This window comes from Lepus europaeus, chromosome 11, assembly GCF_033115175.1.
Source record: "Lepus europaeus isolate LE1 chromosome 11, mLepTim1.pri, whole genome shotgun sequence".
NCBI lineage: Eukaryota > Metazoa > Chordata > Mammalia > Lagomorpha > Leporidae > Lepus > Lepus europaeus.
The window spans coordinates 106,526,854-106,671,032 of NC_084837.1; the positions used below are offsets into that span (position 1 = coordinate 106,526,854).

Below are 144,179 nucleotides of genomic sequence, written 5' to 3' on the forward strand. Positions count from 1 at the left end.
CTAAACGAAATGTAAACTAAATGGCTCCCCACACCTGGGCATCTCTGAGACAGGCCCCGCCCACTGCTCCATCTTCCCCTCCCACCGGATGTCCCAGAGCTCATGAAGTGACGTGTTCTCTTACACACTTCTGCCTGTGCCGAGAGCCCTCTTCATTTCTTCCTCTTTCTCATTGGCCTGGCTGGGTTCAACTTCAAGGCCCATCTAAAAAGCCTCTCTCCTGCCAAGCTTTGCTGGGCTCCTCCAGACAGACCTGACTGGTTCCTACAATGTGCACAAATGAGGGGCTTTCGAAAAGGTGGTGGAAAATGCAGGCCACAAAAAGTTGTGCAAGGATTTCAAAAATTGCTTTTGCGCTCAAGTCAACTTTAATGCATTTTTCTAGGACTTCTCTCAAGTCCCCTTGCACTGTCTGGTTAATGTGGACAGACATGTCTTTGCCTCCTACTAGACTGTGACCTTCTTGGGCGAGAAATATTTGTAGACCGCCTAATTCAACACTTAGCACAGTACTGGAAACACGGTAGGCTCTCTGAGGTTGCTTGTGGAGTAAATAGATTGATCAATGATTTAATTATCACACCTATTTTTTTTTCCCAAATTTTCTCTGGGGCTGCACTGTGGTGCAGCAGGTTAAGCCGCCGCCTGTAGTGCCAGTTTCTCATAGGAGCACCAGTTCGAATCCCTGATACTCCATTTCAGATCTGGCTCCCTGCTAATGCGCCTGGAAAAATAGTGGAGGATGGCCCACGGGCTTGGACCCCTGCCACCCATGTAGGAGACCTGGATGGAGTTCTTGGCTCCTGGCTTTGGCCTGGCCCAGTCCCGGCCACTGTAGCCATTTGGGGAGAGAACAAGCAGTTGGAAAATCTCTCTCTCTCTCTCAGCTCTGCCTTTCACATAAATATCTAAAAGAATGTATTTTATTTATGTGAAAGGCAGAGTTATAGAGAAAGAGCAAGCTTCCACCCACTGGTTCTTTTCTTAAATGCCCACAACAACCAGGGCTGGGTCAGGCTGAAGCCAGTAGCCTGGAACTCCATCTGGGTCTCCACATGGGTGGCAGGGGCCCAAGCGCTTGGGCCATCTTCTGCTGCTTTCCCAGGCACATTAGCAGGGAGCTGGATTGGAAGCAGAATAGAAGGGATTTCCTGGTGCTCACATGGGAAGCTGGCATTGCAGAGGGCAGCTTAACCTGCCACAAGGCCAGTAGCAGAGGCAAGAGTGAAGCCAGTGGGAAAGGATGAGGGAGTCTTGAGTGGCGATGTCTAATCCAGAAGCCGCCAGCCATGGTGGCCGTCGAGCACTTGCAATGGGAAAGTCTGGATTGAGATAGGCAGAAGACCTAGAATGGAAAAAGGAATAGAAAGCAGTCGATGAAGAGAACGGTACAAGACATACACAGTTTCCTACCTCAAAGGACTTCTATTAGGGTGGGAGGGGCACAGACTAGGACATAAATGTAGAAGTAGACAGGAGAAGTGCTACAAGGAAAGTAATGGTGCTTCCACCGTGTTTACAGCAGCACTGTTCACAATAGCCAGAACAGGGAATCAACCAAGGGGAAAGGATAAAGAAATATCAAGATATATATCCACTTTTATATACACATAATGTAACATTATTCAGCTATGAAAAAGAATGACATTCTATCATTTGCAGCAAAATGGTTGGAACTGTAGGATATTATGTTGAGTGAAATAAGCCAGACACAGAAAGACAAATACCACATATTCTCCTTTAGATGTGGGAGCTAAAATTAAAAAAATAAAACTGAATGACCAGCATTGTGGCGTAGCAGGTGGGGCTGCCCCCTGCTGCACTGCCATTCCCATAGGGGCACTGGTTCGAGTCCCAGCTCCTCCTCTTTCAATCCAGCTCCCTGCTAGTGTGCCTGGGAGAGCAGAGGAAGATGGCTCAAGTCCTTGTGCCCCTGCATTCATGTGGGAGACCCGGATGAGGCTTCTGGCTTCAGCTTGGCCCAGCCCCAGCCATTGTAGCCATTTGGGGAGTGAACCAGCACATGGAAGATCTCTCTTTCTTTTCTTTCTTTTTTGACAGGCAGAGTGGATAGTGAGAGAGACAGACAGAGAGAAAGGTCTTCCTTTTTGCCATTGGTTCACCCTCCAATGGCCGCTGCAGCCAGCGCATTGTGCTGATCTAAAGCCAGAAGCCAGGTGCTTCTCCTGGTCTCCCATGCGGGTGCAGGGCCCAAGCACTTGGGCCATCCTCCACTGCCTTCCCGGGCAATAGCAGAGAGCTGGCCTGGATGGAAGAGGGGCAACTGGGATAGAATCCGGCGCCCCAACCGGGACTAGAACCCGGTGTGCCGGCATCGCAAGGCGGAGGATTAGCCTGTTAAGCCACGGCACCGGCCCCTCTCTCTTTCTCTCTCTCTCTCTCTAACTCTGCCTCGCCCTCTCTTTCAAATAAATACATACATCTTAAAAAATAATAACAATAAAGAAAGAAATGACTGTGTATATCAATTTTGCTGCAGATACGGTGTACTGTCAAGCTTGCTTTTAAATATTTGTGTAAAAAATTGATAGGAATCATATACTGCTGTAGTTTTCATGATTTTGTGACCATTTTAAAATGTGCTCTGTATGAGCGGAACTGAACGTCTTCATCTGGTTGTTATTTGTAGCCCTTGCCTATTTTCCTCCAGAACTAGTCTTTTTACTTTTGTCTGTTGAACACCTTATTTAGTCAGATATTAAGACTTTAAATACAATGTAAATTAAAAATGTTATCTAAAAAAAATTAAGTTGGAAACAAAAAAGAAAGAAACAGGGGCCAGCTCTGTGGCATGGCAGGTAAAGCCACCACCTGTGGTGCCGGCATCCCAAGTGGGCGCCAGTTCAAGTCTCAGCTGCACCACTTCCGATCCTGCTCCCTGCTAATATGCCTGGGAAAGTATTGGAAGATGGCCCAAGTGCTTGGGCCTCTGCACCCACGTGGGAGACCCAGATGAAGCTGCTGGCTCCTGGCAGTCTGGCCCAGCCCTGGCCATTGCAGCCATTTGGGGAGTGAACCAGCAGATGGAAGATCTCTGTCTCTCCTCTCTAACTCTGCCTTTTATATAAATAAAAATAAATTTGAAAACAGAGGGAGAGAGTAAGGAATGGTGCTTGATGAAGAGGATGGGGAGGACTAGGAGGTTGGTCAGGTGCAGTGAGGTTGGGGCAGGGAGCCCAGGGTGGAGGCTGGGATATGTCTACTGGGAGGCCGTGTGGACCAGAACCAAGAGGTGGTGCAGAATGGGAGGAGCAAATGGACTTGAGTGACATTCGGAAAGTAACTGTTGTAAGGACAAGAATCTGGGGAGGCGGGGACTGAGGGGGACTCCCCTGTCGCTGGCTTGGGCGGCAGGTGTATGGTGGTGCTGCCGGATGAGTTAAGGCAGGCGGGGGACCCCGTGCTGAGCACAGGGAAGCCCAGGCAGTGATGCCGAGGGAAGAGATGAGAGCTGGGAAGGATGACGTGGGATCTGTCAGCGTCCACGTGGTCACAAGAACTACGCGTGGACAAGACAAGGAGAGGGTGGCATGTGGGGAGAAAGCTCAGGCCCTGGGGACGAGTATCCAAACTGGAGGATACCAGAACAGGTGTCTGCGGCAGCGATAGGATGCAGGGGGTTCTGGGGGTTCCAAGCTTTGGCGTTGGGAGCTCAGACGTAGGGAGACCCACCTGCTGAGCCCCGTGGTCCTGGGGCTGTCTGCTTTGTGGCTCATTTCCCCTCATGGCCAACACAAGCCCAGCAGTAAGTCCCCCCACCAAGTACAGACCCGTGCCCCTCTCTCAGGGGCGTCTGAAACTCCCTTCCCCGCCCTCCCGCAGCCGGGGGCAGGTCCGGACCCTGGCTGCACACAGCAGCCAAAGCCCCCCATCCCCCACCTCCCAGCAGGAGCTGTGACCGTGACCGCGCTGCGAGGCCCGCCCTGGCCTCCCAGCCTTTGTTCTCCCTCGGGTCCACCGGGCTCCCTTGGTGGCAGCCTGGCCTCCAGCAGCTTCCTGGAATAGAAACCAGATGGGCTCTACCTACCCCCCCCCCCAGTAGCGCACTGCCCTGGGGGCGCCTTCATTGCCCCCCACACGCCCCAGAGACGGGAAGAGCGGGGCAGGGTCCGACTCCAGCGTCCCGCGCAGGGGTGGCCAGCCTGTTTGCTCCGAAGGGCCATTTGGATAACGAGAACATTATCCCGGGCCGCACAAACCCTCAATTTACAGAGTAGCCTGCGGCAGGTTCACTGGATTTCGACGCCCTAGGCAGCCCCAGGCGCACGGATTCGGGGCCCTGCGTTCCCTCGCGCTTGCGTGGAGGGGGTGACCACAGGCAAGGGAAGACACGCACAGAGGTTAAGTCATGTGGCCAAGGGTCACAGCCGGTGAGTGGGCACCCAGGATTCCCATTCTTCGCCAGCCTCTCCCCGAGGTCGCCCGAGCGTTGGTCCCGCCGGGGGCCCGGCCCCAGGCCCCTCCCGCTCCGACAGCCCCGCGTCCGGCCGCCGCGTGACCGTCAGCTCCGCGGCGCGCCGGGGGCACCTGTGCCGGGGCGGGGCCGGCGCCGAGCGGCCCGCGGCGAGGCGAGGCGAGGGCGCCCCCATGCACGGCACGGCGGGCCCGCTCCGGGCGGCGGGGGACGCGGCGCGGGGCGCGCGGGGCGGGGCGCGGCCGGGGCTCCCCGGGCCGACGCCGCGGGGCGCGGGCGCCGCCGGAAGCGGGCGGGGCGCGGGCGGGATGCGGAGAAGCCGCGAGCGGCGCGGCGGCGGCGGCGATGAGTGCGTCTGCGGCCACCGGGGTCTTCGTGCTGTCCCTCTCGGCCATCCCGGTCACCTACGTCTTCAACCACCTGGCGGCCCAGCGCGAGTGAGTGGCGGGCGCCGCGGGGGTCGCGGCCGGAGCTCGGGCAACTTTGCGATGGGGGCCCCCGAGTGCGCCCCGACCCCGCGCGGGCCGGGGTCTACGCCGCCTGCCGGGGGCGGGAGGGGGCGACTGCCGGGTGCCTGCCTCTTGCCTGCGCCGCGCGCGTGGCCGGGTCACAGAGGTCAACGGGGCGATGCCCCTGTCCTTGGCCAGCGCGGTGGGGCGCCGGTGGGGAGCGGACCAACGCGGAGGCGACGAGCCTGGCCCCGCTGTCAGCCGGCCGCCTCCTCCCCTCCCCATTTCACCGGGAAGTTTCCATGTATGGACTTCCACATACTCACCGTTTCTTATTAATTTTAGAAACGACTGTGGTTGACGCGCAGGCAGCAGGCAGGGCCGTGGGTTCCAGGCCCGGTTTGGGCACTAAGGCTGGGGCCTGGCCTCGCTTTTCTCCTCCGCTAAGTGGGAGGCTTGTGTGTGTAGGCGCGGCCGCGAAAGGAGAAGCGGGGACAGGGAGGTGGGTGGGGCCGAGGGAGGGGCCCTGAGCCTGGGTCCGGAGCCCCGCCTCGCCTCCCAGCCCCGCAGGGGCCGCCGAAGGCCCCCGGGGGCGCAGAGGGAAAGGGGACAGCTTCAGGGCCTGCCGAGGTGGGGGGAGGCTGGCAGTTGGTGCTAAGGAAATTGCATCACTCTGCAGGCTGCAGCTGACAGCCGCTGAGTGTCTACAGCAGGGCAGGGGCTCCTGTGTGGCGCTGGGGCCACCTTGTCCCCGGAAGCACTTGTACCAGGGGTTCCCTGTGCGCGGGCGGTGCCTGCCCTCCTCCTCCTGGCTCTCCATGCCTCTCCTGTTAAGTGTCTGCCACTGGACTGCCCAAGGGGACCCTGTGCCCCTCAAATGGCATTATGGGCAGTTCAGTGACTATTTACTGGGTGCCTCCTGTATCCTGGGCTGTTCCAAGTGTTGAGGACATAGCCGTGACCAAGCCAGAAAAGGCCGGGGGTGAGGGGTGGGGAGCACTGGTGTTCCGCTGAGCGGTGAAGAGCTGTGTCCCACATCGGAGCACCTGGGATTAATTCCCAGCTGCCCCTGACTGCAGCTTCCTGCTAAGGCAGACCCCGGGAGGCAGCAGATGATGGCCCCGGTGATGGGGAGCAGCCTCACACGGGGGAGAGAGAACCTGGGTGGTGTTCCTGGCTACCAGCTTCTGTCTGAACCAGCCCTGGCCATTGCATCTGGGGAGTGACCCTGTAGATGGGACTTCCGTCTGTGTCTCTGCCCTTCAAAAAAAAAAAAAAAAAAAAAAAAGGTTGAGACAGACATCCACAAATGCATGAAGAGATGGGGATGGGAAGGGGGCTGGCTGGTGGCCAGGGGAGGTTCCCTGGAGGAGGGGACGCCAGTGATGGGAAACACGGGGAGCAGAGCGGGCAGGAAGTGGGTGCACCTGTCAGGTATCTTGGAGGAGAGCAGAGGGATTTGCAGACGACTCCTAGGTCTGGGCCTCAGCCACTGGGAAGAGACAACGGCATTTGCATCTGCCTTGGTGGGGACGGAACTGGGCATTGCTGGGCGGTGCTGATCAGTTGCTAAGCTCTGCTGTGTTTTTGAAGAGTTGGTTCCAGCTGCTCCTCCCGCCCTCCCGTAGGTTAGAATTCCAGTGGCCTCAGACTCCTCACTCCCCTCTCGCCACCCCCTGCCCCACAGGTGCAGGGACTGGCCTGGTGTCTGTCCCCTCCCTTCCCTGCTCTGTGGCTCTGGCCCGCTCTGACCTGGACTACGGCAGAGGCTCCCAGGCGAGGCCCCACCCACCATGCTAGTGACCTTGCCCCTTGAACCTGCCGGGCCCTGCCCTGCCTCCTTGCTGGGGTGCCGCCTCTCTCCCTGGGGGCACTGACGGTTGAAGCCAGTGCATGGCCCAGACAGAGTAAAACACCGCCCCTTCCTTTTGCGGCTCTCCCTCCAAGTGAGGGGTGCCTCTCTTGGAGCAACCCCAGCCTCTGGATCGCATCTTTCCCACGAGAGTTCCCTCCTCAGGGCTGGAACATACCTCCCCAGGCTGCGGCTCACCTTGGTTTTGTCTGCCCAACCCAGCCCCTGTGCAGAGTGGGCGCCTGGTTACATTTCAGACTTTGTGAAAGTCTGAAAAACAGAAAAGGCAAATTAGGTGGGAGGTGGGGAGGAGGTAGGTCAGGGAGGGTTGGACTCTCTCTCTCTCTCTCTCTCACGCACACACACACACACACACTGCTCCTATGCATCCATCCGTGCCCCTCTTGGGATGTGTCTGTTCCTGGAAGGGTATCTGTAACCCCCGCCCCTCCGAGACTAACAACCATTTCCCTCTGGGCTCGCCTGCCCCTGAGTCCCTGCTGCCCCTCTGTTGGCCACTCCCGCTGACCTGAGCCGAACCTGTGCTTGGCTGCTGCGGGAGGTCCCCAGGGACCTGCCGCCCCAGTTTCCCTTCACTCTTTCCTCCTCCCTGAGCTGGCGTGCACCAGGGGATGCTGTGAACCAGTTTACGCAGCTTTCCCCTGCTCCACCAGGGCACCGGCCGTGTGACTGTGCTGGCTGTGAGCTCGGGCTCTTGGTAGGAGCAGCCCACCACCTGCCTCAGGCTGTTCTTCGTGAAAGTGCTGCAGCGTGCCTGACCTCTGACCTCCTCCCTTGCAGGCGCTTCAGCCCAGGGTCCTGTTCTTGACCCACATCAGCCTTCCCTTTGGCTCATCCCTAAAGGAGGAGCGTGGAGCACTCACAGATGTGCACTACCGGGAGCCTCCTAGCTTTTAGATTCTCACCTGGACACCGACATGGCCATCCAGTCTCATTCTTATCACACAGCTCTCTGTCCTTCCATCCATCCATCCATCTATCCATGCATCAGCTATCATCCATATTGTCCAACATTCACCATCCATCCATCCATCCGTCCTCCACCATCCACCATCCACCATCCATCCATCATCCATTTCCCTCCCTCCCTCCTTTCCACTTTTGCTCCTAACCTCTTTCCTTCCCGTCCTCTTCCTTTATCCCAGGGCATATGGCAAAGGTTATCCGAAGTCCAGTGTCAGGTTGCCGTGTTGGTGTGCGTGTGTGTTGTGTGTGTGTGGGGGGGTGGGGTCAGCTCAGGAGAGGCGCTTTCTGCAGCTCTGAAGATGGTAAGTTCTGGTGTAGCCATGAAGGCCATTGGCGTGGCCTCAGGTGGTTCTTTGTCTAGAGCTGGGGGCCCTGTTTTTGGAGGTGTGGGAGGGAAGTAAGCTCCTGGAGGTGGGAGTTATTGAGGTGGGTCTCCTGTGCAGACAGGAGCCCCCTTGTTTACATGGGGTCCCCGGGACCTGCCGCAGAGGCATGCACGGTACGATTTTTTCTCAGTAGGTTTTTCAGTAAATTAATAACCAGGTGAGTGCAGAGGAGGTGGCTTTCCCACGGTCACGCAGTTGGAGAGTGCGCCAGGGCCCAGCCTCCTGGCTGCCCACACCCTGCTCCACGGGGTCTCCCTGCCACCCTGCCCCTTCCCAGGAGCAGATCTGGGGTTTGTGCCCCTGGTTTGTGGCTGGAGACCAGGCCGGCCCTGGTGTGGGCTGACTCCACGCTGGCCTCAGGCCTGGCCCACACTCTCCTCCTCCTAGGATTTCCTGGCCTGTTTGGATCTACAAGGGGTCTTGAAGAATTTTCTAGAAAACCCATAGTGTATCATGAGAAAAACTATGCATGTGTTTCAAAATTGTTTTGCACTGAAATGAACGTATCTTCAAATTCCATTTTCTCACGAATCATTTGAAGTCCCCTAGTACACGTGACCTTGCCCTTGTGCCCCGGAAGGTGTGTGTGTGGGGGAGGGGTTGTAAGGGTTGCTTGTTCCAGGGGCTCTGTCTGTGTATTTCTTCTGGCTGGCCTGGAGGAAGCAGGCTACAGGGCACCGGGGGTGGGAGGGGGTAGGTGGAGCCCGCAGGGGCCAGCAGGGGCGGGGTAGAGGGCGCTCCAGACCCAATGCCCGTGCACAGGAGATGGGTCAGGACACGTGGAGACTGAGGGCCTGGTGGCTCCCCTCCCCCTGAAGTCCCCTGGCTCTGGCCTGGAGGGTGGCAGAGGAACGTCCGGTTGACAGAGCTGCAGGCAGAGGCCAAAGGCCGTCCCCACGCCCCGGCCCGGGCCAGTAAATTCAATGGTCAGGAAGTTGCAGGCACCGGTGTTTGTTTTCCTAAATGACCGCCTCCCTCTTCTGGTTGTTGCAGCTCCTGGACAATTGTAGGGGTGGCTGCCTTCATCCTGCTGCTGGTGGCCTTGCTGGCCCGGGTCCTTGTCAAAAGAAAACCGCCCAGGGACCCGCTGTTCTATGGTACGTCTCCTCCTCGCACCTGTTCCTCTTTGGTTGTGTACCGGCCGGTGACAGCGGCCGGAAGTGGGCGTGTTTCAGGCACCTGTCCTCAGCTGTGGCTCCGCCCTCTCGCAGGTGGGACCCTGGAGGAGGGTTTCCACCAGGGCCACCAAGCCTCATTCCCCCAGCGCCTCGCATGCTGGGGCCCTGACCTCTGACTTCTGGCTTCAGCTCGGGTACCAGCTCCTTCCCGGGCTTCCTGTCCCCCGCACCCCAAATCTGGCAGAGAAGTGGGGTGCCTGTGTCTGCACAGTTTGTATAAGACAGGAAACCAATAAAGCGAGGGCGCTTCAGAAGGTTTGTGGAAAATGGAATTAGAAGATAAGTTCATTCTGGGATTAAAAAAGGTTCACCAAGTAAAATTGGCTTAGTCTTCAAAAAGTTCATGGAAGCTACTTGTTATGTAAAAACTATGCATGGATTTTACACTTTTTTTTTGCACCAAAAATATGCTTTCCTTTTAACTCCATGTTTCCACAAACTTTTTGAGATTCCCCTTGTACTAACCGTGGGGGGAGGTAAGATGAGGAGGGTGATGGGACAGTTCCCAGCCAGCATGTGTGTGTGAGTGTGTGTGTGTGTGTGAGTGTGGGGGTACGAGAGTGTCATTGTGTGTGATTGTGAGTCTGTGTATGTGTGTGTGTCTGTGTATGTGTGAATGTGTGATTGTGATTGCGTGAGTGTGTGTGGTAGTGAGTGCGAGAGTGTGAATGCATAAGTGTGTGGGTATGTGAATATGTGATTGTGACTATGTGAGTATAGGGATGTGTGTTGAGTGTGTGTTTGAGTGTTGTGTGTGTGATTGTGAGTGTGTGATTGTATGTGATTGTGAGTGTGTGATTGTGAGTCTGTGTGGTTGTGTGTGATTGAGTGTGTGTATGTGTGTGTGTCAGTTTGTGTGTGTGAATTGTGATTGTGAGTGTGTGAGTGTGTGTGAGAGTGTGTGATTGTATGAGTGTGTGAATAGGTGATTGTGAGTATGTGAGAATGTGTGAGTGTTCTGTGTGTGAATATGAGTGTGTGAGTGCGTGTATGCGTGTGTGTGTGCGTATGTGCGTGTGTGCGGGTGCGTGAGTGTGTATGTGTGTGTGTGAGTGTGCATGTGTGTGCAGGTGTATGAGTGTGTATTGCGTGTGTGAGTGTGTATGTGTGTGGGTGTGTGAGTGTGTATATTGTGTGTGTGAGTGTGTGTATGCGTGTATGTGTGTGTGAAATGAAGCAGACTGCCGCCGGCGCTGGCTGAGCACCCGGCCCTGCTAGGGCTCTGAGCGCTCACTCACACTGTAGTTTTATTTAATGCTCATCACAGTAGCCCTCCATATGCAAAGGAGGACGCTGGCTCAGAGCTGCAGAGCGATGGGATCAAGGTCACAGGGGCCTTGACCTTGAAGCCCATGGCCACGTGTGCCGCCTCCACAAGGCTGCCCTTGGCCTGTGAACACTTCCTGCGGCCTGCACTTTGCTGGGTGTTTTGTGTTGTGTCTACACTCCCCAAATCATCCAGTTTTCTCGCTCCCGGGGCTGTGGGTGGGATTCAGGGCTGTTCCGTGCGGCTCCTTGTTCTCGCACCTGCAGCTCCCCAGCGCGTGCCCTTCTTGCAGTGGGCAGAGCGGCACAGCGGGACAAGAGGAGGGAAAGCCAGGTCGCTTAACGCCGGCCGCGCTCTGGAGTGGCCGTTGTCACGTGCCCTTCTTGCAGTGGGCAGAGCGGCACAGCGGGACAAGAGGAGGGAAAGCCAGGTCGCTTAACGCCGGCCGCGCTCTGGAGTGGCCGTTGTCACGTGCCCTTCTTGCAGTGGGCAGAGCGGCACAGCGGGACAAGAGGAGGGAAAGCCAGGTCGCTTAACGCCGGCCGCGCTCTGGAGTGGCCGTTGTCACTCACGTGGCCGAAGCCAGGGAGCAGTCTCTGCCCACGGAGGGCCTGGCAGAGGCGGGGCGGGAAGGGAGAGTGGTGAGCCATGGGCTTCTCCCAGCGCCCGCCCAGGGAACTCGGGAGCTGTGAGCAACTGTGCAATGTGCCGCTGTTTTCATAGCCAGGGAGCAGATGCGCTGGGCCCAGGAACCTCAAGTTCCACATCCTCTTCCTGCCCCGCTCCACGCAGCCCACACTTAGCTATGCCAGTGTCCTTGTCTGTTACAGCTTTGAGCGCACGGCAGCCCGAGCCGGGCTCCTCGCCCACTGGAAGCCAGGGACCACGTCCTTGTCCTCGGTAATGCGGCATCTGCCTGCCGCGGGGCATCTGCTGCCGTTGGTAGATTAGGCTCTCATCGCCTCCTTCCCTGCTAATCCTGGCGCCTTCCAAAGGAGGAGAGTGAGGAAGTCGGGGCCGGCGCCCCCTGCAAGGCCGGCATCCCGTATTGGAGCACTGGTTCAAGACCCAGCCACTTGGCTTCCGCTCCAGCTCCCTGCTGATGTGCCCGGGAAGGCAGCTGAGGATGGCCCCTGCTGTCCGTGCCCAGAGTTCAACACCAATTTGTTCTTATTTAAAATGCGGCTGTCTAGAAAAAATAACAAACACGAAGTTGATTCCCTGTAGCCGTTGGCTGTGCCAGCTGTGTACGTCCTGGCCGGCGACACGGCTTTTCCTTCCGTAATAGCCCATCGTACCATCTTGGCTTCATTTTTGTCATCCCTTGGCCTTTTATCCTAAAGCCTCTTGCATGGATCCAGGCCTGGAGTAGGCAAATAAGCTGGACACGCGGGGCCGCAGCCTGGCCCCGGGACCCATGAAACGATTCCCTTCTGCTAAGTCACTGTTTTCAGCCCTTGGGTCACCACTGTGCTTCACAGGCCCCTTGGCCGCTGGCTTTGTCCCTGCTGCCCAGTGGGATGCTGGGGTGGCCTGGTGTCATTCCCCACCTTGGGGACATGCACCCCCCACCTAGGGTGGGCAGCCTGAGACCCACTGGGTGTGCAGGAGGTGTCTGGTCTGTTAGTTTAGGTTGATGACGTCAGCAAGATCTTCTAGAAGATCTTCCATTTGCTTATTCACTCCCCAAATACCCACAACAGCCAGGGTTGGAGCCAGGAGCCCAGAACTCCATCCGGGTCTCCTACGTGGGTGGCAGAAGCCCAAGCAATTGAGCCACCATCCCTGCTTCCCATGATTCCTGGTTTTTATTTATTTTTTTTTAACATAATGCACCGTATTACGCCTTTGCAAATGTTTTTTAAGATTTATTTACCCATTTGAAAGTCAGTTATGGGGAAACAGGGAGAGACAGAGAAAGATAGATCTTCCATCCACGGGTTCACTCCCTAAATGGCCACAATGGCTAGGGCTGGGCCAGGAGTCAAGAGCTTCTTCCGGGTCTCCCACGTGGGTGGCAGGGGCCCAAGCACTTGGGCCATCTTCCACTGCTTCCCCAGGTACATTAGCAGGGAGCCGAATCGGAAGTGGAGCAGCCGGGACTCGAACTGGCGCCCATACGGGATGCTGGTGTTGTGGGAGCGGCTCTACCGCCGCTCCACAGCGCCACCCAGAGGCCTGCTTTGTAAACTGCTGCCTCCTTGCCCTAGTGTACGCGGTTTTCGGATTTACGAGCGTGGTGAACCTCATCATCGGGCTGGAGCAAGATGGGATCATTGACGGCTTCATGACCTACTACCTGAGAGAGGTACGGGCCCCCGGCCAGTGGGCAGCTCACGCCGCGGGCCTGGGTGAGCAGGGCGGCCCGCGCACCTGTCTCCTGTCTCCTGGATCGCGCCGCCCACCCGCCTCTCCCCTCGACCTATACCTAACATAAATGAGGAACTCGCGAGGCCCTTCATAGAACCTGAGAAAGCCCCCGTGTTAAATTTGCTGGGTGCCAAACACAGAGGCATTCAAGGGAGCCATTTGGTTGTGCTGTTTACCCCCCACCGCCCACCCCCTGTGCACACACGCAGCTCAGAGCACCTGGGAGAGAGAGAGCGAGTGAGCGAGCCAGAGAGCTGTTTCCTTACCTCTGATGTGACGATGTAGCCGCAGAGGGACTCGGTGAGCTTCTCAAGGCCACACAGCGAAGCTCACGTCGCATCTGCATTTCTGGACAGATTTCTGTGTGAGCCAAGAGAGTGTGGACTCCATGCTGTGTGGGGGGGAAGACTTTAGACTTTATTTACTTGAAAGAGCAACAGAGAGAGAGAGAGAGAGCTAGCTTTCACCTTCTGGTTCACTCTCTGAATGCCCACAACAATCAAGGTTGGGCCAGGCTGAAGCCAGGAGCCAGGAGCTCCATCCAGGTCTCCCACGTGGCTGGCAGGGACCCAAGTACTTGAGCCATCACCTGCTGCCTCCCAGCAGGGAGCTGGACCAGAAATCGAGGTGGGACTTGTTCCCAGGGGTGAGGGAGGATTTTAAATCAGGGCGGGATCGGCCCTCAGGGAGGGGTGAACGTGTTTTTCTGCGTGGCAGGGACACGGCTCGGCCCACACAGAGGAACCGCTGTGTACAGCGGGTGACAGATGCTCCCAGATACCCAGGGAGGCAGAAGGCACCCAGGGAGGGGACAGCTGGGGCAGAGGAGGGAGCAGACAGGGAGTCCGTGTCTCCCCGGGACACATCCCCACCAGTGGGTGGTGCTGAGGTCCCCTGGGGACACGCGGGGGTTTCCAGGGCTTGGGGACATCCACCGGGCTTGATGGGGCTTAGTGCTGAGGGCGGGTCCTGCAGAGCGACTAGGGGCCTGGGACCCCGGGGGGCCAGGGGAGGAGACTGGGCTGAGCTTGCTTCCTGCCCTGCTGGGGTGCTAACCCTGATTTGTGGGGAGCGCCAGCCATCGGAGAAGGCCCCGCCTGCTTGGCTGACTGCCAGCCTGGTGGATCCGCACCCTTCCTTGCTGGGGAGGGACTTGGGGCATCCTTGGGCGACAGGCGGGGTGAGCCGGGAGGGCAGGGAGGTGGGAGAAAGAGGGAAGGAGACAAGGTGAGGCCAGGACGTCACCTCAAAGCCAGGCACACCGACAGTGACTTGCCAGCAGCCGCACCAGCACGGACGTGCTGTCCGGCATGTAAGATCTCACGTTCATCCCAGTGATGTTTTCTGGCTCTTCCTGGCTGTGCCGTCTCTGCCAGGTGCCAGCTGTGTGATCTCGGGCAAGTCTTGTAATCTTCCGGAGCCTCAGTTTCCTTATCTGTGAAATGGAGCCAGCGATGTCCATCCCACAGGGCTGCTGGGAAGGGTGGATGAGGGGCTGCGTGGAGTGCTGGGTTCCCCACCGCCTGTCTGTGCGTGCGAAGGATCTTCAGAAAACTCACAGGAAATGGCATAGAAAGATAAGTTCGGGGTGAGTGTTTGGCCTAGTGGTTACTTCAGTTAGGATACCTGGGTTCGAGTCCTGGCTTGGCTCTTGATTCCAGCGTCCTGCGAATGCAGACCCTGGGGAGGCTGCAGGTGATGCTCAAGCATCCGGGTCCCTCCCTGCCTCCCACATCGGAGACCTGGATGGAGCTTCCGGCTCCCGGCTTTGGACTCACTCAGCTGTCGTGGTCACTGGGGGAGAGAGCCAGTGAGCGGCTCTCTCTCTCTCTCTCTGTGTGTCTGCCCCCCAATCAAATTAATTAACTAACTGAAAACCAGCGTTTGAGTCTTACTCACAGCGGCCTTCCGTCGGATGCCTCCCTTAGGGTGAACCCTACCTGAACACCGCCTACGGCCACATGATCTGCTACTGGGACGGCTCCGCGCATTACCTGATGTACCTCGTGATGGTGGCGGCCATAGCCTGGGAGTAAGTCGGTCACGTGCTGCGTGTGCCTCTGCCACCCTAGCCACACACAGCTGTGGAAGGGGCATGTGCATGCAGACACAGCCACGAGAGCAGGTGAACTGGATGTGGGTGCCAGTTCCGTGGGTGGAAAACAGACCTGGCCTCCTTGTCCCCCCCCCACCCCCCCAGTTCACGCAGAGCCCCAAGGGTCTGCTAGGGCTCTCTCCTCCTGTCTCTTCTCACCTCACCCGGCCTGGCCCATCTCCGAACTTCCTGGGTCTCCCCCACCCCCTTGTCGTAGCGAGTTTTGACCACATAGGAAAGGCAGGCGTGCTGTGGCCGTGAGGACAGCGTTGTGGCTCCACAGCGCCTCGGCGCACACAGCACAGTTGTGTTTCATCCCTCATTCCCAATTTAGTAAGCTTCGATTCGCGAGCTTTGCTAATGAGAACTCGCAGTGTTGAGGAGCGTCTTTGCTCTCCTAAGACAAAGTGCGCCAAGTCAGATTTTTTTTTTTTTTCCATTTGTTCCAGGGAAAGTTACAGAACCGTCGGCCTCTACTGGGTTGGATCCATTATAATGAGCATTGTTGTCTTCGTGCCTGGGAACATTGTAGGTAAGGCACTTTTTCCTCTTTTACTTCTCTGTCCCGGAAACAGGGGCGATGGTCTTTGAGCAGAGGTGCGCTTCGGGTTATGGCAGAGCCGGGAGCCCCCGAGCCTACGGTGAAAGCAGAATTGTTCCCGTCCCGCTCCTAACCTAAACCTCACCCTCCGAAAAGCCGTTTCTGAGCAGTTGTCAGACGTGTGCACGGATCATAGGCAAGGGTTAGAGATTCTCGATTTCCAGGAAGGACCTCGCAGAGTGGAGGAGGGTGTGGGTGACGACAGTTAGCGGGCAGATACTGACGGTGACGTCATGCATCACAACTCAGAAAATGTACCTGGAAATGGAGACCCCCGAGGGCCGAAGGAAAAAGACCCTGATGCCTACGGGGGATCAGGGTGCTCACTGTTGAGTCCTGAGGACGGGGGATGCCTGTTAGGAAATGCCTGATGGTTGGACACGGACATTGGTTTTTCCATCATTCTGAGTCCTGGCGGGTCTATTGCACATCTTCGATGACCGGGGATGGGGGAGGGGGTGTTCGGAATGTTCGCTTGTGGCTGGTTAGCCTGCTTTTGGCCAACTTCTGACTTGCTCTTTCTTTTTTTTCTCTTTTAAATAGGGAAGTATGGAACACGAATTTGCCCAGCTTTCTTCTTAAGCATACCATACACGTGTCTTCCTGTCTGGGCTGGTTTCAGAATTTATAATCAGCCGGCAGAACCTTGTAATTATCCCTCAAAGGTGATTGGATTAAGTTTCAATTGTAAAACGCGTCCCCAAACCCACGGGGGTCACCTGTGCCTCCGAGGCCTGAGCGCCCGCCGTGTGACGGCGTAGTTATGGGGGCCCAGTGCGCAGACAGCTGCTGCTGTGGGGGAGGCCGTACTTCTGGGCAGCTCCTGTGCCCATGGTCCCGCTGCCTCTCCCCTCCCAACCCCGCGCCAGCCCACAGCCCGTGGTTTGCCGGGTGCTGTTAATGACACATTGAGCACCTGGGCGCTGCTTCCTTTGCTGCCCCGAGAGCCTGCTGGAGAGACAATGCAGCCCACAGAGCCGCAGGCTCTGAGACCTGAGGTTTCAGGCCCACGGATGTCTTCTGGGGCACCTCTCTTCCCGGCACAGCCATGGTGGTGACAGTGGACCGGTGCCGGCCTGACAGGTACCCTGGGAAGGTCTTGGTTTTAAGCCTGCGACATCTCTCTCAGCCTCTCTTGCTTTCGTAGGTATTAGATCCGTAAGCAGTGGCCTTTAAGCAAAACTGCATTACTAGAGGCAAAATACGGTTCCACGAGGTTCACAGAAGCCGCTTACTGGGGCTCATGCACACCTGGCTTGTGAACAGTTAGACACCTGCTGAGCAAACACAGGCCGGCACAGTGACTGCCGGCGCCCCCTTCAGTCACTTGGAGGAATGAGTTAGTGGGTCTAAAGAAAAAACAAAAACAGAGTGACCTTGGCCTTGGCCTTGGCCTCCTCGGCTTTGGAAGGCTCCGCACCTGAGTGTCGGCAAGAGTGGTCGTGCCGGGAGACACAGGGAACTCTTTATCAACATTGTTGTTAATGCCAAACCGCAGTGCTGACCAGGGGCGACCACACGGTGCCGACAGGTGCACAGTCCAGACTGGGCGGGCAGAGCGGTTTGCGCTGTGATCAGCCTTAACAAACACAACCCTTCACTCAGGGATTTCAATTCTTGGATCCTGTCTTCATAGAAACCACTAGAGGTACTGTTAAAGATTCATGTATAAAGTTGTTCTTCATCACATTAAATATAGCAGTTAAAAAAAATGCTTACATGTCCAGTGATGGGAGAGTGGCTAAAGTATCTTCCCTATGGAATTAAAAAAAATTTTTTTTTTTAATTTTTTTGACAGGCAGAGTTAGACAGTGAGAGAGAGAGACAGAGAGAAAGGTCTTCCTTTTTCCTTCACCCCCCAAGTGGCCGCTATAGCCGGTGCGTTGCGGTCAGTGCGCTGCGCTGATCCGAAGCCAGGAGACAGGTGCTTCTCCTGGTCTCCCATGGGGTGCAGGGCCCAAGCACTTGGGCCATCCTCCACTGCCTTCCTGGGCCACAGCAGAGAGCTGGACTGGAAGAGGGGCAACCGGGACAGAATCTGGCACCCCGACTGGGACTAGAACCCGGTGTGCCGGTGCCGCAGGCGGAGGATTAGCCTAGTGAGCCGCGGCGCCAGCTGGAATTATTTTAGTTTTAGAAGAATTTTTAATAATATGGGAAAGTGCTTTTTAAAAAAAGATTTATTTATTTGAAAAGCAGAGTTACAGAGAGATGGAGAGACAGAGAGGGCGAGCTTCCATTTGCTGGCTCACCCCCCAGATGTCTGCAATGGCCAGGGCTGGCCCATTGGAGCACGCATCCCGTCTCCCGTGTGGGTAGCAGAGGCCCAAACCCTTGCTCATCTTCCCCTGCTTTTCCCAGGCACCTCAGCCGGGAGCTGGATCGGAAGTGGAGCAGCTGGGTCTTGAACTGCCGCCCACAGGGGATGCCGGGGATTGTAGGCAGCAGCTTTACCCGCTTGGCCAACATGCCAGCCCCGCCCGGGAAGAGCTTTTAATATAGGTAGATGCTGAGGCCAAAAAGAACACATCAAACACTTTTTTTTAATATCCATGATATCCTAATTTTGTGAAAAAGTAGAGATTTTAGGTGTGCCTTTTTATACATAAATATATACATAAATGCATACGACTAGGAAAGTAGGCCAGCGGGCGTGGTGGGGCAGGTTTGTGGTTGACTTTCAGGGCTGTATTTCTCAATGAGCGGAGTTAACATTTGTACTCATGGAAGTGGCATTTCAGGGAGCGAGCGCTCCTCAGAGAGCTGCGAGGTGCCGCTCTCCGTTTCCCAGATGGGGGGCCATGACTTAGGGGGCAATGCCTAGAGTCCCATGGCCAGTGGTTCCGGACGCGGACTGGGGGCCCGGAACAGCCTCTCCTCGTCCCTCGCCAGTGGATTTCCGATACTCCTTCGGCACCCGGGGCCTGCTGGCTAGCCGCACGCTCTGTTTCAGGTTGTGCAAGAAGCTCAAGCCAAGGACCTGCTGAGACGCCCGTTTGATTTCGTGCTGGTCCTGTGGCTCCTGCTGGCCACCGGGTTCTGCCTGTTCCGAGGCCTGGTGAGTCCCTGCGAGGCGGCTCCTGCTTGCAGGCTAATCTGTTAGGGGGGGGCCCTGCGCCTCTGCTCCCCAGGGGCTCCTCTGGCTCCTTAGATGTTTCTGATTCGAGTGTAAATGTCTTTGCGCGCTGGCGTGGCGCACCCATGCGTCCTTGGGAGTGTGTGGGGGGTGCGATGGACTGAGGCAGGGGCACCAGGTGCACTTGGCCCAGTGGTGCAGGGTCACGTGACTGTCTCACTGGCCAGCGCGGTGCTGAGTCCGCCAAGGTCGGGTCTACAGCCTGTGTATCCAGGGGCCTGATTCACGTGCAGGCATGCGGGCGCCCTCTACCGACGCGACAGCGCACAGGCGAAGAAAAAGACCTGCGGGCTTGAGAGCTGGGGTCCTGGCCGTGTACTAGATGTGGTCTGGGGTCCTGGCCCTGTACTAGATGTGTGGTCCGGAGTCCTGGCCGTGTACTAGATGTGGTCTGGGATGCCGGCCCTGTACTAGATGTGTGGTCTGGGATGCCAGCCCTGTACTAGATGTGTGGTCTGGGGTCCTGGCCGTGTACTAGATGCGGTCTGGGATGCCAGCCCTGTACTAGATGTGTGGTCCGGGGTCCTGGCCGTGTACTAGATGTGGTCTGGGGTCCTGGCCGTGTACCGATGTGCAGTCTGGGGTCCTGGCCGTGTACAGATGTGCAGTCTGGGATGCTGGCCCTGTACTAAATGTGTGGTCCAGGATCCTGGCCATGCACTAGATGTGTGGTCCAGGATCCTGGCCATGCACTAGATGTGTGGTCCGGTATGGTGGCCATGCACTAGATATGTGGTCCGGGTTGCTGGCCGTGTACTATATGTGTGTCTTGGACACAGGACTTAACCTCTTGGAACCACAGTTTGCTCCTAAGCTTACGATAATGCACCTCCAACCCTTGGTAGGGCCTCACACATAGTAAGTGCTCGCTGAATGGTGGCTGGGTGACAGGTCATTCAGGAACCCAGGGCCTCTGGGCTGGGAGAGATCTGTGTGGGCCGAGGCTGGGGAGATGAAAGTGGCCAGGCCGGGAACTGTGCTCAGACCCCTGCCACTGACACTGATGTTTGCTTAGCTTGCTTGTTTGCCACGGTCTGGACCCCAAATCACCAGTCCAGCGGTGTGCTCACACGGTCCCGTCCAGTTCCCTGCACACGGGGAGAGACCGGGTGCACGTGTGGGGGTGCGGGCCTGGTGAGCCGGGTTTTCACCATTTGGCTTTGGGGTGGGGCCCATTTGGGGCCCCCTGGCGGCCAGCAGGTGCTTTGGCCTGTGGTCTCGGTGGAGCAGTGCCAGAGCGGGGAGATGAGTCGGAGGGGACCCAGGGCTGTGCCAGAGGGATGCTTATCTGTTGGATGGCCTAGTGCCAGTCACTGTCCTTGACTGCTCTGGGCAGCACGGGGAGAGGGGACTCCCAAGCGGTGTGGTGTGGGAACGGTTGACCAGTTAACCGCTTGTTCCCACATGCTAAAGCCAGCTGTGCTCTGGCTAGCCCAACCCAGACACTTGACCGCCGCTGCCCAAGGCGAGGGCTCCCCTGCTGTCCTCTGCTTCCCCTCCTTGGAGCGATGCTGCCTTGGCTCTCCCCCCTGCAAGGCCACACAGCAGAGCCGCCTGTGCCCGAAGCTGGCACCTTAGCCTTCTCGGCAAACCCGAGGAGCCAGGCGTGACCGCGCGCGTGTGTAACCAGTTCCTCTTTGTCCTCAGATTGCGTTGGATTGCCCCGCGGAGCTCTGTCGACTCTACGCCCAGTTCCAAGAGCCCTACATCAAGGATCCTGCTGCTTACCCTAAGATTCAGGTCAAGGCGTGTGAAGCCCAGGAGTTTTCTAAAATTCTTTGTTTTAACTCTTAAACAACTACAGTGGGAACAACGCGGTCCCACGGAGGAAGCGAGCCGGCCGAGCGCCCGTGAGGTCGCTGACGGTGTTTCTGTTCCGTGCAGATGCTGGCGTCCATGTTCTACTCCGTCCCCTACTTCGTGACCGCGCTGTACGGCTTGGTGGTGCCTGGGTGCTCCTGGATGCCGGACATCACGCTGATACACGCGGGAGGTGTCGCTCAGGTACGAGGCACACTGCAGCCAGACGGCTTCTCCCCATCTAAGGCTGCCGTCTGGGGGCTGAGCTATCCAGGGATGCCGGGGAGGGGCCCGGATGTTAAGTGATTTGCCCCAGGTGCCACCCCCCCACCCCCCAGCAAATGGCACGGTGGCTGCATAGGACCACTGCCCATCTCTAGACACCATGGCTACTAAGAAAGGGTTGGGGGCTGGGAAATCCCAGTGCTTTCTCCGTTTGAGACCTTAGCATTCTGCTTTACCACGAGACACAGAACCAGGGCAACGGGCTTAAACATTGTTTCTGCTCCTGAAACGTGAGGCCTGTCATTTCATTCTCCCCACCCCCGGCACCTCGCCAGGTGCCTGGCCCGGAGGAGCTGTTTCGCGAAAGCTTACCGCATTGAACTGAAGTGAAATTGTCCACAGAATTAGCACAAAGCGCAAAGGTAGCACTCAGCAAACAAGCCGATCTTCTGCACAGAGAGATTAAAGTAATTGTTTCCCCTTAATAGAAATTTAAAAATAACTTTGTAAATTCCATTTTTCTGTACAGTTAATTATATACTCGTGCTCTATAAATAGCCAAACTAGAATTTACAGGGTTGAAAAACACAGTATTTGGGTATCATTGAAAAACATAGTATTTGTGAGGGCATATTTGGGTTAAATCCTTCCAATCTGAGGCCCTTTGTCACAAAGTTAGAATATTGGCATCAGAGAAGCGGATGCAGCGTCGCAAGTGAGCATTCCTGCTCTGAGCATCCAGACCTGGGAATGCAGGCCTCCGTGTGGGGGTCTTTGCTTCCGTCTTTTCCAACAGCAGCCACAAGGGAACGACTTCGAGTTTCCCGTTTTTAGCCCCTACTGCTCCCAGACTCGCATGTTTGGTTTCACACTTGGCTGTCTCACAGGCACCTCAGATCTTATGTCTAGAGCAGGACTCCTGTTGATTCTCTGTATAAATTATCCCCCCAAAAAACCTTGGGAGTAATTTACACCTGCCATGAGCACCCCTCCCCAGGTCTGGCTAGTTGTCTCCAGAGTGATTCGCAGATCGATCCATTCTCTCCCAGCTCCGCTGCACTGGCCTGAGTTCTCAGGAGCTCGCCCACCCCGAGGCTGCCCAGACTCCAGCTCTTCTTGCTCGTTTAAAGATCACGCGGGGCATTTTCAAAGGCCAGGCCTGGTCAAGGTCATGGTCCTGTTGCTGCAGGAGACACAGCCTGATGCACTCATGGGATTGCCTTCACATCTTTTTTTTTTTTTAATTCCCTGTTGCAAGATGAGGAAGCTGGGGCCCAGGACGGCTTCGGTTCACTTGCCTCAGGCTGCAGGCTCCAAGATGGCAGAGTAGGGACAGGAAATGCTGGCGGAGTGCACGCCCACCTTCTCTGCCCTCCATCCCTGCCTCAGCTGAGGCACAAACGTAGATGCTGGACATGGCACAGGGCAGTTGAGAGCCTCCAGGGACTTGGGGGGGGGGCAGTGGCACCTGAGCTGAGCTCTGAGGCTTTATAGGGCCAAGTCTCCCCAGGAAGGAGGCATTTAGGGATGGGAGGGAGCAGAGTAAGCCTTGGCTTTGGTTTTCTTGGTCCCCAGATCTCTTCTCCTGTATCCTCCACAACGGAGGCCTCACATCCATCTCACTCTGGCTGGCCTTTTTATTGGTTTTTATTATGCATTTTTATTTATCCAAGACAGAGACACAGAGAGATCTATGTGTTGGTTCACTCTCCAAATGCCCTACCGATAGCCGGTGTTGGGCCAGGCTGTAGCCAGGGGTCAGGAACTCAATGTGGAGTTTCCCACGTGGGTGGCAACGATCCAACTGCTTGAGCCATCACCTGCTCCCTCCCAGGGTGCACAGCGGCAGGAAGCTGGATTTGGGAGCAAAGCCAGGATGGCAGCCCAGGGCCCAGAGCCCAGAACCAGCCCTGCGCCAGCCCTATCCCCTGCATGCCATGCGTCCTGGCTTGCCCTGCACTGGCCACGGGTGCAGCAGAGACGTGGCATCTGGCCAAGACTCGGGGAGAACTGGAGAACCAGGCAGAAAAGCCTAAGCCAAGCCTCGTCCTGTGGACAGGCTCAAAAGTTAGGCCTAGGAAGGCCGCACACTGGGGGCAGGCGGGTGGCGACCCGGTAGTGGTAGGACTCACTCTCGCTGCTGTTGGTGAGGCTGCGCTTGCTGACAGGCACCTGGGGCCCCTGCTGGGTGGTGCTGGGAAGGGCAGTGTGGCCCGCAGAGCGGCAGCCTCAGGCAGACCTCAGGGCCTGCGGGCACTCCTGGGCTTTGCCCCAAGCTCCTCTCTTGCCAGTGGGTGTCCGGGCCCAGAGCCTGTGATTGTCAGATGGCTCTCCCAGCCCCACAGGAGCACAGTGGCCTGACTCAAAGAGTGAGGTGTCATGCCCGTGGCCCTGGGCCGGGCTCTAATGGATCAATTTATTGGTAGTAATTAGCCTAAGGAAAAAGCAGAGCTGCATATGATCAGAATTCTGAATTCCTGATCCCACCAACTTCATCAAAATCTACTGTTTTGGAAAGAGCACTCCCGAGACCCATGCAATTTAATAAGAAAAAAAAAGAATCCTCGAAAAACTTTCAGGCCAGTGGAAGACACATCGGACAGTTACTGCATCCTTGCATTCGGGTGCAGGAGTTCGTCGGGACTGAGGGCAGATCCTGCCTTCAGAAATCCGAAGAGCAATCAAAATGTAAAAGGAAATGGAATAAAACCTGGACACAGTGTTAGACTTCCACTGGAGACTTACTCATAACAATGATCTTTTTACAAATATTTATTTATAATTTACTCCAAAGGCAGAATTACACACACACACAGAGGGAGACAGAGAGAACCAGCCACTGATTCACTCCCCAGATGGCCACAATGGCTGGAGCTGGGCTGGTCTGAAGCCAGGAGCTTCTTTCAGGTCTCCCACGTGGGTGCAGGAGCCCAAACACTTGGACTATCTTCCGCTGCTTTGCCAGGTGCATTAGCAGGGAGCTGGATCAGCAGTGGAGCAGCTGGGACATGACCCAGTGCCCATATGGGATGCCGGTATCACAGGTGGTGGCTGTATCCGCTACGCCACAGTGCTGGCCCCACCAACTATCTTTTCCTAGCAAACCCTTACTGCAGGACTAAGGTGGCAAGTCTGACCTGGAAAGTCCAGTCCACTTGCTGGCACTGTATGGTTGGCCCTCTGTAGTGGAGGCTCAGCCACCTTTGGATGGAAAATGTAGTCAGGCTAACCGTGGTTTTGCTGCACTGAATGGGTACAGACTTGTTTGGTCCACTCCCTACACAACACAGTCTCAAAACATTCACACAGCACTTATGCTGTCCTGGGCATCCTATGTAAATCAGAGACGACTTGAAGTAGACAGGAGGTTAAAGGTTATATGCAAACACCATGCCAGTTTATAGAAGGGACTTGCACATCCATGGATTTGGGTGTCTGCTGTGGTACAGGGGACAGCAGCACTTTCTGTGATGCAATAGCCCTGGAAATCGAATCAGACCCCATGTGCTCAATGTGGCTGGGAGCCTGCGCTCTGGAGGCAGACCGCTTCCAACCCCAGCTGCACTCCCCGGCCCAGCGGCGCCGGCTTCTTCGCCCTGACCCTTTCCTCTCCCGGTGAGTGATGGTAGGAAGAGCCGCTCCCTAGTGAGGATTAGAGGTGATAAATGGAAGAGTGCTTGGCGCGCACCAGCTATCTCACTCTTCATCACTGCTGGGAAACCCCTGGTCGCAAGGTTGCAGGAGAAATGCCTCACGTCGCCTAGGTGATTGGTTAGTCTGTAGACAGTGAAACCGACTCCTCTGTGTGTGTATTGTACATAGTTATTACCTGAAATGTCAGAGAATCCGACAGCCTCAGGACTTACAATGCACTCCCTCCCGCCCCTCAGCCGCCCTCACCAGCTCGCTCCTGACTGGGAGGCACTTGCCATTCTTGTTAGTTACTACTGAACATCTTTACTTAGCGTTCACATTAGCCTTTGGGGTTTACCATCTCTACATGCTTACTGGCCCTCGCTGGAGACACGGACAGCCAAAGGTCAACGACGGGGAGTTAGAAACAGCCCAGGTGTTCAGCAAAGGAGAGCAGGGATCCTGGCTGAGCTATGTATGTGTCTGTCCTGAGGGGTCCCCAGCTGGGGGTGGGGTCCACCGTGACCGGCTGTCCCAGATGAGGACGCCAGAGGGCGCCATGCCTTGCCCGAGGCCCCGCTGCAGGTTTCTGGTGGGGCTGGGATTTGACTGTAGGTGCCCTGCACCTCTACTATGCCACTCAGAAAGCTCTTGAGACAGGTAACAGGGTTCTGGGCCAGCAGCCTGGCGACTGTCCCGTGTTCACACTGGCTGTTGCTTGTTATGTCCAGTGTTCACACTGGCTGTTGCTCGTCGGGGTTCGCGGCGACACATGAACACTCTTGCAGCACTGTGATTTTCAATCACCCGCTCCAGGCTGCCTCCATAAATATAGGACACTGCTACTAAAAGTGAACCTTTGGGTGCCTTCAGCGGGTCATTTTCTAATCGTCCATTATGGTAAGAAATCAGAGTATATCTCAGTGACTTCTGTTAACAGTGATCTTGAACGCCGTAGAAAAAATGACTGTCAGGGACTCAAGCTCATGTGCCTGAGCTGTGGAGAAATTTCTGGGCCCTGAAACCTTAGGAGGCCCCACAAGCAGGGCAACCACTCCCGCGCCTGCCCCCAGCCGCTGCCTTGGGCAGGGAGGGATCCTCAGGTGAGACTGTTTTGTTTGGAACTTTGTAGCCACGAAAACATAACAGGATTCCACCCGGGGGAGCAAACTGTGTGGCTGGGTGCCCACCCTAAATGCGCCAGAACTCGGCGCAGTCGCAGGAGACACTGCTTGTGCGCAGGAGAGCTTCCTAATTCAGGGCACAGAAACAGAGGCTCTGGGGATCTCGGACTCCGACAGCCACAAGACCACTGTTGCTGAATGTTTATTGAGCTCGAACAATGCGACAGGTGCCACACAAAACTTGAGACACAGGACCTGCCCTGTGGGCTTACAGTCTAAGGACACAGTCTTTAGTGCTGCTGTCTGTGAGAATGAGGTATTCACTCACTGCACTGTCGGTGCAGGAAATGGGCCTCCAGGACCACACTTCCCTATCAGGTGGGCACGACTGCTCGTGTTCTTTGAAAGCTGGTTGGCCTCTCCCCAGCTGTGGTGATCTTGTGATGTGAGCAGTGTTTATAAAGGTAGAGCCACCAGAAACCCCCGCCTCTGGAGACTGGGCTTCAAGACCGGCTATGTGTTCAGAAAAACGCAGCTATTCAAAATAGGCTTTAGGGAAACAGTGGCAGGAGCCAGGCTCCGCTGCAGGTTTCCTGGAATGTCCACCTGGTGGCGCCTCAGGCAGCCCCACCCGTGCCCTTTCTCATGGTCGCCTGTCCTTGTAGCCCGCAGGTGCAGATACACTTGCTGGTTCTGTCTGGGCCGCTGCCTGCGGGAGGTGCGCCCAGACGACTTATGTGCAGGTCTTTGGCCACACATCACGGGAACTCCTAGCTCGAGAGAGAAGCGTGGCTGTACCCAGGCGCCCAGAACATGTCGGTGATTCGTACAACTGCAGTCTATTACGGTGTCTGCCACGGATACAAACTCATGAAGAGGGCGCCTGGGAAAGCCTGCCCCGTTCCTGTCGTGGCCAAGCCAACAGGCTGTTATCTTAGCCGACTACACTGACTTCCTACGGAAGGAAACCCAAGTTCTGTGTTGAAGGCCAACGTTTAGCTGTCTCTTCTTGTCACTTGGGTGACTTCAGATTGCAGTATCTTCTGTCTCTTCACTGCGACCCTGCTGAACTAATGATTTACTGCTTGTCATATTTAGATTCCCCATCTCTTACTCACATACATTTTGAATTTTGGCAAGATATGAAAATGCAGACTCCAAGGTGGTGTGTGTGTGTGTGTGTGTGACAAGCCTCCTAAGGACATCCTCTCATAGGAGTTTCTAATCTTGCTGCTAGCATTGCCCTTTCAAAAATCTCCCTCTGTGCTTAAGTGAAGTATAAAAACAAACCTGGCACATCCTGAATGTGTGTTCTGAACGAGGACGCGAGCACCCTGGGAAGCCCCTGACTTCCCGTCTGTGTTCCCTCGGAACACATCCCTCTCCTCTGTGCACGGTGGCCTGCACGAGCTTCTGGCGTCTTCTACACGGCAACCGTGCCCCTGCCCCCACCGAAGCTGTGAGCAGCCTTATCCTAGAAAATCACCCTTAGGATTTCTTCAGTTGTACAAAAACCAACTCCATGCAGAAACAAACTACACCTGAAGGGGTCTTGAGCCCTTGCTCCAAGGTGCGGTTCAAAGACTGACAGATGAGGTGCAGGTGCTTAGTTTATTATGCTAAAAGCTTTTAAAGATCTGTACTTTGGTTTTACTGGAGCAGGCTTTGGGAGCCACAGGCGAGCCTGTCATGTGGGACCTCCAGAATGCACAGAGGGTTGATGCAGACTTTTCTGCTGGGTCCCTGATGTTTGGGAGGGCACTGCCTGGGCTGAGGAACACACGTGCCATGAGAAACCTCGCTGAGGAAGGTGTGCTTTATCTGGCAGTTGTATCAGGAATGGCCTGCAATTTCATGAAAGACTGCCTTTAACGGAAGACTACCATATTCACAGCTAGATTTGCTGAAGGTGAGCCTGGTTGGAGGGCACAGGAAAGCAGTCTGAACGAACCCTTCAGAACCCATCACGCATGCAACCCAACACGAATTCATGCTTACTCGTCTTTTTGTTTTTGTTTTAATGCAACAGGCTCAGTTTTCTCACGTGGGTGCTTCCCTCCATGCTAGAACTGCCTATGTCTACAGAGTCCCTGAAGAAGCGAAAGGCCTTTTTTTAGCATTGAACATAGCATATGGAGTCCTGCCTCAGCTCCTGGCCTATCGTTGTATCTACAAACCAGAGTTCTTCATAAAAACAAAGGGGGATGAAAAAGTGGAGTAAAAATAGGACTTCATGTTCTCCCTCTCCACGTTCCTGGTTTTTGTCGCACTGGTACTGGTATTTTGTCCCACTGTACTCCCTTTTCATTCATGAATACTTAAGAATAAATTCTTGCTCTGTACTGTATGTGTGAACTGTAACATGGGATTTTGTAAGTAAACTTTTCCTTGAAGGGAAATTCAAGTTGTTGAGAAAGTTTGTTTAAATATATTCAAAGTTATTTGTGAATAAACTTGGCCATTTATCTCAATGTTCTGTTTGCACATAAGAAATAGTTGTTAAGTATGAAAAATTGTAATTTAATCACCTACAATAGTGAGCATGAAAATGAAACTACTCAAAACTGAATACAGCCCACGCATACTAAAAAATCCATAACAGGAAATGAGGGTTGGGGCAATAATTGGTTACCAGACACATGCGCCTTATATGGGCCTCAATATCACAGTCAAATCATCAGAATGTTTCATAATGCTTGAAAAATGTTTTCCCAAGGAAATATTCACTGCTGTTTTAAAATCTGCTTTTACTAAAATTTTTTCATGTGAATCTTAAGTAGCTAAAGAGAGATTAACTTTCCCATTACCTTTAATTGATACTTGTTTTATTGGTAGCTAGAAATATTTTTATTGTACTTCCATGTGTATTTTTAATAAAATATTTTTGGCCTTTTATGAAGATAAACCTTATAAATTTGAAATATTTTGTCTTTTTTTTTTCTACCCATGACAAGTTCTGGCATTTTGTTTAAGTAAATCTGTCAGTTACATAGCCCAGTTCAAAGACGCCGTTTGGGGTGGGCGCATCTGGCCTAGTGACCAGGATGCCCCCGTTCCCCCTGGAGTGCCTGGGTTTCACTCCCGGCTCTGGCTCCTGACCCCGCTGCCCACCAGTGCAGCCCTGGGGAAGCAGTGGTGACGGCTCAGGTATTTAGGTCCCTGCCACTCACGTGGAGACCTGGAGAGTTCCCAGCTCCCGGCGCCAGCCCTGCCAGCTGTGGGCGTCTGCGGAGTGACCAGCGAATGCAGCCCTGTCTGTCTTTCTCTCAGGTGTCTTCTACATTCTCCTGTGTTTCAGTGTGAGCGATGAAGAATCCCTTGGTGAACTGATGTTCATTAGTCTCAAAATAAGTTGAAGCCGTTCAAAATTAAAAAGCACATTTTCAAGAAAAAGAGCTGGACTGGCATCCCTCTTATCTGGTAGCGAACTTCCCACAACTGGAATTGTGTATAATAGAGAAAATACCTGCTAAATGAGAGAAACAAACCACACGGACAGCTGCCTCCTCAGTGTCGCTGGCGTGGTTCAGCGCATTGGCGCATTCACACCCTTGGCTGTCACCATCCTCATCGTGGCCCTGAGCTTCAACATCTTCTCCCACTGTACCTTCATGTTATTTACTAGCTCTTCACCAAGATACGCAGACCAAAACCAAATGGGATGTGAACGACTGCACGGACGGTGGCCAATGTGTGAATGCAGGTCCACTGAGCAGTACAGATTTTCTTACATGTGCGGGCAAATCATGTAATAATCTCCCGTAAGCCCCCCAAGTGTTTCCAAATAGGCAAGAATCCAGAGTGTTTAAAAAAAAGAAAAGCCTCACCTGCACTTGATTCTACCGTCAACTTGCTGTTAACAATTTTTGCTTTAATATATGAATTACATTAATACCTCACATTACATATATGAAGCCAAATTACACTAACTTAGTTGTTTACAACCTCAAATCTTACTCCCAGTACACATTCCAATAAATTTATTCTGTAAAAACAATACATTTTTTTGTTTTTGATTTTTTTTTACAGTAAACTTTTCAACTACAAACCTGGAATACGAGAAAGATGTTCCAAGGACAAGCATAGTAGGATTGATAAAACCAAACTGACTAAATGTGTTCTCACAATATAAGCTGGCATAAAAATAAATAAAATTCTCTATTATCACAATAGCAACAATAATGTACACATAATAATGGTTTGTCGATGAATATTAACTATTCTACTTCTAGTTCCAAAAGAAAACAGTTCATTTTAAAAGTCTATATTTAAAAGTCAGTGTTTTGTCTGGTTTCCCACAGGGCTGCTGCTCAGTACAACTGTATAATGGAAAGTATCCACCTTGAGGGATTAGCTCAGATTGTGTTGGCACTGGGAAAAAAGAGATCATTGCCTTTGTTTTGGAGTAACACAAAGAGACTCACTAACTTCACATTCAGAAACTCGGTGTGTGTACATAACAACATGAGTCTTGAGAAGTATAAGCTGGCAACTAGCTATTTCTAATACAGAATAGGTATTTTACAATGTGGTTAAACTTTACACATGGCCTCAAAACTGAAGGACAATTTTAATTCTTCTTCAATATACCAATGTTATGTATCTAGGAATTAGTTCCTGGGTTCATTAAAGAGAGGAAATCCCACCCTTATGCATTATGTTGAGTGGTAATCTAAAAAATGCAAATTAATATTTAATAAAGTGTTTGGTGATGGCGGGCGAAGGCAGGAAAACGGAGGACATAACTGCCTTGGCCAAAGGATCCTGGACATGTATGAGTCTGTGCAAAAAATCCTGATAATCCTTAGTGGTTAAGGGCAACCTCATGCAGCCAAATAACATGAAATGAAGTCAATAACCTTAAAAAAGGCTAAAATGTCTTTTGTTTCCCAAACACAAACAGGAATGTGAATAACGAACATACAAACTGGGGTTCTGTCAACAACAACAACGACTATGTATTGGTTCATAGTAAATCCAAGAATATCAGACAACCAAACATACAACCTTCTTGTGGTTTCTCTTAATATGCAGCATTCATTCTAGTAGTTAGGTCTGGAAAAAAAAAAACAGAGAAAATAAGCCTTTAGATGATGTAGGGAACTAGCAATGGGGGCTACCCACACCACGGAATATAAAACCAGGTTTTCTGAGATGTTCATCCGCACTGCAGCATTAACAACACTTAGCAAGAGCGTCTGGGGCTTCGCTTAGCACCCATGAAAGTGAACGGAAAAACTAAACTTGGCTGTCTGGCAGGGCAGTCGTGTGCATTCTGTGCCCGTTGCTGGGACACACAGAGTTACTGGGGAAATGGACTTAGGCCATCTTTGTGGGGACTATGGTGTCACAAAGGCAAGCTGCACAAAACTGAAGAAGCACTTGGAGTGCACACATGTTAGTCTTCAAAATATTTACAACCTGATTAGTCGTGTCAGGAGTTAACCAAATAAAGATCTATAAAGTCTGACTTCGTGCTTTTGAAAAAATTATAAGGTGAAATAAAATGTAAATATTCTATTTCATGGAGTAATGTGTTTGAATTTGGGACCCACTTTAAATGGTGTCAGGTTATATTTCTCCAAAGGTATGCTATTTTTGTTTTCCTCATCATTAACCCAACTATATCAAACTCCCCAGTAACACTCTCATGGGATGAATGAGTGCGAACTCAGGCCCCAAACGTCTTTTCAGAAAACAGCCTGTTTCCGTTCTTTCTCCCACTGAAGTGGATGAACTTGTGTTTAAGCACGTGCATGCACACCCATGGGAATGTCCTCACTTAGACAGCCAAACCTACCCTATTCTGTATACAAATCATTCTAGCCCCTCAAGATGGCAGAAATGTTTTTTTAGCCTTCCCTGTCTCTCCCAAAATGAGAAAGATAATCTTAAAAAAAAAATCACTTAAAACTTGTGAACTTGCGAAGTGCAGTGCCCAGCGACTCCTAATTATCTACTAACAAAAACACTAAGAAAAGATCATACTCAATGGGTACTGTGGTGGGGGAATAGAAAAATGGATGCTTGTAAAAGTTAATTATAAAATCAGATTTTTAAAAACTCTGGTACCATATCACTACATCTATGTTCTGAAAAATTTAACTTGTTAATTCATGATGACAGATAGTCTGGACATGGTGTTTTAATTGTCTGCCTCTCAGCTGCCATTAATGGCTCATCCTGCACTGGTCAGCACGCTCTGTGCCATGCACCCTGGGGAATGGCTGCAGAATCCAATCCCATTCCCTCGGAGACTGCAGGCTGGCGGGGAGCAGGCACTACGAGATGCAGACTCACAGGGTACATGGAGCACCAATTTCATGTGAAAAATGATGTTCAATATGGCCAGTAAGACTTAGGTATTTGGCGCTTTGTAAAAATAAAGCAACCTATTCAAGGAAAAGAACTGACAGTATTTGCTGCCAATGATAGAATTTGAGTGTTTAAGTGAAAATCAGAATTTTGAATCCTTCATGAGTGACAACTTCCCAACACTTAAAAGACTTTTTTGAAGAGACAGGTGGTAATATTTAAAAAACATTAAAAATATTTGATAATGAAATGTATAATAGCAAACCATTATCTTCCAAATGGGTAAAAGCTATTCAAAGTGCCAGAGAGCCCGGTGGATTTTAACAGAATACAAAAAATTCAGATGGCACACTGCAACTAACTCTTAAGAAATTACTATGTACAGAATTTACATAATATCAAATAGTAATATCCTTAATTATCTGGAAGGACTTCCAACTCCTTGAGCGGGCCTGGAAGAGGCGCCACCCCAGCGGCGCGCTGAGCCTCGCCCTGATCAGAGCCTCTGCTGACGGCTGGCTGCAGCTGGGAGAAGCCGAGACACAGGATGCGCGGTTGTACCTGCCTGGACCCCCGTCCACAGGAAAGACAACATAGTGAGTGCTGCTTTTCAATTTATTTCTAAAAACATTTATTTGAGAGCAAGAAAATGCAAGGGCGCTTCCATCCGCTGGTTTCCTCCCCAAATGCCCCCAACAGCCTGGGACAGGGCTGGGGCTGAAACCAGGAGTCTGGAACTCAATTCAGGTCAATCCAATGTTAGAGTACATGGGTGCTGGGACCCCACATTGTCTGAAGCATCATCACTGCCTCTCAGGGCCTGCTAAGTAGCAGGAAGCTGGAGCCAGGAACTGAATCCAGGTTCTCTAATGTGGTCCAAACCAGCATCCTCGTTTGTTTTTGTGGAGGGAGAAGGAGTGTGAGGGAGCACTCCTAACTACGGGCTCACTCTCCCAGTGCCTCGAGGCCCAGAGCTGGGAAGTCAATCCAGGTCTTTCCCATGGGTGGCAGCGACGGTGTCAACTGAGCCATCACCTTGGCTTCCCAAGGTCCACATTAGCAGGATGCTGGCATCGGGAGTCAGGACTTGAAAACTGGGCTGCTCTGATATGGATGTGCGTCGTAGCCAGTGCCTGGGCCACTAGGCCAGCTGCCCTGTTAACAAATGCTTCTTTAAGCCCATTAGGTTTTAGGGTAATCTTTTATGTGGCAACAGATAACCAATACAGCAGGCCTAAACCCATCAGTGCTTGGTGTTCTAGTCACCTCTAACTTTGTATCCACGAGAGGCAAGAGGGGGGCTCCAAGGTGCTGTGGATCAGGCAGCCTGCCCCTCTCTGCCTCGGGATTCCTGTGGGGGCCAAGAGGGTGCCCTGTGGAAGTTCTCCCCTCCCCCGCAGGGCTCAGCCTCAGCCACCACCACCTGCCCGGGACGTCAGGCTCTTCACCCGCACGTCCTTCATCCTCGCTTGCTTCCGAGGACAGAAGACGGGCTCCAGAGCACCCACCCCTGCCCGGGCTCTCATCCCCCGGGAACTCTGCGCATGTGCTTTTATGACCTCATCGCCCACCTCCTCCTCCCCGCAACGCCTCTTTTCCCCTAGCCCAGTGGAAGTCACGGTTAGCCACGCACATCTCCAACATTCCCAACGTGAACTTCCAAGCCATTTCACTCACCAACTTGTTCTAACTGCGACTGGTTTCCTAGACACTCACATGATGAAGAGTGATTCTACTCACTATACCAATGCACCCACACTGTTACCACCAGCTGCTGCGACTTTCCATAATTTGATTCGAACAGCTCACTCTTCTATCATCACCTGTGTCTGCAGTTTTTTTTTTTTTAAAGATTTTATTTATTTGAAAGAGTTATAGAGAGGCAGAAACAGAGAGAGAGGTTTTCCATCTGCTGGTTCACTCCTCAAATGGCCTCAATGGCCGGAGCCAGGAGCTTCTTCTGGGTCTCCCATGTGGGTTCAGGGGCCCAAGGACCTGGACCATCCTCTGCTGCTTTCCCAGGTGCACTAGCAGTGAGCTGGATTGGAACTGGGGCCACCGGGACTTGAACCAGCGCCCATATGGGATGCCGGCACTGCACGCCAGGGCCTCAACCCACTGCACCACAGTGCCGGTCCCTAGCTCACTCTGTCTTATATTCCAACTCCAGTAATTCTTTGACATTTACAATCTGTTGATCCAGTCTCTTCCTCAAGTCTACCTTTTTCTCTTTTATGTATTTTGGATCCACTGTTACAATAACTTTCTTGCACATATCCTCAATCCCCTGGCTTCAAACTCCTCTCTCTTGGGGTAAACTTCAGTTCCAGTTAAATTCCGCTCTCTGACCTCCCTGTGTAACTGAACATACCTGCAGCACACACACAGCCTCCCCACTGCTCTCACCAGGCCATCACACCCACTGACCAAGTCCCCACTGCTCTCACCGTGCCGGCACGCCCACTGACCAAGTCCCCACTGCTCTCACTGCACCGTCATGTCCACTGACCAAGTGGGCCCCTAGTGCTGCCTGCCAATTCAGCTTGATTTCCCGAGTCCACGCACTCTTCTGCTTTTAAGTGACTATTTTATACATTTTTATCTCTCTTGAAACTTCCAGTGCTTCTTCCTGTTCTTACTCTCAAATGCTGACTTTGTCTCCTAAGGAAATGGAAGTAATCAGATAACTTTTATGTGTTCCACCCCAATATCCACTCACGTCTCTGTATGCCCAAATACTCTGCCAATCCTGTTGCAATGGATGAAATATGGTGCCCCTGCCTGCCACGGAACGACTTTTATGTCTTTTTGCCTTCTGAAATTCACTGTTTCAGCACTTTTTTCCAGTACATTATAATTGTGTGACAGCTCCTCACTTGGATCATTCTATGAGCTATAAATTTCTCAAGAAAAGTTCCTCAGGACCTCTGTCTCGGACCATGGCTACACGGTTTGAGGCCACCTTCCCTGTGGGATCCCAGCACTCACTAGAAAACTGCTATCATGAAGAGACTGTGGCACTGACCAAAGGAACAGGAGAGAGAACGCAGAGAGAGACCCATGGATATATAACAGATGACACTGCAGCTCAGAGACAAGCAAGGAGGGACGAGTCAATAAACAGCAATGGTTCAAATGCTTTGCTTAAACAAGGCAGAAAAATGCTAACCATAAAAAGAAAAGTTTGATAGAGCAGACAATAAAATTAAGACAGTCTATTTTCTATAAAGGTCAGAAAGAAATTGAATAGAGAAGCCACAAACTTCAGACACTTAAGGGCAAATGAAAATCCTTGTTAGTCAGAATCGACAGGCCTTATGAGTTAAAAAAAAAATCCAACAGGAAAATGGGCAGAACCGTAAAACAAGCACTGACCAAAACAGGACACAGGGGTGGTCAAAAACCATGGAAAGAGACGAGACTCCTCCTCACCATGGCTGGAGAACTGCAAATTAACCCTTGACAAGACCTACTACACTGGCAAAAATGGAAGAGTCTTGATAATGCTGGTGGCAGTATAAATTGGTCCAACTATTAAAGAAAAATAATTTGGCATTATCTGGCAGGATTACAGCCACACGCTCAGGACAGCCCCTTCTTTTCTTGCTGCATGCCCTCCGGGAACTCTGGTCCATGTGCACTTGCTAAGGAGCAGGGGCTGCTTACCACAGCTCCTGACTGCAACACTCTGGAAACAAACCAACCGCTCCTCAGCAGGAGAGCTGATAAGTACGCTGTGGTGTACTCCCAAGACCGAGCCGCACACAGCACGGACAGATGGGGCGACTACTGCCGCACAGTTTCGGAGTCCGTGTATTTGAGGCCTTCAAGAAGTTCATGAACATGTGTGTCATGAAACACTGTACAGAATTTAAAACTGTCTTGCATCAAAATAAGCTTACGTCTTAATTCCATTTTTCCATGAACCCTCTGAAGCACCCTCATATACTGTATACACCTATATGTGAGGTATGGGCTGACATTTTTTAAAAAAAGATTTATTTATTTGAAAGAGTTACAGAGAGCGGTAGAGACAGAGAGAGGTCTTCCATCTACAGGCTCACTCCCCAAATGGCTGCAATGGCCAGAGCTGAGCCGACCCAAAGCCAGGAGCCAGGAGCTTCTTCCAGGTCTCCTACCTGAGTGCAGGAGCCGCCAAGGACTCAGGGCATCCTTTGCTGCTTTCCCAGGTGCGTTAGCAGGGAGCTGGATTGGAAATGGAGCAGCTGGGACTTGAACTGGTGCCCATATGGGATGCTGGTGCTATAGGCTGGGGCTTCAAACTGCTGTGCCACAGCATTGGTCCCTGGGCTAACATTTTTAAAATGGAGGCCAGCACTGTAGCACAGCAGATAAAGCTACTACCTGCAACACCGCCATCCCATATGGGTGCCAGCTTGATTTCTAGCTGCTCCACTGCCAGCCCAGCTCCCTGTTAACGGCCTGGGAAAAGCAGTGGAAGCTGACCCACCCATGTAGGAGACCCAAATAGAGCTGACTTCCACCTGGTTCGTCACGGCCATTGTGGCCATCTGAGGAGAGAACCAGAGTATGAAAGATCTCTCTCTCTCCGTCTCTACCTCTCTCTTGGTAACTCTTTCAAACTAAATAAATAAACCTTAAAAAACATTTTTTTTTAATGAAAACAAATAATACACATCTAACATTGGTGCTCATCTCTGTGTAGAAAGTTGGGATGGAAGGAACATGTAAACCCACACAAGCTGTTGTTTCAGTTCTTGGGTCGTGTGATAGGGCCGCTGGTGTTCACTTTGATACTATGCTCTATAACATACGTGTGTGTGTGTACGTCCCCTTGCATTTAATAAATATCTTAGTAAGAACAGGTTGAAGATAGAAGAGGATCTCAGGCTCTTGCTTTCCCACTGGCTTCTACTAGTGGTGCGCCTGGGTCAATTCTTTTAACCTCAGCTTCCCCAGCTACAAAACGGAGATACGAGTGGCACCTGCCCACTGGGCTGTGTGTGAGCCGAAGGGAGAGCACTCACAGCATCTACGTGGCATGAGCCACAGGGACCGCTGCTGTCTCCAGCACCAGCTGTTTTCCGAGGTGCTTTCAATCTACTAGAGTAGAAATGGTTTCAGGGCGGCACTGTGGCGAAGCAGGTTAAGCCTCTGCCTGCGGTGCCAGCATCCCATATGCATGCTGGTTTGAGTCCCAGCTGCTTTGCTTCCAATCCAGTTTCCTGCTAATGGCCTGAGAAAGCAGTAGAAGACAGCAAAAGGGCTTGGGTCCCTGTACCCGCATGGGAGACCTGGAAGAAGCTCCTGGCTCCTGGCTTTGGATTGGCCCAGCTCCGGCCGTTGTGGCCATTTAGGGAGTGAACCAGTAGATGAAGACTTCTCTTTGTCTCTCCTTCTAACTCTGCCTCTGAAATAAATAAATCAATCTTAAAAAAAAGAAAGAGAAACAGTTTCACTAGCCATTAGAAAAAATACATCTACACTGTAGTAAATAGACAGTGGGGACAGTACTGTGGCATAGCAAGTTAAGCCTCTGCCTTTGTGGTACCGACATCCCATATGGGCAGTGGTTCTCATCCCAGCAGCTCCTCTTCCGGTCCAGCTCTCTGCTGTGGCCTGGGAAAACAATGGAAGATGGCCCAAGTGTTTGGGCCCCTGCATGCATGTGGGATACCTGGAAGAAGCTACTGGCTCCTGGCTTCAGATTGGCCCAGCTCTGGCTGTTGTGGCCATTTGGAGTGAACCAGCGGATGGAGGATTTCCTCTCTGTTTCTCCCTTTCTCTGTCTGTACCTGTGCCTCTCAAATAAATCTTAAAAAAAATTAAAACAAGGAGATAGACAGTAATGCATAATAGCTGAGACCACATGAGAGATAAGACACACAGAACAAGCTTTCTGAGGATAGAAGGGTGCAAAGGTGGATGGAAGAAAGGGGCTCTGGGAAGAGACCAGCAGGAACAGGCAGACAAAGCAGACAGGGAGAGAGGAGTATTAAGTGCCACAGAGGTAAAGACAAAGATTAAAGGAGCAACTGGGTTTGGCAGTATCTGGGCCCTTTCAGAGCAGCTGCCAGTGAGATGGTCAGGGAAGAAAGGAACGCAGTGGGTTAAAAGCCATGACTAGGAGGAGATAAGGACAGGGAGACTAGGGGAAAACAGTGGTCTTCTAAGAAGGTTAGAGAAAGAGAGAAAGTGAGGAGGGAGACAGATTGCTGGAGGTAGGTCTCCAACAGAGGGAAACTTGGGACTGTCTAGAGGCACAGGGGACAGGGACCGAGCCAACAGACAGGAGGGACAGGAAGCAGGTGAGCACGAGCTAGGTCCTGGCAATGCCAAGGTACAGATGAGTGCTCCTGGAGCTAACGTGTGTATGAATTACTTGGGGATTTAGTTAAAATGCAGATTATAATTCCTGTCTGGGGTCTGGAGCTGGGCCCGAGATTTGCATTTCTAACAAGCTCCCTCCCACGTGATACTGATGCTGCTCTTCCACGGACTGCACTCTGGCTGTAGAATAATGTCATGTGTCACAGAAGTGCACTAGAAATAAATTTTTGTTAGTAAAGGAGATGGAAATTGTGGGCGTGTTTGCTACATGCATATTGCAGCTACCTGGGATAAAGAAAGAAGAAACTCAAGCGAGCAGGTATTCAAGCCCTCAGTGATCGACAGCAGGTGTGTGTCCTGGGGAGGCTGCAGGCAAGGACAGAGGACATGTGCTGGGGAGAAGCCAGGAGCAGAAGAGGACAGGCAGAGGACAGAGTGAGGGTCAAAGGACAGAGAGCAATTAAGATCTCACTACTTGACAGTCATTCCAGATAACTAGGATGAAACAGGAAACAGCCGAGAGGTGAACAGGACCGACTCCAATAGGCAAGAACTCAGCTGAGTCTGGAGTTTGACAGACGGCTAGTAGCAACATAGTTCATGGCTTAATATTTGAAAATGATTTGACACTGTCCAGCTATGCACAGAGAAAAGCTGTGTGGAAACTGCTAGGTGCAAACTCTGCCTACATTAACACTGTTCTAAGGTAGACCTGCCTGTAGCTTTGAAGTTAATAAAAGTTAATGAGTTAAACTAGATAAATTTGACCTTGTAGTTATTTCAAGTATTAATATTCCTTGACTACTTAATTATTTAAAGTTCACATGGATTTATGAAGTTACGCATACTTCTGGGAAGAAGTGGTGATATGGAATACTCTATTTTGAACTTATCTTCAATTCTGTGATAAGAGAAACACAGCTGTCCAGTTTCATAATTTCAGTATTTTACACCTTACTTTTATTTATTTATTTATTTTTTTAATTTTTGACAGGCAGAGTGGATAGTGAGAGAGAGAGACAGAGAGAAAGGTCTTCCTTTGCCGTTGGTTCACCCTCCAATGGCCGCTGCGGCCGGCGCGCTGTGGCCAGCGCACTGCGCTGATCCGATGGCAGGAGCCAGGTGCTTCTCCTGGTCTCCCATGGGGTGCAGGGCCCAAGCACTTGGACCATCCTCCACTGCCTTCCAGGGCCACAGCAGAGAGCTGGCCTGGAAGAGGGGCAACCGGGACAGAATCCGGTGCTCCGACCGGGACTAGAACCCGGTGTGCCGGCGCCGCAAGGCAGAGGATTAGCCTATTGAGCCGCAGCGCAGGCCTACACCTTACTTTTAAAAGACTCTGACATCGCTGCCATTAGTTTAAAAGCAACAAACCTGCTGACAGAGCTCCAAATTGACAGGCAGGTCTAATTCCCATTCCGCTGTCTTATTCTCACACTCTAAGCAGCCAATCACTTACACAGGAGCTGTGAGTGGATGTACTCACATAGCATCAGGCTGAGAACACGTCTCCATTTGCCAACACAGTATTTAATAATGCTGAGACGAGGATGCTGGTTCGGAAGCAAAAGGTCTTCTAATTTAATAGGAAATAAATTGTAAGCATGTCCTTACCCCCTCACTGGTTTTCTGCAAGTCTGAAGTTGTATTTCTTGTGTCATTGCCAGCATCTCCACCCTCAGAGCTGCTTTTGTTTTCCTCTTCTTTGCAGTCTTTGTCATCTTCATCTCCTGGAGATTTCCTTGACTGTTTAGAGGATTTCTAAATGTTTAGACAAGTGAAAGGTCAGGGTCAAGGGAGAACTGCAAATGCATACGTGTAAGCAAGAGATGAGGAGCAGCTGACTCGCATCCAGTCTCTGTCTTGATACACATGCAGTGTGCAGGGGCGAGCTAAGCGACACTGGACAAGTCCTTTCACCGCCCTGGGGCTCAGTCTGGCCAGCTAGAAAGGCTGTGCAGATGACTAGATGACCTCTCAGTCCTTTCTAGAAGTGTGATATTAAACGCAGGAGATATTCATGCATCCAGAACACTGTCTGAATAAACACCAGCGTGGGAAAGGTACAGAACGCCATCTTACGACTCCTGATCAGGTGTTACATAAGCTAACCTTCATCTTTTAAATTACAGTTACTTAAGAGCCCAAGGTTATGCTGGTGAACCAGGCCCTTCTGATTCCTAGACTCCATGCTGGACGTCTAAACAGAAATTCGAGGGGTGAGTATCACCACGACGCATGTGAGCAAGCTGTCCATGGGGTTCTGATGCATGTGATGGTCGGAGAACCACTGTGCTAGGGTACGTAGTTGATATTAAAAATATCATGTTACGGTTCTTACGTGATCATGGAAGATACAACCTTGAAGGAAAGCGAAGGAAATGACCCTTCAACTTAAACAGATCAGCCTTAGGAAGTGAAGCGTACTTTACTCCCTCATGGCCCCTTACTTCTGGGCTTTACAGAGGCACTGAAAAGCCCCCTCCCATACTCAACGTGCAAGTAGTGACATTACACAGAAGCTCAGCAGGCAACCATACATTAAATACTATCAAAATTCAAGTGGCTGTTCAAGTGAAGGACAAAGTGTTTTATAAAATCAGCCTAAAAATAATTTCAGTGGAATATAATTTGATAGGGAAAAAATTCTATTTTGTTGTCATTTGCAAACGTTATCCTCACTCAAGGCATCGTGTCTTTTTCAATAGGTGCACAGAAAATAACGCTGCATTCACACAATTTTTACCTGTATGCCAGTTGGGGGGTTTTATAAACTGCCAAAATAAAACCTAAGTAGTCTGACAAACTCTTGGTAGCTGTTTGTCTCAAGTTTCCTAAGTATATGCAGCCTCTAAAAACAAGAATCTGAGTGGAAATAATTTTTATCTATGTATTTAATTGTGTGACAGACCCAATAGTGTGAAACCTGTACCGATCTCTGGTCTTCAAAGATCTATTTATCTTGCTTTCAGTTTCTAAAAGGTGAAAGCTTTTTACAACCTCCTGGTTTTGAATGACTATATGAAAAACCTAGACTTTCGGTCTATGATCATGTTACTCTTCCGTTTAAAAGCTTTGGTTATGGCCACATTGGGAATAAGATCCAAACTCCCTGATAAGCCCTCAGTGTCCGCATTACTTGGCCTTTGCCTCCTGCCTTGTTTATAATCCTCCAGCCGCACCCGCCTCCTCCCTGTTTAGGAACTTTCACACTCTGCCCACCTTGACTTCTGCAGGCCTGCCCCTGCCTCTGCCTGCATAGCCTTCCTCCAGGCCGGATAAACCCACCTTTGCAGAAAGGCCTGGCAACCCTGTCTAACGGAGGTCCCGTGTTCTGTTTCTCCCCGCTCCCGTTCAGTGCCTTCCTGGCCCTCCCACAACCTGCATTCACTCAGGTTTACTGCGCTCCTCCCATCCTATTCCAAGTTACATGAGGAAGGGATGCTGCTGGATTTACAACACTGTACAGTGCCTGTCATGGACCAGCTGATTAGAAGCTGTAAAAACGGAATAAATAAAAAACCCAAAGCACATTCTCTCAAGCAGAAAAACAAGTAAGGATCTATGTATCTGGCACACAGACTCAGCATCGAATCACATCGGGTCTCCTGTATTTCTAAATCCTTCACAGCTCCTCTGGAGGGGCCGTTCTAGGGAGAGCTACTCATCTGTCTTCCACCGAAGCAGTCCTCCTCCAACAAGAAGGCAGTATTTTCAAGGCCAAATCGGCCCGAAAGCGTCAATAGCCATACTGCCCTAACATCTAAGGTTACCTGCCCTATTCCCTCTGCTTGTCTTCTTAGAGGTAAGAAATTCCATAGACCTAGTCCCTACAAACAAACTGAAAAATTATCTGGAAACTCTCAATGAACATGCATGCAACGTCAACAACAATGGGCAGCGTCACAGTAACCTTTGAAGTGTATGACTTTTTCCGTTTTGAGCCTGCTTTTTCATTCTTTCTTTTGCCTTTTCCATCTTCTTCTACTCTATCACCTTCTTCCTCACTGCTGGCATCAGCAGTATTTCCACCTTCTCCTCAGTTTCCGAAGAGCTCTGTTGCTGAATTGCCTACGAAATAATAAAACACCAGCTAAATTGTATTTTTGAAAATAAAATAGCAGACTGAAAGGAATCACTCAATTTTAATTTGACAGCATTCAGATTTCTCTTAAGGTTTTTAAAATAAAGGGCTATCAAACTCAATATTCCAGCGGTCACTTGACTTGAACTCTTGTCAGTAAAGAGTTACATCTAACCCAACATGACACTGGGGCCAAAAAGAATTCTCACTGCAAATGAATGCAAGGTGACTTTTAATACAAAGGACATGTAACAGAGCTGATGAAAAATTTAAACCAAAGGTCGAGACACAGCCAGTGACAACGAAGTAAACTAAACCATTACCTGGTAACCTGTAAACTTTACTCCTGGGTTATTTTCTATTTCCCATAATCCTTCATTAAATCCTTTCCGTTTGTTGGACTTTCCAAACTTGTCTTTGTATTCCTTATATGGAAAAAGGTCTTTGGGACCTAGAAATGCACTGCAGAGATACATTAAAAACAGAATTGACATGCTGAACTTCAGATGTAAGATATTTAAATATCAGTATCAATTAAGGTGTCAGAGCATATTACAGTAAACAAATTTAAATTATAGGGAATCCTTCTGAGTTAGGCACATATCAAGATGTTTTAGATACATACTTCAGAAAAAATGGACAGGTGCAAAATACTACTAGGTTGCACTACTTTGATTTTACTTTTATTATTTTTTTAAAAAGATTTATTTATTTATTTGAAAAGCAGAGTTAGAGACAGAAAAAGATGGAGAGACAGAGAGAAAAAGAGAGATCTTGCACCTACTGGTTCACTTTCCAAATGGTTGCACCAGCAGGGCCTGGGCCAGGAGGAAGCCAGGAGCCTGGAACTCCATCTGGGTCTCCCACATGGGTGGCAGGGGCCCAAATATTTGGGCTCTCTTCTTTCCCAGGCTCATTAGCAGGAGCTGGATCAGAAGGCAGAGCGGCCAGGACCTGAACTGGCGCTCAATGGGATGCCAGAGACGCAGATGACAGCTTGATCTGCTGCATCACAACTCTGGCCCACTTTTACTTTTAAATTACCAATATCTTCTTTGCTTTATGTTTACTTCGACCATGTATATCATTTTAAACTAAGATATAGCTATGTTAATCTTAACATAGGTAAGGGCTTTGTGAGATTTACAATTACAGATATGAACACTGGGACCCGTGTTATGGCACAGTTGGTAAAGCCACTGCCTGTGACACCAGCACCCATAAGCGTGCAGGTATGTGTTCTGGCTGTTCCACTTGCAATTCAGCTTCCTACTAATAGCCTGGGAAAAGCTGCTGAAGAAAGCGCAAGTGTTTGGGCCCCTGCCACCCATGTGGGAGAACTGCGATGGAGCTCCTAGCTTTGGCCTGGCCCCAACTCTGGCTATTGTGGCCACCTGGGGAGTGAATCGATGGATGGAAGACCTTCCACTCTCTCTGTAACTCTTCAAATAAATAAATAAATCTTAAAATATCTGTATCTATCTATCTACCTATCTATGAACATTGGAATACAAGAGTTCTAACTCTACATACCACATCATTATCTTTATTCACTATTATTTCCACAAATTAAAAATATTAATATTTAATGGAGAGTTAAGCCAGAAAAAAACTAGAAGTGGCAAAATATCTAGAATCTTATCCAGTTTAAGCCAAATCCTAAGTTAATCATAACCATGCAAAAATGAGTTAGAGTGAATCCTGGGCCTGGCTAACAGACCTGAGCACTCCAGCTAGCATCTTCAGCATTAGACTATGGGGATGGAGTGCCTGAGGGAGCCCCTCAAGCTTACATGTCAAACAGAGCTACAGTCATCATTCAGAAGACATTAACTGAACGTCTCCATGTCAAGACATGACTCCAGAGCTGCTGGAGATGCTGCAGGAAAGAGACAAACATCTCTGCCCTCACAGAACAGGCGTTCTAGTGGGAGGGGCGGGGTATGGATGATAACAAAGGGAAGTGAAATATACAGTGTGCTAAAATAAGTCACTGCATACATACACCAGAGAAGGAGGGGTGACTTTACAATGTTAGGTACACAGAGCCGGAGAGGCTTCACCACGAAGATATCCAAGTAACTGACTAAAGGAGGTGACGGTACAACCCATACACCGAGGTGGGGAAGAGGCTGCAGAGAGCCCAAATACAGAAGCCGTGAGGCGGCAGAAAGCCTACCTCGTGTGTCTGGAAAGCCAGGCCACTGTGCCTGCAGTGAGGAGTGGGTCAGCTAGGGGTACAGATTACACAGGACACTGGAGGCCACGACAACGGTTTTTGCATGATATGAGGCTTAAAGCTATTAGGTTTTTGTAGTATCACTCTGGCGGCTGTGTTGAGCAGACGGAGGACGGGGTCACGGGGTGGAGGCAGGGGGACCACCAAGAAGGCTCCTGAAGCAAGGCTGGTGATCTGCTGCAGAGCATAAGCAGCGAGGCCGCCAGTAAGTGGCTGGATCCTGACTTCACCGTCCAGAGCCCAGATGGTCTGTAGATGTGCTGAATGTGAAGCAAAGGTGGAACTAAGGGCATCTCCAAGGTCTTAGAGTCAGGAATGAGAACAGAGTTGATATTTACTAAGATGGGAAGATTTGGGGGAGGGCAAGATTCAGGGGTAAAAAGCTCAGTTTTGAATGTCAAGTCTGAAATTCCAGTTGGATATCCAAGCGAAGGTATCAAGTAGGCAGCTGGAAAGATGACTCTGGAGGTAGGGAAAGGTCTAGCTGGAAATGCACACTTGGAAACGGTCAGCAAACAGATGATATTGACAGCTTCAGACAGCAGGTTTGTAAGTTTATAAACTCCATTTTTAATGGGCCTCAGTATTGATAATTTACATTGTCCAGTTGATCAAACACTTCAAGCTGACAGCCACTCATGGAAGCTTTTGACACCAGAGCTGTTTAAGAGTCACCAAACCTTTTCTTACTGTCGACCTTTAATTGCTCCGTCAGCTTGATTCCATCACATTAAACCCAGAAATAACCTGTGAACATTTTCATCACAAACACGTCAAAGTCCTACTTCACCAGCTGAATGTGATAAAGAAATGAACGCTATCTGTGGACGTTTCACTGAGCGGGGTCTGTCAGGAACGATTAGACTGCGGCTTCCGACCTTCCCGGCCTTTGACTCTACGTACAGGAAATCGCCGTGAGGTAAGCTGCCTGTGTTCACGTCAGCCACCGGTGCTGGCCAGAGCTCGCCTGTGCTCCAACAGTGCCACGAGAGTTGGGATTAATGGTCACGCTTTTCTAATGTAAGACTTAATCATTTCCAGCCTTCCTTATTTATATCTCATCCCTTATACCACCTTTGGATGTAGGAGACGCATGTCTTTCTTACAAATAAACAATACGTTTTTTACTGTCACCCTCCAGGAATGACTGATAACTGGCCATGTTATCATGTTGTAGCTGTTGCCAGAAGCTATTCTAAAACAAGTTCGGGCTGGCGTCTGGGCTGTGATGAAGACATGGGTGAGATACCCATGTCCCACATCAGAGCACCGCGGGCGGATGCCCAGCTCTACCCTGATCGTTAACAATGATGAAAAGTCTTTATATTAAGAAAACTATTTCATTAGGTCAGTCAGTGATTTGTGTGGCTATGTGATTTTTGACAACACGTAAGACATTGCAGAGAGTCTATAAACAGTGAAGTCTAGCAGAGTCAAGTTACAGCTGTGGAAACTTTACTTTGTTAACTTACGTTTCGTGGGTGCCAAAAAAGAAGATAGGGTATTTGTTTGCTGGAGGCTTCACAGCTCCCTCTGGGAGTTCATCAATCTATTAAAGATAAATTTCGTTAGAAAACAGTTACTAGAAACACAATATTAACCTGTTCTGTTAATTTATTGCTAATTTCAAAATAAAATTATTCTAATCAAAATCTTCAGTTTTGCTTAACCTGACAAAGTGATTCTAAAGGTCACATCTGGCCCACTACATGGACGTCCATACTCTAAGCTAATTATAAGCAATTATGATAATTCATAAGCAGGAGCCAAAACTACTAATTTCCTTTGACCCAAAAGAATTAGTCCTGGGAAACTGTGCTAGTGAAGTAATTCAGAATAAGAATTTTAAAAAGAATGAACAAGATGTAACTTTTTTTTTTTTTTTTTGAGTAATACCAAATACATTCATGTCCGCAGAAACATAAATGTGGTAAGATAGCAGAACTACGGAAAATTAACTTGATGAAATGTCAGGTAATCTTTAAAAGACATCATCTCCTGCCTGGACTATTACAAGTCTTTCTCCTAACTCAGCTGGCACTGTGGTGTACAGTGTCAGCCGGCATCTCATACAGGAGATAGTTCTGAGACCTGCTTATCCCGCTTCCAATCCGGCTCCCTGCTAATGGCCTGAGGAAGCCGTGGAAGACGGCCCAAGTGCTCGGGCCCCTGTACCCACGTAAGAGACCTGGATGGAGTTCCAGGCTCCTGGCCTCGCAGGCAGCAGCCAAGCCACAACGCCAGCCCCAGTGACATCCTTCTTATAGGGTGGCTATGGTCATCAACTGAAGGGCAGTTTAGTATCCCTGGCATGCAATCAGGAGCTTAGTAAGTGACAGATAGTTGTTACTGCTACTCAGCTATCAGAGGCACCAGACAAAGAGCTACTCCTCTGTGGCTTCAAAAAAGCTTCCACTGACAAGCTCCTGTTCCTCCACTCCTCTTTCCTGTCAGCTGGGAGCCCAAATTGGTGCCACTGTCAGGGTAATCTAATCAGGATACAGGAACGGGACTCCACATAATGGCTCAAGCTTGTATGTGTAGTAACTTAGTGTTTTCATTCATTCAAATGGTAGCTGGGGGTGGTGTGGGGTGGTGTGGTGTGGTGTGGAGGGCAGGAAGTACAAAGGACCAGGGAGATCAGCATGGATACCAAAGTTCCCCCCGAGGCAAAGTCTGCTCTCAGAACCCTTACTGCATTCAAATACTACTCAAATATCACTTAATCATACACTTCTCTATAACCTAACTTTAAAATTGTACCTCCTGGGGTTGGTTTTGTGGCAAGCTGGGTTAAGCTGCTGCTTGCGATGCCAGCTTCCAATATCAGAGTGCTGGTTACAGATCTGGCTGCTCTGCTTCTAATATGGCTCCCTGCGAATACACCTGGGAAAGCAGTAAAGACGGCTCAAGTGCTGAGCCCCTGGCTCAATTTCCCAGCTCCTAGCTTCAGTCTGGCCGACCTGGCTGTTGCAGTCATTTGGGGAGTGAACCAGCAGATGGAAGATCTCTCCCTCCCTCTCTGTAGCTCTGCCTTTATAAATAGCACCTCTTTCCCTATCATTTTCTATTCTCTATCCTGCTTTATTTTTATTCTTAGCATTTTTCTGACATTGAGTATATGTTTGTCTCTGGACATTAAAACGATCTCCATTGGTGGGGGGTAGGGGGACTTGTTGGTTATCACTGTAACCCTACTGCCTGAAGCAGTGCCTGATAACTAATAGGTGCAAAATCAATATTCCTTGAAGGGATGAAGTTCCTAAGTCTAGTCTCTGTGGGGTTATGCCAACTCTGTGTGTGTGTGTGTGTGTGTGACACAGAGACAGGGAGACAAAAGCAGGGGAGGGAAAAGGGGAGTGGTGAGCAGGTGTAAGGACTGCCATGGGGTGGGGTCTAGCTCTACAGCTCTAACAGTGGACATCAAATCTAGCACTAGGAACAGTTATTCCAGGCTTCAGTAACAGGACAGAGAAAACAACAGACGGCAGATGGATGGACCAAGGCTTCCTGACTGACTCAAGATCTGACAACCTCTACACTGGCACAGGGAGGGAACCTCCAGCTGTGAGAGGGAAGAGAGAGGACAGCTATGGGACAGTTTCAGTAACAAATTACCCGGAAACACTGTTATAAAGATACCGTATACAGCAGTCTCTATGCATAAGAGAAGAAAATGAGGGCAAGCAAACTTGTCTCTGAGGATGCCAATGAGGACTCTTTTTTTGGGGGGGGAGGGCAGTTACTGGGAAAGGATGGCACAGGAAACCCATCAACTTGGTTATAAAAAAGTATACAAGGTATGGTGAATTAGAATGGGGAAGACCCAAATTTGTGATCTTATCCTAAAAATGAATTTAGACAAAGAGAAAATCTGCAAATAAGTCAAGAAATTTACTTTGGGGGGGGGGGGCACTGCTGTCGTGTAGCGAGTAAAGCTGCCACCTGCAGTGCCGGCATCCCATATTGAGATCCGGCTGCTCCACTTCCAATCCAGCTCCCTGCTATGGCCTGGGAAAGCGGTGGAAGATGGCCCAAGTCTTTGGGCCCCTGCACCCACATGGGAGACCTAAAGAAGCTCCAGGCTCCTAGCTTCAGTTTGGTACAGCTCCAGCCGTTGTGGCCATTTCGGGAGTGGACCAGCACATGGAAGACCCCTCTCTCTCTCTCTCTCTCTTTTTGCCTTTCTGTAGCTCTGCCTTTCAAATAAATAATAAATTTTTTTAAAAAAAGGTATTTGGAATATCAGTCCCTACTTATCTTCAAGAATACAAAAATCATCACCTACTGGTTGACTGATCAATTTCACAGTGAAAGACATTTTGATTTGATAAAATCTTGAAAAACATTGACATTTTATTTCCGAGGAGTAATAAATAATTGTGAAATGTCATGATATACTTAGAACTTCTCACTTACGGTAGCCTATGGTAGGGACAGCCAGATACTGAGGCCCCTCATTAAAATGTACATTGCTGCTTCTGGAAGAAGAATGTATATGGGGAATTAATCCATGCTGCTGGTACATCTGCAGAGAGCCAGTCTCCAACAGCAGGTTAATCAATGAGAGATTCTGGTTTATGATCGTCGTATGAGATCTTATTTAAATCTCAATGGGATATTCTCATTCTTGTACATTCCCTCTTCATCCTTCCCTCCATCCCATTCTCACTTTCTTTTAGAATTCTAAAAGAATTTTAAACTGAGTTGTATAGAAATCTAGCATATTAGCCTAAATCTCTTTTAATCCCTTCCGTTTTCTAAGCAATTGTCCACATAGGTTCAATTTTGAATAGGCATAAAATATACTTCCTTATTTAGGGTTTATTTTCACTTTTGTTGATGTAAAATTTATATATAGTGAAATACACTGATCTTAAATGTATGTTTTATGACAATCTGATAAATGCATATACCCCTGTAACTGTTAGCCATTCAAGTACTGTTCAGAACATCTAAGTCATCCCAGAGAGTTTCCTTGTACTTCCTACTAGGTTCTTCCTATCTTTATAATCACTTTTCTAAGTCCTTGAACTCAAAATAAAAAGCATCATACAGTGAGAACACTGGTTGGTCACTGGCTTCCTATGCCCCTGTGTTTTGAGGTGAATCCAGATTACATCAGTAGTTCATTCTTGTATACTGCCAAGTAGTATGCCACTGCCTCACTCCCTGCTGATGGGCCTCTGCGTGATCGCCAGCGTTTGTCTGTTAGGAGGCAACATCCCAACATGTGCCATCAACATTTTTGTATGTTTCTTTTTGTGGATATGTACTTGCCTTTCTCTTGGGTAAATACCAAGGAGGATTACAAGATAATAGTGGAGGTACATTTTTAACTTGATTTTAACTTGATTTTATCCTCCCTCAAGTAAACTACGAGTCTCAGGGGTTCTACATCCTAACCAACAATTGCCAGTCTTTCCCGTTGTAACCATTCTAATAGGTGTGAAGTGCTGTCTAGCGTGGATGTCTTTTAACATACTAAACTGTACTTATCCAAAAGAAATGACAGCGTATGTCCTCACAAAGACTTGCTCAAGGATAAGCAGGTAGCTTTATTTACTATAGTCAGAATAGCTGGACCAGCCCAGGTGTCGATTAACGTGAAAATGCCTACACAAACTGTGGTACATTCATAAAAGGGGATACTATTCAGTAATAAAAATGAACGAGTATTTACAATAACATGATGAATCTAAAAAACAAGCCAAATGAAAGAACCCTTACACAAAAGAGTGTATACTGTGTGATTTCATTTAAATGAAGTTCCAGAACAGGAAAAGCTAACACAGAGTTAAACAATCTGAACAGTGATTACCTCTGGGGGAAGTTGGAGGAGGTGACAAGACTTTTCTGTGGGTGATGCTAATATGTCATATCTTGATAGCGTTGTGGACTATATAAATTTGTCAGAACGCATCAAATAAAAACACTTAAGATTTATGCATTCACTGTATGAAAATTTTACTTCAAAGCGTAAATAAATCTAGCTAACTTAATTCAGGCTGAAGAGCTTAGAGATGAAATATATTAATCTCTGAAATTGACTTTAAAATATAAAAATAAGATGGACTGATGGATGACTGAAGATTGTTAGGTGGACAGAAATTTGATAAAACATATTTGGTAAGATACGAATTACAGAATCTAGGTGGCATGCATATGGGTGTTCACTTTCATATTCAATTTTTCTGTATGCCTGAAATTTTAATACTAATATATTGTTAAAATAGGTAGATGGGCAGATTAAAAAGGATGAGGTACTATAATAAATTGGTTATATTCTTTAAGTTATAAAGTCAATAGATTGTTTAGTCAACAAATTAAGATGAAACAAAACTTTCATGCTTCATTATAAGCTGGGGTTGATTTTTAAAAATACGTACATATTTGGGGGCCGGCGCTGTGGCGAAGTAGGTTAGTCCTCCACCTGTGGCACCAGCATCCCATATGGGTGCTGGTTCTAGTCCTGACTGCTCCTCTTCCGATCCAGCTCTCTGGTATGGCCTGGGAAAGCAGTGGAAAATGACCTAAGCGCTTGGGCCCCTGCACTTGCGTGGGAGACCCGGAGGAATCTCCTGGCTCCTGGCTTTGGATCTGCTCAGCTCCAGTCATTGCAGCCATTTGGGGAGTGACTCTCCCTTTCACTGTTTTTAACTCTACTTTTCAAATAAATTAATTTAATCCAAATAAATTTAAAAAAAACTTTTAAAAGTAACTTCAAACTTGCCAACCACAGGGATTGCATCAATTGTACTCCCACCAATAATACTGAGTCCCTGTATCTCTAGATACTCATGATGAGTATTATAAATTTCTTCTTTTTTAAATTTGCTGTGTGGAAAATGGGCCTTTAATTTTCACTTTTTTAAAAAAATTTATTTGTCAGGTAGAGTTATGGACAGTGAGAGAGAGAGACAAAGAGAAAGGTCTTCCCTCCTTTGGTTCACCTCCCAAATGGCCGCTACGGCCGGCGCTGCGCTGATCCGAAGCCAGGAGCCAGGCGCCTCCTCCTGGTCTCCCATGCGGGTGCAGGGGCCCAAGCACTTGGGCCATCCTCTCCTGCCCTCCTGGGCCACAGCAGAGAGCTGGACTGGAAGAGGAGCAACTGGACTAGAACCGGGCACCCATATGGGATGCCAGCGCCACAGGCAGAGGACCAACCAAGTGAGCCACAGCGCCGGCCCCAAAAGCTCATTTTATTCTATCACTTTATTTATACATCTCTTGGTATGCACAGAAGACTGGTTTTGGATTTCCTGTGGGTATCATAATCTGTAGATGCTCAAGTTTCTTATACAAAATGGCATATAATTCACTCCCCAGATAACCACAACAGCTGGAGCTGCGCCAATCCAAAGCCAGGAGCTAGGAGCTTCTTTTGGGTTTCCCAAGTGGGTGCAAGGCCCAAGGACTTGGGCCATTTTCTACTGCTTTTCCAGACCATAGCAGAGAGCTGGATAGGAAGTGGAGCAGCTGGGACCAGAACTGGTGCCCATATGGGATGCTGGCACGGCAGGCGGTGGCTTTACCGACTACACCACAAAGCCGGTCCCTGTATACTTTCAGTATGGATGCATTTTCTGAATTTTTTTTTTTTTTAATTGGGGAAGAGAGAGCGAGTGAGCTAGCTCCCATCTGTTGGTTTACTTCCCAAAAGCCCAGAGAGGCAGGGGCTGGGCCAGAGTGGAGCCAGGAACTCAATCCAGGTCTCCCCCACACACGGGTGGCAGGAACTCAATTACTCATCACTGCTGTATCCTATGATTTGCATGAGCAGAAAGCTCAATTCAGGAGCAGACTGGGTATTTGCTACTCTGATATCACAGCTAGGCTACAGGCTCACTCTGAATATTTCTGGTCTTGAAGATGTGGAACTCACGGATGCTGACTGTGCACGTGTATACACAGCTCAGCCCTTTTTCTATTGCATATTCCAAACATCCCCTCCCATTCACTGACTTGACTTCATTTGCAGAATGTTCTAGCAGAAATTAAGGGTTTTTAAGATTTATTCATTTGAAAAGCAGAGGGGGATGGGAGGGGAGGGAGGGAGGGGGGGAGGGAGGGAAAGGCAGGCACTCTCCATCATCTGGTTTACTATCCAAATGGCCACAACAGCCAGAACTGGGCCAGGGCAAAGTCAGGAGCCAGGATCCTGCTCCTGGTCTCCCACATAGGTGCAGGGGCCCAAGCACTTGGGCCATCCTCTGCTGCTTTCCCAGGTACATTAGCAGGATCGAAGTGGAACAGCCAAGACTTGAACCAGCACCCCTATGGGATGCCAACACTGTAGGTGGAAACTTAACCTTCTACACCACAGTGCTGGCCCCAGAAATTATTATTTATATAGTAAAAGCTATTAATCTTTTTCCTGGTGGCTTACAGGTTTATATCTTGCTTCTGAGATTACCAAAAACTCTCCCCTGTTTTCCCTAGAATTATTTCTGTGGTTTTAATGAATTCTTTTCTTTCTTAAGATTTATATTTATTTGAAAGGCAGAGTTACAGAGAGAGAGAGAGGCAGAGACAGAGAGGAGAGAGATCTTCTATCTGCTGGTTTACTCTCCAAATGGCTACGACGACCAGGGCTAGGTCAGGCTGAAGCCAGGACCCCAGAACTCTATCTAGGTCTCCTATATGGATGGTACTTGGGCCATCGTCTGCTGGCTGCCATCCCAAGTACATTAGCAGGGAGCTGGATCAGAAGTGGAGCAGTCGGGACTTGAACTGACTCCCCTATGGGATGCTAGCACTGCAAGCAGTGGTTTAACCTGCTGCACCACAACACTGGCCCCTCAATTATTTTTGTAAGCTAGAAATCTGCCTAGTAGTATGTGGAGGGAAATAGTTACCCACAAAAATGATTACTGTTAGGATAAATTGCTACAAGCATTTAAGAAGTTGACATGTCCGTATATACCATAAAATCAAAATCTATATGCACATGCCCTAACAATTCACTTCTAGGAAACAATTTATCCTAGAGAAATAAAAACATACGTATATAAACAATCCAAGATGTTCACTGGAGCTTTCCTGCCAAAAGCAGCCACAACTAACGGGCCATCAGTGTAAGAATGGCCAATGATGGTGTATACTACTGCGTACCACACAGCCAAGATCTGCAGTACTGACTCGGAGAACTAGTACATATAAAGGAAGTGAAAGAAGGCAAACTGCAGAATGAAAAAAAGTAACTCCATAGAGCTGTGTGTGTATTCATTAGGAAGGATATCCACCAAACTAGCAATGACATGGGACCAGCAATGACATGAGTTGAATTTACAACTCAAATACCTCATTTTTAATTCTGCAAGCCTTTCAAATATTTCAAAGACACTATTAAAACTATATTTATACAATTCCAAGATGATATTTATCTATTTATTCTAATCTAACAGAGTACTTTCCTCTTTTTCTTCTTCCCTTTCTCTTTAAAAAAATCATTTATTAGAGAGGCAAAGAAGGGGAGAGAAGGGGAAAAGGAGTGGGAGAAAGGCAGGCAAGAGAGACAGGAGAGAAGAGGGAAGAGTGCGGAGAGAGGGGAGAGCGAGCCAGTGAGCACCAGTGCCCCCATCCACTGCTTCCCTCCCCAAATGCCCACAAAGGCAGGGCTGGGTTCAGGCTGCAGCTGGGAGCCAGGAACTCAACCCGAGTCTCTCACATGGGGGGCATTTACTCAATTACCTGAATCATCACTGCTGCCAGCCAGGGTCTACATTAAGTCAGGAGCTGGAGTTGGGTGCTAAACTCAGGAACTTGGATGTGACATGCAGCTAGCTGTTGTAACTGCCAGGCTAACCCCTTGCCCTTCTTACTTACTTATTTATTTTTTAAACTTAACTTATGTGAGAGGCAGAGGGACAAAGAGAAAGCTCTTCCCAGATGCCTGCAATGGTCGGGGCTGGGCCAGACTGAAGCTGGGAGCTGGGAATGCAATCCAGATCTCCAGGTGGGTTGCAGGAACCATACTTGAGCCAGCACGCTGCCTCCCCAGGCTCGCTTTAACAGGAAGGAGCTGGAGCCAGGCACTGAACCCAGACAGTCTGATGTGATACAGGCATCTTAGCTGCTGCTGCTCCTTCCTACTCTTAAATTAACCCTTCTTTCAGTTTTTCTCCAACAGGTTCTACTGTTTAGTTTAAAAATCATTTAATAATCACTTTTCTTGCTACAATGACTTCGGGGAAACTCCCCAGGGCAGATGCCTTCAAACAGAGTGGGAAGAAGGCAAACAGATCAAACAGGATGTCAATAAGGAGCCAGGCAAGAGTAGCTCCAGCTGAAGTTCAAGCAGTAGATAACACATTCCCCAAAGAGGCGAGCACTCAGCACAGCAGACCTGCAAAGGAGGTGGCCTGAAGGCTCCAAGTCTGCAGCCCTAGCATAGCAAAAACAAAAGCTTAAACCCAACACAAAAAGCAAAATAAAAAAGGCAGAAAGGCTGGAGAGAGGGAGAAAGGAGTTGGCATCTAGTAGAGGATCTCTGGAGAAAGCTGTAGCATGGCTGGGGTCTCAACTCTCCTTCCCCAAGGACCTCAACCTCTTCCCCAAGACCACTTGGAGACGCCTTCTAGAGCCTGGGAGTCACAGGAGGCCTCTAATGTTTGATAACTCAGTACTTTTTTTTTTAAAGTTTATTTTTATTTATGTGAAAGGCACAATTACACACACACACACAGAGGGAGGGGGGGGGGGAGGGAGAGAGAGAGAGAGATCTTCTATCTGCTGGTTCACTCCCAAATGGCCACAATGGCTAGAGCTGGGCTGATTCGAAGCCTAGAGCCAGAAACCTCCTCCAGGTCTCCCACATGGGTGCAGAGAGAGGCCCAAGACCTAGGACCATCTTCCACTGCTTTTCCAGGCACATTAGCAGGGAACTGGATTGGAGTGGGGCGGCAGGGACACAAACAGGGGCCCAGATGGGATGCTGGCACTGCAGGCAGTGGTGTTACCTGTTATGCCACAACGCTGGTCCCACATAAGCAGTCTTGAGAGAGCACAGTACTTTCTGGCTGGTTGCTCCCACAGCACAGCGAATTGGGTGATGGTAAATGCACTAAGACTGACTTGAACTTCCAGTTTCTTGTGATAAAAAAATGCAAATCTTCCATGGCAGATTAGCCAGAGATACTGTGGGGCTGACTTAAATACCGTCAGAGAGGGCTCCCTAGAGAGGAGGCGGCCATAATAGGTAAAGCCTGAAAAGAGACTCTGGAGTGTCCAGAGTTATGCGTAACCCCTCAAAAGAGATGCAGAGGCTGGCACTGTGGTACACCTTAAACCACTGCCTGCCACACCGGCATCCCATATGACTGCGAGTTCAAGTCCCAGGTGCTCCACTGCCTTTTTATTTGACATGCAGTTGGAGAGACAGAGATCTTCTATCCACTGATTCATTCCCCATATGGCCACAATGGCCAGGGCTGGGCCAGGCCCAAGCCAGGAGCCAGGAGCTTCTTCCAGTTCTCCCATGCCAGTGCACACTTCAGCCACTGTCTATTGCTTTCCCAGGGCACTAGTAAGGAGATGGATCTGAAGTGGAGCAGCTGGGTCTCAAACCAGTGCCCATATAGGATATGGGCATCACAGGTGATGGTTTTACCTGCTACATCACAATGCCGGGCCTCTAGCTGCTCCACTTCCAAGCCAGCTTCCTGCTAATACACTTGGGAAAGCAGTGGAAGATGACCAAAGTGCCTGGGTCCCTGCCACCCACATGGGAGACTTGGATGGAGTTTCAGGCTCCTGGCTTTGGCCTGGCCCAGCCCTGGCCATTGAGGACATTTGGGGAGTGAACCAGTAGATGGAAGTTCTCTCTCTCTCTGTAACTGTACCTTTCAAATAAATGAAAATAAATCTTTAAAAAAAATCCTGGATGCATCTGCCTGTGTATCAGAAGTGAAGATGAGATAATCCCAGGAATGATGGTGGGGGTGTGTGGTAGGATATTTCTAAAAAATCTCCAGTTATCCCCATTCCTGGCATTCGTGCTTTGTGTAAATTCCCTCTGTGAGCATGGGCTGGAACTAGTTACTTATTTATAATGAATGGAACATAACCAAAGTGCTTGATATCACTTAAAAGATTAGGTTACAAAAGACTGACTTCTGTCCTGTTGACTCTTGCCCTCCTGCCTGCGTCTCTGAGGACCTTGGCTGCCGCCAAGGGGCTGCTCAATGAAGCCCACACGGCAGGATCTGGCCAACAACCCATGAAGAACTGAGGCCTGTCAGTAACTACCTCTGTGACCCTGAGGATGGTTCCACCGTCGGCAAGCTCAGGATGACTGTATCCTTGTAACTGACTCAGAGCCAAAGGACCCAGGTAAGCCATGCCTAGATTTTAGAAACCACAGAAACTGTGAACTGCATTGTTTTAAGTCACTAGGTTTTGCAGCAATGATCAATATGGGCTAGCTCTGAAAAAACGACAACAAGTTTTTACGAGCAGGGCAGGCACTGTGGCACAATGGGTTAAGGTGCTGTCTGGGGCACTCACAGCCTATACTAGAGTACCTTGTTCCAGTTCCCACTACTCCACAATTCTGATGCCACTTCCTGCTAATGTGCCTGGGAGGTAGCCGATGATGGCTCAACTAGTTGGGTTCCTGTCACTTACTTTGGAGACCCAGATGGAGTTTCTGGCTCCTGGCTTTGACTTGGCTCATCCATGGCTTTTGTAGGCATTTGGGGAATGTCTTGCTCTCTGTCACTGCCTTTTAAACAAATGAATGAATTTTTAAAAAGAGTTTATGAGCGGAATACTCAGTTGTAGGCAGCTGCCAAGGTCAGACAGCATCAGCATCAAGTCACAATAATTATTAATCCAGTAAAAATTTTCTGCTACCTCCACCCTACTCCAACTTTGGAGGGCTGGAGAATGTGGTTAGCAAGAAAGTGGGAAGAGGGGTCAGTACTCTAGGTAAGGCCAGAAGCGTCAGCTGACCTCTCCTTTCCCACTGCAGGATCAGGATGCAGGAGGCATAACTTCTTTGGAAGGGATCATTTTGGCTTTAACTAAAGTCTGCACTTTTTAATTATTACACAGAATTAACCATATTAATTATGAACTTGGCTTGTGTGTGTGTATGAGACTAGAACTGATCTGAAGACTTTAATCGGCAGCAAGTAAATAGAACAGTTGTAGGACCTTACTCAAGGAGGGGGGAGAGGCAAAGCTAGCATCACACATGGGTCTCAACAGAGAACACAGGCAAAACAAAGCTTCAAAGGAGCAAAATGAGGAAAGAAAGAAGCCACAGCGAGCCATGTGTGAAGATAACACTTATAGAGATACAAGCTAGGCTAGACCTAACATTTTATAAATGGTGGTTAGCAAACCCATAGTTCTCCAAGGTGCCCTGAGAAGTCTGCAATATTAGTGACAGTCATAATATCTGTATCCATTTCAAGTTAAAAATCAATACATACAACAGCACAAGAACTGCATCATGCCTACTGAACAAATATGTGTAGCAACAGCAGGTATGAGTTAAGTGTGTCCACACTTCAGATAACCAGTTAGGTTTTTAGTTTATAGCTGAACCTAACACTGCTAGCTGCCTGTGGATTTGACCATTATCCTGTTCTTTTATTCTTTGTTTTGCATTACTTATTTTACACCTAAAGCAAAATGTTGAACACTGAAAGCTAAGATAGCAATGAAATATGGATATAGAAGTTAATGAAAGCATAAAATAACCCTTTAAACTTATTTCAAAATCATCTTTTTCTTTTTTAAATAAATATGTATTTATTTGAGAGGCCAAGTTACAGACAAAGAGAGGGAGAGACAGAAAAAGAGTTCTCCCATCTGCTGGTTCACTCTCATTGCTTGGCTGCAATGACCAGAGTTGGGCCGATCTGAAACTAGGAATTTCTTCTTGAGTCTCCCTGTCCAAGCACTTGGGCCATCTTCCACTGCTTTCTCAGGCCATCAGCAGGGAGCTGGATAGGAAATGGAGCAGTCAGGACTAGAACTGGTACTCATATGGGGTGCTAGCGCCACAGGTGGAGGCTTAACCTACTACACCACAAGGATGGCTTCAAAATTATCTTTATTCTTTCAATAAGTTGAACTTATCTGATCAAGATTCTTCATCTGAACCAGAACTGAAAAGCAAAAAAAAAGTTGACAAGTATATTCCAATTTAACATTTTATTTTTAAAAATTAATTATACTTTGGAATTAGTATTCTGTGACTATATTTTCACATCTTTTATATATATGAATATATGCACATATATCTTCCATAAATTGTATATGTCAGATGGACATCATCTTTTGTTGTGGAGATCCTTTTTTTTTTCTCAAGAGATATGTGCTTTATTAATTGAGTGAGTGGAGGCTTATTTCCCTATCTTTCCTAGACTTGTCTCCAGGTAATCATTGTTTATAACTAAGTATTTTTTCTCCATGTCCATACACAAAATCATATAAACCTGTATTTTATATTTAGCAAAGGTAGGTTCTGTTTTTGTGGGAAGGGTGGTCTATTATCTTCCTCTTGCTCTCACATGGATACCCTACACATGGAAGTAAATTTCAAACTTGAAGTCAGTTGGCATAGATATAATTAATGTTTATAACTGCTGCATAATAATCCAATGATTAGATCATCTTTAAACTTTCCCCAGGGGGAAGGCATTTACCTTGTTTTCAGTGTTTCTGTCCTTAAAAAAGGCTGAAATAAGAATACTTTTATTTTTTATGCACTGGTGCTATTTGTATGAGATAGATTGCTAGGAGCGATTGTTGCATCACAGATTGGAGTTATTTTTCATTTTAATATATATCACCAGACTGATTTCAAAAACGGCTCTAATAATTCACACTTCCGCAAAAATATGTAAATGACCTCCCTTCCAATCTTTGACAGTCTTAGATGTTATTGCTCTTTTAAGTTTGCATTTCCATGATTAATGGCGAGGGTAAGCACCTTTTCATAGGTTTATTGGCTATTAGGACTTGCCCTTCAGCAATTGCCTAGTCACATCATTTTTGCATTTCTCTACAGGGTTGTCTTTTTACTATTCATTTGCAATATATTAGGCTTCTATCTATACATCCCACTCATATACATTTCCCCGTTATATTTCAGTTCACTGAAACATTTTCTTCTCTTGAGCTTGAGGACACTACACTCCTGGTGTTCCTGTCTCATCAGCCACCTCTTCTCTTCCACCTGCACTCACACCCCCAACCACCTCCTGCAGCTCCATGGTTTTAAATGCCATCTGCATGTTTATGAGTTTCACATTTCTACCCCCAAACTCTACATCTCTCTTCTGAGCTTCAGATTCCTATCTTGTGGTGTCTCGCAGGCATTTCAAACTTAAGAATTGTAAAAAAAAATTAATAAATAAAATCTTCATCTTGGGGCCTAACCTGCTAATCCTTCAAGATTCACAATTTGAATAAACGGCATGACTATCCACCCAGCTCTTCCCACTGGAAACTTAGTAAGTCATTACTGATTTACTCCTCTCCCTCAGATACAGCTCAGCTGTGAGTTCATTCAATTACACTCACAAACACCACTAAACTAACCATTTCTTTCTACATCTGCTGTTACTCTCCCCAAATCCCATCTATTTTATCTACTATCACCTAATGCCTAAACTTCCCAAAAATAAGCCTTGTAATTGGGTCCTTTGCTTCCAGCCCCCTGCCTGCTCCCCAGCAGTCAGTTTTTAGTCCTGAAACATAAACCAGATCATGATACTCTCCTGCTCACAACTCATCGTGCTTGCAAAATTCTAAACTTTTTACTAAAACCATAAGGCCCTGCATGCTAGGGCTATTGTCTGCCCCCCCCCGCCCCCCGCCACCTTCGCGAACTTATTCTTCATACCCTACTTTTCTTCACTGAGATGTGCAAAATATTATAAAGAAGGGCTTCAGACAATCATAAGGCCTAACACAAATGACTAAAAAGGCTGTGGAAGCAGCAAGAAAAAGCAGAAAGAAAGGAAGATACACTCTTTGCATATTCTGAAATTTAGGATTGCAGCAATTACCCTTCTGAAAACAGGGCCTATGCCCTAGACTGGTAACAGACAAAAAGCAACAATTACTGATGGAAGCACAGGAATGACAGTCTAACAATGTATCAAAACCTCACCTACAGCAGCATTAACAACATCCTAAGGATTCAGAACCATTTGTTAAATGCACCCTAATGTAATTTATGCCTTTCTAAGGATATAGAAGTGAAGATAGTTTTGCCTTTCTGCCAAAAGTTAAAATAAAAAAAAAAAACAAAAAAAAAAACAAAAACAAAAAGCTTTGATGGACATATATGTGTTCCTAACAGGATTGCTAAGCAAATATTTAATAACAGAAAGTAAACAGTGGGAAGAAAATGACCAACACATGCCACAGTTAAGAGAGCAGACAGTCGTGAATATTTTGATTAGGAAGCCAATATTAGTTTTCTGATGGTTCAATGTAATTGACAACAAAATAATAAGAAAAAAAAGCACAGTGAGCTAATTTTAATAGATTCGCAAGTAGAAGAGATGACTTGGTTCTTAGAACTAAAGTGCCCAGAAAGGGCAGCACGTGAGGAAAGAAGGTATAGATGAAATCAGAAATTAATGATTTCTCTATCTAAAAGGAGAATGTATTAACAAAAACCACAGCTAAAGTTTTCTGGGGAAATGCCAATAAAGATGACATACCATTGGGCCCAGCACTGTGGCACAGCAGGTAAACCCACCACCTGCTCCACCTACATCCCATATGGGTGCCAGTTCCTGTCCTGGCTGCTCTACTGCCAATCTAGCTTCTTGCTAACAGCCTAGGAAAAGCAGCGAATGACAGCCCAAGTATTTGGGGCCCTGCCACCCACCTGGGAGACCTGGATGAAGTTCCTGGCTTTGGCCTGGCCCAGCCCCAGCCGTTGTAGCCATCTGTGGAGTGAACCAGCAGATGGAAGATTTCTTTCTCTGTATCTCCCTCTCTCCCTGCTAACTCTGATTTTCAAATAAACAAATAAATAAATCTTTAAGATGATATACTTTTGGCAAGCCTAATTTACAAAAGAAAAAATATAAAACTAGCAATGAGAGGCTGTAACTATAATTACTGCAGATTAAAAATTACAACATTATATTTGGTACTCACCCTATGCAACATACAGAAAGGATTATACATCAGGACCAAGAGGATCCCAAGGCTGGCACTGAGACGTGGTGCGTAAAGCCACTGCCTGCAGTGCCAGCATCCCATATGGGCGCCGGTTCGAGTCCCGGCTGCTCCATTTCTGACCCAGCTTTCTGCTATTGGTCTGGGAAAGCAGAAGAACATGGCCCAAATCTTTGGGTCCCTGCACCCGTGTGGGAGACCCGGAAGAAGCTCCTGGCTCCTGGCTTTGGACTGGCGCAGCTCCGGCCGTTACGGCCATTTGGGTAGCGACCCAGCGGATGGAAGACCTCTCTCTTTCCGCCTCTGCCTCTCTGTAACTCTGCCTTTCAAATAGATAGATATATCTTTTTTTTTTTTTTCCAGAGAGGATTTATTCCAGGAATGGAAAGTTGGTTGAACATATGAAAGTCAAACTATGCAACACATATACTAATAGAACAAAGGACAAAAAAACCACACGATCATTTCAGTAAGTGGATGAAAAGCATTTGACAAAATCTAATACCCTTTTATGATAAAAGCACTCAACAAATCAGGGAAAGAAAAGAAAATAGCCTCAACCTGATCACAAGGCACCTACGAAATGCCCACACCCACCATCATATTCTATGGTAAAAGAAAAGCTTTTCCTCCAGGTCAGGAACAAGATAAGAAGGTTCATTCTCTCTACTTTGATTCAACATGTACCAGAGGTTCTAGCCAGAGCAATTAGGCTGCTGGGAATGTAAAATGGTGTAGTCCCTTTGGAAAAGAGTCTGCCATTCTCTTAAAGCATTAAAAAGTTATCAGGGGCCAGCGCCGTGGCATAGTGGGTAAAACCACCGCCTGCAGTGCCAGCATCCCAAATGGGCGCCGGTTCAAGTCCTGGCTGCTCCACTTCCCATCCAGCTCTCTGCTATGGTCTGGGAAAGCAGTAGAAGATGGGCCAAGTCCTCGGGCTCCTGCACACCTCTGGTAGACCCAGAAGAAGCTCCTGGCTTCGGATGGGTGCAGCTCCAGCTGTTGTGGCCAACTGGGGAGTGATCCAGCAGATGGGAAGACCTCTCTCTCTCTCTCTCTTGCCTTTCCTTCTCTCTTTTTGTAACTCTTTCAAATAAATAAGTAAATCTTAAAAAAAAAAAAGAGTTACCATATGACCAGTAATTCTATTCCTAGGTATATCCCAGAAAAATTCAAAACAGAAGTCTACATAACAACTTGTACAAGAATATTCACTGCAGCATCATTCAAGTCAGCCAAAAGCAGAAACAACAAAAATGCCTGTTAACTGGTGAAGATTAAACAAATGTGATACACCCAAACAAAGGAATATTACTCAATCATAAAAGGAATCAAGAAGAGGTTGAGATTAGAGGGGAATAAAAATTTCTCTTAAATATGGGGTTACATGTATTGACACATCACATAGTGCTGCATAAATATTTATAACTTATGTATTAAAAATTTAAAAAGAGTACTTTAATATGATGAACAGCCATTCAAAACAGCCAAAATACTATGTAATAATAAAATGAGATCTATTTCTAAAAGTCAAGTATAAGACAAGGATGTCAACTATTTCCCATGGTTAATATTACTATTCTGCAAGTTCTAGTCAACACACAAAGAGAATTCTCACTCTGCTCACCAAGAAACAAAACATCGGAAGAGATGAGAAAAGAATCCTTATTTGTACATGATTTAATAAAAAGTAAATTATTAAGAAAACAGAGAGTTACAGTACAGTAGAATGACAAAGTAAGTAAAAAGCTTTGGTATGTATCACAAAAGGCCAGACTAAAATACAAAAAGACAAAGACTGAATTCAAATATTCATTGAATGACTGTGCAAAACACTTATGGGTGCTGAGGACATACCAATAAACAAAAGGCAAGGATCCTTACTTTTTTTTTTTTTTTTTTTTTGACAGGCAGAGTTAGACAGTGAGAGAAACAGAGAGAAAGGTCTTCCTTCCGTTGGTTCACCCCCAAAATGGCTGCCACAGCCGGCGTGCTATGCTGTTCCGAAGCCAGGAGCCAGGTGCTTCCTCCCAGTCTCCACTGCGGGTGCAGGGCCCAAGGAATTGGGCCACAGCAGAGAGCTGGCCTGGAAGAGGAGCAACCGGGACAGAATCCGGCGCCCCGACCGGGACTAGAACCAGGGGTGCCTGCGCCATAGGCAGAGGATTAGCCCAGTGAGCTGTGGCGCTGGCCAGGATCCTTAACTTTTAAAAGGGAAAATAAAATAATAAATAAAAACTATAATAAAGAGAAATTCTTGAGTATGCGAGAAAGTAAAAAAAGGCTGTAAAAATAGAGTTAACGATGAAGACTGGGTTTAATTTTAAACAGGGTAGCTTAAAATTTCTCAGTGAGAAAGTGATATTTAAATAAAGACTTGGAAGAGTTTAGGAGATATCTAGGGCAAGAACTTGAGCAAGGTCCGTGAGACAGCAGTACGACTGGCATGGCAGAATACTGATATGACTAGAGTGAGTGAAGCCAAAGTTGTGTATTCTGCTTTAACAGGATCACCATGCCCACTCTGTTGAGAACACTTAGAGAGCACAAGTGGAAATGGGGAGTGAGGAATCCACCAAGTAATACAGGGGAAGACAGTAGCTTAGACCAGGATGCTGACAGTGTAAGTGGGCAGATTTTGGATATACTTTGAACTTGAGGTGGGGAATGAGAAAACTTGAATTCAAGGATGTTTCCAAGATTTTTGTCTTTGCAACTAAAATTCAAACTGTAAAAACACTAACAACAGCCAAGTCCAGTAATTAACAACAAAACAGCATGCATCCTTTATGAGGAAAACCAGAACATCCTTTTTTAAAAAAGATTTATTTATTTGAAAGGCAGTTACAGAGGCAGAGGCAGAGAGAGACAGACAGACAGACAGAGAGAGGTCTTCCATCCCGTGGTTCACTCCCCAGATGGCCGCAAAGGCCAGAGCTGGACCAATCCAAAGCCAGGAGCCAGGAGCTTCTCCGTGTCTCCATGCGGGTGCAGTGACCCAAGGACTTGGGCCATCTTCTACTGTTTTCCTAGGCGATAGCAGGGAGCTGGGTCGGAAGTGGAGCAGCCAGGACACAAACTGGTGCCCATATGGGATGTCATCACTGGAGGTGGCAGCTTTCCGTGCTCTGCCACAGTGCGAGCCCCCCAGAAAATCTCAATAAGGTAAAGGGGCTGGCATTATGGAGCAGCGAGGTAAGCCACTGCCTGCAAACCCTACACCCATACAAACTGCAGTCATGTCCCGGCTGCTCTACTTCTGATCCAGTTCTCTGCTCATATGCCTGGGAAGTCAACGGAAGATGACTCAGTGCTTGGGCCTCTCCCACTCATGCGGGAAATGCAGATGAAGCTCCTGGCTTCAGCCTGGCCCAGTGCTGGCTGTTGTGAACTAGCTGATGGAAGACCTCTGTCTGTCTAACGGTGCCTTTCAAATAAATAAATCTTTAAGGAGAGTTTAGTAAGGTAGAAAAATAAATAGAACCATTCATGTTTCTGGATGAAAAGCTTCAACATTGGGAAAAAAAGTCATTTCTCCTAGTATTAACTCATAATTGAATTCACTTGAAAAAAAATTCCGGGGCCAGTGCTGTGGCTTAGCGGGTAGGGCTGCTGCCTGCAGTGGCGGCATCCCATAAGGGCGCTGGTTCAAGTCCTGGCTGCTCCACTTCTGATCCAGCTTTCTGCTATGGCCTGGGAAAGCAGTACAAGATGGTCCAAGTCCTTGGGACCCTGCACACGCGTGGGAGACCTGGAAGAAGCTCCTGGCTCCTGGCTTTGTATAGGCGCAGCTCTAGCAGTTGCAGCTATTTTGGGAGTGAACCAGTGTATGGAAGACCTTTACTCTGTCTTTTTCTCTGTCTTAACTCTATCTCTGAAATAAATAAATAAATAAATAATTTTGTTTAAAAAGAAAATTCCATTAAGAGATTTTTGAAACTCAGGTGTTTCTAATCAACCTAGAAAAATAAATGAGTAGGGGGCCAGCATTGTGGAACAGCAGGTTAAACCACTGCCAACGATGCCAGCACCCCATATGGGTACTGGTTCCAGTCCCAGCTGCTCCACTTCCAATCCAGCTCCCTGCTAATGTGCTTGGGAAAGCTAAGTGCCTGGGCCCCTGCCACCCACGTGGGAGACCCAGATGGAATTCTAGGCTCTTGGCTTTGGCCTGGCTCAGCCCCAACCACTGTGGCTGTTTGAAGGAGTGAAACAGCAGATGAACAATGTGCTCTCTCTAACGTTGCTTTTAAACAGATAAATTTTTAGAAAATTAGTTAGGAGAAACATGCTCTTCTCTCAGTATTCACATGATTCTCTCCTTAACTTCCTTCAGATCTCTACCAGCTCTCCTTTTATCAGAGTTATGAGAGAGGCTTTCTCTGAACATTCTATATAAGACAGAAGCATCCTCTGTGTACTCCAGACTCCTGCCAACACTCTGTATCCCCCTCAGGTAATCATATTTCTCCTTAGTGCTTGCCATCATTTGAGAACAGTGCCTGAAGTACAGGCATTCAAAAAATAGCTATTCAGGGAGTGGCTGTGCAGAACCTGACAAAACACACAATGTACTGTATGGGTGCTGGCGCCCGGTCCTAGTTTACTATGATTGGAGGCAACCTTGAGGAAGATACTTAAAATCTCTCCAAACTTCAAATTTTTTCATCTGTCAAAAGGTGGGTAATAATACCTATAGGGGTACAAGCTCTTAATGATAAGTACTAAAACTTCCTCTTTTTAAATTGCTTTCCCTTAAGATAAGCTTATTTAAATCAGTTCCCTCTGAATTTCTATCCTTTGATTCTAGTCCCATTCATCTTACAGCTGTCAAAGAAGGAAAGGAATTGTATTATATTTGTTTAGCTTCACTTACATGTTAGGTTCTTTTAATTAACTTACCTCTTTTTGGTTTACCTAATTTCTCTCAACAGCCTTGTAGGGTAGGCAATGTGAGAGTACTTCAAATAGTGTGTGGAAAAACAGAACTAAAAGATGTTTATTTTGGTGCCCAAAAAGTTGAAGTCCATGCACAGGTTTTTCCTAATGTGCACTTTCATGAATTTTTTGAAGACCCCTCATACTGTCTCCATCCTGAAGAAGAAAAGGCGGCTACCGGGGGTGAATTATCTGCCCAGTCACAGTTAATTAGCGCTGGAGCTCGGTTTGCACCCACGGCCCCCTGCTTCTTTTGCTAACTCCATTTCCTACCTCTCCCACATAAGAGTCCTTCAAATATCTGAGAATCACTACCAGAGCCCTCATAGCTTTTCTCTGACTATAATTCAAATCTACCTCCTCATAGGTCTCTGTTTCCAAATCCCTGCCTGCAAGCACTCATTCTAGTTTGTTGAGGTCTCTAAAATTATGACACCTTGAATTAACCATTTTGATTTTAAAAGGGAACAGAATCTTGTAGACCTCCAGCTGTCATAAAATTTTATTGTCAATGTTCTGAAATATGCATAAACTCCTCACGGTGTATGATTACTATAAGCACACATAAAATCCATATTAAATGGAAATAAAATTAGGACACCAATAAAATTCAAATGAATAATATTAATTTAATGTCATATTGTTCCTCTGAGATTATATACTGTTTACACATGAATATGCCTCAGGTTCTCTTGCGTTTAGCATCTTTACCCTGCTCTAAGCTGCATGGTTGATCTAATCTCACACTTTTCCTATTTCACAAGCACCCCAAGGCCTCCACCTGCACAGCCTGTCATAACATCATCAGGTGATCAATAAGAGGGAGGAGTTGAAGAAAAAGGATCAGCTAGGTGGACTGGAGGTCTTTGGTTTTTAGGGTGACTGGCTGGACAATCTTTAAGACAGGACTATCTGGGTGGGGAGGGGCAGTGAGTAAGTGGTTCTGGTGGGACAGCTAGATGGAGCTGTTTGGAACCTCAAGTTCACAATAGGGGAGTCAGGGCTGAGACAGAGGTATGGACTGTCCCGTGGTGGCTGATGTCAAAGACGCACCTGCAAAGACATCATCAGAGAAGCAGAGGAGTCGAGAGAGGAAGCACAGGAGGGAAGCCACGGCCAAAGAACTTTAAACGGCAGGATTACATTCCACAGAAGCGCAGATCGAAATGAGTTCTCTGGTTTGGCAGGCAATGGGGACTTCTGGGTGAGGAAGACATGGTGAGGCCAGTTCTTTGGAGCCTGGCTACCAAGGGAAGCAGAGAGAGCAGCATCTGAAAGGTAAGACATCATTTCCAATCTGAAGAAAAAGAGCCAGTGGAAGGGAAGAGGCTGACAACCTAAATTATGTGAGAACAAAGCCTTTGTTTAGGCCACTTCTCTATCCCTAGCAACATGAGCTTTCTCAAGTACCCTTCTACAGCCAGAAGAAAGAAAAAAAGCAGAGAGGGGGCTGGGGGAGGGAAGGGGAGGAGCCGGGGAGGAGGGAGATTTTCATTTATAAGCAAAGGATGGGAAGTTGTAATTCAAACCTGTTGGCATCTATTCTATCAAGTCTGAAGATAAAATTTTGCTACAAATGAGGGGAAAGGACACGGAAGAGAGTCGTAAAGTACATGTGAAGAGAGTAGGGAGTGCTGACCCAGGACAAGCCAAAGGATAGATGAGCAGTGTTGAGGAAGCCTGGAGTCGCTCCAGTGCACAGAGCTGTGCCGGGGCTCAAGAGGCAGACTGCAAGAGGGACCCAGGAAGGGGAGGCAGGTGAATGTGTCCAAGTAGGAAGGAGACCGGAGACTGAGGGAGCACTGCTCCAGTTACCACGCCTGGGGGAATACAGCCAGGAAAGGGCTTCTCAGCGCCGCTGAGCACCAGTGGAGCAGGGAGGAGCTTTCAATCACAACCAACAAACCATTTCAACCACCCACTCTTGTTAGGTTGCTCTACTTTTGTAATTTGCTTTTACAATCAAAAAGCAAGGGACATATTTGTTCTGGACACCTGATCCTTTATAGCTAAATAAATCTTTGCCTCAAAGAACCTGTTAAAAACGAAGACTGGAGAGCATCATGTTTCATAACTCCATCAAAGACCTGGTCTTCTCCCTGCTGCCCTGCATAGCACGAGACAGGGACGATAAACCAGCATCGCCACAAAGGCTGACCTGGAGAACACCCGGAGCTCTGAAACACTTGTCACCACACAAAATCAACTTCACCTCCCTTCTTTTGTTCCAAGATATTGCAATGAGGATAGCAGGGCTATTTCCTGATAGAAATATACTTACTCTGAGTCATTCAGCCAGAAGCGATATAAAATTGTGCCTACTGTAACTTTCAGAAATTGAAGAATGCCTTCATCAGTACTGGGCTCTTTCTACTGAGACTGCTGTACGTAACAGCAGCTAGGAAATCTTTTTGGTTTGACAAAGTGATTAAAAAGGAAATACAGGGGGGCCGGCACTGTGGCGCAGCAAGTTGACACCCTGACCTGAAGCACCGGCATCCCATATGGGTGCCGGTTCGAGACCCGGATGCTCCACTTCCAATTCAGCTCTCTGTTGTGGCCTGGGAGGGCAGTGGAGATGGCCCAGGTACTTGGGCCCCTGCACCCACGTGGGAGACCTGGAGGATGCTCCTGGCTCCTGGCTTCAGATTGGTGCAGCTCCAGCCATGGTGGCCAGTTGAGTGAGCCAGTGGATGGAGGACCTCTCTCTCTCTCTGCCTCTCCTTTCTCTGTGTAACTCTGACTTTCAAATAAATAAATAAATCTTTAAAAAAAAGGAAATACAGAACATTAGAAATATGTTAGTCCCAAAGACTTTTTTTTTTTTTGACAGGCAGAGTGGACAGTGAGAGAGAGAGACAGAGAGAAAGGTCTTCCTTTTGCCGTTGGTTCACCCTCCAATGGCCGCCGTGGTAGGCGCTGCGGCCGGCGCACCGCGCTGATCCGATGGCAGGAGCCAGGTGCTTCTCCTGGTCTCCCATGGGGTGCAGGGCCCAAGGACTCGGGCCATCCTCCACTGCACTCCCTGGCCACAGCAGAGAGCTGGCCTGGAAGAGGGGCAACCGGGACAGGATCGGTGCCCCAACCGGGACTAGAACCCAGTGTGCCGGCGCCGCAAGGCGGAGGATTAGCCTAGTGAGCCGCGGCGCCGGCCAGTCCCAAAGACTTTACTTCAACTTTAGAGGGTGCCACAAACCTGCCCTAAATATGTCTCCTGAACTTAACTGAACCTGTTATTCTTGGTCAAGATGGCCTGACACAGACACAGTCTAGTCCCACAAACCCAGGAAAACCCCAGAGTTGCAGTATGATGAGCCAGAGCACTTTGGTCAAACGGTGTATATAACCGGGTAGTTGGCCAATGTAGTCCCTGTTATTTGCAGTCTGAAGATCGGAAGGAGGATGAGAATAGAGATGTCTGATCTGTACACACAGCCTTGGAGATCGGGAGAAATCTCAGCTTGGATGGTTAAAGACCAAACACAGCAGCACGTTCGTTTCTAATGCCCATGTGACCTTCATGTAAGACTGTGACTACGGCAGAATTACAAGCTCAGGACTGCTAACAACTCATCACCACCTCGGAAGCCCAACTACTGTGTTTTCTAAGCATACAACTCACACGGAGTACATGCCCTTTCGCCTAACAGACGAAATCAGTGCTTTTCAAATTGTACGTAATGAAAATGATTGAATGGGTTGCAACTTGATTCACACAAAATGAAATACCAAAATGCATCACATGTAGGCAGTACAATTTGGTGAAAAAATGTTCTGGTGTGTGTGCACGTGTGAGCAGACTGGGATGGTAATGAATATTTATTTCTTACAGCGGGTTACATTAAAAAAAAGTGTGAAAGCCACTACACTACTTCAGAGTCAATCAACAATCACTCATTTCTGAAGTCCAAATATTTTTTTCATAATCACTGCCTTAATCTTCATGTAGAAGCCCCAGGAAGAAGAAATTTATCTTGTTTTAAAATAGCTGGTCTCATTTTGAAGGCCAGAGGTCCAGAGGAAAATTATTTTCAATCCATTCAACATGTTAACTCTAAGAAAATTAAGTCAGAATTTATACTACTGCTCCCTCTGAATATGCATGTCCTTCAAAATTACAGATGTAATTAGTACAAAGGTTCTACTTCAGTGTCAAAGAAAAAGGACATACAGATCTAAAGCTGTGAGTTTATTTTCTGACACCCTGCCTACATAAAAATTTTTGAATCTTCTGTGAAACTCATTTTATATGCGCTAACTACTACCAAACCTATCACTTAAACCATTCTCATCTTAAACATATTTTGCAATAGAAACTCAGAGGTTATCAGAATTTTCCAGTCCCTGTGGAGGCAAGCTTGCTCCCTACCACTGACTCCTGTCTTGAAAACTGGACACCTCCACTCCTCGGGAGCCTTCCATACTCTCTAATCAGACAGTCTGCTCGGAGGCCTGAGTCTCACTGATCAAATGGGCAGAGCAGTTTATTGATAGGCTCTTTTTGTAGGATAGCATACTTAGTTTATCTGGTCCCCACAGACTAAGGCTATGTGGAACCTCTAGAAGTAAATGGCTCACCACGCTCAGGAACCTGAAGGAGGGGTAACAATCGGAAGTCCCCACAAGCCCAGAGTCACAAGGAAACTGCTGAAAAGCTTACTTGCCAAACCACAGAAGCATTTACCAGGACTACTAGATTTCTTGCATGGTATTAACAATTTTAGCATTCCTGGAAGGTAATCATTTGGTAATTAATTAGCAAAGAGTTTTTTTTTTTTTTAATTTATTTTGACAGGCAGAGTGGACAGTGAGAGAGAGAGACAGAGAGAAAGGTCTTCCTTTGCTGCTGGTTCACCCTCCAATGGCCACCGCGGCCAGTGCGCTGCGACCGGCGCACTGCACTGATCCGAAGGCAGGAGCCAGGTGCTTCTCCCGGTCTCCCATGTGGGTGCAGGGCCCAAGCACTTGGGCCATCCTCCACTGCCTTCCCGGGCCACAGCAGAGAGCTGGACAGGAAGAGGAGCAACAGGAAGAGGAGCAACTGGGACAGAATCTGGCGCCCCGACCGGGACTAGAACCTGGGGTGCAGGCGCCGCTAGGCGGAGGATTAGCCTGTTGAGCCACAGCGCCGGCCTAGCAAAGAGTTCTTTCGTGTACATTTTAACACTGAATCTCTAGGAAAAAAGACAAAGTAAGAAATTCTCATCCTACTTTACAAAGAAGTTCTGATAAAAATGATGCCCAATCTAACAAACCAAGACAATGGCAAAATGAGGTGCCTGTCTCTTGAATTCTAGCCTAGTTCTCTATTCTTGTGTTGCAAGACGTCCTCAGAAATCTGGAAGAAGTCCTTCTGAAGACTTGAGTTCAGCAGAAATATTATTTTTGTACTAGTACTTTATTTTAAAAGATTTATTTATTTTATTTGAAAGGCAGCGAGAAAGAGAGAGAGAAAGAGAGAGGTCTTCCATCTGCTGGTTCACTCCCCAAATGGCTAGAGCTGTGCCATTTGGAAGCCAGGAGCTTCTTCCAAGTCTCCCACGCAGGTGCAGGTGCCCAAGGACTTGAGACATCTTCCACTGCTATCCCAGGCCACAGCAGAGAGCTGGATCAGAAGTGGAACAGCTAGGACTTGAACTGGCACCCATACGCGATGCTGGCACTGCAGGCAGTGGCTTTACGGCTTTACCCAATATGCCACAGCGTTGGCCCCTGATATGTCCTTTTTTTTTTTTTTTTTAATTTTTTTACTTGAAAGAGTTAAACAGAGAGAGAAGGAAAGGCAGAGAGAGAGAGAGAGAGAGAGAGAGAGAGAAAGAGGTCTTCCATCCACTGGTTCACTACCCAGATGGCTGCAACAGCCAGAGTTGCACTGATCCAAAGTCAGAAGCCAGGAGCCAGGAGCCAGGAGTTTTTCCCAGGTCTCCAACACAGGTGCAGAGGCCCAACGACTTGGGCCATTTTCTACTGCTTTCCCAGGCCATAGCAGAGAACTGGATGGGAAGTAGAGCAGCCAGGACTTGAACTGGTGCCATATGGGATGCCAGCACTGCAGGCGGTGGCTTTACCCAATAAGCCACAGCATCGGTCCCTGTACTATTACTATTTTTTTAAAAATTATTATTTTTTTAAATTAGGCAGAATTACACACATAAGGACAGACATAAAGATCTTCCACTCCTGGGCTCACTCTCAAAATGGCCACAATGGCCAGGGCTGGATCCTGCCGAAGGCAGGAGCCTAACTCCATCTGAGTCTCCCATGTGGGTGGCAGGGGCCCAAGCAGTACAGCTATCTTCCACTGCTTTCCCAAGCTTGATGGGAAGTGGAGCAGCTGGGACTTGAACTGGTGCTTATATGGAGGCCAGTGTTGCAGGCAGTAGCTTAACCCACTGAGTCACAACACTGGCCTCCAGCACTTTTTTTTTTTTTTTAACTTCTATATGATCCCTTGTGATTATACAGATGGTTATTTACAAGGCTAACTGCAGTAAAAATTCCCACTGAGGCAAGAAAAAGATATGACAGAAAAATTAATTTACTATCTTTATTTTTAGCGCCTGAAAGATTTACCTGTATAAATGACAGTAAAATAACATATGGAAACATTATCAGAACAGGGAAGATGGTAAACAGGCGAAAATCTGCACTAGCTAGTAGCTGTTCTGAAGATTTAGCTTCCAGGCTCCACTGAGCCAGCAGCTTTCCCAATTATCCTACCTGATGTTCAAAGTAAACAGATTCTCTCACATGTAAAGGCTAGGGAAGCTGTGTGTAAGCCAACACCACACTCTGTCTTCAGAGTTAATGTTCCTGGTTCTCTGCTTCCTCTACCAGCATAATTAACACTTTATTTATTTATAAACTTCCTTGTATAGAAGTGCTTTCAAAGAGATACAGGCTAGAGAAAGATAATCTACTACAATAAATCTTCTCTAAGGTGACCAACTTCATAGCTACTTTCGGGTACCACACACACGGTGTTCTTACAAACTGTCAAATGCCCTTCTAGTCCTTTCATCTAACCTAATGTCACATTTCTTATGTTCTCGTGACATTCTTAGTAGAAATGGGTCAAGACATTTGTTACTGTGTGATCCCGGGTTAATTTCTTCACTTAAGTGTTGGGAATAATATGTCTCACAATAGTGTTACATATATCTACTCCAACTTATAACTCAGACATATGTACAACCTATGAGTTGAGATAGTCTCATGTGATCTATCTTTTTATCTAGGCTCAACCTAACTTGTAGGTAAAGAAATTCAGTTAAGTATTTGCATTTATTCAATTGTCAAAAACTTAAAAAATTCTGAACCATATACTTTAAGTGACTATGTAAGAGAACAGGCATTCTCTTATTCTGTTAATGAGTGTGTCAGACATTCAAAATTTTATGAAAGGCAATTTGGCAATGTAAGTCCAAAACTCTAAGATATGCACATACCCCCCTACTCAGAAATATTATATGTAGAGGTTTTTCCTAGGGAAATAACCAGTGATTTAACAAAAAGAATGTTTTTGAGTCTTGTTTTATAGTTAAAAACTGAAAATTATTCTAAATGTCCTAATAGGAAATGGTTGTAATTTATAATAAATAGGTATATATCATATTATAATAAATAGGTCTATATCATTACCACATACCTGCTACAAATATTGTTATAGAAATATATTCACTGCCATTAAAAAATGTTTAAGGGGCCAGTGTTGTGATGTGGTGGGTTAAGCTGCCATCTGCCTCACCCGGCACCCCCATATGAGTCCCAGTTTGAGTCCTGGCTGCTCCACTTCCAGTTCAGCTCCCTGCTAATGCGCCTGGGAAAACAGAGGAAGATGGTCCATACACTTGGGCCCCTGCCACTCATGTGGGAGACCCAGATTGAGTTCCAGACCCCTGGCTATGATTTGCCCCAACCTGGCTGTTGTGGCCATTTGGGGAATCTCTGTCTCTCCCTCTCTGTCATTCTGCCTTTCAAATACATAAATCCTAAAACAAAACAAAACAAACAAACAAAAAACCCAAAAATCACTTAAGATCTATTCTTCTTATTAAATCTTTGACAACATTCTAAATATTTCACACTACCAGCATATTGTTTTAGGGCTAAGGACCACTACTGGCCTTGAAGGGTTCTTAATGGTCAGCGCTACTATAGCTCTATCTGTGGTGAAGGACTAGCTTTTTGCAAATCACTGCAAACTGATGTTTTTATAAAATATAATAAGAATAAGCTATTAAAAATAAAATACATATATAAAATACAAGCCTCAGTTTTCCAATTAGAATTACAAACATAAAGTTACTCTAGCAAATTGCCTAAAATGACTCTAAGCCTGTTCTCAATTTCTGTACCTATTTCATTCCTGACAGGTAACAGTCAGCAGACCGTGCTTCTTAGAGCGCTGCTGCGAGTGATAAGGAAGTCTTTTTCCTATGGACTAGAGACCACAACAAGTGGACTGGAGTCTCATCTAACACCTGGAGACTTTTCTGAGATAGAAAACACTCTTCAATAAGTGAAAATACTTGGGCTCCTCACCTATTATGTTTACTATACTCATTAGCTTATAATGCTTTTCTAATGCTAACAGATATTTTCAATAAAGTTGTACATGATTTTAAACCATCAGTCATTTTCCAAAAGAACAAATACAACCCTTACAGTGGAAGTCTGCAGAGAATTAATACTATTTCCCAAGTCATGGGGAAACAATAATCACTATGGCATTCCAATAATCACCAAGGAATACAGATTTATGTGATTGAAATGGGAGCATTAAAATTGTACTTATTGGTATTGAGATTTAAACTGCCCATCTGCTCCCAATTTAAGTAGAAGAAAACATGACAATCTGCTAGTTCCTTGGCAAAGTCAACATAGTCCCTGGGGAAAAAGCTGCATGAGCTTGTGCCATATTACCTGAGGACTGAACTACTGATGGACTTCTTTGGACTCAGGCTAAAATAATGAAGACCAGAAACATCTTACCTTACACTGGGATTAAAGAGTCCCAATTGATCCCTTGAAAATGTGGCAGAAAGAAAGTCTCATGTTCTAGTAGCTTATGGTCAAAGGCAAAAAACCCTGAAAGTACTACAGATCAGAAACAGGATTCTTAAAGAATGTTTGTATTAATAAAAGGTATGGAAATACTTTATTTACAATCATGTTTAAAAACTGCTGCAATTTTTTTTTTTAAAGATTTACTTTATTTATTTGAAAGGCAGAGGCAGAAAGAGACTTTCATCTGTTGGTTCACTCCCCAAATAGCCATGATGGTCAGGGCCCAGCCAGGCCAAAGCCAGGAGCCAGGAGTTTCATACTGGTCTCCCATGTGGGTGCAGGGGTTCAGGTAGTTGGGCCATCTTCTGCTGCTTTCCAAGGCACGTTACCAGAGAACTGGATCATATGCAGAGAAGGGGCTGGCACAGTGGTGTAGTGGGTCAAGCCGTCGCTTGGAGTGCCAGCATCCCATATGGGCGCTGGTTCAAGTCCCAGCTGCTCTACTTCTGATCCAGCTCCCTGCTATGTCCTGGGAAAGCAGTAGAAGATGGCCCAAGTCTTTGGGCCCCTGCATCCATGTGAGAGACTGGGAAGAAGTTCCTGATTCCTGGCTTCGGATTGGAGCAGCTCCAGTGGCCAACTGAGGAGTGAACCGGTGGATGGAAGACCTCTCTCTCTCTCTCTCTTTCTGAGTAACTTTGACTTTCAAATAACTAACTAAATCTTGGGGGTGGGGGTGGAAAGAAGCAGAGAAGCCAAAACACGAACCAGTGCTGCGATGTGGGATTCTGTGCTACAGGCTATGGCTTAACCCACTGCGCCACAACGGGCCCAACTGTTGGAATTTTAATTTATGGGTAGGAAAGTAAAAAACTTATACCATGTACTGTGCTTTACATAAAGTAGGTGGGTGAGCAACAAAAGTTCAGTAGAGGGCAACTCTTCAAGCAGTCTAGAACAGCAAGATTAAATGTTTTATTTCTTTTGTTTTATCAAGTAAGAGTTTGAGAGCTAGTGATTTAGTAAGAAAGGAATAGGAAGACCCTAGTGTGGGTAAACAAATAAGACAGAGGCTAAAACCAGAACGAAAAAGAAGCCTAAAGATAAAGTGTGGAAGTAGTAAATGAAATTTAAAAAATACACAACAGGGAATAGGAACATACAACTTGGTAGGGCTGAAGACTGAATGGGGGAAAAACTCACTCAAAGCTAAAAATGGTGAAATTTAATCCATATGGAATCTTGCAGTATTAGAGTCTTCTTTCTTCTACCTCAGACAAAATGTGTCTGTAAAAGTGAAGTACAGTGCACAGATCTTCAGTGTGCACCCTGATAAAGGTTTACAGATGTACACACCCATGCAGCCAGCTCCCAAATCAAGACACGTTCCCAGGGCCCCCTCCTAGCCAGCGACTTCCCTCTGCCTGCTGCAAACTCATCACCAACGATTGGTTTTGCTTGTTTTTAAATATCACACAAATGGAATCGCATAGCATGTATTAGCTTGTGTCACTCAACCTTACATTTTTGAGATTCATCCATGTTTTTGTGGGCATCTGAAGGTTGTTCCTTTTTAATGCCAAGTAGTACTCCACTGTACAAAGATACTACAAATGTGTTTATTCATTCTGCTGATGGACATTTGGGTTGTTTCCAGTTTTCTGTTATGAATAAAGCCGCTACGTACGGGCATTCTTACCCTAGTGTTTTGGTGGACATAAGCGTTCATTTCAGTTGGGTTTCTGCCTACGTAAATGTAGACTGCTGGGTCACAAGGTAGAAGTAGATTAGGCCAGTTTTCTAAAATGATTCTACCAGTTTACTCTCTTACCAGCAATGTTTCAGAGTTCTGATATGAAAGTCTTTAAATTTTAAAAAGCCCTTTAGTTGAAGTACAAGTGTTGAGGCTTTTTGTATTTTTTGTTTGTTTTTCATCTTTTAGAGTAGAAATAACAAATAATGCGCTCAGAAATCTCAGGAGATACACAAGATGATTTTTACGGGGTGTGGAAAGAAAATAGTAGAGTTTCTATTTTAGTTTCTTATTCTTTTTGCCAAAAGGTAAATTGTACTAACACAAATTGACACTAGTGCTCTTCTTCACTTGGTTATGTCACTTATTCACTTTGGGATCATTGTGATTAACTGCCATTTGTGCATGCCCATGCCTGGTTGAGAAGAATCATGGAATATTGACTTCTAATTCAACTAGCTCTCACCAACTAGACAAGCCACTAAAGAGAGTCCTACAAAGACAATACTGATAACCTAAGTGCAAGCAACAAGAAAATGGCTGAGTTAGACACTTCCAGAAAACTGTAACAGCACATAAAACACATAAAACAGCACATCTATCTAGTCAAATATTATAAACAAACATTAAAAAATTTAAAATGTTTAAAATATGGACTTAATCTATCACTGTTAATGGTATTTTGCCAATAAAAAATTTAAAACATGAAATATTGGGTATAACAGCTGTTATCTCAGTTTTATGTGTTTATTTCATAATGTATAATGTATATAATAGCAGTACAAAGTACATGGGTATAAATTTTAAAGTAAATTTACATACACTAGGGATGCGTTTTTTTTCTTTCTTTCTTTTTTTTTTTTTTTACCAACAGTGTTTAGATTCAAAAGAGTTCAGAGACTCTGTATTATGTGTCAGTTTTTAGAATTAAGCTAGCTAATCCTTTGGCATAGGTGAATTTCTAATTTTTAAAGCCATACACAGTAAAGTACACTCCATTAGAAGAAGCCAGTTGCTATTTAATGTTAAAATTCCACATGGGGGTGGTGGGGGTTGGCGATGGAATTCATGCAGAAGAGGCAGGAGAGGACCTGCCCAAGTATTGGTACTGTCCTATACCTTAATAGGGATGGGTGTTATTCCAATGCATACATCGGGCAAATTTACTGGATGGTACCTTTAAGATAAGTATGTCTCATTCTATGTAAATTTTACCTCAAAAGAAAAACATTTACTTGTAGTTCATGACATACATATTGAAGTGTCCAGGAGCAAATTTTAGTGACATATGTAACTTACTTCAAAATGCTTTAAGCCAAGATGGACAATTGTTTGGAAAAAGAAATGGATGGTAAGAACTGATACATGATAGGACAAGGGGAGGACAACTGTACAATCTGGGTGGTACACACGGGAGTTCACTGTACAATTCTGAAACTTTTCATAAAATATTGGAAAACTCGAGTTGATAACTGAAATTCTAACAATGAAAAATAGTGCAACGACACAAGGGGAGTTACAAATGCACTATGGGACACGGTAGGGACATTCAAGTACCACTCTGCGGTGCTTCAAGAAACAGAAGTCCCCTGATCTTCAGAGAAGATATTCCAAGTTCCCCCGCCCCCACCGTGGATACTGAAGAGCACACAGTACTAACACGACATGAAACTGTTTTTCCTGTACATATGTACCTATTATAAAGTTTAATTTATAAGTTAGGCACAGTAAGAGATTAACACTCACTAGTAATAAAATAGACAGTAACAATATACTATAATAAAGGTTGTATGAATGAAGCCACTCAAAACACCTTGACGCTACCGTATTTTCGGGCTTCAGCTGACCACAGCTAACTGAAACCATGGGAAGTGAACCTGAGTTAAAGGGGAGAAGACTGTGGTTGAGATCTGTGAGGAGGGAACCGCCCCTGCGATACAGACCAGTAACCCAGAATGTATAAAGATCACAGAACACACAAAGGGCGCACCGTGTGAGGCCCAGCCGAGCTGAGCTCCACGTGTTCAATCTCTGACGCCCCTTGCCCCACATGGCTCACAAGGCGCGGCCTCGCACGGCGTCTTCCCGCAGCGAGCTGTTCCTTCTCCAGTCCGGCATGGTCCGACCAGCTCTGACTGCTGTTAGAAAGCTCCTCCTCACAGCACCAACTGAAACCTGGGCCCCTGTGCTTTTCTTCCTCATCTTGACTCCTTGGGGCCATACAGAATCTAACCCCCTCATAAGTGCCCGTCATAGCAAAGCGACAGTACTTCCAGTCTGATTAGGTAGGATTTTTTTTTTTCCAGTTAGTTTTTTCAGAACATCATCATCTATTAAGCCAGAAGTAGGTATATAACAGGGGGAATGCCTCACGGACTCGGGATGAAAACGAGAACATGCAAGAAGCATACGGAGCTGCGATGAAGGGCAGGGGCTCACGACCTGTTCTCTTCCTAAGGTTTACGTTTCCTTGCAAACTGGACCGTGCCACTCACGAGAACGCTTTTAGTTTGTCTGTGTCTTTAAAGAGTCTTAGGTCCTTCCCTTCCCTTGTTTTATTTTCCACTTTACTTTGGTTCGGAATTATAACTTCCAGGAATCTCAAAGCACAATTTGACATACAACTAGGACCACTTCTGTAGCACTTTTCTGCTTGACAAACAACTACAGGTGGCCAACCTGTACAAGCAACACGGTCATGAAATGCCAAGTCTGCTTCCTTCTTGACTCTCAGAAGATATTTTTCAAAGACACGACAAAAGAGAGCTGATGTATTATGAAGAAATGACCAACTGGAGATCATCTTCATTTTTGATTGAGGATATACATCTAGGCACTAAAGCTGTTTATTCCTTACTTGACAAATATATTCAGGGATTCTCTGAGGGACTCCGGAATTCACAAATCTTGCCCCCTTTTAAGCAATACGGTACTACAGCTGGAAACACAACCAGTTAGGCTAACGCGGAGACTCTGCCTAACTTAAGGACCTACAGTTAGATGTGGAGAAGTTATTTTCACGGTGTAATGGAGCCTGAACAAGACTGTGCCCCTCCTCGTAACATCTGAGGTTGCTGGTGTTGGGAGGGATTCTAGGGAGGGTTACTCTCTAGTTGCAGAAACGGATATACAGACAGTTGAAGAGGTTAGTCCACAAGCCAGCACGAACCAGACAGCAGTTCCCCCAATTCCTGGCCCAGGGTTCTTGCCATGTTACAATCAGGCCAAACCAAATTAAACAAACAAACAAACAAACAAACACAAAGTGATTATGTCCACCCATGCCCTCAACTTCCAGTCTGGCCACTCATGATGTCACTTCCTTTTGTGAATGGGGGTATTTTTCCCTCCTTGGTCTGGATCTCTTGCTTCACCACGGGGTAGCATCTCAAAGCTCTCAGCCTGTTCACGCCAAATTTCTCCCATGCCTATTTCTGTTCGGCACAGATGCCAATATAGCCTCCAAGATGCCCGACTTCTTCCCGTCCTCTCTCTCATTTCAAGCAACCGACTGCCAACTATTAGAACGTGTAGAATAAGAGGGAGTCATTTTAAAACACAAAGCACACACACGGCAGTGTTGTGAGTGCCTTCTCCCTCACTCCGAGGGCCTAACAAGACATTCTGAACGCTGGGCGTGACGGGCAGATGCTTTCGAGAGAAAACAGCCCCGCGACAACCTCTGCTACCTAGGAAGAGCGAGCGAGCTATTGTGGAGTGCAGCGGGAGGCCAGGCACAAGGTTTGGGATTCCGATCTAAAACAAACATGGAGGTGAAAAGGCACCAGGAGCCGGGCTGGACCCAGCGGTCGGCGGCGGGCTGCGAGCCCTCGGCTTCCAAGAACGAGGGGGGCACGAACCCAGGACAATGCCAGGGCAGGCGGGGCGCCCGGAATCGCGCCCAGGGAGAACTCAACAAGTCTGGAAGGCGAAGGATGCGGCGAGGGACTGGGCAACGGCTGCCAGCAGGCGCCCGCCGGCCTCCGGGTGACCACGGCCCCTGTCCGGGCGCCGCTCGCCGGCTCGCGGGCAGCGCTGCCCCGACGTCCGCCCGGGTCCGCCCGCGACCCCGCCGGCGCCCACGCCTCCGCCCCAGGCCCCCGGGCAGCGGCGGCGGCGGCGACCCCGGGGAGGCAGGCAGCGCCGGGCCTGCGGGGGCCGGACCCGCCTTCGGAAGTGGGCGGCCGGGAGGGCCGCCCGGGCGGGTGCGGCCGCGGCCCCCGGCCCCGGAGCCCTCGCCGGCCGCGGCCCCGGCCCCCGCGAGCCGTGCGCGGCGCCGCCCGAGCCGCCGCGGCCGGGCTCCGGGCCGAGGCGATGGGGAAAGGGGGCGGGCGCGCCATCATGAAGGGGAAAATGGTGGGCGGGCGGGCTCGCGCGCCGCCGCCGCCGCCGCCGTACTCACCCGGGCCGGCCAGTGCGGGTAGCCCTTCATCTTGGCGAACACCAGGTCGCCCGCTTTGTACTCGCGGGGCCGCGGACGCGCCATCCCGGTCGTCCTTGGTCGCCGCGACGATGCCGGGAGGCCGCCCACCCCGCTCCCCACCCGCCGCGGGGCCTCGAGCCGGGCGGACGAGCGGCCGCTCCGACGAGGGGAAGCGGCGAGGCGGCCGCGGAGGCGCAGGGTGGGCGGGGGGCGCAGCGGGCCCGGCAAATCACGGCCCGGCAGCGGGGGAGGGGAGCCCCCCGGCCGCTCGGCGCTCGCCCGCGTCCGGCCGCGCCGAGGTCCCCGCCGCCGCGCGCTGCTCACAGGCGCCGCGTCGCCCGCCTCATGCCGCCGCCACCGGCCTCTCTCCCGGGCTCCCCGGCGCGGCGCGAGCGCCTCCTCCGAATTCCTCCTCGGGCAGCGACCGCAAACACGATCTTATTATTGTTCTCGCGCGCGCTCAGCATCCCCCCCGCCCCGCGCCCCGCTCCCCTCCCCGCCCGCGCCGGCCGGTTAATTCCTAGGTGCACGGCCGGTTTTCGCGGAGAAACCGAGCGCGCCAGCGGGCGGGCGATGGGTGCGTCCTCCCTCCCCAGGAACGAAGCCCGCGGCGGGCGGGCGGGCGAGCCGACTCCGGGGACGCCCGCCGCTTGCTCTCTTTTGTTCTTGGCCCCCGAGCTGCCTGCCTCAGCCCAGCCAATCACCACCCGGCCGCCCCCCACCCCCCCCCCCCAGCGCGGCCGCGCCACCCTGGGGGCGCTCCCACCCGCGCCCCACGCCCACCGCCCCGCCAACTCGACCCCCGGCCCCGGCGCCCCCCGGCCGGCCACCTCTGCGGTGCTCTCTGGTGAGTGGGGGGGGGGGGGGGGACAGAGGCGCTCCGGGCCACGCGAGGAGACCCACCGCCCCGGAGCCCGCGACCTTGTTGGATTCTTGCCCCCCCCCCCCCAGGACCTGCCCTTAGCAGTGCCGAGGGACCCAGCTTGGGACAGGCGCTGTACCTGGGAGCCACTGGAGGAGGATGTCGCATTTGCCCCAGGTGGCACAGCCGGGATTCGAACCTGGATCGATCTGCATGAGGCCAGAGTCCGGGAGCGGTCCTGTTTCGCTGGCTTGGGGTTCCCTAGGCCTGCTGCTTTTGCGGACGGCCTCACTCCGGGAGGTCACTTATTTCCTCCAATCCTGGCGGTATTTGGGACACCGTTTCTGAAACTGGCATGTGAGCATGTGGTTGTGGGGATCTGTGCCTATAGGGCCTGAAGCCTTGGAACAAGCCGAGCACGGACCACTCTTCTACTCTGAGCTTCCTAACAAGCTGCTTTCAAAGACATGTTGGGAGAGAGACGCTGCCCAACACCCTCTTCCTTTCGGAGGAGTAAATAAAACGACGCAAAAAAGTCTTAGAGTCTGGTTGCGTCAGCCTCCAGCCTGCTTTAAGAGGTCAGCTGGCCGGCCCCTGAGTGTAGCCGACTTCCTGTGGCCTGCACGCCGGCCCGAGGACAGTTCTGGGCTGGCTCCCCCATCCCTGCCTGCTCTCCCTTTTGTAGGAGCTACGCTCTTTTCCCAGCATCGCCTGCCTCAGTTGCCTTGCAGAATCGTGTGTGTGTGTGTGTGTGTGTGTGTGGGTGTGGGTGGGTGGTTGTGTGTTTTAACTCTGGTCTTGTTCCTTAGTGCTGGGCTTCCGAAACTGGGGGGCTGCAAAGTTTCAAGACCCCTTCCTCACCTACTCGGCAGGTTCACCTCTTTCTCTTTTTCCCACTGGGAAAGACTGATCTAGGTCCTTCCGCTGCACTTGCTAGTTGTCCACTGAGCTGTCTCTCCCTTCTGGTGCCTGCTGTGTGCAGCTGGCATGTCAGGATCCACGTAGGAACCCGTGGAATGGTTCCCGGTTCCTCTGTGGCAAAGCCAAATCCCTCTGATTATCTGCTGGAGTGGCCAGCTGTCCAAAGCCAGTTCCACCCAACCTGTGTGGGCACAGGTGGGTACCAGGGAGAGGAGAGAAACGAGAAGGGGAATGTTGGAAGGCACGGTAGAGACATGATTATCAGATAGATTATCCTGGTGGCCAGTGCAGAGCTGGATTCGAGGCTAAGAGATTGGAGGTGAGGAGCTGTCACGAGGAGAGAGAAGACAAGGCCAAGGCAGAGCTTCCGACTTGTTGAGTGGCAGGTAGGACGGAAGAACGAGGGATCAAAAATGAGTCCCTGGTTTCTGACGTCAGCAGTAGGATGACTAGTTTGACCCTCCGCAAGGTGACGGAATTCATAAAGAATGGGCAAGTTCTGAAACAAGTTCTTGAGTGGTTTTGGATATGTTGAGATTTCGTGGGCATCCAGAGAGATGTCTAGTGTTCAGCTGAATAATGTCGTTTAGAGAAAGCGATAAAGGCGGAACGTAGGGGATTTGAGTCATACCAAAACACAAGTGGTGGTTGAAACTTTGGTGGAGGTTGCGGGGGGATTGTGCGGGAGGAGAAGAGGCAGTGCCCAGATTGGGAGCCAGGTAGCGCCAGTGTTTAACAGGCAGGCAGAATAGTATAGCATTTCTTGAAGGAAGGAAGTGCACAGATATATATATATATATATATATACACACACACACACACATATATATATATATATATATATACATACATACCACAGGGAGGTTAAGACAGGTATGGAAGGAAATGGGTCCATTGACTGTGATGGCTGAGAAGTCATTGGAATCTTTCACTGAATGGTAGCAGGACGAAGCTGGAGGGAGAACAGAGGCTTGAGATGCCAGCGCAGATGCAGTGTGGCCACAGGAAGTACATACAACTCATTGCTAGCAGTGGAGAGGGTAGCGAGAAAGTGCAGGGGGAGAGTTGGTCCGTTGTGGCTGTTGACTGGTTTTTAAGGGAGCAGAACTTTGCATTTGTAATGAGAACGAGCAGGCCATAAAGTGGTTGAAGATGGAGTCTGGTTATTTAGAGGAGGGGCAAATGTCTCCCAGTCTCGGTTTTGGTTTCGCGTTTTCAGTTGAGTCTGACTGCTCAGCCATATCACTTGCGGGACTCCCATGCTTAACCACGTCAGACTTAACAACCCACCAGGTGGGCTCCCCCGCATGGGCTCCTTCGGCTGGGCATCGCATCGGGAGTGTCCTAATGTCCCTGGCCGAGAGCCTGTCTGACACTGAAGCCAGGTTGGATGCAGACCACCTGTCAACACGTGGCTGCGGGGGAGAAAGTGCTGTCCTGAGCTTCCACACAGGTTCCCCGCGTTATGCTGTGGCTGTTCCAGGGCCATGCTCTATCAAATATTTAACAGGTCATATGCAACCCTCTAGAGATATCATTTAGGATCATTAAAAGAGCTTGATATATTTTATTGTAGTCGATGTGGCCCGTTTGCTGTATCAACGTAGAACCCATTCATTTTACTTCTGCTACTTGGGAGAAAATCCACTCACAAATGGTGATAATATCAACTCGATCTGATCCCTTTTGATTTCAACATCCTCACATTCCTTGTGGGCTAGGACTTCACCTTGTCCTTGGCTTCTCGCCATCCTCTCCTCACTCATACATATCCACCTGTTTTGTGGACTTGGGTTCTGTTTGTTGTTGTTTTTTTTTTTTTTTTTGACAGGCAGAGTGGACAGTGAGAGAGACAGAGAGAAAGGTCTCCCTTCCGTTGGTTCACCCCCCAAATGGCTGCCATGACTGGTGCACTGCGCGATCCAAAGCCAGGAGCCAGGTGCTTCTCCTGGTCTCCCATGTGGGTGCAGGGCCCAAGCACTTGGGCCATCCTCCACTGCACTCCCTGGCCACAGCAGAGAGCTGGCCTGGAAGAGGAGCAACTGGGACAGAATCTGGCTCCCCGACCGGGACTAGAACCCGGTGTGCTGCACCACAGGCGGAGGATTAGCCTATGAGCCATGGCGCTGGCCTTGGATTCTGTTTTAATCTTTCTCTTTCGTATCTTGACTCAGCTTCCTAATACAATGCCTGATAAAACCAGTTCCCTCAAATTCTGCCCCCAGGTCCACCCATTCCATAACGCTGCAGCTGCCTGAATTCTGTCGCTGCCCCTTGTGCATGGAATGATGGTTAGAAAGAATGTGCCTGGCGCACAGTAAGTGCTCATTAAATGTCAGTTGATACTATTACCTTTGTCGTGTTGCTATCATGGTAAGATAAAAAAATGAGGAAAGGAAGTCAGGAAAAGTTGATATTAATCTCACACACACAGACATGTACACACACATACACACACACTCAGACACACAACACACACACACACACCCCATGCTGTAAGAGAGCTCCCTGGGCTTTACATCAGAGTCCACATCCACTTTTTCCACTCCAGTTATCTCATGTCCTTTGGCCCAATCCCAGGGAGACTGATCTCACATTCCTTGAAAAAAATAAAAAAGGTACTGACGCCCCCCCTTGAGAGACAAAAGAACTGGAATATACTATTTGCGGTGAAAGAGAGAGCTCCCAACTTGGCGTGGGAGGCGAGAGCAGTTCTTGGCCAAAGGCACCATGAAGTCAACATGGGGGCCTTGATGGGAGAGGGTAGGGGTCAGGGGTTGGGGTCAGCCAGCATTGCCAGAGCAGGCCTAGGGAACAGCAGCTCCCCAGTAACACCTGCAGAAGCCTGGTCATGGTCCCAAAAGAGACTCCTTGAACTGTCTGTGACCCTAGGGAAGGAGGAGAGGTTTGCTTCAGCCCCTGGGTATCCTTCTGAGGCTCTGAGGCCAAAGGCCGACTGCACTAAGGTTGTTGGGGTTCTCACCCTTTCACTGTTCTGCCCCAGCCTGAGGACCAAACTGGGGAAACTTAATGAGCTACTGGCTACCTGCGGAGAAGGGTTCAAGCTATAGAATAGGCTAAAGGTCTCTATAATTTGCAAAATTTTCTACTAGTTTTGCTAGCATTATACCAATATTGGTGTGTGTGTTGTTGAAGGGGGCATTAGATCAATAGGTAGTTTTTGTTTCTTGAACAAATGTTTGTTGAGCACTGCTGTGCACCAGTCGCTGTTCCAGGTCTAGGGCCCATGGAGAGTAAGGAGAAGGATGAAGGAATCAAAACCAGATGAAGGAGTGTTGCAGGGGGGACTGGCGCTGTGGTGCAGCGGGTTAACGCCCTGGCCTGTAGTCCCTGCATCCCATATGGGTGCCAGTTCAAGACCTGGCTGCTCCACTTCTGATCCAGCTCTCTGTTATGGCCTGGGAAAGCAGTAGAAGATGGCCCAAGTCCTGGGTCCCTGCATCCGCGTGGGAAACCTGAAAGAAGCTCCTGGCTCCTGGCTTCACATCAGCACAGCTCCAGCCATGTGACCAATTGGGGAGTGAACCATCGAATGGAAGACCTCTCTCTCTTTCTCTCTCTCTCTCTCTCTCTCTCTCTGCCTCTCCTTCTCTCTCTCTGTGTAACTCTGACTTTCAAATAAATAAATAAATTTTAAAAAGAGGCTAGGATATCCATCTTTCTTTTTTAACCTTTAAGATTTATATATTTCTTTGAAAGACAGAGTTACAAAGAGAGAGGAGAGAGATAGAGACAGAGAGAGAGAGAGGTCTTCTATCCACTGGTTCACTCCCCAAATGGCTGCAATGGCTGGGGATGGGCCAGGAGCCAAGGGGCCTCCTCTGGTTCTCCCACGTGTGTGCAGGGGCCCAAGGGCCTATGTCGTCTTCCACTGCTATTCCAGGCAAACTAGCAGGGAGCTGGATAGGCAGTGGATGGATGCTGGTGCTGAAGACGGAGGCTCAACCTGCTGCATGTGTCCCAGCCCCAGCCCCAGGATATCCACCTCTAATCGTCTCAAGAGCTACTCTGTGGAGTGGAGGATGTGGGGGAAATGGTCTTTTGCTCAGTTCTGGTGCTGAGCATGAAGAGGCCTAGCACCTCTTGCAATCTTGACCCATCATGTAAAGAATTGTAAATACTCAACTGGTGTGGAGAGGGAGTGGGCACACGAAGCAAAACAGGTCCTGGAGAACGAAGAAGTGGGGGCAGCTGTGGTGTCAGGCATGTGAGTGAAGCCGTCATGGCTCCTCTAAGCCTACTTAAGCTACCGTAGACAACACCATGCGGCACACAGCGGGCTGGCTCCCTGAACCGCGCTCACCTTGCAGAGCCACGAGCAAGAGAACAGCGGCCGAGTTTGAGTATCCCTCCTCTGAAATGCTTGATTCAGGAGTGTTTCAGGTTTTGGATTTTTCCAGGTTTTGGAATTTTTGCATATAAATAGTGAGATTGCTTAGAAATGGGGCCCAAGTCTAAACATGAGATTCTTTTATATTTTGCATATACTCTCTTATGTGCATAGCCTATAGGTAATGTTATACAATATTTTAAATAATTCTATGTGCTCTGTGACTCACTCTGAGATCCGGAATGGAATTTTCCACTTGTGGTGTTACATTGGCACTCAATAAAGTTTTGAATTTTGAAGGATTTCAGATTAGGAATTGTCCATCTGTTGTTGTTTGGGGCTACAAAATTTTGGGGTGGGTTGTCAACGTAGGACAAGACAACTGAATCAGGATTTATTAGATTAGATACAGCGGAAGAGAGTTCATGGCCTGGAAGACAGATCAGAGGGGAAACTATTCAGACTGAAGCCCAGAGAGATAAAAAGGAAGGAAAAGAAAATGCAAAACACCACAGTGTAGACATGCCAGCATTCCATTGGCTAGTATTTGCAAGGGACTCTCTATCTTATGAATATGGTGGAAAAGCCCAATATGGAGTCCCAAATCACGATGATGAGGGAATGAACTGTAAGCAGTGACACAGCAGTGGTCACAAGAATTTTCCAGAAACCGATGAAAGCTGTTGCTGTGGATCGAGTATATTTCCCCAAAATTCATGTGTTGAAGCCCTAACCCTGATGTGATGCTAGTTGGAGACGGAGCCTTTGGGGAGTAATCAGGTCAACAGTGCAGAGCCTATGGTGGGCTTATTGCCTCCATCCGAAGAGGTGTAAGAGAACTTGCTGCCTCTCCCTCTCTTTCTGCCACATGAGACACACTGACAAGATGGCATTTGCAAACCAGGCAGAAGACAGTGGGTCTGCCCTCACCGGACGCCAGGTCTGCTGGGGCCTTGCTGTGAAACTTGCCAGCCTCCTGAACTGGGACAGTAGAAGTCTGTGGTCTAAGCCACCCAGCCCATCGTGCTTTTGTTTCAGCGGTCTGAATTGCCTGAGACAGGTATCAAGCGATGCATTGAAAAGTATTTTAAACACCAATCGTGATAAATGAGAAGAAAACCACACTCAAGAACATTGCAGTAAAACTGGTGAAATCCATAGGCAAAGAGAATAAGGAGGACAAAGGCAAAAACAAGAGAAAGTGATGGATGACTTGTCGACAGAAAGGATATAGCCAATAACCCGAGGTTCTAAACCAAGCAAATATCTGTACAATAAAAGATGAATAAAGACAGCTTTTAGACATATAAACTGGAGGGGCTGGTGCTGTGGCTCAGTAGGTTAATCCTCCACCTGCAGCACCGGCATCCCATATGGGCACCGGTTCAAGTCCCGGCTGCTCTTCTTCTGATCCAGCTCTCTGCTATGGCCTGGGAAGGCAGTGGAAGATGACCTAGATGCTTGGGCACCTGCACCCGCGTGGGAGACCCAGAAGAAACTCCTGGCTCCCAGCTTCAGATCAAGACAGCTCTGGCTGTTGCAGCCATTTGGTAAGTGAACCAGTGGATAGAAGACCTTTCTCTCTGTTTCTTCTCTCACTGTCTGTAAGTCTATCTCTCAAATAAATGAATAAAAAAACCTGGAAAACAAAAAAAAGAACCTGAGAAATCATCAATAACAGACTTGAACGGACTAAATGAAAGTCTAAAGGGAATTAAAATTTTCTTTAAATAACCCAGATGGAAGCAGGGAGACATGGGAAGAAATGAGGAACAAGGCAAATAATAAATATTTGAGTAAACCTAAATAAAAATGGATTCTCTAAATTTAAGTAGGGATTAGTTTCTTGGGTTATTTGTATAGGGAATTAAAAATTCACAAAAAGTTTGAGGTACATGGAATAAGAAGGTCCTAAGAAGGTAATGCAGAAAGTGGCAAGGACACATAGTTCACTTTAATAAATTAAAAACACATGTGTGGGGACTGGCACTGTGGCTCAGTGGGTTAAGCTTTCACCTGAGTTGCTGGCATCCTAAAACAGAGCGCCAGTTCAAGTCCCTGCTGCTCTGCTTCCGATCCAGCTCCCTGCCAATGCACCTGGGAGAGCAGTGGAAGACGGCTCAAGTTCTCCCGAGTGGGAGAACTGGATAGAGTTCCTGCCTCCTGGCTCCAGGCCTACACCAGCCCTGGCCATTGTGGCCATCTGGGGAGTGAACCAGCAGGTGGAAAATCTCTCTCCTCTCCTTCTCTCCCTCTGTTCTTCTGATGTTCTACCTTTTAACAAATAAAGAGATCTTTTTTAAAAAAAAAAAAGATTTATTTTATTTATTTGAAAGACAGAGTTACAGAGAGAGGTAGAGACAGAGAGAGAGAGAGTTCTTCTATCTGCTGGTTCACTCCCCAGATGGCCGCAACAGCCGGAGCTGCACCGATCCGAAGCCAGGAGCTAGGAGCTTCCTCCAGGTCTCCCACATGGGTGCAGGGGCCCAAGGACTTGGGCCATCCTCTACTGCTTTCCTGGGCCATAGCAGAGAGCTGGACTGGAAGAGGAGCAACCAGGACTAGAACTGGGATGCCGGCACCATAGGTGGCGACTTCACCCGCCAAGCCACAGTGCTGGCCGCATAAAGAGATCTTTTAAAAATACAATTTGTGATCTCTAGGATAACCACTAAAAGAATAATAAAACAGTGCTCAACTAATGGGGAGATAACAACATAATAAATAATCCAAAATGGCAAGAAAGGAGACAAAGAAGTACATAGAACAGTGGATTAAATATGAAATAGTTACATGGCAAGGTTAAACCCAAATGTATCAGGACCATGTGAACTGAAAAAGGAACAAATACTACCATTACAATGAAAAGATTGTCAGAATGAATTAAAAAGACAACTAACTGCACACTGCTGACTAATGATATATCTTGAGTAAGGATATCGAAAGCTCAAAGTAAAATGATAACGAAAACTTTGCAAACACCAATAAGAAGTGACTCAATACCTTACAAAATAGACTTGAATGCACAAAGCATCACTAGAAATTAGTGGCTCTCAACCAAGAGCAATTTTGTCCCCAAGAGAACATTTGGTGATGACTGGAGAGATTTCTGGTTGTCACTACAAGGGGTGAGGTGTTACCACCAACCAGCTGGTGGAGGACAGGAATGCTGCTGAAGATCCGACCACACAGGAGACAGTACCTCACACCCAACATGCAATTATCCCGTACAAAACCATGTACAATTGAGAAATGCTGTTATAAAGAGACACTACATAAAATAAAAGGGTCCATTCACCAGAAAGATAAAATGCTAGGGGCCAGCATTGAGGCATAGTGGGTGTCCATATGGGTGTCCATATGGGTGCCATTTCAAGTCCAGGCTGCTCCACTTCTGATCTAGTTTCCTGTTAATATGCCTGGGAAAGCACTGGAAGATGGTCCAAGTCCTGGGGCCCCTGCACCCACATGGGAGACCCAGATGAAGCTCCTGGCTCCTGGTTTTGGCCTGGCCCAGTCCTGGTCATTGTAGCCATTTGGGGAAGTGAACCAGCTAATGGAAGATCTCTCTCTCTCTCTCTCTCTCTCTCTCTCTCTCTCTTTCTCTGTGAAACTCTGCCTTTAAAATAAATAAATAAATAAATAAATAAATAAATAAATAAATCTTTTTAAAAATGCTCAATTTGTATGCATAAGATAACATAGTCCCCAATTATATAAAGTAAGAAATTGACAACTAAAAGGAGACTAGATAAATAGGCAATTATGGAGGAAAATTTCAATATAATTCTCTTAGGAATAGACAGAACAAGTGGGCACAAAAAATCAGCAATAATTTAGATGGCCAAGATAATAAGTACTAAGTATAACTTTATTGTTATGTTTAGAACACATTAAATATCAAACATCCATAGACACATATTACTTCCAAGTATACATGTTAACATTTGCCAAAATCAGCCATGTGCCAGGCTGTAAGGTAAGTCCCAACAGCTTCCAGAGGGTTAAAATGAGAAATGATGTATTCTCTGGCTGTAGTGGAATTAAGGTAGAAATCAATAACAAAAAGACAAGTAGAGGATTTCCAAGTATTTAGAAATCAAATTATTTTTATTGTTTAATTTTTAATAACCTAGGAGCCAAGGAATAAGTAGTCATGGAAGTTAAAATATAATTTGAGCTGAATACTACTGGAAACACAATGTATATAAACTTGTGGGATGAGGCTAAAACTGTTTAGAGTCTTAAATGCATGTATTGGAGGGAAAAAGGATGAAAAGCAATGTTTGCATCCACCTCAAGGATTTGGAAGAACAGAAAATTAAATCCAAAAACAGAGAAAGAGGGAAGTTATAAGGAACAAAAATTAATAAGCTATAAAATCTATCACAGAAAGGATCAACAAAGCTGAAAATTGGCTTATTAGAGAAACTTTTAAAATAAATAAGCCTGTCACATATGATAAAAAGAAGTAGAAAAAAGTACAAATAAAAAGCGCAAAAGAAGAAAAAGGGAGATAATTTCAAATCAGAGAGATGTTGGAAATTATAAGCTGGACGGTGTGGCCAGTCCTGTAGGAATGCATTTGAAAATTTAGATGGAATGGACAATGTTCTGGCAAAGCACATCTTTCCAAAACTGACACAAGAAGAAAGAGAAATGTGAGTGGCCGTAAATCTGCTACAGAAACATTTCATCTGTAATTTAAAATTTTCCTCCAAAGAAGATTCCAGATTCCACTGGCTTTACTGGTGAATCATACCAGACATCTCTAGGAATAAACAGGGCCAATTTCACACAAACTCCTTTGGAGAAGAGAGAGAACACTTTCCAATTTGTTTTATGAGGCCAGCACAGTCTTAATACCATACTCTGAAAAGGGCCACACAAGGAAGGTAAGCAACACACTATCAGCAAACCAAATCCTGACATCTCTCTGTCTCCAGAATGATACATCACGACAAATTTGAAAATAATCTAAAGAATCCGGGTTGACTGACATTTGAAAATCAATCAGTGTCATTTATCACACAAAGAGATTAAAGGAGAAAATACAGAGAAAGTATTCGATGGGATTCAGTATACATCTTTTTTAAAACCAACAAAATAGGCCGGCGCCGTGGCTCAACAGGCTAATCCTCCGCCTTGCGGCGCCGGCACACCGGGTTCTAGTCCCGGTTGGGGCACCGATCCTGTCCCGGTTGCCCCTCTTCCAGGCCAGCTCTCTGCTGTGGCTAGGGAGTGCAGTGGAGGATGGCCCAAGTCCTTGGGTCCTGCACCCCATGGGAGACCAGGATAAGCACCTGGCTCCTGCCATCGGAACAGCGCGGTGCGCCGGCCGCAGCGCGCTACCGCGGCGGCCATTGGAGGGTGAACCAACGGCAAAAGGAAGACCTTTCTCTCTGTCTCTCTCTCACTGTCCACTCTGCCTGTCAAAAAAAAAAAAAAAAAAAAAAAAACAAAAACAAACAAAAAAAAAAAACCAACAAAATAGGGATAGACAGGAATTTTCTTTTTTTATTTTTTAAAAATTTTTTCTATTTATTTGAGGAATTTTCTTTTTTAATTTACATATTTTTATGATTACATTTTAAAGGTTTATTCATTTTATTTGAAAAGTAGAGTTACAGAGAAGCAGAGACAGGGAGAGAGAGAGAAAGACAGAGAGAAAGGTCTTCCATCCGCTGGTTCACTCCCCAGATGGCCACAATGGCTGGAGCTGCGCCGATCTGAAGCCAAGAGCCAGGAGCTTCTTCCAGGTCTCCCACATGGGTGCAGGGGCCCAAGGACCTGGGCCATCTTCAACTGCTTTCCCAGGCCATAGCAGAGAGCTGGATCAGAAGTGGGGTGCCGGCACTGCCGGCAGCAGCTTCACTGGCTATGCCACAGTGCCAGCCCCTATGGTTACCTTTTTTATTTATCTGTTTTCATTTTATTTGAAAGGCTGAGAGACAAAGAGACATCTCTACCCGTTGGTTTCCTCCCCAAATGTGCACATCAGCGGTGCTAGCTTGAAGCTAGGAGCCTGGATCTCAGTCTGGGTTTTCCACATGGGTGGGAGGGGCCCACCTGCTTGAACCATTACCTGCTGCTTCCAAGGTGCACCATCCAGAAGCTGTTAACAGAAGCAGAGCCAGGACTCAACCCAGGCCCTGTGATATGGGATGTGGGTGTCCCAAGTACTGCACCAATTGCCTGCCCCAGGAATTTTCTTAATAGAATAAGGGGTATGTACAAAAAATCTCTCTATGTAACAATTATACCAAACAGTGACATATTGAAAAATTTCCCTAGAATCATGAACAAAGTAAGGGTATATGTTGTCATTCCTCTTCTATTCAAGACTGTACTATGGCCCTTACTGTGTTTAAAGAAAAAAAGTGTAAAGTTGGAACAGATAAGCACACTGTTATTTTCAAATGACATACTTAACCTGTGCAGTACGTCTAAAAGAATCTACAGATAAACAATTAGAATTAACGAGTGTGGCAAGTTTGTGAAACAAATCAAAGGATTCTGTGTAGTCACCGTAGAGGAAGAAGTCAGGTTTGCTGGGAAGAAAAATCTCGGTGGAGGATTTTGGCAGTGGTGAAGTGGGACGAGACTCGGAGGCCGGGCTGGGGACTCCCGGTGTCCGCACTCAGCTCTCCTGGGTGGGCGCTCCCTGGAAACCTGCTCTTCGGGGTGTTCCTAAATGGACCTCTCCTGATAGGACTGAAAAGTTAGAATCAAGCGAAGATTCTGTTAGGGAAATGTGTTCTCCCAGCCCGTGTTGACAAATGTAGCTTCCTAGTTGAGAACTGGAAAATGTGTCTGCCGCAGTGGTCTGCAGGTGCCTGAAAGATGGCAGAACTCACGGGCGATGAACTCAGTCTTACTGTGCCTGTCTGGCTGTCCTGCTGCGTTCTACTGGTGTTTGGGTGGCTAATACAATAAGGCCAAACGTGAAATCAGTTATTTTATATTCATTCCACAGCACTTATTTCCTTGTCTTTGTTTCAGCAAAACTGACACTTACACAGCATGCATCTTATTGACAATAGTGTGAATCAGGTATACCTAATGTCTGTGATATATGACTCTAATTCGGAAGAACATTATTTCAATTTGGAAAAAGATTGCTGTGCTAGGGCAATTAACAACTATAACTGTCAATAATATTCTCAAAGCAATACCTAGATTTGCAAGCCAACCAGGAAGCTAACATATTAGATATATTATTATATAAATAATTATTATGGCAGAACACATCACAAAATATTTTAATTTCATCATCTATTTATTTATAGTTATGTCATGATTAGCACCAAATCCTAATGGAAGATAAATACTATATTTGTTAATTTATTTTTTTAAAGATTTATTTATTTATTTGAAACTCAGAGTTACACAGAGAGAGGAGAGGCAGAGAGAGAGAGGTCTTCCATCTGCTGGTTCATTCCCTAATTGGCCACAACGGCCAGAGCTGCGCCGATCCGAAGCCAGGAGCCAGAGCTTCCTCCAGGTCTCCCACTTGGGTTCAGGGTCCCAAGGACTTGGGTCATCTTCTACTGCTTTCCCAGGCATAGCAGAGAGCTGGATCAGAGCTGAAGCAGCTGGGACTAGAACTGGTGCCCATATGGGATGCTGGCATGGCAGGCAATGGCTTTATCCACTATGCTACAGCACTAGCCCCATGTTAATTTCTTTAAACATAGTTTTCAATGTTGGGATATTCTAAAGGAAATAGAAATAACAATATTTTGTTTAATTGGTTCAAGTTTCTCTTTAAAAGAGACCACATCACAGGACTGGTGCTGTGGTGTAGTGGGTAAAGCCACCGCCTGCAGTGCCAGCATCCCATATGGGCGCCTGTTGGAGTCCTGGCTGCTCCTCTTCTGATCCAGCTCTCTGCTGTGGCCTGGGAAAGCAGTAGAGGACGGCCCAAGTCCTTGGTACCCTGCACTCCCATGGGAGGACCTGGAAGAAGCTCCAGGCTCCTGGCTTTGGATCAGCCCAATTCCAGCCATTGTGGCCATTTGGAGAGTGAACCAGCAGATGGAAGACTTTCTCTCTCTCTCTCTCTCTCTCTCTCGCTGCCTCTGCCTCTCTAACTCTGCCATTCAAATAAATAAATAAATCTTAAAAAAAGAGAGAGAGACCACATCTTGCCTCTTTGACAGAAGGTGGTATCCTTGAATTATCTGCAGTATTATTGGTAGCTAAATTCTCCTTCAAAGTAATGCGAACTTGTTTCCATCTCCTGGTATCTTAATGTTTTATTGAAATAACATCCTTTTCATATCTTTTCATATATTTCAAATGCAGTTTTTTAATTTAGAAAAGCAATTTTCTCCAAAATAAAAATTGGATTATTTAAAAAGTGAGTTTTGGGGCTGGTGCTGTAGTGCAGTGGGTTAAGCTGCTGTCTGTAGTGCCAGCATCCCATAAGGGCACCAATTCAAGTCCCTGCTGCTCCATTTCCGATCCCACTCCCTGCTAACATGCCTGGGAAAGCAGCAGAAGTTGATCCAAGAACTTGGGTCCCTGCACCCATGTCGGAGACCAGGAAGAAGCTCCTGGCTGCTGACTTCAACCTGGCCCAGCACTGGCCACTGCAGCCATCTGGGGACTAAACCAGTGGATGGAAGGCTCTTTCTGTCTCTCTCTCTCTCTCTGCCTGTAACTCTGACTTTGAAATAAATAAATAAATCTTTTAAAAAGTGAGAGTTTTTAACAATAAACTTTTTATAGCAATTTTAGTAATAAGCAACAGTTTTGACCAAATAACTGTATATAGCACAAATTTAAAATTACTTTCTGACAAATAGCATAGTTTATTTTTTCACTGTTTTACTCTTCTGTTGTTTCATTGAACTCTTTCTGGGAATTCATTGTTTAAATTAAATTTAAGTAAACAATATTCAGTTTGATTATTAACTAGTGTCCTCGAGTGGTTGTAAGGACAATTTTGATATGTTTTCATCACCTTTGGGTAGACCTAGAAAATCAAATATATAACTTTTGCACTGTATCAAAGATTTCCACTGTCAGAACAGCAGTTCACATCTTTTTTAATTTTTATGCATTTTTTAAAAGATTTATTTATTTATTTGGAAGGCAGAATTACACACAGAGAGAAGGAGAGCCAGAGAGAGAGAGAGAGAGAGAGAGAGAGAGAGAGAGAGAGAGGTCTTCCATCTGCTGGTTCATTTCCCAAATGGTCGCAAGGGCTGGAGCTGTGCTGATCTGAAGCCAGGAGCTGGGAGCTAAATCTGGATTCCCACTTCTTCCAGGTCTCCCACGCAGGTGCAGGGGCCCAAGGACTTGGGCCATCTTCTACTGCTTTCCCAGGCCATAGCAGAGAGCCGGATTAGAGGAGGAGCAGCCAGGACTAGAACTGGTGCCCTTATGGGATGCCGGCGCTTCAGGCCAGGGCTTTAACCTGCTGCACCACAGCACTGGCCCCGTTGGGCCCAAGTTTTAGCTTATATATTCTTTATTAACCACATTAGTACTCTCGACTATCTTTGCCATTACTATAAAACCACAATTTATTCTTCTTAATTTTAATTAAACCTTACATGCAGTTTCACAAAAATAAAAGTATTTGCCCTTAGAACATAAAATGTCCATGAAGTCATCAATGTCAAAGGGTTGGCTTCTGGGGGCTGGTGGTATGGCACAGCAGGTTAGGCTGCAGCTTGGGACACTGGCACCCCATATCAGAGTGCTTGTTTGTGTCCTAGCTGCTCTGAGTCTGATCCAGCTCCCTACTAATATGTCTGGGAAGGCACTGGTTGATGGCCCAAGTATTTGGGTTTCTGCCACCCACATGGGAGATCTGGATGGAGTTCCTGGCTTCTAGCTTTGGCCAGGTCCTGGCTGTTGTGGCTATATGGGGAGTGAACCAGCAGATGGAGGATCTCTCCCAGTCTCTTTCTCTCTCCCCTCACCCCATGTGTGTGTGTGTGTGTGTCCTCTCAGTCATTGTACATTTTAAATAAATAAGTAAAAGAAATCTTTTTTTAAATATATTTTTTAAAGAATTAATTATCCATCTGAAAGGCAGAATTACAGAGAGGCAGAGGCAAAGAGAGAGAGAGAGGTCTTCCATTCGCTGGTACATTCCTCAAATGGCCACAACAGCTGGAACTGCACCAATCTGAAGCTAAGAGCCAGGAGTCTCTTCCAGGTCTCCCACGTGGGTGCAGGATCCAAGCACTTGGGCCATCCTCATTACTTTCCCAGGTCATAGCAGAGAGCTGGGATGGAAGTGGAGCAGCCAGGACTCGAACCAATGCCCACATGGAATGCTGGCACTACAGGCAGCGGCCTCACCTGCTATGCCATAGCGCCGGCCCCAGAAATCTTTTTTAAAGAAAAGAATTGGTGTTGTATAAGTACATGGCACATCTGGCCGGCACTGTGGCTCACTAGGCTAATCCTCCTCCTGCAGTGCCAGCACACCAGGTTCTAGTCCCGGTCGGGGCGCCGGATTCTGTCCCGGTTGCTCCTCTTCCTGTCCAGCTCTCTGCTGTGGCCTGGGAGTGCAGTGGAGGATGGCCCAAGTGCTTTGGCCCTGCACCCGCATGAGAGACCAGGAGAAGCACCTGGCTCCTGGCTTCAGATCAGTGCGGTGCGCCGGCTGCAGCAAACCTGCCGCAGTGGCCATTGTGGGGTGAGCCAACAGAAAAGGAAGACCTTTCTGTCTGTCTCTCTCACTGTCCACTCTTACTGTCAAAAATAAAAAAAGTACATGGCACATCTAGAAAACTGTGTATCTATATATGTGCATGTTGTACATATATTATTATATATTTAATGTTAGTTCTGGTTTAGTCCTGCAAAATGTTTTTCAGCTCATTTTTCTTTTCTCTTACCTGAGCACATGCCCCACGTGTCTTCTCCTGACTCCTAGCCTGTGTGGATCATCTACACTGGCAGCAGAAACACCCACAAGCCTGCTGTGGTTTTTTTTTTTTTTTTTTAAGATATATTTATTTATTTGAAAGAGTTACAGAGAGAGAGGTAGAGCCAGAGAGAGAGAGAGAGGGCTTCCATTCTCTGGTTCACTCCCCAAATGACAGCAAAGGCCAGAGCTGAGCTGATCGGAAGCCAGGAGCCAGGAGCTTCCTCCGGGTCTCCCACGCGGGTGCAGGGGCCCAAGGACTTGGGGCATCTTCTACTGCTTCCCCAGGTCATAGCAGAGAACTGGGATGGAAGTGGAGCAGCCCGGACTCAAACAGGCGCCCATATGGGATGCCGATGCTTCAGGCCAGGGCTTTAACCCGCTATGCCTGCTGTGTTTTGATACAGTCCCCTTTGGCTTTGAGGGTGCAGGCAAGGTGACACAGAGCAGCGTGTAGTTGTTCACTAGTGTTTGTTCCACGTGAGGCCAGGCAAGGCTCCCTCTTGCCTGGGTCTGTGACTTGTGACACGTTCATAGGTGTCGGGGGGAACAATCCGATGTCACAATCAGGTAAGTTTGGGAAATCTCAAAGTAAAGCCGAATGAAGCCATCTTTGCTGCAGGGATTCTTAGAGCCTTTGATACGTTAGCGAATCCAACGAGACGAGGACGGATCTAACAAAACTGAGATCAGAAAAGACAGAGGACGAAGCTCACCGCAGAGGAACTCACTCACGGGGCCACCATTGCTGGGACATCTCACAGGTCTGGGGGTGCAGGGAGCGGGGGCTGGGCGGTGCTGCTGCAGCTCAGAGCACAGGGGTCCCCTCTCCTGGAGCTGGGAAGGAGGGAGCCCCCTGCAGGGCCTTGAGGTATTGTGAAGAGGCCCTTTCTTCCACTCACCCCTTAAAGCCAGAGAGCCCCTAAGAGTGTGGCAAAGCCGCTAAGAAGGGGAAGCTGCCATTTCCATCTCTGATTAGGTGCTTGCTTGAAAAGATGAGTTGCTTGTGCTGCGAGAGCAGGGGAAAACAGCGCTGGGGACGCACGTCGGGTTGTCAGAGAAGAGCCAGGACCGCTTGTCCTCCTTCCCAGGAGCCAAAGCTTAGGGAAGAGAGACCCCCACAGCAAGCTAAGGGACCGTGGGCTGCCACAGACAGCAGATGACACAAGGGAGCTCAAGTCTTGCAGGGAACACCAGAAAGGGGAGCCAGGTGGCACGGACCCCTCAGCCATGCCACCTGATGTCACCTGCTGGGGACAAGGGTGAAGATGTGGCCCAAGTATCCTAGTGGCCCCAAAACTAGCCCCTCACCAGCAGGGCGGGGTGGAGCCCCCATGGTGCACGCCCAGCCAGCAGTGAGCCAGGAGAGGCTGCTAACATGGAAGGCCCTGTCTTCCTCCGTCCTCCTGCCCTGGACAGAGGAGAGGTGGCCGAGAAGAGGGTGTTGGGTTACATTTGCCCTGCGGCTTCCTCTCCATGAGGCTATCGCAGGTGCTGGGCTGAATCTTGAAGGAAGAGGTGATGGAATTCAGGGAATTCAAATGAAAAGTTAGGAGGCTGGTAGGGAAGGGGCGTCTCTGGAAAAGAAGGCAGAAATACAACTATTTCATAGCGGCTCAAAACAGATTTTTCTGGTAGGTACCCACATGGAGATGTTGGCTCCGCCTCCTGTGAACTGAGTGAACTTTGATAGGTTATTTAATTCCTCGAGGCCTCAGTTACCTCATCTGTAAAATGGGCATGATAAGACTATCAATTCTATATGTGTACTTTGCGGATTGAATGAGTTAGCTGTAAAGCACTTGGAGGTGTGCCTGGTGGGGCTGGCACTGCGGCACAGTGGGTTAAAGCCCGGGCCTGCTGTGCCGGCATCTCATATGGGCGATGGTTCGAGTCCCAGCTGCTCCACTCCCGATCCAGCTCTCTGCTATGGCCTGGGAAAGCAGCAGAAGATGGCCCAAGTCCTTGGGCCCCTGCACCCACATGGGAGACCCGGAAGAAGCTCCTGGCTCCTGGCGCAGATCAGCTCAGCTCTGACCGTTGCGGCCATCTGGGGAGTGAACCAGTGGATAGAAAACCTCTCTCTGTGTGTCTCTACCTCTCTCTCTAACTCTGTTTTTCAAATAAATAAAATAAATCTTTTTAAAAAAAGTATGCCTGGCATATAATAAAATGTGTATAAATATTTGCTAAAAGCCAGAAGGATTTCTTTTTAAAGTTGATTTATGTATTTATGACACAGATAGAGAGAGCACCCACTGCTGGTTCACTCCCCACATGCCCGTAATGGCTGGGACTGGGCCAGGGCTGGAGCCAGGACCTGGGAGTACAATCCCGCTCTCCCACGTGGGTGGCAGGGAGCCAACTACTTGAGCCAACAGCTGCTGCCTCTGCATTAGCAGGGAGCTGGAATTAGGAACCAGAGCTGGGGCTCGAACCCGGGCATTGTGATACAGGACATGGGCATCCTAACAGCTGAGTCAAAAGCCCGCCCGGTGTTTCTCATAAGCTGGTTATACTCAAATACCTACACGGCTGGGCGGGGAAGGTAAGGGTCTGAAACAAACTGGGTGTGAGATGAGGAGCCGTGGGGACCAGACTGAACCAGAGAGCCGGTGCCCTGTGCAGGGGGACTGACTGCCACGCTCAGCTGGCTGACCTGTACAGCACTATAAGGAGGTCCAGCTGTTTCCGTGACTTCTAACTTTTTAAAGAAAGGTTTGAACGTTTCATTCTTATCTGAAATGTCGCTATTTTAAAATTTGAAAACTAATCCAAACCTTTAAAAGTCGCTGCGTGGATCAAACACAATGGTCCGTGAGCTGAATGTGGCTCCCAGCGACCAGTCTGCATTTTGTTCGTCGCCTGAGCTGGGCAGGCCCTGCCTGCAGCAAGGTTTTAGTGCGAAGCAGGGAAAAACCAAGTGGAAATGGGTTGTGTCCACTTCAAGGGAAAAAGGCGGTCACTGAGACTTTCTTTTTGGCTAGGGTGCTAGACCTGCTCTTTGGAGAGTGCTAAAGGCATGGTATACCCCAGTCTTTTTTTTTTTTTTTAAGATTTGTTTATTTTTTAATTTTATTTGAAAGAGTTACATAGAGAGGTAGAGACAGAGAGAGAGGTCTTCCACCTGCTGGTTCACTCCCTAGTTGCCCACAATGGCTGGAGCTGCACCGATCTGAGCCAGGAGCCAGGAGGTTCCTAAAGGTCTCCCACGCAGGTGCAGGGGCCCAAGCACTTGGGCCATTTTCTACTGCTTTCCAAGGCCATAGTAGAGAGCTGGATTGGAAGAGGAGCAGATGGAGCTAGAACCGGCACCCATGTAGGATGCCAGTGTTTCAGGCCAGGGCTTTAACCCGCTGCGCCACAGTGCCAGCCCCATATACCCAGGTCTTAAGTGCAAGGAATCTTACAAAGAACCCTGATGTGCTTTGATGTCAAAGCAATAAGGTGGGCCTAAGAAGACTCTTATAAAAGAATGTTGATTAATAATGATCAATGGATTCCTGGAAATCTGGGGACTGGCTCTGAAGACCTGGTCACGATGACTTCAAAAAGTTCATGGGGGAAGACAAGCACTTGGTGCAACACTGAAGTTTCTGTGTGGTGTGTCTGCAGCGCATCCCTGGGTGTCTGGTTTGAGTCCCGGCTGCTCTGCTTCCAATCCAGCTTCCTGCTGATGCACACCCTGAGAGGCAGCAGGTGAGGGCTCAAGTGCTTGGGTGCCTTCCCCACCATGTGGGAGACCCAGATTGAATTCTGGGCTCCTGCTTGTGGCCTGGCTCAGCCCTGGCTGTTGTGGGAGTTTGGGAAGTGAACCAGCATATGGACTATCTCTATCTGTCTCTCTGCCTTTCAAATAAAATGAAAATAAATAAGTAAACAATTTTTAAAAGTTCATGGAGGGGGGTGGATGTTTGGGCCAGTGATTAAGATGGTCAAGTGGAAATGCATATTATGAAAAATTATGAATGGATTTCAAAAGTTTTTGAACAAAGGTAAACTTATCTAATCCCATTTTCCACATACTTCACTTTTTTTTGAGAAGTATAGAGACTGACACACATACAGGGTGGGGAAGACACACATACACACACACACAGCTCCCGTCTGCTGGTTCACTCCCCCAAATGCACCCAAAGGCAGGGAACCCAAGCTGAGAACCAGGGATTCATCCGGGTCTCATGTGGATGGCAGAGGCCCAGTCACGCAAGCCATCACTGCTGCCTCCCAGGGCTGTGCCAGCTTGAAACTAGAATCAGGAATTGGAGCGGGGTGTGGAGCCCAGGCGCTCTGATGCGGACTGCACGTGCTTAACTGCTCGGTCACGCGCCCGCCCCTCCACAAACTTTTTTGAAGTCCTCTTGTACTTGATCTCTGTTTTTGGCCTTGTTAGGATCGGCAATTAAATATGATTTGAACAAATGAATAATAATCTGATGATCTCTATTTTTTTTGACTGTATAATTGCAAGGCATCATTAACACTTTGGACTAAAATAAAAACCATTCATATTTAAAACTCAGTTAAAAATCTAAATTGTAACACACAAAAGTACATAAAGTAAAATCCCTTCCTCCCAGGCCGGCGCCGCGGCTCACTAGGCTAATCCTCCGCCTTGCGGCGCCGGCACCCCGGGTTCTAGTCCCGGTCGGGGCACCGATCCTGTCCCGGTTGCCCCTCTTCCAGGCCAGCTCTCTGCTGTGGCCAGGGAGTGCAGTGGAGGATGGCCCAAGTCCTTGGGCCCTGCACCCCATGGGAGACCAGGAGAAGCACCTGGCTCCTGCCATCGGAACAGCGTGGTGCGCCGGCCGCAGCGCGCTACCGCGGCGGCCATTGGAGGGTGAACCAACGGCAAAAGGAAGACCTTTCTCTCTGTCTCTCTCTCACTATCCACTCTGCCTGTAAAAAAAAAAAAAATAAATAAATAAATAAATAAATAAATAAATAAAATCCCTTCCTCCCACAACTCTCCAAGACAACTACTATTTACATGAAAAATCATGAATAATATCATAGTAAACATGTAACTTTCTAGTTTCATTTAGCCACCTATGGTAGCACAGGGCTTCAAAACGTTTGTGGAAAAATGGAATTAAAGAATGCAAGTTAATTTTGGGTCAACAAATTTGAAATCTGTACATATGAAAGGTCCTCAAAAAGTTCAAGGAAATGTGAAATAAGAAAAAAGTATCTGTCCCTGCTACCCATGTGGAAGACCTGGGTGGAGTTTTAGGTTCCTGGCTTCAGCCTGAACCAGCACTGGCTGCTGCAGCCATTTGGTGAGTGAACCAGTGGATGGAAAATCTCTCTCTCTTTCTCTCTCTGCCTCTCTCTCTCTCTCTGTCTCTTTCTGTGACGCTGCCTTTCAAATAAATAAATATCCTTTTTTAAAAAAATGCATGGATTAAAATTTTTTTTAAAAGATTTGTTTTTTTTTTAAATTTTTTTTTAACTTTTATTTAATGAATATAAATTTCCAGTGTACAGCTCATGGATTACAATGGCTTCTCCCTCCCATAGCTTCCCTCCCACCCGCAACCCTCCCCTCTCCCGCTCCCTCTCCCCTTCCATTTGCATCAAGATTCATTTTCAATTCTCTTTATATACAGAAGATCAATTTAGTATAAAGATTTCAACAGTTTGCACCCACATAGAAACACAAAGTGAAACATACTGTTTGAGTACTGGTTATAGCATTAAATCAAAATGGACAGCACATTAAGGACAGAGATCCCACATGAGGAGCAAGTGCACAGTGGCTCCTGTTGTTGACCCAACAAATTGACACTCTAGTTTATGGCGCCAGTAACCATCCTAGGCTGTTGTCATGAGTTGCCAAGGCTATGGAAGCCTTCCAAGTTTGCCGACTCTGATCATATTTAGACAAGGTCATAAAAGACAGAGTGAGGATAGTAACCAATGATCCTAAGAGTGGTATTTACCAGGTTTGAACAATTATACAGCATTAAGTGGGGAAGAGAACCATCAGTACCCACAGGTTGGGAGTAGAGCCATTGGTGGTAGAGTAGAGGTTATGATTACAAAGGAATGAGGCCCAAGTGCACTAGACAGGGCCTAGAACAAAGGACAGAGTCATTATTAGAGGAGCTAAGAAAGGTGCTGTCTAAGCTACAAGTAATTTTTCTGATTGAGAGGCAAATAGAACCTGATAGAAGGGGCTTGATAATAATCTGGTGGGCTTTAGGCCTTGTAAATTCAGAGGCCCAGGCCTATCTATCTCTTCACATGGGGTATATCCTAAGGGAGGTGTGAACCTCCTAGGGGAAGGCACTCTGTTGACTTTCATTACTTGGCTGGGCTGGGAGGAGAGCTGGCCAGGTAAAGGCAGGGGGCATCTCTAACAAGAAATTTACAGTTCTGCCTGCAATGGTGCTGACCCCACTTGACCATCCCCTCAGCTGCAGTGGTCACTTTGGAAGTTGGGCTGAGTGAAGGGCTTTTCAGCTTAGAGCCAATAAGATCTGTGGCTCTGACCTGGGCATCCTTTGACTCCAGGGCAGGTCCATTTCCAGTGATCCAACTCTTGGCAGAGCTGCCAGGGCTCTTCACAAGCTGTCTTCTGCTGAAGCCCAGGCTTACCACATTGAAAGCCACTGCACTGGACTGGCCTGTTGGGTCTCCTTGAGGGCAGATCACTGTACAGATCAGCCATTAATAGGCCTGCCACCCATTGCTTCTGATGCCGAGCTTTCTTTTCCTCCTGGTTTGTGTTCAAGCAGACCAGAGGATGCAAGTCAAGGGAGTGCCCGTGTCCCATCTCTAATCTTCGGTGGCCTGAACTACAAGTCTATAGTCACAGGCATGTTCTGTAGTAGTTTTTCTAAGGTAGACAATGCCCATGAGGAAAATTATATTCTCACTTTAAAACTTTCTTTCCCTGTGGTCTGAAAGGGAGGTTTTTTCTACTTACTGTATACTTTGCTGATGGCGAAGTGAATCTAGCTATGAGATTATTATTTAAGTTCTTATTTTGGCTATGCTATTACAGAAAAATGTTAGCCATCTCTTTTATAAGGTCTAAAGGTTAAATTGTGCGTCCTACAGATTCCTTTATAATAGAATTAGTTTCCTACCTTGAGGAGAATAGAGAAATGAAAGAACAAGTTGGGCTTAGAATAGAGAAATGAGGGAGCAAGTCCTAGATCGCTTGCTGACAATAGCAATATTACATGAATACTTAGCAAACTGTTTCAACCATTAGATAACAACTTAAGAAAACATTTACCAGAAGGTCCAATGCCTTCTATAAATTTTAAGAATCATGTATTTGAAAACACCTCTTAAATATCTAACATGGTGTAGTTTGTTTAACCAGTAAACTTAAGCACAACCATTTAAAATGTTTTTAGTTTCTTTCTACCAACACGTTTAAAACATATGATACACGGATTCAGGTCACACAAATTAAAATGTATCTTTGATTGATTTTAGCAGCTTAAATTTATAGACAATCTTATCTATAAGCCATTTAAAATAAAACTCAATAAAATTTCCCCATGTGGACATACAATATGTACACACATATAATATAGCATAATAGACCAATATAGCAATTTTAATAATAGCTTTTAAAATCTTTAACTCTTTTTGTAGATTGCCAATTGATTTGAATTGCTTTTTGTTTTTAGTAACCTCAGTTAACCATACTTTCTCTCAGTGGGTACTGTTAATACATTATTGGCTTCATCTGTTTACAGAGCCATCCCAAAGTACTGAATACAATAGAAGTGGCTGGAAAAAGTCCATAGGAACCTATAGGAGGACAGCTAGACACAGAATCAACAACGCTTTAGTTTTATGAGCAGCACATCATATATAACTGTGGATGACAAAAGACTTTAAGTCGCCATGTTTAAAATTATAAACTCATCAACCAACAAGAGGCACTTGCTTACTTCACAGTATTTTTGAAAGCACCTGTAGGATTTTACAAGTATTTAACCCTTTAGGCCTCTGGGGCTTTCTCATTAAGATAACTATCATGTCTAGTAACACAAGATCATTAGACTTTTTAATTCCCAAACATTTGTATTAATAGCATTTTCCATTATAGAAACTTAAAGTTTGGTACCACATCACATCTTGACAGTACTTCTAAAAGGAAGGAAACCTCACAGCAAAAGATCACAGGAAGCTCAATTTCTCTTTGACATAGAATTAAACTCTGATGCTCTGTTAAAGCAATGTGTTAAAGTAATCTATTATGTTCTCTTGATGTCTGTTAAATTCTAATTGTTCAAAAACAGCTGAATTTTTATTAAGAGCTATGGGTTATTTAAATGTGTGCTTATTTTCAAAGATTGGAATCATCACCTTGTAACAATGATCAAATTTGGTCTATGTTATGTCATGATTTTAAGGAATCTTATTTCAACCAGATATTTTGGATTTTGAGCCTTCTTGGCATTCTTGACAGGCATTCAAAAAATCAAAGTTTCAAACAATCTGGTCTCTAAAATTTCCAGTAAATCCTGGACTTTGGTTTTTCCAGTTTGGGCCCAACTGAAAAAATCGAAGGACCTATGTCTCTCATCTTATAGAGACACCAACTAATCAGGCTATTTGGATTATATTAGAAGATTTGTTTTTTATTTATTTGAATGGCAGAGTCATAGAAAGACGAGGAGAGCCAGAGCCAGAGAGAGATCTTCCATCTGCTGCTTCACTCCCCAAATGACCACAATGGCTGGGGCTGGGCCAGGCTGAAGCTAGAAACCCAGAACTTCTTCCAGGTCTCCCATGTGGGTGCAGGGGCCCAAGGACTTGGGTCATTTGCGGCTGCTTTCCTAGATGCATTAGCAGGGAGCTGGGTCAGAAGTGGAGCAGCCAGGACTCAAACCAGCACCCATGTGGGATGCTGGCCCTGCAGACGGCAGCTTAACCCGCTGTGCCACAACTCTGGCCCCTCAAAAATTCTTTATTCTGAAATAAACCTCTTAATTCTATTTTCCATGGCCTTTTTGGAATTACCTCATCTTCATGTGGTTTCTGGGTTTTTCCTACTGCTTGTGACTCCTTCGTTGCTAACAACAGTGCTACAATGAACATCTTTGTATGTAACACCTTTGTAGGATTGTGGAAATGCTTTTGGATAAAATTCTTATCAATGAATTTGCTGGGTTACAGGTAAGTGTAATTGAGTTCGTTCCTAATACTGCCTCCAAAAATTTAACAATGGGCCCTTCCAATGACCATACACCTGTTTTTTTTTAAATTTTATTTTTTATATTATTTTATTTGACAGGCAGAGTGGATAGTGAGAGAGAGAGAGACAGAGAGAAAGGTCTTCCTTTTTGCTGTTGGTTCACCCTCCAATGGCCGCTGCGGCTGGCGCATCGCGCTGATCCGAAGCCAGGAGCCAGGCGCTTCTCCTGGTCTCCCATGTGGGTGCAGAGCCCAAGGACTTGGGCCATCCTCCACTGCCTTCCTGGGCCATCGCAGAGAGCTGGCCTGGAAGAGGGGCAACCGGGATAGAATCCGGCGCCCCAACCGGGACTAGAACCCAGTGTGCCGGCGCCGCAAGGCGGAGGATTAGCCTGTTAAGCCACGGCGCCAGCCCATATACCTGTTTTACAACATCCTCATCAACACTTACTTTTAACTCTTTGCCGGCCTTATGACAGATAAATGAACCAGTTGATGTTTGTGGTGGCTGGCCTAGAAGTTGGTCTCCCAGGATCCTAGCCTCTTGGTGGGCGTAGAATTTCTCCTCTTTTTGTCTCTTTTCCCGTTGAATTAGAGCTGATCTGGGTGACCATGACTGGCTATGTAATTTGTCAGATTCAGTGTAAAGGCAGGAAAAAGTTCTGATAAAGATGTGATAAAAAGAGACTTTTTCATTTCTTCTGACGCGTCTCTCTATTTGTCAGGGCATTTTTTATTCGCTATTTACTGTCGTCCTCAGCAGAGAAGAGTCAACATGTTGAAACGTTAGCATTCGTCTTTATATTGTACAATGCCAGTTTTGAGGTAAGAGGACTTAACTCATATGTGGAATTACCAACCTCACATAATCCATATTTTATAGCTTACACATGCATGTGTTTTGTTATTACCAGAACTAAATGATGCGTGAAATTAACTCTTTTTAATTTGATTTCTTGATACCTGCACCTTCTACCTACACACTGGAAATTAGTAGCTTCCAAAACACTGTTAGCTTGTATTTGCTTGAACTATCACTGAACTCTGACCAGAATTTTGTACATTGCTAATGCTGTATGTGAAAGACATGGTAAGGACACACAGTGTGTATGGGAAATTGAAAAGTTCATGGAAAATATGTATTATGGAAGCAGCTAGGCATGGATTTCAAAAATCTTTGCACCAGAATAAAGTTATCTTTCAATTCCATTTTCCATGAACTTTAAAAACATTTTTATTTAATTTTTAACTGGCACATTGAAAGTATATGTTTTTATCCAATGTTTCTATCCATGTATATTCTGCATAATGTCCAATCAGGATAAACGTATATATCTCCGAAACAGGTAACATTCACTTATGGTGATCATTCAAAACTCTCTCTTTTAGGTTGTTTTTTTTTTGTTTTTTTTTTTGTTTTTTTTTTAGAGAAATACACAGCACATTGTTGTCATCTATGGTCCCTCTACTGCGCAATAAAACTCCAGAGATTCCTATTCCTGTCTAACTGTAACTTAGCAACCGTCAATCAACCTCTCCTCACCCCTCCTTCTCTCTGCCATCCTCAGCTTCTGGTAACCACCATTATATGCTTACATTCTATATTAACCTTTTTGGATCCCACATACGAGTGACATCGTGTGGTACTTTGTCTTGCTGTGTTTGGCTTATTTCACTTAAAATAATGATCTCCAGTTGCATCCATGTTGTTGCAAATGACAAGATTTCACCCTTTCTTGTGGCTGAATAGTATTCCATACATACATGTAAATCACATTTTCTTTATTGATCAGCTGATATATATATATAATATTTTTAAAGGTTTTTATTTAGTGAATACAAATTTCATATGTACAGCTTTTAGGGTATAGTGATTCTTCCCCCAATTCCCGCCCTCCCACCCCCACTCTCATCCCACCTCCTACTCCCTCTCTCATTCCATTTTTCATTAAGATTTATTTTTAATTCACTTTATATACAGAAGACCAACTCTCTACTAAGTAGAAATTTGCGCTGTTTGGACCCACACAGACTCACAAGTGTAAAGTACAGTTTGAAGACTAGTTTTACTGTTAATTCTCCTAGCACACCTCATTAAGGACAGAGGTCCTACATGGGGAGTAAGTGCACAGTGACTCCTGTTGTTGATTTAACAATTAAAACTCTTATTTTTGATGTCAGTGACCTCCAAGGCTCTTGACATGAGCCGCCAAGGCTATGGAAGCCATTTATTTATTTATTTTTTATTTTATTTTTTTGACAGGCAGAGTGGACAGTGAGAGAGAGACAGAGAGAAAGGTCTTCCTTTTGCCGTTGGTTCACCCTCCAATGGCCGCCGCAGTTGGCGCCCTGCGGCCGGTGCACCGCGCTGATCCGATGGCAGGAGCCAGGTGCTTCTCCTGGTCTCCCATGGGGTACAGGGCCCAAGCACTTGGGTCATCCTCCACTGCACTCCCTGGCCACAGCAGAGAGCTGGCCTGGAAGAGGGGCAACCGGGACAGAATCCGGCGCCCCAACCGGGACTAGAACCCAGTGTGCCGGCACCGCAAGGCGGAGGATTAGCCTAGTGAGCCGCGGCGCCGGCCTATGGAAGCCTTTTGAGTCCACAAACTCTGTCAGTATTTAGACAGGGCCATATGCAAAGTGGAATTCTCTCCTCCCTTCAGAGAAAAGTACATCTTTCTTTGATAGCTCCTTCTATACAAAATGGTTTTAAATTTCATCAGCTAATGGGCGCTTGGGTTGTTCCCCTTTCTTGGCTGTAGTAAACAGTGCTGCAATAAACCTGGGCGTGTGGGTGTCTCTTTGACAGAGCGATTCCATTTCCGTGGGCAATATCCAAGAGTGGCCTTGCTGCATCACATGGTGGCTCTGTTGTTAGTGTTTTAAGGAACCGTTCATACCACGATGGCTGCCCTTGTTTACATTCCCACCATCAGTGTGCAAGCGTTTCCTTTTCTCCACACCTTTGCCAACACTTATCTCCTGCTTCTTTGACAACAGTCCATCTAACTGGAGTGAGGTGATTTGCATTTCCCTGATCATTAGTGATTTGAGCATTCTTTCATGTACCTGTTGGCCATTTGTACGTCTGTGTGAACTTTTTTTTTAAAGATATATTTTATTTATTTGAAAGGCAGAGAGAGAGAGAGAGAGAGATCTTTCATCTGTTGGGTCACTTCCCAAATGACTACAACAGCCTAGGCACAGTAGCAGGGAGTTAGATAGGAAGTGGAGCAGCCAGGACTCGAACCAGTGCTCACATGGGACGTTGGCCCCTGAGTGTGAATTCTTTGAGGTACCTTTGTGTTTCCTCTGCTCATACATATACCTATTTCCCCCCTTGGATTCACTTACAAAACAAAATTCAAAGATACAAAAATAAAGAATATCAGTTTGGCAGTAGCAGAGCTTTAAACCAAGCGCAGGTCTCTTCTGCATGCAGGACGCTGTACGACTGCACAGGTTGCATACCCACGACAGTGGCCCTGTGTGACCAGCAGATTACGGTGGAAGTCGTTTGTGTGACCTCAAGGCTAGATCATGTCATCGTAGCTTCTGCTTTGAGCTCTTGGATTGCTTGCTGACTGATATATTCTGATATATGTCAGGGTCTCCATTTTTTTTAAAAATATGTATTTATTTTGTTGAAAGGCATAGTTACAGAAGGAAGAGAAGGAGAGGCAAGGGGATGGAGAGAGAGTGAGAGCGAGAGCGAGAGCGAGCGAGCGAGCGAGAGAGAGAGATCTTTCATTCATTCCCCAAATGGCCACAATAGCTGGGGCTGGGCCGCCAGGAGCCTGAAGCTTCATCTGGGTCTCTCACATGGGTGAGAAGGGACCCAAGTACTTGGGCCACCTTCTGCTGCTTTCCCAGGTGCATTAGCAGGGAGCTGGATTGGAAGTGGGGCTGCTTATATGCTTATATGGGATGCCAGCATCACAGGCAGTGGCTTAACCCACTGTACCATGATCCTGGCCCCAAGTAAATATATATATACAATATAATAATAATAAATTATTATTATTATTTAAATATTTATATATATTATTATATAAGTTTGAATTTTTACTATGGTTAAATTGATTGATCTTTCCCATTATACCTTTTAGATTACTTCATACTTACTAAAAATTTTTTCTCATTCTACAGTTATAAAAATGTTTAGCTCTGCTTTGTTTTCATGCTTTGAAGGTTTCATTTTCTATTAAAATTTTTGATTTCTTTAGAGTATTTTTTTTTTTTTTGGTGGAGAGAGGGGGATAGAACTCTTCCACTTCCCAATAGTTAGATCATTCCACTTTCCTTTTTTTTTTTTTTTAAGATTTTATTTATTTTATTTGAGAGGTAGAGTTACAGACTGAGAGGGAGAGACAGAGAGAAAGGTCTTCCTTCTGTTGGTTCACTCTCCAAATGGCCACAACGGCCAGAGCTGTGCCGATCCGAAGCCAGGAGCCAGGCACTTCTTCCAGGTCTCCCACATGGGTGCAAGGGCCCAAGGACTCGGGCCATCCTCTACTGCTTTCCCAGGCCATAGCAGAGAGCTGGATGGATTGGAAGAGGAGCAGCCGGGACTAGAACCAGCACCCATATGGGATGCTGGCGCTGCAGGTGGAGGATTAACCTACTGCGCCACAGCGCCAGCCCCAGGTCATTCCATTTTCAATGAGAAAGTCATCCTTTCCCCCAACTGATCTGAAATATCATCTTTATCCTATCCCAGACTCCCGTCTATCCTTGAGCTTATTTTCAAATTCTTGGGTCTCTTCCATTGCTTGTTCTCTTGTTGTACCATTGTTACTCTTCTATTTCTGGGTATCCTGGGTCTTTTCGTGTGTTTCATTTTTTCCAGTATTATTTTGGAGTCATTTTTCAACTTGAAATAAATAAGTGCATCAGTGTTGTTTCGTATTATTAATGCACCAAATCTGTGAAATTCAGAGTCCCTATAAAAAAAACTAAAGTCTGACTTTCTATGATTTGTGTCTCTTACATTGTTTTTTGATAAGTCTTTCAAGATTTTCTTTATATAGATGCTATATATTGCTTATTTTAAAAGCTGAAAGATAACTGACAATCAACTGCATGTATTTAAGGCATACAACTTGGTAATTTTTTTGGACAGGCAGAGTGGACAGTGAGAGAGAGAGACAGAGAGAAAGGTCTTCCTTTGCTGTTGGTTCACCCTCCAATGGCCGCTGCGGCCGGCGCACCGTGCTGATCCGAAGCCAGGAGCCAGGTGTTTATCCTGGTCTCCCATGCAGGTGCAGGGCCCAAGGACTTGGGCCATCCTCCACTGCACTCCCGGGCCACAGCAGAGAACTGGCCTGGAAGAGGGGCAACCAGGACAGAATCCGGCGCCCCGACCGGGACTAGAACCCGGGGTGCTGGCGTCGCAAGGTGGAGGATTAGCCTGTTGAGCCAAGGCGCCGGCCTCAATTTGGTAAATTTTGACAAATGTAAAGAATTGTAAAAGCAGCAACTCAGTCAAGATGATGCACAAATTCACCTTCATAGCCCAAATAGTTCTTAGTACTCCTTTGTAGTCACCACTGGTCTGCTCTGTTGCTAGGATTACATTTCACATTTTGTAGAATTTTATTTCCATGGAATCATACAGTATGCACCTTTTTTGGTCTTTTTTTTTTTTTTAAACTTAATATAATTATCTTGAGATTCATCCACGTTGTCCTGTGTATCCATACTTCATTTTTCATTGATGGTTAGTATTCCATTGCATGTCTGTGCCACAACTATTTATCCATGACAAATTGTGGGAGGTATCCAGGAGTTAGCTACTACTAACAAAACTGCTATTAATAGTTGTATATACGTCTTTGGGCCTATACTTTCTTTTCTCTTGGGTAAGTGCCTTGGAGTGAAATGGCTGGGCCATATGATAGATGTATGCTTAACTTATGAGAGACTGCCAAGTGTAGGGCATAGTGGCTGGACCATTTTACTTCCCCACGAGCAATGTGTAAGATTGTTTTGGATCCTCAGTTTTAGTTTTACAGCCTCATTAAAACAGAGTGGGGACTGGTTTCATTCTACTTTTTTGGAATTTATGTAGGTTTGCTTTATGGCTTTACAGAAGATTGATCTTTATAAAAGTTATATATTGGTCCTTGGAAAGAACGTGTTCACTAAGCCCAGGTTATAGAATTCAACTTATTGATTATATAATTCAGGTGCCTTTAGAGGCCTACTTATTTTTTGTGTATTATATCTGTCATGTGCTGAGAGAAATGAATTATAATCTCTTACTGCTATTGTTTTGCCAATTTCTTCTTATTATTTTCTGCAGTTTTGCCCTCTGAATTTTATTTATTGCAAAAAGATTAATGACTGCTTGCAGCTTCATTGTAGATTTTTCCCTTTAACATTTTAAAATCTCTCTGTTTCATAAACTACTTTTTCATTTAATTCAACTTTACCCCATTTTAAACATACTCTACTTATATTCTTTTTTGCTAAATCTTTAAAAATTTTGATCATGGAAAATTTCAAACATATGCTGAAGTCTAATAAAAAGTATAATGTATACACATTGTATCTATTACCCAGTTTCAACAATTGTCATTTGATGTTCAATCGTGTTTGTACTCTGACCTCTTCCTCTTTAACCTGGATGATTTTGAGCAACTCCCTGATTATAATTTCATCTGCAAATACTTCAGTGTGCATCTCCAAAAGGTCAAGACCCTTAAAGATAACTACTGGGGGCCCGTGCTGTAGCACAGAAGGTTAAACCGCTGTCTGCAGTGCTGGCATCCCATATGAGCACTGGTTTGAGTCCTGGCTACTCCACTTCCCATCCAGCTTCCTGCTAATGGCCTGGGAAAGCAGTGGAAAATGGCCCCAGTACTTGGGGCCTGCACCCACGTAGGAGACCTTGATGAAGCTCCTGGTTCCTGGCTTCTCCTGGCCCAGCCCTGGCTGATGCAGTCACTTGGGGAGTGAACCAGTGTATGCAAGACCTCTCTCTGTCTACCCCCTACCCTGTAATTTTGCTTTTCAAAAATAAATAAATAAAAAATTTAAAAAGGTAACTATCCTATGACTATCACCCTTAAAGCTGACAGTAACTCCCTCAGATCATCTAATAGCCTCCATTTTCAAAGGCACCAAATTGTTTCACAAGCCTTTTATGATCTCAAACTATGAGCCAGAAAAATCCTGCATGGAGTAGTTGTGTCTCTTAAACTATAGGTTTTCTGCTCCATCTCTCTTTTTTACAAATTTCATTTATTTAAGAGGGAGTGAGAGATGCAAAGAGAAACAGATCCCCTCTGTTCATTCTTCAAACGATCACAATGGCCAGGAGTGGGCCAGGCCAGTTCTGGGAGCTGGGAACTCAACCCGGGTCTCCCACGTTGGTAGGAGGAACTGAACTACTTGAGACGTCATCAGATGCTTCCCAGGGTCTGCACTGGCAGGAATCTGGAGCTGGGAGCCAGGACTGGGACTCAACCCAGGCACTCTGATACAGGCTGGGGGCTTCTTAACTCCTAGGCCGGATGTCTGGCCCCGGTTCACTTTCTCTTCCTTGAAATATGCTGGCCAGAGGCCAGATTGTTCCTCTGCTGCTTCCTACAGCCCGGACTTGGAGAGTTCACTCCACAGCCCCTTGTGTTTCCTGTAGCCTGGGAGCTGGGTCTAGAGAGGCTTGGCCAGATTGAGGCTCAGCATTTTGGCAAGAGTATTTCCTAGGTGGTGGTATGTGATTCCCTCAATCAGCACATAGCATCTCCTTATCTAATTTGGAATGTTTAATAATATCTGATTTTTTACGACTGTTGATCATTATGGGTTACAAAATGGTGCTCCATATTGTATAATTAGTTCTTCATTTATAAATGTGAATTCTGCTATTAGGAAAAAAAATCTCCTAATCAACTTTTTTTTTCCCCTTTGAGGTATAGTTCATATAGGAAAGTCAGAGTAAATGGTTGAATTTTTCCATTTACTTAAATTTTAAAACAATGAATTGATTCTCTGGTGTTTACCAAAGGAGTCCATTCATTTCTTCTCTCTCTTTTTTTTCTTTTGTAGTGTTATTATGAACTAGTGGATTTAAACACATTTGACGTGTTTCAATTGTTATGTTACCATTTTAATTGTCATTCAGTTGTCCTATCTTTGGCCTTTAAGTGTTCTTGGAGTTATAGCACGAGTGTCTTCAACAATCTGGTCATAGTAGTATTTGGTATATCCCTTGCTTTCTGGTACAAAATATATCATTCCATATCCATCTGTTCTTGTGAATTGCTCACTTTTCCAGTAGACACTCATTCTTTTAAATGAAAGAGCATTCACAATCTGGGAAATAAAGATTGCATTTTTTAAAAGATTTATTTATTTATTTGAAAGGCAGAGCTAAGAGAGGCAGAGGCAAAGGCGGGGGGGGGGGGGAGAGGTCTTCCATCAGCTGGGTCACTCCCCAGATGGCTGCAGTGGCCGGAGCTGGGCCAATCTGAAGCCAGGAGCCAGGAGCTTCCTCCAGGCCTCCCACACGGGTACAAGGCCCCAAGGACTTGGGCCGTCTTCTACTGCTTTCCCAGGGCACAGCAGAGAGCGGGATCAGAAGTGAGGCAGCCGGGTCTTGAACTGGCGCCCATAAGGGATACTGGCACTACAAGAGGCAGCTTTACCTGCTACGCCAGAGTGCCGGCCCCAAGGATTGTATTTTTTCATGTTATCATTTTCCTGTTTTGTCTATGTCCCTACTTTGACTTTTAAGCTTTCAGAGTCATTTTATTTTATGTACACAGATTCGGTTTTGTTCTAAGATGAACAAAACGAACTGGGTTATCTCCATGGTTCTTTTTAAACATTTATTTATTTATTTATTTGAGAGGCAGAGTTACAGACAGAGAGGGAGAGACAGAGAGAGGTCTTCCATCTGCTGCTTCATGCCCCAGATGCCCACATCTTGGCCAATCTGAAGCCAGGAGCTAGGAGCTTCCTCTAGATCTCCCATGTGGATTCAGGGGCCCAAGGATTTGGGCCATCTTCCAATGCCCTCTCAGACTATTAGCAGGGATTTGGGTTGAAAGTGGAACAGCCGGAACTCAAACTGTTGCCCATATGGAATGTCGGCACCACGGACAGAAGCCAGCCCCATGGTTCTTGATTATGTAATTGGAGTTGTTGTATTTAGCAACTGGAAGAATCCCTGTGTGGTTTCCCTGATCTACTAGAGAAGACTGTTATGATGCAAAAGGCCAAGTGACATGTCTGATAACTCTCCTTCCGGTCCAGGAGGTAATCCACAAACATCTTCAGAAGTCGGTGCCACCATCAAACACTTAAAAGACTTAAGAACATCGGTTCAACTGCATCCCATTTGCCTTGCCTGTTGGGCCTGCAGAGAAGGCGTTTAGGACTTCAGAAAACGACAATCAACTTTTTATGTATTTAGTCAGGTGAGGATGCCAACAGCAGTTGTTGGTATATGTGTAATATCTCTCCTGGACCCAACCAACTAAACACGTCATGCTTGGTACATAGGCAAATTGATGTCACAAATGTTTTTTCTTTTATCCATTTGCAAGGCTTCCTGCAGCAGGTTGCAGTCACCTAGTAGGGATAATGGTACACCTTCACTTGCTTTAGGGCCATGCCAAACTCCTGCTCTCTATCATAACCTAATCAATAGAAATCTTGGTTGTCTTGACATCCTACAGAAAATCAACATAGCCTACTACATTGGTGATATACAATAGTCACTGGTTCTGATGAGAAAGTGGCAGGTATATTATTTACTTAATTAGACAAAACACTGTATTGCAGCCAATCTGATCACATACAGCATTTCTTCTTTTTCTAAATTTTAGTTCCCATATTTAAGGAAGGACACACAGTATTTGTCTTTCTGTGTCAGGCTTATGTCACTCAATGTCACGTCCTCTAGTTCCAACCATTTTGCTGCAAATGATAGAATTTCATTCTTTTTATAGTTGAATAATATTCCACCATGTACATATACCACATTTTCTTTTTTCACTCATCTAATGATGGACACCTTGGTTGATTCCATATTTTGGCTATTGTGAACAGTGCTGCTACAAATATGGTGAAGACGGTATCTCTTTGATACACTGAGTTAATTTCTTCTGTGTATATCTCCAGTAGAGAGATTGCTGGATCATACGGCAGGTCTATTTTTAAGTGTTGAAGAAGTCCCCATACTGTTTTCCACAGTGGCTACACTAATGTGCATTCCACCAACAGCGTGAAAGAGTTCCCTTTCTCATGTTCTTGCCAGCATTTATTGCTCTGTATTTTGGATAATAGTCATCCTGACGGGGATGAGGTGATATCTTTTGTAGTTGTGATTTGCATATCCCTGATGGCTAGTGATGTTGAGCGTATATTTTCCATATATTTGTTGGTCATTTGTATTTCTTCTTTTGTGAATTGTCCAGTCAGGTCCTTTTCCCATTTCTTAACTGGATTGGTTGTTTGTTATTGAGGTTTTTTGTCATTTTAAGATTTATATATATAAGGCTGGCGCTGTGGCTCAATAGGCTCATCCTCTGCCTTGCGGCGCCAGCACATTGGGTTCTAGTCCTGGTCGGGGTGCCGGATTCTGTCCCGGTTGCCCCTCTTCCAGGCCAGCTCTCTGCTTTGGTCCTGGAGTGCAGTGGAGGATGGCCCAAGTGCTTGGGCCCTGCACCCCATGGGAGACCAGGAGAAGCACCTGGCTCCTGCCTTCGGATCAGCGAGATGCGCCGGCTGCGGTGGCCATTGGAGGGTGAACCAAAGGCAAAGGAAGACCTTTCTCTCTGTCTCTCTCTCTCTCTCACTGTCCACTCTGCCTGTCAAAAAAAATTAAATTTAAAAAAAGATTTATATATATAAAAATAGAAATAAATATATTCATAATATATAAATACATAAATATAAATAATATATTTTAAGATATATATATGATATATATTTTAAGATTTATATATATATATGTAGAGAGTGAGAGAGTGTCTTTAATCCACTGTTTCACTCGTCAAATGGCCACAATGCCAGTGCTAGGCCAAGCTGAAACCAGGAGCCAGGAGCTTCTTCTGAGTCTCCCATTTGGTTGCAGGGGCCCAAGGACCTGGGCCATCACCTACTGCTGTCCCAGGCCACAGCAGAGAGCTGGATCGGAAGTGGAGTAGCCGGGACTCACATTGATACCCACATGGGATGCTGGCACTGGAGGCAGTAGCTTAGCCTGCAGTGCCACACACCAGCCCCCGTTGTGGAAGCTGCTGATATAGTATGGATATTAATCATTTGTCAGATATGTAGCATGCAAATGTTTTCTCCCATTTTGTTGGATGCCTTAACTCTATTGATTCCTTTGCTCTGCAGGTTATTTTTTTCTTTTTTAAAAAAGATTTATTTATTTATTTGAACAAGTTGAGAGAGAGAGAGGATAGAGGTCTTCCACCTGTTGGTTCACTTCTCAAATTGACCTCAACAGCCAGGATTGGGTCAGACTGAAGCCAGGAGCCAGTATTTTCATCTGGATCTCTCTCTCTCTTTTTTTTTCTTTGACAGGCAGAGTGGACAGAGAGAGAGAGAGAGACAGAGAGAAAGGTCTTCCTTTGCCTTTGGTTCACCCTCCAATGGCCGCTGCCGCCGCGCGGATCCAAAGGCAGGAGCCAGGTGCATCTCCTGGTCTCCCATGGGGTGCAGGGCCCAAGCACTTGGGCCATCCTCCACTGCCCTCCCGGGCCACAGCAGAGAGCTGGCCTGGAAGAGTGGCAACCGGGACAGAATCCGGTGCCCCGACCGGGACTAGAACCCGGTGTGGTGGCGCCGCAAGGCGGAGGATGAGCCTGTTGAGCCACGGCGCCGGCCTTCATCTGGGTCTCTCACATGGGTACAGGGTCTCACTAGGGCCACCCTCTGCTGTTTTCCCAGGTGCATTAATAGAGAGCTGGATTGAAAGTGGAGCAGCTGGGACTCGAACTGACACCCATGTGGGATGCTAGCGTTGTAGGCGGTGGCTTTACCTGCTACGACGCTACATTGTTGGCCTTGTGCAGAGGCTTCTAGTTTCATATAATTCCGTATGTCTAGTTTTTTTTTTTTTTTTTTATTATCTCATTTTTTCTTTTCTTTTTTTTTTTTTTGTAAATGGTATCTTTTTTTTTTTTAACTTTTATTTAATGAATATAAATTTCCAGTGTACAGCTTATGGATTACAGTGGCTTTCCCCTCCCATAACTTCCCTCCCACCCGCAACCCTCCCCTCTCCCGCTCCCTCTCCCCTTCCATTTGCATCAAGATTCATTTTCAATTCTCTTTATATACAGAAGATCAATTTAGTATAAAGGTTTCAACAGTTTGCACCCACATAGACACACAAAGTGAAACATACTGTTTGAGTACTAGTTATAGCATCAAATCAAAATGTACAGCACATTAAGGACAGAGATCCCACATGAGGAGCAAGTGCCCAGTGGCTCCTGTTGTTGACCCAACAAATTGACACTCTAGTTTATGGCGCCAGTAACCACCCTAGGCTGTCGTCATGAGTTGCCAAGGCTATGGAAGCCTTCCAAGTTTGCCGACTCTGATCATATTTAGACAAGGTCATAAAAGACAGAGTGAGAATAGTAACCAATGATCCTAAGAGTGGCATTAACCAGGTTTGAACAATTATACAGCATTAAGTGGGGAAGAGGACCATCAGTACACACATGTTGGGAGTAGAGCCATTGGTGGTAGAGTAGAGGTTATGATTACAAAGGAATGAGGCCCAAGTACGCTAGACAGGGTCTAGAACAAAGGACAGAGTCATTCTTAGAGGAGCTAAGAAAGGTGCTGTCTAAGCTACAAGTAAGTTTTCTGATTGAGAGGCAAATAGAACCTGATAGAAGGGGCTTGATAATAATCTGGTGGGCTTTAGGCCTTGTAAGTTAAGAGGCCCAGACCTATCTATCTCTTCATATGGGGTATATCCTAAGGGAGGTGTGAAACTCCTAGGGGAAGGCACTCTGTTGACTTTCATTACTTGGCTGGCCTGGGAGGAGAGCTGGCCAGGTAAAGGCAGGTGGCAACTCTAACAAGAAATTTACAGTTCTGCCTGCAATGTTGCTGACCCTACTTGACCACACCCTCAGCTACAGTGGTCACTTTGGAAGTTGGGCTGAGTGAAGGGCTTTTCAGCTTGGAGCCAATAAGATCTGTGGCTCTGACCTGGGCATCCTTCGACTCCAGGGCAGGTCCTTTTCCAGTGATCCAACTCTTGGCAGAGCTGCCAGGGCTCTTCACAAGCTGACTTCTGCTGAAGCCCAGGCTTACCTCATTGAAAGCCACTGCACTGGACTGGCCTGTTGGGTCTCCTTGAGGGCAGATCACTGTATAGATCAGCCATTAATAGGCCTGCCACCCATTGCTTCTGATGCCTAGCTTTCTTTTCCTCCTGGTTTGTGTTAAAGTAGACCAGAGGATGCAAGTCAAGGGAGTGTCCGTGTCCCATCTCTAATCTTCGGTGGCCTGAACTACAAGTCTATAGTCACAGGCATGTTCTGTAGTAGTTTTTCTAAGGTAGACAATGCCCATGAGGAAAATTATATTCTCACTTTAAAACTTTCTTTCCCTTTGGTCTGAAAGGGAGGTTTTTTCTACTTACTGTATACTTTGCTGATGGCGAAGTGAATCTAGCTGTGAGATTATTATTTAAGTTCTTATTTTGGCTATGCTATTACAGAAAAATGTTAGCCATCTCTTTTATAAGGTCTAAAGATTAAATTGTGCGTCCTACAGATTCCTTCATAATAGATTTAGTTTCCTATCTTGAAGAGAATAGAGAAATGAAAGAACAAGTTGGGCTTAGAATAGAGAAATGAGGGAGCAAGTCCTAGATCGCTTGCTGACAATAGCAATATCACATGAATACTTAGCAAACCGTTTCAACCATTAGATAACAACTTAAGAAAACATTTACCAGAAGGTCCAATGCCTTCTATAAATTTTAAGAATCATGTATTTGAAAACACCTCTTAAATATCTAACATGGTGTAGTTTGTTTAACCAGCAAACTTAAGCACAACCATATAAAATGTTTTTAGTTTCTTTCTACCTACAAGTTTAAAACATATGATACATAGATTCAGGTCACTCAAATTAAAATGTATCTTTGATTGATTTTAGCAGCTTAAATTTATGGACAATCTTATCTATAAGCCATTTAAAATAAGATTCTTAATAAAATTTCCCCATGTGGACATACAATATGTACACACATTTAACATAGCATAATAGACCAATATAGCATTTTTAATAATAGCTTTTAAAATCTTTAACTCTTTTTGTAGATTGCCAATTGATTTGAATTGCTTTTTTAGTAACCTCAGTTAACCATACTTTCTCTCAGTTGGTACTGTTAATACATTATTGGCTTCATCTGTTTACAGAGCCATCCCAAAGTACTGAATACAATGGAAGTGGCTGGAAAAAGTCCATAGGAACCCATAGGAGGACAGCTACACACAGAACCAACAACGCTTTAGTTTTATGAGCAGCAAATCATATATAACTGTGGATGACAAAAGACTTTAAGTCGCCATGTTTAAAATTATAAACTCATAGACCAAATTTGATCTTGTTACAAGGTGATTATTCAAATCTTTGAAAATAAGCACATATTTACATAACCCATAGATCTTAATAAAAATTCAGCTGTTTTTGAACAATTAGAATTTAACAGACATCAAGAGAACACAATAGATTACTTTAACACATTGCTTTAACAGAGCATCAGAGTTTAATTCTATGTCAAAGATAAATTGAGCTTCCTGTGATCTTTTGCTGTGAGGTTTCCTTCCTTTACCTTCTTTCATATTGGTGACCATGTTTCTGTGTTTCTGTGTGTAACACATCTTTAAGCATCTTTTGCAGGGCAGGATGAGTGGCAACAAATTCTTTCAGTTTCTGTTTGCTATGAAAAGTCTTAATTTCACCTTCATTCACAAATGAGAGCTTTGCAGGATATAGTATTCTGGGCTGGCAGTTGTTCTCTCTTAGTACCTGGGCTATGTCTCGCCATTCCCTTCTAGCTTGTAGGGTTTCTGATGAGAAGTCTGCTGTGAGTCTAATTGGAGATCCTCTAAGAGTAATCTGACGTTTCTCTCTTGCATCTTTTAGGATCTTTTCTTTGTGTTTCACTGTGGTGAGTTTGATTACAACATGTCGTGGTGAGGATCTCTTTTGGTCATGTTTATTAGGGGTTCTATAAGCTTCCTGTACTAAGATGCCTCTGTCCTTCTCCAAACCTGGGAAATTTTCTGCTAGTATCTCACTGAAAATGCCTTCTAATCCTTTCTCCCTCTCCATGCCTTCAGGAACTCCTAGAACTCGAATGTTGGGTTTTTTAATAGTATCCTGTAGATTCCCGACAATATTTTTTAGATTTCTGATTTCTTCTTCTTTTCTTTGGTTTGCCTGTTTCCTTTCCTGTTCTCTGTCTTCTAAGTCCGATATTCTCTCTTCTGCTTCGCCCATTCTGTTTTTAAGGCTCTCTAATGTGTTTGTCATTTGATCTATTGAATTCTTCATTTCATTATGATTTCTCGTCACTATCAGAGTTTCTTGTTCCACTAGTTGTTTCATTTCATTTTGATTCCTCCTTAATATTTCATTTTCACGAGAGAGATTTTCTATCTTGTCCATGAAGGATTTCTGTAGTTCAAGAATTTGTTTTTGAGAAGTTCTTAATGTTCTTAGCAATTTTTTGAGGTCTGCTTCTTGCATTTCTTCGATCTCATCATCTTCATAATCTTGAATTGGGGTGTCTTTTTCATTTGGGGGCGTCATAGTGTCTTCCTTGTTCTTGTTAGCTTGGTTTTTGCGTTTGTTGTTTGGCATGTTGGAGATATTTGGTTTCTTCACTGTGGTGTTTTTTCTTGTTACACTATGGCTCTATATTAAGTGGACTGTCTGCTTTCGGTGGAGCCTTAGAGGCTTGAGATGAGTGTGGACTGAGAGCTGTGTTTGGTTCCTCAGGGTTTAGGGTGTGTCAAAGATGACACTCCCAGGTTAGGCTTGGTAAATCTCTCTTTCTTTTTTTGATTCAAAAGGGAAGTAATTCCGCACAGCTGAACGTAATTGGAGGTAGTAATTAGCAGGCAAATGATATACCCACAGGAGCCAGAGATCGGAAGCTCTTTCCCAAGGACCACACAGGGAATCTCTGCTGCCCTCAGTGTGGGCTCCAATTCTCCTGCAGTCTCCCACTGGGTTGCCAAGTTAGATGCTAATCTTCAGTTATTTCACCCCTCCCCCCAGAGTCAGGTTTTTCTGCTAGGCTCAGGGCCGGTGCAGACCTGAGGTCGCCCTGCTTATGACGTATGTCCAAAATGGCGCCTGCTCTTTGTCTTGCTCGCCTTTGAGAGGTGAGCGGAGAGAGAGAGACTCGTGTCCGTGTCGGTCACTTTTTTTTTTCCTCTCTCTCTTCTAGTTAGCCTGGTGAACTTTTCCCCACGGAGTTTCAAGCCTCATTCCCTCTAGCCTCCTCTTTCCGCTTGCCCGCTGGTGTCTCGGGCTATGGAGGTTCGGCTCACCTCGCGTTCCAGTGCTGGTGCGTTGAGTCTGCCGCTGCTGTCCCGAACTTGGGCTCCCACGCTCTCCACGCAGGTCCACTGTGAATCACTAGTTCCGGAAGAGTTTCCTCTGCTGTTTCTTCCCCTACTCTTCCTTGACCCTGCAGTATCTCCACTTATATTAACGTGTGTCTTGACGAACTATCAATGTGCTTCCTTCCTATTCCGCCATCTTGGTTGCCTCCCGTATGTCTAGTTTTGTTTTTGTTGCATGCATTTAGGAGGTCTAATTCAAAATGTCATCACCTACACCAAGGTCTTGAAGTATTTTCCCTGCATTTTATTCTAGAAATTTCATAGGCTCAGGTTTTTAAATTTAGGTCTTTTCTTGAGTTGGTTTTTGTATGTGGTGAGAGGCAGGGATCTAATTTCACTCTTATACACATATGTCCAGTTTTCCCAGCACCATTTATTGAAAAGAATATCCTTCCTCCAGGGTATGCTCTGGTAGCTTTTGTCAAAAACCAGATGGCTATATGTATGGGAATTAATTTCTGGCTTCCTTATTTCTGTTCCACTGATCTATGTGCTGGTTTTCATGCCAATATGATGCTGTTTTACCTTTGCAGGATGCTTTGAAATAAGGTGGTATTGTGATGCCTCCAATTTGATATTTTTGCTCAGGATCACTTTGGCTATTCTGTGTCTTTTGTGATTTCCTATAAATTTTAGGATTGTTTTTCTAATTCTTTTATTTATTTATTTGAAAGGCAGAGTTACACACACACATACAGATCTTCCATCTGCTGGTTCACTCCCCAATTGGCCACAAACAGCTGGAGCTGGGCCGATCCAAAGCCGGGATCCAGGAGCTTCTTCCGAGTCTCCCATGTGAGTGCAGGGGCCCAAGGACTTAGGTCACTTTCAGCTGCCTTACCGGGCCATTAGCAAGGAGAAGGATTGGAAGTGGAGAAGCCAGGACTCGAACCAGCACCCACATGGGATGCTGGCACTGCAGATGGCATCTTTACCTGCTACGCCACAGTGCCAGCCCTTTATAGAATTTGCTAACTCTATAAAGAATTTCGTTGGTATTTTCATAAGGATTGCATTGAATCTGTAGGTTGCTTTAGCTATTATATGCATTTAAGTGATGTTAACTCTTCCAATCCTTGAATGGAATATCATTTCACCTTTTGTGTCATTCATGATTTCTTTCACCATAGTTTCAGAATTTCATCGTAGAGATCTTTGACTTCTTTGGTTAAACTTGTTCCTAAATATTTTATTTTCGTGGTTATTGGGAATGGGATTTCTTTCTTGATTTCTCTTTCCATGAGTTCATTATTGGTGTATAAAAATGCTGCTGTTTTTCCATGTTGATTTTGTAACCTGCCACTTTACTGAATTGGCTTATCAGTTCTAACAGCTTTTTGGCGGTGCTCAGGTTTCTCCACGTACTACATCATGTCATCTGCACACATGGTTATTTTGATTTCCTCCTTTCTAATTTTGATGCTCTTTGTATGTATTTTGCCTCCCTAATTGCTCTTGCTAACACTTTCAGTGGTGAAAGTGGACATTCTTGTCTTTTTCCAGATCTGGGGGAAAATGCTTTCAGTTTTTGCCATTCAGTATGATATTGGTTGTTGGTTTGCCATGTGTTGCCTTTATAATTTTGAGGTATGTTCCTTCTACACCTAATTTGTGGAGGGCTTTGTCTCTCATGCAAGGGTATCAAATGTTATCAAATGCTTTCTCTGCATCTATTAAGATGATCATATGGTTTTTGTTCTTCCTTCTGTTGATGTGATTTATGGTGTTTATGGATTTGCAAATGTTGAACCACCCTTGCATTTTTTGGATAAATCCCACTTCATCATGATGTATGATCTTTGTGATGTAGTGTTGGATTAGGTTTGCTTTAGTATTTTGCTGAGAATTTTTGTATGTATGTTCGTCAAGGATATTGGTCTCTAGTTTTCTCTTTGTGCTGTGTCTTTGTTCAGTTTTCGTATCAGAGTGATGCTGGCTTCATAAAAAGAGTTTGGCAGAGTTTCATCCTGTTCACTATTTTGGAACAGTTTGAAAAGTATTGGATTCCTCTTTAAATGTTTGTAGAATTCAGTAGTAAAGCTACCAGGCCCTGGACTTTTCTTTGATGGGAAACTTTATTTTTTAACTTTTACTTAATGAATATAAATTTCCAAAGTACAGCTTATGGATTACAATGGCTTTCCCCCACTCATAACTTCCCTCCCACCCGCAACCCTCCCCTCTCCTGCTCCCTCTCCCCTTCCATTCACATCAAGATTCATTTTCAATTCTCTTTATATACAGAAGATCAATTTAGCATATATTAAGTAAAGCTTTCAAAAGTTTGCACCCACACAGAAACACAAAGTGAAAAATACTGTTTCAGTACTAGTTATAGCATTAATTCACATTGTACAACACATTAAGGACAGAGATCCTACAGGAGGAGTAAGTGCACAGTGACTGATGGGAAACTTTTAATTACTGTTTGAATCTCATTGCTTGTTAAGGGTCTGTATTGATTTTCCATATTTTAAAATTTAATCTTCAGAGGTTATATGTATACAGAAATGTATCTGTTTCTTTGAGGTTTTCCAATTTGTTAGCATAAAATTATCGGTAGTTTCTTATGATCCTTTTTATTTCAGTGGTATTGGTTGTAACGGCTCTCTTTTCATCTCTGATTTTATTTATTTGAGTTTTTTCTTCGTTAGAATAGCTAAAATTTTGTCTATGTCATTTATCTCCTCAAAAAATCAGCTTTTAGTTTAGTTGATTTTTTTTTAGTTTCAACTTCATTTATTTTAGCTCTGATCTTTATTATTTCTCTCCTCCTGGTAAGTTGGGGTTTGGTTCTTATTTTTTCAAAGTCCTTTAGATGCATCATTAGATCATTTATTTGAGAACTTTCTATTTTTTGATGTTAACACTTTTGCTATAAATTTCCCTCTTAACACTGCTTTTGCTGTATGCCACAAGTTTTGATATGTTCTGTGTTCATTTTCATTTGTTTCCAGAAAGTTTTTGATTTCCTTTTTATACTTCTAAGTTTCAGATTTTTAAATTCTTCAATAACCCATTGATCATTTAGTAGTATGCTGTTTAATTTCTATGTACATGTAAATATTCTGTTGTTTTTCTTGTTGATTCCTGATGTTATTCTTTTGTGTTCTAAAAAGTTACATGGCATGGTTTCAATCTTTTTATACTTACTGCGACTTGGTTTGTGAGCCATCCTAGAAAATGTTCCATGTATTGATGAGAATGTGTACTCTGTAGCTGTTGGGTGAAATGCTTTGTAAATGTCTGTTTGGTCCATTTGCTCAATACTATGATTCAAATGTGATGTATTTTTGTTGATTTTCTATGAGTGATCTTTCCATTGATGACAGTGGGGTGTTGAGGTCCCCTATTATTATTGTATTGGAGTTTATCTCTCTCTCTTTAGGTCTAATAATATTTGATGTGTGTGGGTATATATATGTGTGTGTGTCTACATGTATCAGGGTGGGTACATATATATTGACATGTGTAGCTTGTGTTGGGTGCATATATATTTATATCTTTTTGATGAATTGATCCTTTTATCAGAATATAATATCCTTGTTTGTCTTTTTTTCAGTTTTTTATTTAAAGCCTGTTTTATTTGATTTTTCTAAAGTCTGTTTTATTTAAAGTCTGTTTTATTCCTGCCTGGTTTTGGTTTTTATTTTCCTTTATCTATTTGCCTATATCTTTTTAAGCCCTTCACTTTCAGTCTATGTGTATTTTTACTTGCTTTTAAAATTAATTATTTTTTAAGGAATACAAATTTCATAGGTACAACTTTAGGAGTATAGTTATTCTTCCCACCATACCCACCCTCCCACTCACACTCTCACTCCTCCTCCTCCTCCACCTCTTCCTCTTCCCAGTCTCATTCTCCATTAAGATTAATTTTCAATTAACTTTGTACGCAGAAGACCAACTCTATACAAAAAAGTAAAGATTTCAACAATTTTCAGACATGTGCACACACACATGCACAGACAAAAATGTTTGAGAACTAATTTTACAGTTAATTTTCATAATAAAACTTATTAAATACAGAGAATTTAATGTACAGTGACTCCTGTTGCTAATTTAACAATTAACACTCTTTTTTATTTTTATTATTTTATTTTATTTTTTTGACAGGCAGAGTGGACAGTAGAGGGAGACAGAGAGAAAGGTCTTCCTTTTTGCCGTTGGTTCACCCTCCAATGGCCGCCATGGTAGACGCGCTGCGGCCGGCACACCGCGCTGATCCGATGGCAGGAGCCAGGTGCTTATCCTGGTCTCCCATGGGGTGCAGGGCCCAAGCACTTGGGCCATCCTCCACTGCACTCCCTGGCCACAGCAGAGAACTGGCCTGGAAGAGGGGCAACCGGGACAGGATCGGTGCCCCGACCGGAACTAGAACCTGGTGTGCCGGCGCCGCAAGGCGGAGGATTAGCCAACAATTAACACTCTTATGTATGATGTCAGTGACCACCTGTGGCTCTTGACATGAGCTGCCTAGACTATGGAATTCTTTTGAGTCCACAAACTCTGTCAGTATTTAGACAAGGCCATAAGCAAAGTGAAAGTTCTCTCCTCCCTTTAGAGAAAAGTACATCCTTCTTTGATGGCCACTTCTTTCTGCCAGGGTTTCACTGATATCCTTCACGTAGAAAAATTTTTGCCACAGTGCCTTGGCTTTTCATGCCTGCATTATTCTCATGGACTTTTCAGCCACATCCAAATGCCTTAAGGGCTGATTCTGAGGTCAGAGTGATACTTAAAGCAATTGTCATTCTATGAGTCTGCTCTGTGGACTGCTTCCCATGTTGGAACATTTTCTCTTTTTAAATTCTATCTATTATTATTACCAGACACTTGTTTCTGCTTATATGTTCACTTTAACATTTAATATGATCACTTTAACACTTAAAATGGCATTTTCACTACCAAGCTTAATGGAGTTTGGGGTCTCAGGACAAGTTTTTAAACTGTACCTTTAGAAATACATCTGTAGGAATGTATGCAGAACTAAACAGCTTTACAGTTACAAACTTCCTCCTTCCTCTCTTATTCACACTTATTTATTTATTTTTTTTTACAGGCAGAGTGGATAGTGAGAGAGAGAGACAGAGAGAAAGGTCTTCCTTTGCCGTTGGTTCACCCCCCAATGGACGCTGCGGGCGGCACGCTGCGGCCAGCGCACTGTGCTGATCTGAAGCCAGGAGCCAGGTGCTTCTCCTGGTCTCCCATGGGGGTGCAGGGCCCAAGTACTTAGGCCATCCTCCACTGCACTGCCAGGCCACAGCAGAGAGCTGGACAGGAAGATGAGCAACCGGGACAGAATCCGGCAACCTGGCCGGGACTAGAACCTGGATTGCTGGCACTGTAGGTGGAGGATTAGCCTATTGAGCCACGGCGCTGGCCCACACTCTTATTTTTCACTGAGATCCATCCTCAATTGACTTTATGCACATATTATTAACTCTGTGTTAAGTAGAGTATGTAGTAAAGAGTAAGTAAATAGTATGAAGAAAAGCAAACCAAACAAACAAACAAAAAGAAACTCTTCTTTGACAGTCAAGATAAGGATAACTCACGTCATCCCTTCTCGAAGTGTCAATTTCACTTCTACAGATTTTATTTTAGGTGCTCTATTAGTTCTCACAGATCAGGGAAAACATACAGTATTTTTCCATTTGGGACTGACTTATTTCACTAAGTATGATGTTTTCCAGATTCATCCATTTTGTTGCAAATGACCAAACTTCATTTTTTTTTTTAATTTTTTTATTTTTGACAGGCAGAGTGGATAGTGAGAGAGAGACAGAGAGAAAGGTCTTCCTTTTGCCGTTGGTTCACCCTCCAATGGCCGCCGCGGTAGCGCGCTGCGGCCGGCGCACCGCGCTGATCCGATGGCAGGAGCCAGGTGCTTATCCTGGTCTCCCATGGGGTGCAGGGCCCAAGGACCCGGGCCATCTTCCACTGCACTCCCTGGCCACAGCAGAGAGCTGGCCTGGAAGAGGGGCAACCGGGACAGGATCGGTGCCCCGACCGGGACTAGAACCCGGTGTGCCGGCGCCGCAAGGTGGAGGATTAGCCTACTGAGCCGCGGCGCCGGCCCATTTTTTTTTTAACCGCTGTGTGGTATTCCATAATGTACATATCCCATGATTTCTTTATCCAGTCTTTGGTTGATGGGCATTTAGGTTGATTCCATGTCTTAGCTATTGTGAATTGAGTTGCAATAAACATGGGGGGTGCAGATAGCTCTTTCATTTCCCTTAAATAAATTCCCAGGAGTGGGATGGCTGGGTCATATGGTAGGTCTATATTCAGATTTCTGAGGTATCTCCTTACTGTCTTCCGTAGTAGCTTTACCAGTTTACATTCCCACCAATAATGAATTAGGGTACCTTTTCCCCCACATCCTCATCAGCATTTGTTGTTTGTTGATTTCTGTATGAAAGCCATTCTGACTGGAGTGAAGTGAAACCTCATTGTGGTTTTGATTTGCATTTCTCTGACATCCAGTGATACTCAACATTTTTCCATGTGTCTGTTGGCCTTTTGGATTTCCTTTTTTGAAAAATGTCTGTTTAATTCCTTTGCTCATCTCTTAACTGGATTGTTTTTTTTTTTTTGGAGTTTCTTGATCTTTTTATAAATTCTGGTTATTAATCCTTTATCAGTTGCATAGTTTGCAGATAATTTCTCCCATTCTGTTGGTTGTTTCTTCATTTTCCTGAGTGTTTCTTTTGCAGTACTTCTCAATTTGATGTAATCCCATTTGTTAACTTTTGCTTTGACTGCCTGTGTCTCTGTGATCTTTTCCAAAAACTCTTTGCCTGTGCCAATGTCTTCCAGGGTTTCCCCAATGTTCTCTAATTATTTGATAGTGTCGGGTCATAGATTTAGATCTTTAATCCATTTTGGTGGATTTTTGTGTAAGGTGTAAGATAGGGGTCTTGCTTAAAACTTCTGCATATGGAAATCCAGTTTTCCAAGCACCATTTATTGAAGAGACTGTCCTTGCTCCAGGGATTGTTTTTGGCTCCTTGGTCAAATATTAGTTGGTTGTAGATGATTGGATTGATTTCTAGCCCTTCTATTCTGTTCCATTGGTCTATCCATCTGTTTTTGTTTATTTATTTATTTATTTATATTATTTTTGACAGGCAGAGTGGACAGTGAGAGAGAGACAGAGAGAAAGGTCTTCCTTTTGCTGTTGGTTCACCCTCCAATGGCCGCCGCAGCCGGCGCACTGTGGCTGGCGCATCGCGCTGATCCAAAGCCAGGAGCCAGGAGCCAGGTGCTTATCCTGGTCTCCCATGGGGTTTAGGGCCCGAGCACTTGGGCCATCCTCCACTGCACTCCCGGGCCACAGCAGAGAGCTGGACTAGAAGAGGGGCAACCGGGACAGAATCCGGCACCCCGACCGGGACTAGAACCCGGTGTGCCAGCGCCGCTAGGCAGAGGATTAGCCTGTTGAGCCACGGCGCCGACCTATCCATCTGTTTTTGTACCAGTACCAGGCTGTTTTGATTATAACTGCCTTGTAATATGTCTCGAAATCTGGTATTGTGATGCCTCCAGCTTTGTTTTTGTTGTATAAGATTGTTTTAGCTATTCAGGGTATTCTGTGTTTCCATATGAATTTAAGCATCATCTTTTCTATATCTGAGAAGAATGTCTTTGGTATTTTGATTGGTTTCATATTGAATCTGTAAATCACTTTTGGAAGAATGGACATTTTGATGATGTTTATTCCTCCAATCTATGAACATGGACGTTTTTCCATATTTTGGTATCTCCTTCTATTTCTTTCTTTCCTGTTTTGTGATTCTCATCATAGAGATCTTTGATATCCTTGGTTAAATTTATTCCAAGGTAATTGATTCTTTTGTAGCTATTGTAAGTGGGATTGGTTTTAGAGGCTCAATCTCAGCATTGGCATTACCTGTGTATACAAAGGCTGTTGATTTTGTGTGTAGATTTTATATCCTTCTACTTTACCAAACTTCTCTATGAGTTCCAATAGTCTCTTGGTGGAGTCTTTTGGATTCCCTATATATAGAATCATGTCATCTGAAAATAGGGATAGTTTGACTTCCTCTTTCCCAATTTGTATCCCTTTAATTTCTTTTTCTTGCCTAATAGCTCTGGCTAAAACTTCCAGGACTATATCAAATAGCAATGGTGAGAGTGGGCATCCTTGTCTGGTACTGGATCTCATCAGTGGGAATGCTTCCAACTTTTCCCCATTCAATGGGATGCTGGCTGTGGGTTTGTCACAGATTTCCTTGATTGTGTTGAGGAATGTTCCTTCTATACCTAGTTTGCTTAGAGCTTTCATCATGAAAGGGTGTTGTGTTTGGGGTCGGCGCTGTGGCATAGCAGGTAAAGCCACCGCCTGCAGTGCTGGCATCCCATATGGGCACCTGTTCGAGTCCAGGCTGCTCCACTTCCAATCTAGCTCTCTGCTATGGCCTGGGACAGCAGTAGAGGATGGCCCAAGTCCTTGGGCCCCTGCACCTGCATGGGAGACCTGGAAGAAGCTCTTGGCTTTGGATCGGCACAGCTCCGGCCATTGTGGCCAATTGGAGAGTGAACCAGCAGATGGAAGACCTCTCTCTTTCTCTCTCTCTGTGCCTCTGCTTCTCTGTAACTCTTTCGGATAGATAAATAAATCTTTAAAAAAAAAAAAAAGAAAGGGTATTGTGTTTTATCAAATGCTTTCTCTGTATCTATTGAGATAATCATATAGTTTTTGTTCTTCAGTTTGCTAATGTGATGTATCACATTGATTGATTTGTGAATGTTGAACCATCCCTGCATACCAGGAATAAATCCCATTTGGTTTGGTTGGATGATCTTTCTGATGTGTTGTTGGATTCGATTGGCTAGAATTTTGTTGAGGATTTTTGTGTCTATGTTCATCAGGGAAATTGATCTTTAATTCTCTTTCTCTGTTGCATTTTTTCAGATTTAGGATTTAAGGTGATGCTGGCTTCATAGAAAGAATTTGGGGGGTTACATTCCTTTCTATTGTTTTGAATAACTTGAGAAGAATTGGAGTTAGTTCTTCTTTAAATGTCTGGTAGAATTCAGCAGTGAAGCCATCCAGTCCTGAGCTTTTTTTTTTGTTGGGAAGGTCTTTATTATTGATTCAATTTTCATTGTGGTTATGGCTCTGTTTAGGTTTTCTATGTCTTCATGGCTCGATTTAGGTAGGTTGTATGTGTCCAGGAATCTATCCATTTTTGTATGTGTTAGCATATAACTCTTTGTAGTAATTTCCGATGACTCTTTTTTATTTCTGTGATATCTGTTGTTACATTTCTCTTTTCATCTCTAATTTTATTGATTTGGTTCTTCTCTCTCTCTCTCTCTCTCTCTCTCTCTCTCTCTCTTTCTCTCTCTCTCTGGTTAGTTGGGCCAATGGGTGTCTCAATTTTTTTTTTTTCAAAAAAACCATCTTTTTGTTTTGCTGATCTTTTGTAATTTTTTGGATTCAATTTTATTGATTTCTTCTCTAATTTTAATTATTTCTTTTCTCATAGTAGTTTTGGGTTTGATTTGCTGTTGTTTTTCTGGGCCTCTGACATGTACCGATAAACTGCTCATTTATTTTGTGCCTTTCCAATTTCTTGATGTAGGTGCCAATTGCTATAAATTTCCTCTTAACACTGCTTTTGCTGTATCCCATAAGTTTTTATAAGTTGTATTGTCACCTTCATTTGTTTTCAGAAATTTTTTGATTTCTCTTTTGATTTCTTCTATGACCCACTGTTCATTCAGGAGCATGCTGTTTGGTCTCCATGTGTTTGCGTATGTTCTAGAGATCCCTGAGTTGCTGATTTCCAGCCTCATTCCATTGTGGTCTGAGAAGATGCATGGTGTGATTTTGAAGTTTTTGAATTTGCTGAGACTTGCTGTATGGCCTGGCGTGTGGTCAATCCTAGAGAAAGTCCCATGCACTGGTGAGAAGAATGTGTGTTCTGCAACTGCAGGATGGAAAGTTCTATAAATATCTCTTAGGTCCATTTGGTCTATATTGTTGATTAACTCTGCTGTTTCCTTACTGATTTTCTGTCTGGCTGATCTGTCCATTGCTGAAAGTGGGGTATTGAAGTCCCTCATTACTATTGTATTGTACTCTATGTCTCCCTTTCGATCTTTTAACATTTATTTAAATAGCCATATTCCCTGTAATTAGGTACGTATATGTTTATAATAGTGACATCTTCCTGTTGAATTGATCATTTAATCATTACGTAGTGCCCTTCTTTGTCTCTTTTAACAGTTTTTGTGTTAAAGTCTATTTTGTGTGATATTAGGATGGCTACACCAGCTTTTTTTGGTTCTGTTGGCATGGAATATCTTTTTCCGTCCTTTCACTTTTAGTCTGCATGCATCTTTTTTGGTGAGATGTGTTTCTTGTAGACAGCAAATAGATGGGTTTCGTTTTTTAATCCATTCAGCCAGTCTGTGTCTTTTAACTGGATAGTTGAGGCCATTTACATTCAAGGTGACTATTGATAAGTCCTGCTATTTTTCCAAAAATATTCCTATTTTTACTTCGAATTTCCTTTGAACTTTTACTGGAATTTTTTCTTCCTTTATCTTCTTTTGTATGAAGACTATGTGTCTGTGGTTCTGTGTGTAGTACATCCTTAAGCATTTTTTGTAGGATGGGTGGTGACAAATTCTTTCAATTTCTGTTTGACATGGAAGGTCTTTATTTCTCTTTCATTCATAAATGAGAGTTTTGAAGGGTATGGTGTTCTGGGTTGACAGTTTTTTTCTCTTAAAATTTTGAGTGTATCTCTCCTAGCTTGTAGGGTTTCTGATGAGAAATCCACTGTGAGTCTCTTTGGAGATCCTCTGAAAGTAATCTGGTGCTTCGTGCATATTTTAGAATCTTTTCTTTGTGTTTTACTATGGTGAGTTGCATCACAATGTGTCGTGGCGAAGACCATTTCTGGTCATGTCTATTAGGAGTTCTATGTACTTGGATGTCCTTTTCTTTCTCCAAAATAGGGAAGTTTTCTGTTATTATTTCACTAAAAAGTTTTTCTAATACTTTCTTTCCATGCCTTCAGGAATTCCTAGAACCCATATGTTGGGTTGTTTGATAGTAACCTGTAGATTCCCAACAGTGTTTTTTAGTTTTCTAATTTCCTCTTCTTGTTTTTGGTTTAACTGTATAATTTCCTTGCTTTGTCTTCTAAGTCAGATATTCTTTCTTCTGCTTCACAGATTCTGTTGTTAAGGCTCTCCACTGCATTTTTTATTTGTTACATTGAATTCGTCTTTTCATTTTGATTTCTCTTTAAGTTCTGAATTTCGTGGGAGAAATTTTCTTTCACGTCCTGTAGACATTTCAGAAGTTCATGCATTTGCTTCTGATTACTTCTATGTAATCTTACGATCAATTTTTTGAATTCCATTCCTGGCTTTCTTCAATCTCATCATCTTCAAAATCTAGTATGGAAGTGTTGTGTTCTTTTCTGGGCATCATGTTGTCTTCCTTATTCTTTTTTCTTGAATTAGTGCATTTGTTATTCAGCATTTGTGGAGATGCTCATTGGTTTCTTCTTTGTTTTTTTCCATTGTGGAAATTTTTGTCTTTGTATTATTCCTCTGTAGAGAAGTGGAGTGTCTGCTTTCAGTTGACTTTCTAGAAGCATGTGGTGGGTGTGGCCAGGGAGCTCTGCTCACTGCTCCAGGGTGAAGGTCATATCTAAGGTGACACACCCAGATCTGGCATGGTAAATCTCCTCTTTTTTTTTTTTTTTTTAAATCAGAAAGGAGGTTTATTCTGCTAATCTGTGCTCCTCTCCTTTGGGGTGACCAGTGCCTGAGTGCTAGCCCCAGTGGGTATAATATTCATCTGCCCTGCCCCAAGGACTACACACAGGATCTGTTCAGTCCTCTGTGTAAGCTCGGATTCCCCAGCAATGTCCATCACCAGGTAACCAGGAAGCCCTGAGCATGTGCAGTCTCCCACGGAGACTGCCCGAAGTCCCAGCCACACCATGAGTCCTCCCACACAGCATGTTTTTTTCACAGTCTGGGCACACAAGCCTCCCATAGTCATGAGCATCCAGCCCGCTGTTAGTTCTCCTCACCAGAGTCAGAAGTCTCCACTCAGCTGGTTGCTGGGTGCAAACATGAGCTAGTACAGCTGTTACTTACGTACAAAATGGTGCCCGCTCTGTCGGCTTGTTAAGGAAGCCATTATAAGGTGATTGGGGGCCAGCGCCATGGCTTAACAGGCTAATTCTCCGCCTTGCGGCGCCGGCACACCGGGTTCTAGTCCTGGTCGGGGCACTGGATTCTATCCCGGTTGCTTCTCTTCCAGGCCAGCTCTCTGCTATGGCTCAGGAGGGCAGTGGAGGATGGCCCAAGTGCTTGGGCCCTGCACCCCATGGGAGACCAGGAGAAGCACCTGGCTCCTGGCTTCGGATCAGCACGATGCGCCAGCTGCAGTGGCCATTGGAGGGTGAACCAACGGCAAAAAGGAAGACCTTTCTCTCTCTCATTCTCACTATCCACTCTGCCTGTCCAAAAAAAAAAAAAAAAAAAGGTGATTGGGGAGAGAAAAATGTGCCCCTCCTTTTTCTTTTCCTCCTCTGGTTTGGCAGGTACACTACCCCCCACGGGGCTCCAAGCTGGGTTCCCTCCAGGCTCCTCCTGCAGCTTTACCGCCAGTGGCTTGGGCTGCTGGAGTCTGGTCTCGCCTTCCTCTCCAGTGTTGGTGAGTAGGCTCTCAGCTGCTGGCGTCCTGAGCTGTGGGCATCCACACCCGCCACATAGGTCCACTGTGTCCCTGTAGTTTGCGTTGATTTTCCTCTGCCGTTTTCTCCCTAACTCTTCCCTGAGACTGTGCTCTACTTTTTTTAAAAACTATCTTCTCCTAGACTAGAGCAGTAAGTTCCCTCCCTACTCTGTCATCCTGAAAGCTCCCCCATGTATTTTTACTTGTAAAGTGAGCTTCTTGTAGGCATAATATTGATTTTTTTTTTTTTTTAAATTTTTGACAGGCAGAGTGGACAGTGAGAGAGACAGAGAGAAAGGTCTTCCTTTGCCGTTGGTTCACCCTCCAATGGCCGCCGTGGTTGGCGCGCTGCGGCCGGCGCACCACACTGATCCGATGGCAGGAGCCAGGTGCTTCTCCTAGTCTCCCATGGGGTACAGGGCCCAAGCACTTGGGCCATCCTCCACTGCACTCCCAGGCCACAGCAGAGAGCTGGCCTGGAAGAGGGGCAACCGGGACAGAATCCGGCGCCCCGACTGGGACTAGAACCCGGTGTGCCGGTGCCACAAGGCGGAGGATTAGCCTGTTGAGCCATGGCGCTGGCCTATCATATTGATTTTTTAAAATCTATTCAGCTAACCCATATCATTTGACTGGATAATTTAATCCACTTACATTCAAGGTTAATATTGATACATGAGAACTCTGTCATGTTGGTGATTGGCTATTGCCTGTATCTGTTCTGTTAGTAAATTTGGTAGTGCCATGTATTTTCATGACACTTACTTCTATAGTAGGATTCCTTTCAGAATTTCTTCTTTATGGAGTAGGTTTTGTTGGAAAACAGTTTTTCTTTAGATGGAATGTGGGCTATCACTTGGTTTATTGCTTTAGCTTGGGCTGTAGCTGAGCCCTGAAATATAACCTCTGGGTAATTTCTTTAGCTTTAATCAGTGTCAGCAGTGTCTGTGAGTGCCCACACTGTCTAGCCTTCAGCAGTTTGTGGAGGTATAAGTACAACTTTGAAGTGGATGTGGGCTTCCTAGAGTGTGTGTCTTCAGTCCCCAGAGAGTTAGGTGTCAGCTACACCAGGGTTTGTGATAGGCGGAGCCTCATTCTTGGTGCTGAGGGATACAGAGTGGGCTGTCCCTTTGTCCCATTGGCCAAGCCTGAGTGATGCTGGGGCTTGGGGTACCAGGACTCTAGGACTGTACAATGTGGATGAGACCTTCCCTGGATCTTGTTGTGAGAGTGTAACTGATGCAGCAAAATCCCTAGACCCAGAACTGGGGGACGTGAAGGAGTCTTTGCTCCTGTCCTACATGATGAGTACAAGATACATTGTGGATTTTGCTCTTTCAGGTGTGGGTCTGGAGAGGTGGAATGCAGGCAAGTTCTTCCCTAGGTTCCACAGGGTTGGTTTCTGTGAGTCTGAGCAGCGTAGTACTAATAGCTACAGTCCTAGCACTGCAGGATGCAGTGAGAGTGTTCCCCAGGTCTCACCGTGTGAGAGCCAGTTGTGTTGGGGATTGTGGACTGTTTGCCACCAGGTTGAGGCAGAAGAACACAGATAGAGCGAGTGAGTGTGAGTTACTCCAGAGAGTATAAGACCAACACCAACGGTCCTAGTCTACAATGGATAGAACTGCCTCCACTTAACCCATAGCTTGCAAGTGTGATGCTGAGGCTTGTGTCCTGGGCTCCCAGTGCTGTGAGCTGGGAGGTATAGAGCAGCCTTTCTCAGGTCTGGTCCTCCCAGATGTCTTATGGAGTACTGCTGGCTAGCCCCAAGAAGCCGAGAGGAACCCCCACTCCCACCCCTGCCAACTCATGCAGAGTGAGTAAACAGGGATGCAGGACTTTGTGCCACAGTTTCAGGGTGCAGGGAGTCCGATTTCCATGCTGTAAGTGCTCTGACTGTGGCTCTGATAGCCCATGGCAGCACCAGGGCTGCTTGCTGCCCTGTTCAGCCATGGATGGCTCCATCACAGCAAATTGGATCCTGGCACTTTGGGAGAGGAAGGCAATGCAGGTTCCCTTCTCAGAAGCAAAGCAGTTGCTCATATCCCAATCAGCTCTCTAGTTTGGACCCAAAGCCGTGAAGCACTGTGGGATTCTCCTGCAGCCAGGGCTGCTGGTCCGTAATGGTGGTGGGGGTGGAGGTTGTGGCGCCTTCTTCTTACCTTTTCCCAGCAAGATGGTGTCATAGGGACAGTGGCACAAAGGTCATAGTAGGCGGCACAGTGGTGTGTGTCTGTCTTCTCTGAACCATTCTGTCCCTTCCTTACTGAAAATTTCCCTCAGTCATTCCCCTGGAAACATGGCCCTTCCTTTGTGGTATGGGTATTTTTTGTGGCTGAAATGAGTGCGGCGTCTCTGTATTCAGCCATCTTGGATCTTGTATCATTATTTTTTTTCAAGCGACAAATGTTTTAGATGTCACGTGAAGACACAGGTGTGCCAGAATTTAGGAGATAAAAGCCACAAAACTTCAAGGCTTTTCCTTGGTGAGGCTTTTTGGTGTATCTCCACCACCACCACCACCACCTTCACCATCACGCTCTGTGCTCAAAGGGACTAACACATCACTGTACGTTCACTGTCCACTATAAAAAAGAGGAACTTTTTTTTCTTGCCCTTTGGAGGTGACATGCAATGTATGTTACATTTGAATGTGTTCCAGCTCATTGAGAGTATCCCGCCAGTTTTGAAGGGGCCTCCAAGATGAACAGGCTCTGTATCAGGTCCAAGAGGTAATGCAAGCTGCTTTGCTACTGAACCTTATGTCTCAGATCTACTTGAAAGGTTTCTGGCACACAGAGATATTGAATGGAGCCTCTGGAAAGCCCTGAAGGAGAAACACAGCACAGATCTCCAGGATTTCAAAGAAAATTATGCCCTCATTTTTCAGTTGAGAACCTGCTCCTACTGGGTTCTGGCAAAGCTGGAATGTTTAACCATGGCACATCAAGTGGCTGTGTAATCTGAGTTCCCCATTATGAACTAGGAGTTTTCTGACTCATTAAACAATAAGGCTGAGCATGCACAGCAGCAATTGATAATTAAATAGAAATTGTGTAATAGCGGTCAAGATTAAGCAAATCCTGGGGACACAAATAAATGACACAAATGGTTAGACTCACACGGCACCTACTCCTGCTTCATTGCTTTCTGTCCTCCTATAAATTTATTGGTGAATTTTCTATTGCCAGTTGGTTGAGGAAGAAAAACGCTGTCCTGATGAGACTTGCATCAGTAGGATGTAGATGCTGTACCATTTCCACGTGGATTAGAAATATTCCTAACAGATGGTGTCGAAGAGAAAATTCTCTCACCCAGCAGAACTTCAAGTAGCCCATTTCATTGACAATTCAGCCAATGGAAATAATTGGAGGTGAGAATTTATATTGATCTATAGGTAGGTTAAAGAGTTAGCCAGTTGGTCAGGGACCATGGAATGAATCAGATTAGAAAATTCCGGAGGAGGTCTAGGAAAAGCTATGGGGTAGATCTCTCTGACAGACCCAATGGTGTGAGGAAATCCATGCTCATCAGAGGCACTTGCTGTAGAGTAGTCATTTAGACAAGATGACAGGCTCTGAATATGTCAGCCAACTGCTTTCCCCAGCTTTTCAGGGCTTGCTGAAAGGCTCATGTTCAAGGTGGCTATGTTGGCAGAGATGGTGTCACAACATAGATTCCAATTCACCAGGGAGGATCTAGCAACCATTGCTGAGTGCCTAACCTGCTAACTGCATAGGCTGGTAGTGATTCCCCAGTGTGGATTGGGTGCTGATCTTGCACCATTGAATAATAATGGATTATATGGGTATGCCTTGACCTCTCTGTCTGCAACACTTCTGAAAGTATCCTCCTTCCTGGACTTATGGAACGCTTTATTCACCATCAATGTATTTCACACATTACTTGTGGCCAAACAGTTCATTCAACAGAAATAAAAACCACAATGGGCTCATGCTCATGTAATTTACCCAAACACCTAGAAACAGCTGGCTGCAGAGAACAGTGGAATAAACTACTGAAGACAGTTATACTACTAGCTGGCAGACAATACTCTGAAGGTTAGAGTGTATCCTACAAGAGGTAAGTGCATTTTCTAACCAGTGATCAATAGACATACTGTGTTTTTTTTCCCCAACAGTCAGAATGCCCAAGTTATGGAATGAAAGGGTAGAAGTCAGAGCATCCCCTAATAACACATGCACTGAATTTTTGTTTCCTGTGTTTAACCAGGTTCTGTTGGCTTAAAGGGAGAAATGCTCCACCACAGGAACGTAGTTGATTTAGGAGCTGAGACTACTACTGGCCATTTTGAACTTCGTGTGACACTCATAAGTATCACAGAAGGAGTTTACTGAGTTGAGTGGGAGGATCCCCGTTACACAGGGATTGAGTTTGCTCAGATACAATGCAACTCAGTGGGTTCTCTGAGCATCTCTAGTTCTCCTATTTCCGGCAGAATAAACGTTAAGAGAAAGGTAACGAAGACCACTGGAGAGCAGATATTTCAAGAACGAACGTTTGGTTACCTCAAAGAATCTGGATCAGTTGACATACTGGCTGAGCATAAAGGGAACTGAAATGTTTAGCGAGCTAGGAAGCCACATACCTATAATAACTACAGCTTGAGTTCATTTACGGAAATGGGGTAAAGTGGCTTTGTATGCTTTTCCTTACTTGGTCTATACATATAAACCTACATATATTACCTTTCCTCCTCATTACCTCCTTGTTGATTTTTTATTTTTGTCATTTAATTTTTATAGAATTCTCATTTTAAAAATTATGGAGAGGCAGAAAGAGAGAGAGTGTGAGAGAGTAAGAGCTCCCGTTTGCTGGTTCTCTTTGCAAATGCCGACAATGGCATTGGATTGGGCCAAAGCTGGGAGCTGGGAACTCAGTCACCATCTCCAACGTGAGTGGCAGGAAGCCAATCACCCATGCCATACCTGTTGCCTTCCAGGGTCTGCACTGGTAGGAAGCTGCAGTCAGGGGTCAGAGCCAGGGGCTGTACTCAAGTCCTCTGATATGAGATCTGGACATCTGAAATGCTGCCCTAAATGCTCCTCACCCCCTCTGGTTTTCTATAAAACCCACTGTAAGTCTTGATGCTGCAAATGATTCTCAGGGAAGCTCTGGCTTCCTCACTGTTCCTTCTGAGGGGCTTGATCACTCAACTGTCCCAAGTTCTTTAAGACAAGAACACAGAATTCCTACGCCACAAGAGTCATACATGAAGTGGTCTTAGAAGAACATTGTGGGTAAACCCCAGTTATGCATGGAGTTCTTGGCATCAGAGTCTGAGTAAACATTTGCCTATACACAAATAAGCAATATTTTGTGGCTTGAAAGGAACTTAACAAAATTCTCAAAGCCAGGAGAGCACTCACTTGCAGGAGGCATCTCGCTTTGAGTTGTCAAAGTCCAAGAGAAAGGACCCATGAATAGTGGCGGCACCTACATTTGTATCTATCCATTCTCCTCTGACAAACTCTAGAGATCCACAAGAAGGACAGATAAAACCACCAAATAACTCATGCTTCTTAGCATACTAGACGAGAGACGACTATAAAATTTGTATTTATTTAATATATTTAATTATAGGTCCCAGATTAAAACAAAAAGGGAGGGGCAAGTGTAAAAGAATAATATGCAGACAGAGAAGTAGAATAAAGCTGACTGACTGTTGTGTAGGCAAGGGTGGCATTTGTGGACAAACTAAATGAGGAAAAAAACCATGAAGCTGTTATTATAAAAGATTTAGGAAAACACATCAAATAGAGAAACTCAACAAATATAATATTATTTATAAAGTAATTGTAACATAATAAGGATTGGAGCCAAACATATAAGTCATATCAGTAAGTGTGAGTGGATTAAACTTCCTTAATTAAAGAAAAGGATTTTCAAATTGGCTCTTAAAGTTAATATGTATACAAAGACACATACCTAAAAAATGCTATTTAGAAAGATTAAAAAAAAGGTTAAAGTATATCAGGTAAAAGGAAACAATAAGAAAATTGGGGGGCCGGTGCTGTGGTGCAGCGGGTTAACACCCTGGCCTGAAGCGCCGGCATCCCATATGAGCGTTGGTTAGAGACTGCTCCACTTCCAATCCAGCTCTCTGCTATGGCCTGGGAAAGCAGTGGAGGATGGCCCAAGTCCTTGGGCCTCTGCATCTGTGTGGGAGACCTGGAGGAAGCTCCTGGCTTTGGATCGGCGCAGTTCTGGCCGTTGCAGCCAATTGGGTAGTGAACCATCAGATGGAAGCCCTCTCTCTCTCTCTGCCTCTCCTCTCTCTGTGTAACTCTGACTTTCAAATAAATGAATAAATCTTTAAAAAAAGAAATTGGAAGTGTGATCTTTAAATCAGACAAGATATTATTCAAGCAAGAAAACACCAACCAGGAGGAAAAGAGCTCAAAGCACAACTCATAATTGAAATATAGCAACGATGAATACAGCAACCACTATATGAGGGAACTTCACAGAGTTCGTGGAAGATGGAAGTAAAAATGTTTTAATTTGCTGCAAAATATTTTGAAATCCATGCATATGAGGGGGGTCTTCAAAAAGTTAATGTAAAATGCACATCATAAAAAAAACTATGCATGAATTTCAAATTTTTTGCATTGAAATAATCTTATATTTTAATTCCACACAGAAAATTTTGAGTACTTTTGTGTAACTAGAAACTCCAGGAGGTATAAAGAGACAGAGATAGAAACATGCTAGATGCAGATTTAAAAATATCTATAAGTACCGGACAGCTTAAATGGTCAAAAGATAAGCACAAATAGTGAACATTTAAATAATATAACTAATGAGGGTTTTAAGCATATTTT

The 144,179-nt window shown here is 46.2% G+C and overlaps 2 protein-coding genes across 4 annotated transcripts; one reads left to right on the forward strand and one right to left on the reverse strand.

The window, feature by feature from the left end:
- Window positions 1-4,744: 4,744 nt before the first annotated feature.
- Window positions 4,745-28,267, forward strand: TM6SF1 (transmembrane 6 superfamily member 1). 3 transcript variants are annotated; one of them, XM_062206327.1, is made up of 10 exons: window positions 4,745-4,872; window positions 9,103-9,206; window positions 12,765-12,862; window positions 14,853-14,956; window positions 15,469-15,551; window positions 16,164-16,285; window positions 18,574-18,678; window positions 20,404-20,502; window positions 20,641-20,760; window positions 27,568-28,267. In XM_062206327.1, the coding sequence occupies exons 1-10, from the start codon at window positions 4,781-4,783 to the stop codon at window positions 27,757-27,759; spliced, it is 1,119 nt and encodes a 372-aa protein (XP_062062311.1). In that variant the 5' UTR covers window positions 4,745-4,780; the 3' UTR covers window positions 27,760-28,267. The 3 variants fall into 3 exon arrangements, with proteins under 3 accessions (XP_062062311.1, XP_062062312.1, XP_062062313.1); XM_062206328.1 differs by having other exon boundaries at window positions 20,404-20,496; window positions 27,568-28,024; XM_062206329.1 differs by lacking the exon at window positions 27,568-28,267 and adding an exon at window positions 21,117-21,762.
- Window positions 28,268-28,518: 251 nt separating this feature from the next.
- On the reverse strand, window positions 28,519-81,884 carry HDGFL3 (HDGF like 3). The gene is given in 7 exon segments (XM_062206330.1): window positions 28,519-30,593; window positions 39,780-39,926; window positions 42,079-42,206; window positions 42,209-42,236; window positions 42,573-42,711; window positions 45,961-46,037; window positions 81,748-81,884. Coding segments are annotated over 7 exon segments (609 nt in total). The 5' UTR covers window positions 81,832-81,884; the 3' UTR covers window positions 28,519-30,587.
- Window positions 81,885-144,179: the final 62,295 nt, after the last annotated feature.

Bases quoted from the DNA above. Each gene is read 5' to 3' on its own strand.
- TM6SF1 (XM_062206327.1), top strand. From the start codon at position 4,781: ATGAGTGCGTCTGCGGCCACCGGGGTCTTCGTGCTGTCCCTCTCGGCC. The intron at 4,873-9,102 runs GTGAGTGGCGGG...TGGTTGTTGCAG, and splicing joins CACCTGGCGGCCCAGCGCGA to CTCCTGGACAATTGTAGGGG. The intron at 20,503-20,640 runs GCGTGTGAAGCC...TGTTCCGTGCAG, and splicing joins ACCCTAAGATTCAGGTCAAG to ATGCTGGCGTCCATGTTCTA.